At 42.0% G+C, this 144,179-nt stretch overlaps 6 protein-coding genes across 9 annotated transcripts in view; 5 read left to right on the top strand and 1 right to left on the bottom strand.

Annotated features, from left to right (window-relative positions):
• Positions 1–12,369, top strand: part of LOC143040677 (vitellogenin-like) — a 15,186-nt gene extending 2,817 nt beyond the window's left edge. Inside the window, exons 4-13 of the mRNA XM_076211947.1 lie at positions 882–1,029; positions 2,883–4,562; positions 7,117–7,364; positions 7,466–7,965; positions 8,086–8,452; positions 8,553–9,239; positions 9,346–9,873; positions 9,965–10,298; positions 10,676–10,794; positions 10,913–12,369. Coding sequence (XP_076068062.1) covers positions 882–1,029; positions 2,883–4,562; positions 7,117–7,364; positions 7,466–7,965; positions 8,086–8,452; positions 8,553–9,239; positions 9,346–9,873; positions 9,965–10,298; positions 10,676–10,794; positions 10,913–11,659 — 5,358 coding nt within the window. The 3' untranslated portion in view covers positions 11,660–12,369. The remainder of the gene's footprint in view (positions 1–881; positions 1,030–2,882; positions 4,563–7,116; positions 7,365–7,465; positions 7,966–8,085; positions 8,453–8,552; positions 9,240–9,345; positions 9,874–9,964; positions 10,299–10,675; positions 10,795–10,912) is intronic.
• A 5,010-nt stretch (positions 12,370–17,379) lies between these two features.
• On the top strand, positions 17,380–26,043 carry LOC143040676 (uncharacterized). The gene is made up of 9 exons (XM_076211946.1): positions 17,380–17,572; positions 19,532–19,694; positions 20,053–20,260; positions 20,386–20,534; positions 21,255–21,436; positions 24,167–24,350; positions 24,485–24,687; positions 24,888–25,104; positions 25,353–26,043. Exons 1-9 carry the CDS (start codon positions 17,471–17,473, stop codon positions 25,502–25,504), a joined length of 1,560 nt encoding a protein of 519 aa, XP_076068061.1. The 5' UTR covers positions 17,380–17,470; the 3' UTR covers positions 25,505–26,043.
• Positions 26,044–33,742: 7,699 nt separating this feature from the next.
• LOC143040672 (ADAM 17-like protease) lies at positions 33,743–92,897 on the top strand. Of its 2 annotated transcripts, none has more exons than XM_076211939.1 (14): positions 33,743–34,021; positions 35,791–35,998; positions 56,080–56,233; positions 59,852–59,952; positions 60,756–60,877; positions 61,868–62,012; positions 69,780–69,979; positions 70,880–71,074; positions 73,179–73,317; positions 73,797–74,032; positions 74,656–75,097; positions 75,847–75,962; positions 77,924–78,120; positions 85,334–92,897. In XM_076211939.1, the coding sequence occupies exons 2-14, from the start codon at positions 35,923–35,925 to the stop codon at positions 85,593–85,595; spliced, it is 2,385 nt and encodes a 794-aa protein (XP_076068054.1). In that variant the 5' UTR covers positions 33,743–34,021; positions 35,791–35,922; the 3' UTR covers positions 85,596–92,897. The 2 variants fall into 2 exon arrangements, with proteins under 2 accessions (XP_076068054.1, XP_076068055.1); XM_076211940.1 differs by lacking the exon at positions 85,334–92,897 and adding an exon at positions 83,428–85,206.
• Positions 92,898–103,282: 10,385 nt separating this feature from the next.
• On the top strand, positions 103,283–112,949 carry LOC143040675 (uncharacterized). 3 transcript variants are annotated; one of them, XM_076211942.1, is made up of 5 exons: positions 103,283–103,437; positions 104,913–105,075; positions 109,277–109,348; positions 109,950–110,114; positions 112,736–112,949. In XM_076211942.1, exons 2-5 carry the CDS (start codon positions 104,920–104,922, stop codon positions 112,856–112,858), a joined length of 516 nt encoding a protein of 171 aa, XP_076068057.1. In that variant the 5' UTR covers positions 103,283–103,437; positions 104,913–104,919; the 3' UTR covers positions 112,859–112,949. The 3 variants fall into 3 exon arrangements, with proteins under 3 accessions (XP_076068057.1, XP_076068059.1, XP_076068058.1); XM_076211944.1 differs by having other exon boundaries at positions 103,284–103,480; XM_076211943.1 differs by lacking the exon at positions 103,283–103,437 and adding an exon at positions 103,470–103,609.
• An 8,353-nt stretch (positions 112,950–121,302) lies between these two features.
• RpL7 (ribosomal protein L7) lies at positions 121,303–133,130 on the bottom strand. Its single transcript, XM_076211941.1, has 7 exons — positions 133,064–133,130; positions 132,670–132,766; positions 132,385–132,560; positions 124,024–124,114; positions 123,705–123,861; positions 123,425–123,522; positions 121,303–121,437 (listed from the first exon to the last, which is right to left on the bottom strand). Exons 1-7 carry the CDS (start codon positions 133,072–133,074, stop codon positions 121,327–121,329), a joined length of 741 nt encoding a protein of 246 aa, XP_076068056.1. The 5' UTR covers positions 133,075–133,130; the 3' UTR covers positions 121,303–121,326.
• A 3,395-nt stretch (positions 133,131–136,525) lies between these two features.
• Positions 136,526–137,729, top strand: LOC143040829 (uncharacterized). The gene is made up of 2 exons (XM_076212267.1): positions 136,526–137,112; positions 137,192–137,729. Exons 1-2 carry the CDS (start codon positions 136,526–136,528, stop codon positions 137,727–137,729), a joined length of 1,125 nt encoding a protein of 374 aa, XP_076068382.1.
• Positions 137,730–144,179: the final 6,450 nt, after the last annotated feature.

Genomic DNA, 144,179 nt, shown 5'->3' with positions numbered 1-144,179 from the left:
GAGTGATTAACCCATTAATTCTCAACCTTTTCCCACTCCATCCTTTCCCTCTTCATAAATTCCCAACAGTTATGTGGTTCCCTTTCATTCCAACGCCCCTCCCCCAAACACCACCCCGCCAAAAAAGATAAGTCGATAAAGAGAAATCCTTTGCTTTATTACAAAGTTGACAATCATAATCATTTTATATATGATAGATTTTGGTGATATGCTTAACTAGACTACATTTTTATATATATTCAGGTCGCTCACATTATACAGAAATGTATAATTTGTACCATAAGGCCATGGCCCCTTCATTAAATTCTTGTCATGGCCCCCAGGTTGAGAATTAATGGTTTAAACTATAAAGTGGATCAGCATTCTTCTATGAGCGTAAGTTATTTCTAGACATAAAAGACTGCTGGGTGCTTCTGGTTCGTAGGGGTGACAATCAAGTCCCAACCCCCACCCCCCAAAAAAAGTATTAAAGTATTGACTACATATAAAAATGCAATCAGTACCTCGGTATGGTTAATTATAGTAATGGCGATAATGAGCCAACATAGATGAACGTGTACAAAAAAAATTGTGACATTTGTAGACCTGTGAGTTGTAGTAGAGGTGTTCCTACTATATGATGTGTGAAGTCTTCCATGATATATGGATCAGAGCAATATAAATTCTCTTAAGACTTCACACATCATGTAGTAGGAACGCCTCTACTACATTTGGTGACCCTGGAGTGACGTATATAATGATTTGATAAATATTAACAATTTTATGTACAGTTAAGATATGTGCAATTAGGGGACACTATAGTAGTGGCAGCGTGTTGCCACAGAGTACTGCGATTATCAATAGAAATATTTATTTATTTCATACATGTGCTTCCTCTTTAGGTCCCAGATGAATTTTATCGTGTTGCCATGGATAGTAAAGACCTCGTCGAAGTGAGACTCGCTGCCTACTTGTCAGGTATAAAGTGGTTCCCTCGAGCTTATCTGGAGATGATCCTCAAATATATGAAAGTCGAATCCAGCCGCCAAGGTGAGCTTATGATGCAAAAGTTACAATGAATATAAAAAAACACACGTGAATATGTGTGTGTGTGTGTGTGTGTGTGTGTGTGTGTGTGTGTGTGTGTGTGTGTGTGTGTGTGTGTGTGTGTGTGTGTGTGTGTGTGTGTGTGTGTGTAACAATGATAATAATAATAAAAGGTTTATTTCAATAGCAGTAGTACACTGACAATAATACAATGTAAAAGCTGATTAAAAATATAAAACTTAGAGTATATATACGGTGCAGGTTTACATAGAGTTGATTATGTGCACAATGGATGGGATGGCACTGTTTTTGTAGCGGTCAGTCCTTAGCGCTTTGATTGGTACGAGCCTATTTCTGTGTCTAGTGGCGTGGCGAGGTGGTGGAGCGTCGGGAGGGAGGAAGTGACGGTGTCTAGGGTGGGAAACCATGCTTTCCCCAAATTTCTTTAGTACCTCACCGTGCCGCTGGGACACCCTAGATAGAGTAAGGGTGGTACGAGTGTGGTCGTAACCTCTGTACTCCACGCCCAGGATGATCCTGCACGCTCTCTTTTGTACCCTCTCCAACTTTTGTCTCTGTGTGAGGGTGAGTGAGCTGGACCAGGCTGGTGAGACATACATGAGGGTGGGGAATATGAAGGTTTTGTAGACCTCCTGTAGCTCAGATGTAGGTGTTCCTAATTACTTTAACCTGCTCAGCATGTATAGTTTGTAAGACGCTGTCCTGACTATGCTGGTGACATGTTGGTTCCAATTTAACTGCTCGTCGAGTGTAATGCCCAAGATCTTGGTGGATTGGACCAGTTGGAGAGGGTGGGGGCCCAATGAAAGTTGTGGAGGAGCCACCGCCTATGTGGAGGCACGAAAATGCATCACTACGGTCTTGTTGGTGTTGATTGTGACGTTGTTGTCTTCCGTCCACGTCATGAGCTTATTCAGGGTGTTTTGTAGTGGTGCGTAATCAGGCCGCCTGGTGTTGATGGGGATGCCTACGGTGCTGTCATCCACATATTTCCATCTGTGAGGAGTGTCCGTGAGGGCGTCATTAATAAGGATGATGAAGCATAGGGGACCCATCTTGGTACCCTGGGGAACCCCACAGGTCAGGGGGAGGAGGGGGGAAGTTGACCCCTGGTACCTGACCGCCTGTTGTCGTCCGGTGAGGAAATCTGCCAGCCATGCTAAAGGTGGGGCTGGATCCCCAGTTGGATGGCTTTGGAGAGAACAACAGTGTGGTCAACAAGGTCAAAGGCCTTCCTAAAGTCTACAAAGGTAACAGCTAGAGATGTGTTACGCTTGTCTAGGGTGCTGTGAAGGAAGTTGAGTAAGTCAATGAGACAGTAAGTGGTAGAGGAGGATTTCGTGTTGCCAAATTGTTGGGCATCTATTGAATCTTGTATGTTGCTGTAAACTGAGTTAAAAACCAAGTCTTCACATATAAGGCTTGGGATAGGGGTGATAGCGATGGGCCTAAGGTCACTTAGTGATTATGGGCTGAGGGTTTTGGGGATGTGAGTGACATATGAGATTTTCCAGTCGCTGGGGCAGGTGTTTTGGCTTAAAGAGGCATTAATTGTGGAGGAAAGTGGGAGGGCAAATTCAGGGGCAAATTCCTTGTAGATTTTAATAGGAAGGTCAGAGGGGGTTGTGGATCTGTTATGCGTGTGTGTGTGTGTCTGTGTGTGTGTGTGTGTGTGTGTGTGTGTGTGTGTGTGTGTGTGTGTGTGTGTGTGTGTGTGTGTGTGTGTGTGTGTGTGTGTGTGTGTGTGTGTGTGTGTGTGTGTGTGTGTGTGTGTGTGTGTGTGTGTGTGTGTGTTGTAGGTAAGGCTATTTTCTTATTTTTTCTTTGTTTTTCAGTGCGCAACTTTATTGTGAGTCACTTATTAATCATGCAGGAGAGCGACGCTCCTTACAATGCGCAAATACGTCGTCGCCTTGCATACTTGAAGATTCCGGATGATTACGACGGAGACTTCTCCAGGTTTTCCCGAAACCTGGACTTCTCTCGCTTCTTGCCCAAGATGGGCCTTGGCATAGACGCCAGTTCCATCTTTATCTTCTCGAACAATTCCATCGAACCCAGCTTCTTCAGCTTCGATCTCACATCTGAGTTCCTCCATGAGACTACGAACATCTTCGAAGTCGGGGCGAGGTTTGAAGGTTTTTATTCACAACTAGAAACCCTCCTCAGCCACAGTTCTTACCTGACTACTGCGTCGTGGAAAACCATCTGGAAGGATATACTGCAATATATTCAGAAAGAAGGGCTCCAAGTGCTTGACAGGGTAGAAAAGCAGGTAAGATCAAAGAGGAGCATCAACATAGCCAGCTTGATAACATTTCTTAAGAAAGTTCAACTGCCCAAAAGACAGACACCAACTACACCCAAAACTGACGCCTATATTAGACTTTTTGGCCAGGAAGTTTCCTTCGGGGTTATATCGCCTGACCTGAAAGATTTCGACGTGGAACAGATCTTAGACACCTTACTGAAATACATCGTCTTCGGAAACCTTCCAGTGAGTACGGCCAGGACCTTACCAGTTGACTTTGTATATGTCATTCCAACCATGCTAGGAGCTCCTCTTCGCCTGGAGGTCGATGGCGCTGCTGTCATCGGACTCGAGCTGGAGGACAAAACGAAAGACCCAAGTCCTCAGGACCCTCAAGTGCTCGAGTCCCACTTCCGACTCGTGCCAAGTATGTCCTTTCAAGTTGACAGCTTCGTTGGATTCGAACTCGGGCAGATCAGAGCTGGTGTCATGATCAATAAGACTCTCCAATCCGGTCCTGAGTGGAATGTGGACATCCGCGTCCAGAAGTGGAAGAACATTGAAATAACATGTGACCTCCCTGAAAGACTAAACTTATTCAGTCTCAAATCGGCGAGTTACTTAGTCGATGGTTCGGGAGTGCAGAGGGGCATTCTGCCCAGCCCGAACCTTCACAGGTCTCGGAAGAGCTGCTCCAAGTTACGATCTTTGGGAATTGACGTGTGTTATGACACCGACTCCCCTGGCAAGGTCCACAACACCCTTTCCCTTTGGGCAGAGAAGGCAGAACCTTCTGTGAACGGATACAAGTTTACAGCCACTTTGAAGAAGCACAATGAAAAGAGTATCAAATTTGGATTACTGAAACTCGGAGGTTCCCGGGAAAATATCATGGGAGCTGACATTGTCTACAGATGCCAAGAACAAAACGTTACTGTCTTTCTTAACTTCAGTTTTCCAATTGGCCACTGCTATTTGGAGACGAGCGCGGTCAACAAGGCGCAGGTCAAGATAGCAGAGTTCCACGCCGACTACGTGGTTGCTTGGGCTGAGGGTCATCACCACTGGAAAGGTGAGATCCTTCTCGAGGAAGATGATGTGTACAACCTCGAGTCTTATTACAGCCACACGAGGAAATTCGAACCAGAAGATCAGGTGGCAGGGGGACACCTTTTTCTCCACGACGTGGGCGACATCGTCAAACTGACCTCTAGTCATCACACACTCAACAAACTAAGAGAAATCGTCAGTATCGACTGCAACGGTAAGCCTTGTTTTGTATATTTGGCTTTCATTCATTTCACAGTTTCTAAACGTTATAGTGAGCCCTTAAAAAAGACGTTCCTCTTTTGCCTATTTTTGTTTGTTTCTGGGGTTCTAGAATATTCTTAGTGGTGCCTCCTACTGAGGTCGGAATGATCTCATACTGAGTCTCCTCTATTACGGGTGACACTTTAATTTGCATTTCGGCTGCCGCCAGGTGATTTTATCAATATCCGTGGCACCCCTCCCAGCAGCGAAGACGTTATAATGTATGTCGACCATTACATTCGTACCGTTTTCTTCTTCTTCTTCTTTTTCTTCTTCTTCTTCTTCTTTTTCTTCATGGCACCTCTTCAGCAGCAAGAGAGTTTGCGTATAGTACATGTCTGCAAGTAATGATAAAGTTTAGCTGTTTTATAAATTAAAATGGAATGGCTACAGAGACTTCAGAGTCTTATCACCAGTAGCTCCACTGAAGTATCGTTACTGTACAGTATATCTATACATACATATACCAAGGCTTTTTCCCCCTTACAAGGGAGGTAGCCAAAAAGAAAAAGGCATCAAATCATTCCCACCCATTCCATCCCTAAATACACTCCACTCCTCCACCTTCCCTCTTATCTTAGCACCTCCTGGATGGCGGGTCATCCCTGCACCTTGTCCACTGCCCTGGGTCAGAGGCAGTGTCGCAAGACACAGCACATCCACAGCAAGGCCGCTTCATTAAATCTGCGACCCCCCTCTCCGTCTCCCCATGCATAAAAGGAGAAGACGGGGAGAAATCCCTTCGGGCTGCGTCAAATTTTGCTCACACATACTACCTCACCCCCCATCCCCCCAACCCATTCCACCTCATGCATCACAACATCATCCATATACAACCATTCTCCATTCACCCCTGTCTTCTGTCCTCTCCCGTTCTTCCTCAACAGACATTCCTCTCTTCCCAAAGCCCCCTTCACCCCATCCATCCATCTCATCCTAGGACGTCCCCTCATGTTCACTCCCTCCACATCTGCCTTCCATACCTCTTTTACTAGTCTTTCTTCATTCATTCATTCTTTCCATGTGTCCAAACCATCCCAATACTCTTTCATCAACCCTATCTCCCAACTCCCTTTCCACCCCTGTTCTCCTCCTCACCTCCTCATTTCTCACTCTATCTAGCCTAGTAACCCCTATCATACTTCTCATACACCTCATCTCAAACACATTCAAACTTCCTCTCTCTTCCTCTCTTATGTTCCATGTTTCTGCCCCATACAGTGCTGTTGGCACAATCACTCCTTCATACAGTCTCCTCTTAGCATCCATTCCCAAATGTCTATTCCTCTTTACACTTTTAATCCACCAAGGCATTTACTCGCTTCTCTCAATCTACATTCTACCTCCACCTCTACTCCACCTTTCCCTGCCACATTTGCACCCAAGTATCTAAAACTATCCACTCCCTCCAGTTGCTCTCCCTTAATGCTCACTTCCAGTCTGCTGCCACTTTTACCCCCTTGTACATCTCATCACCTTACTTTTACCCACATTTATCTTCAGCTTTCTTCTTTCACACATTCTCCCGAACTCTGTCACCAACTTCCTCAATCCCTCCTCCGATCCTGCCACAAGCGCAGTGTCGTCTGCAAACAACAGCTGGCTCATCTCCCACTTCTCTCCATTTTCTTTAACCATCTCCAATCCCTGACCCACCACCCTTGCATTTACCTCTTGCACCACCCCATCCATGTATAAATTGAACAGCCAGGGAGACATAACGCATCCTTGACGAAGTCCCACCTTTACCTCGAACCACTCACTCTCTCCATTTGTAATCCTGACACATGCTCTACTACTCTCGTAAAAACTCTTGACAGCTCCTAGAAGCTTTCCTCCTATCCCGTATATCCGCAAAACCTCCCACAGTGCCTTCCTGTCTACCCTGTCATAAGCCTTTTCCAGATCCATAAAAGCCCAAAAAACATCCTTCCCCTTTCCTATAGCTTTCTCACATATCTGTCTTACCACAGTATATCTGTAAAACGTGTAATTCAACTCCTTGGGATATCACCTGATCTAAAAATCCAAAGAGGGACAATTTAGGGCACTCGTGAGCTAGATATGTGTGCCAACTCCTTTCAGGTGTTCCTAAAAGTGCATCTTTTCGACCATGACTATACTGTGGGATGTCCTTCAAGGATGATGCAAGATACATGAAGAGGCGGATTAAGCGGGTTTGGCTTTCTGATCGGCCATCTGATCTGAGGCCCCCACAACAGTCCATGCAGGGTAGGCTACTCGTTCAGGAAATCATTTTAAAAGAAGAAGAAAAAAAAAGAAAAAAGAGGCCCATCACCGTTTTGGGAAAAAGAGGGTAACTGGAAATTCCCATGAGAGACCCCCCCCCACTTAATCTAAGTATACTACAGAAGTCCACCATTTGCTTCAAAACTATTACTAAGTTTTATTCATTTTCATGTTTCAAACGAGACATGTATTGTTTTATTCACAGAATAGACTCGCATATCACATTCTTTTTTACAAGAATATGTGCATTCTTACAGTGAGTGTGGACCTCCTACCATTCAAAGTCAACGATTACCAGATGATCATTCCTACCTCACTTCATCGTCTTGATACCGCTATGAAAATCCCAAGTTTGAATCTGAGCACTTCCACGAAAAGTGATATCAAATCCAGTACTAATTTTGAGTTCAGTCATGAGTTCAGCACGAAGCCCAACGGCTACCTCGTTGTATTCTCGAAGTTTACGTCCAGCTTCAAAAAAGAAGAATTAAGACTCAAACACCAGGTAAGATTTCTAGTACATCTTTGCGGTAGCGCACCTCAGTCTTGCTGTTTTGATATTCATTTGGTTTAGATCTTTTTCTGGACCTTTCTTTATGATTACAGTTGGACGTACCGATGTTGTTTGACAAAGTTTCCTATGACGTTTACATGACGATGCCCGAGGACATGGACAGGCTCAACATCTTGTCCAGGTTTCAGCACGGCCGTAGCGTCGTGACGGTGGAAGGTGTCCTCAGTTATCTCTGGTATTTAAACAACGTCACATGCTCCTCCGTCTTCCAAATCGATGGCTTTTCCAACGGACCCTACAAAATATCCTCTGAATTGCGATTCTTTGTTGATAATGATGATGTTATGGGTAAAATTCACATAAGAAACAAAATCAGTAACTTATTTGGAGCTTCCTTTAGTAAAACTGACACCAAGATCACAGCAGACCTCCAGGTGCCTCCCTATATCAGAGCTGACCTTGACATTCTGCTGAGTAAGGTGCTCACCATGAACCTAGGCGTCATGGGCCGGATAGGACCCAAAGGCACCAAGAACTACATGGCCAAACTCGAATACATCATGAATCCAGAACAGTATGGAGCTTCCGCCAGGTAAGCAAACACCTCCCAAAAAAACTCGTTCAGTTTCTCTACCACATACTAGATGCCTTCACTACACAACTGACAATAGAATTATAAGTACATTTTCATGTTAATACTAGCTACTTTCAGAGGCTATTTGTTGGCGGGTAGGAAGAAGTACCCATACACCGTTAAAGTAGTATTGCCCTCCATAATCACTGACGCTAAGAACAAAGAAAACGTCCTTGATATTCAAGTGAAGTCTCCGACTAAGAAAACTCTAAACATTTTGGGAAAATACGAACCCGGACAGACTAAAAGTGACTGGGTTTACTATCTCCGGACCTTTGACAAACAACTGTACGCATTAGAAGGATACCAACGGCTCAAGAGAAATCCCAACGACTATGTAGTGACCCGTCACGCAAGTCTTAAGTTATCCGATTTACTTGCAGTGGCCGGTAAAACCGTTACTCACCATGAAAAAACAAACGTTACCCGGAAACTCGAGATTAGGGTAAGATTTCAAAACCTCTTTGACACATTTCGGTGTATCGATATTTCCTGTTAGAATTTTATTAGTGATTATATATTCATTGTTGTATTTTTTTTCATAGGCAGAGTCAAAACGATGGGGTCTTGGTCCTACGTCAATTTCATTGTTCACAGTCATGAAACAACAGAAGTGGGAGATGAGCTTCAGTGGCATCAGTAACGATAACCAAATCTCGAGCAATGGAAAATTAGAATTTGCTACCCCGTGGTGGAATTGCACCGGGAGTGTAAACGTAGATGCACAACTTCCGGGTGAACCCCTTTCTTCTGTTTTCCTTTTAGCTAAAAAGTCTAGTGATCCCTCTATGGAATTCCATCTAAGTGATGTCTTCCACAACAGAACAAGTGAAAGAAAGTTGCTGGTGCATCGCCATAGCATGACCAACACCTGGGTAGCAAGGATAAACACGCCCTTCCGCACTTTGGAAGCTCATATGATTCCTCAGTTCCCCGTGTACACGGTGAAGTTCTGGACGAACTTTGAGGGAAAACCAAACCGTGTTTATGAGATCCAATACCGAAGCCCGATGGCGATGGGAAGTGAAAATGTCAAGGAGCTGAGATGGAGCCTCCTTGGCCCTCAGATGAGTAAACCAATTGTAATAAGAATGAGCCATGTTAAACAAGCTTCGCTGACCAGCGTTGATGTGGACGTTTATCAGAAGGAAGAAGACAAGACTAAAATCAGCATATCGATTACCAAAGAATCAGAGGCAAGCTACTGGGCAAATGCAATAGTCAAGTCTCAGGTAAGCATCATGAAATAAAGACATATACATATTTTCATTTGTTGTGTATTGACAATTAAAAACGACACCAAAAACGGCTGCTACTATTGTATATTTTTATTTACAGATCGTGGAGAATTCACCATCTGTCGATATTCACTTCACCACAACTCAGGAACTTAAGAGTTTAAACATAACTTACAAAAACCAACACTCAAACCCCGCCGGTGAGATCGACGTTAAGTGGGACGAGAGCCATCCAGGTAAGGTAGTAGCCACAGCTCTGATGAGGAATCCACAATCCAAGATTGATGTTTCTTCCGTCATTAACCAGGAGGAGACGACCGAATGCCACGGCTACCAGGCAGAAAACCACATCTTCTCCCCTTCAGGATGTCGGCATCTCGGTGTCCTTTTGTGCTCACCGCTCTTCGTCGGAGTAAACTCCGGAGGACTTGCTGACAAGGGATCGGAAATGCTCTATCACGTGCATGCAGGAGTTCGAAACCCACGTGAGGCTGCTCTGGTTGTGCTCAAGGAAGACGTTCATGAGAACAAAGCTGAACCCATTGCAGGCGTTCAGTTGAACCTAAGATCTCCCTATCTGAATAAAGTCACACTTACCTACCAGGAGGCAGAAGTTGCATATCTCAAGGTAAGGATAAAGATGGTTTTGCATGGCGTGTAGATGACAATAATGTGCATTATTATGAGGGATCACTGACTTACTAGGTTTTCCATTTTAGAGGAAACTTGTGGAAGTAGCTAGCACGTGGAGAAGAGCTTCTTTAATTCCTGCATCTGTTCGCAAAACTATCGAAACTAGGACTAAGAGCTTAGGACTGGATGATCTATTTGATTCCATCCATGAGGACTGGCGAAAGATAACAGCTGAACTGAATGAGGACAGCCTCATTCTAGTTCTGAGGAAGCTCTATGATTCAAATGTAGTCTATGAATCGTCTCGATCTAAAGTTGAATCCTTCACTGAAATCTGCAATAGTTTTATGCAGATTTACAGGAAGCTTACTTTGAAGACCGCCAAAGAAATTGCAAACATTGGACAAATTATGTATAAAGGTATGAAATATGATGTCATGGTTGTGTGTTTGTTATAAGAATTGAAGTTATCATTCCTTTGCATGTGTCTATGAGCAGAATTCATAAACCTGTTTTCCTTCCCCGTACTTCTCTCCGATTCCCAGTCCAAGTGCACAGGACAAAGGTAATGGATTCAGCCGCTGCTACGCGCCTCCTGGCGTAGGCCTCTCACCTCACCACCACCTTTTCCTTCCAGATAATTCAATGGAGTAATTTTCCCCTCAAACTTCTCGAGTAGTTATCGTGCATTACCATTTAAGCTCTAGTCACCCATATTCCGCAACAGATCATTACAATGGTCTTGATCATCTTTCCCGTAGTGTTATACATCAGCGATTTATTATTTTCCCCGGCAGAAACCACGAAGGCTTTGCAGAAAAATATTCCTGATTATGCTGAGGAAATATGGCAGATTCTGAGAATCCAGAGCTACTGGATGCAAGAAAAGTTACTACCTGATGATCTTCGATATATGGTAATGCTCCCTGACATATACTAAGAAAGATGTTGTGCCTACAGGACCAAGTAGAATATCACTTTTTTTTTTCTAGCTGGGCTGCAAATAAAGCGAAGGTTCTTCTATTTCTTTATAGTGGGCTGAAGGTCTGACAACTGAAGAGATCGACAGTTATGTCCAGTACATCGTCGAGGCAGTAACAGAATTTTCTGCAAATCCCGACCAAGGAAAACTTAGCTTTCCGATCCCAATGGTCCGACCTGTGCACTCCATTCTCCAGGTGCCCTCTGGTTTCAATGTCTCCGATGCTCTTCCCTCGTTAAGAAACTTCATATCCGAGCTGGGTTTCTTTGTTCCGAAGTTGTATGTGCCGTGGGGGTCGGTGCAGGCCTCTTTAGGTGGCTCCGGCGTGCTTCGAACCTTCGACGGGCTTACTCTGCATGTAAGACCTTCCAATTGCCAATACGTTCTAGCGACAGACAAGAACGACTACATTGTCATCGAATTCGACGAAGGTGAATGGTCCCAGGTAGCTATGACGACGATGAACAGGACGTGCAGCGTCCAGATCGATGAGAGTACGCAGGTGAGCGCCAATGGTCACCCAGTCAGCACGGGCAATATCTGTAACGGGTATGTCGCTGTGAAGGACTGGCCTTGGCAAGTGGTGGTGGAGATGCCTTGGCTAACGGTGTCTGTAAACAAAATCCGGTCGCGGGATGTCGTCGTAGAACTGGGTGTTTTCTACAAGAACCGTCTCGCCGGCCTTCTCGGCACCTACAATGATGTTACTGGCGATGACATGACCACCCCGAGTGGACAGATCGCCTTCTCACCGTCCAGCTTTCTTGATGCGTGGAAGATAAGTCCTTACTGCCAATAGATGATGATCCTATCTGGCTGTAGATCTGTTACTTTGGGAAATAAACTGACGTACTTCTAAATTTAGTTCATAGGAACTGCACCTCCACACAGATAGTGGGATAAGGAGAATGATTTCGTCATCCCAATACTTACCGTTGACATATGGTGGTTATTGTCACAGGGTAAGCAACCATAGTAAAGCTCTTATTCAAGTATTTCTCAAAAATATGCAAAACTTATGTTTTTTTCATACTAATACGGATGACACTGCAAAATGTGTGAATTATTATGTGCAAATGAAACGAAGTCTCATATTTTGTTATACATTTCAAAATATGGGATGAATTCTGCCTTCTGAGTGAACTAACAAATAAGATAACTGAGTGACTTTACTTAAATGTACATTAGTTATATTCTTTGTAAGCTCCTCTATGGTCTCATATGTATGCTATTCAAGCTCAACATTCATAAATTGTACTAAATGAAATGCACGAAAGCGCAAAAATATAATATATTTGAACAAATACATCAGCGCACCACTTTCAGGCTACATTGCTCCCACCAACTATTGTATACAACAACAAGTACTGTTATGTCAACAATCCAAGGTTTCGACCTGATTAGATATTTGTTTCCATTTATGACCTGTGTGATTTGAAGGCGAATTAATAGGTCACATCACATTACTGCAAGAACAGAATTATTGCAATAAAAATAAGTTTTTATGAATATTCAACTAATTCATACACATGGACTACTTGTAGTCACAGAAAGGAACACACTTTTTCCTATTACCTCGCCATCCATATAGTCCAAGACATACAAGTTATGGGGATGTGCAGAGTTATCTCAAAACAACTGCCATAATATTTTTCAGAAGGGGGAAAGAAAAAAGAACTCGCTATCATTCTTATTTATTATTGAGGGAGCTTAATATTACTGACAAATGGAACCCAAGACCTCCTACTGTCCAGACAGGTGTGCTTACTGATCACATCACGGTCCCCTCTAGAGGCCGCTTGCACATCTCCCTTCCCTGGGCCTCTGCCAGTCCGAGAATGTGCACCGCTGCTGGGATCCTACTCACTGCCCCATGTGTGATAGGGAGCGTCACTGAAAAAGCTGGCTCCGCCCGGGAATTGAATTCAGAACCTCCCACTGTCCGGGCAGGCATGCTTACCGATTACAGCATGGTCGTCTCTACTGACCATTCGCATAGTATTTATTATCATAAGACAGGTTGACAATGAACTTCGATAATGCACAATGTTTCACAAGCATAACAAAGGAACTTATCCAAACACTCTATTCAGTTGGTGAGGTGTTATCAGTGTGAAGTGATAGGCAGGAAAAATAAAGCAGGCTCTAAGCTGGTTATCTATGCTGACGTGGTGCTCGAATTGGGTTCGAAGGACCATTTACAAACTAATGACAAACTATCACAGCACAAATAGTATTGCACAAAAATACCATAGCTTTTGAAGAATAGGGTCATATTTTAATTTGGGGTCCCTATTCTTCAAAAGAGTAAAAATGGGGCCCCTATTTTTCAAAAGGTTTACCGAACCTAACCTAACCAAACCTAACCCAACCAAACCTAACCTAACCAAACCTAACTTAAGCTAACCTAACCAAACATAACCCAAAATAACCTTATTTTCTTACATGGGACCGTTATTCTTCAAAAGGGCAAAACCAGGGCCAATAATGTTCAAAAGGAGCATACAATATATAAAATACTACTATACAAAACATGAAAGATTTATCTATGGCAAATGAAGATTCACAACACTAATGAATGACGCTACATATTAACAACAAAAATAAATCAATAAATGGATGTCATTACCTTTCGATAATAAATGGCCAGTGACGTATTAGTTTCATTCATTTCACGTACTGAGGTATTGAAATTGTCCTATACCACTTCTTTAAGTATACCTTTTTTCGCCTCTGTCCCCTGTTGTAAGGAGAGGAAAGAATTCTGCTACCATACTTCCTATGAGAGTCGTAAAAGGCGGAAAAGTGGGACGGAGTGATGGGACTAGGTATCCTGCTCTCTGTAAAAATATACAAGAAGTCAAGGCATAGGAGGGTCTGGGAGATTTTCAGCCAGAACCCTGAGATTTAGGTCATTAGATGTGTGCGGTTGTGTTACAGATGAGAGTAAAACAGAAGAGATAGACAACATTTTTGTTAAATGGAAGATAGATGTGTTAGTCTTAAGTGAAACTAAGTTGAAAGGGAAGGTTGATTTTGTGTTTGCAAGTGTGGTGGGGAGGGTGTCGGGAGTGAGGAAGGGGCGAGGTGGGGGAGGAGTGGCTCTGCTGGTAAGGAGATAGGAAAGCGTGTGGTAGAGTGGAAAGAAGTATCTTTAAGGTTAGTGTGAATGAAGGTGAAACTGAGATGGCGGATGTGAGTTTTTGTAAGCGAATATGGGCCTAGTTGTGAAAAGAGTTAAGTTGAGACTAATAGAAAGAAATATTGTTCTGGCGAGGAGGGATTGGAAAACATAGAAGAATGAGAATATAAAACCAGAATTTCAACTGCAAGTTAGAAATAGATTTGAATTATTGGCGACAGAAATAGATGTACTTTCCTGAAGAGGGCTACAGTTGGTAGCCGAAATATAGAATCTTCTTTCATTCGAAGTTTATTTTCTCTGACTGTGGGTTTCTTGTGTGTTATTTACAAATGTGCTACTACATTTCTGTTTAGACATTATTACACCCACGATGGAGGCCTCTCTTTCGCTCCACCTCATCCTCAAGTCTCTCCCGGGACTGAAACAAACCTTCAGACAGTTGGAATACATACACACACACACACACACACACACACATATATATATATATATATATATATATATATATATATATATATATATATATATATTTATATATAGGGCGGTCGGCGAGTGTGGGGGGGACAACGAGACCGGGATGAGGTCACGCAGGGTCGTCAGATCACCATGTAAGCTGTTGACGGACTTTGATTCTTATTCTGTATTCAGTCCACTGAGGAAGGCCCAAGAGGTCGAAACGTCTGGTTCTGAATAAAGCTCCATACTCTAGCCTTAACGTTTCATTTTGCCACCTCACCTCCATATATATATATATATATATATATATATATATATATATATATATATATATATATATATATATATATATATATATATATATATATATACAATCCTAGCATTACAGTGGGGGTAAACTATAGATCGAGAAAAGCAAGTAAATGTCTTGGGGATTAAAAAGCGTCATGGGAAATAGGCATCTGTGAATGGATGCAAAAAGATTATATGAAGGGGCGATCATGCCAACGACACTGTCACAATTTTTGAAATTGTGACACCCGGCTCGCTGCCTCCCCTTCCCATTTTCTCGTCTGATTTCTCACCGCTTCGGCCCTTCATTCCCTATACTCGGGGGAATTACCAGAGTCCTTAAGACTTCTAGTAGCTACATCCTGTCCTTTCACCTTCTCCTTATCCTCTTCAACTGTTGTGCCATTTTGGCAATCAATTAAAGTGCCTTAACGAAGGGAGAGACTTCTAATTATCTAGAAACACCCCCACCCCCTTTAGATTCGTGTTCCCATAGCCAAGCTCAACGGTTTTCGCGCCCAAACAAAGCGTCCAAACACACCCCCTCCCCCCCCTGCGCGCTGCCACATATTTGTTTTAAGCTAGGCAATTAGAATAATTAGGATTGTATCTAACACGCTCGTGAACAGTGTCTACCTCATGGAACAATTGGAACTGTGTCACCTCCCACATGAACATTATTCGTAGTACCCTTCAACACTAGTGGCGGGAACGTAGAACTATTGGCAACGTCGGAAGCCGGCTAGCGGGCATTTTGACCTGACCTCCCGCAGGACACAGGGCAGTCTAAGCATCGAGTTCATCAAAGGAGGTCGGACCGCTCGTTCTCGGAAGTCCAATCGTGTCCTTTCCTCCCTCATGTGACTGTTGGGGATTTTCATCCTTGAGAGCCAATCGAGTGTCGATTATTTGGGTACAAACCCCCTCACTCAAGAACTCTAATAGTGCAGTGCGATTGACCGGGACTACGTCGGTGAAGTGACTTGCAAGCCCATCACAGCGCCCGCCCAGGCCGTCACCCCCCGCCCCCACCAAATGCGGAGCAGCGCCGGTCGGAGCTCAGCAGGAGACCACGCTAATTGAAGACGTCTCCACAAGCAAGACACATATTAAGTACAAATAATTTAACAATTTCATAAGCTAGGAACGCGCGCAGGGAATAGATAGGATGTATGTATGAAAGCCAACTGTTAAAACCCTTATTTAATGTCAAGTAGCATATTTCTAGTGTTTAATTATTTAATTCATTAAAACTCACAATAGGAGTTCTGGGTTTCATTAGCCTAGGACGGTTCACTTAATGAGTTGTCCCATCATACCCCTCCCCCCTCTTTGATTTACTCTCACGCTTGCCTTGGAGGGAAGGCGAGTGGTCCCGAGATGTGATACAAATCGCCTGGACTTCGGTTCCCCAACTGCAGCTATCTTCCCCCTCCCTTCATCAATCACTTAAGGTACGTGTTACCCACACCACCTCATCTACCACCTTCTTCCACTGTCCAGGAATTTGCGTCAGACACTATATGGGACGTAAAGTTAGAATTTAAGAGAGACGGGGAGTTTAAATGTGTTTAAGATGAAATGTCTGAGAAGTATGGCAGGGGCTACAAGGTTGGGTAGATTGAGAAATGAGGTGAGGAGGAGAACAGAGGTGGAAAGGGAGATTACAAAGGATTACAAAGGCGGAGCATGCCGACAGGAGACCTTTTGGTCCATATCTAGGTCGGATGCGAAAAAAATCATAATAATAGTAAAATAATAATTATAAAAAAAATATATAATAATGTATGCAACAAACAAAATACATAAATAAATACATAGGTATAGTTGAATAACAAACAAACAGGTAAACAGTAAATGATAATAAATTGACACATAACTAATAATAAATGAAAATCAAACAGATAGGTGTTGATGAAAGATTATTGGGATGCTTTGGACACATGGACAGAATGACTGAAGAAAGATTACCAAAAAAAAAGGTATGGAAAAATAGAAGTGAATGGAATGAATTTGTGGGTACGACCGAAGACGAGATGGATGGATGGGGTGAAATGGACTTTGAGCAAGATGGGAATGTCTGTTGAGCAAGGATATTGAGTGGAGGATGTCTGTGTATGAATAATATTTTGACGCATTCCAAAAGAATTTCGCCCCGGTAGGTGGTCGCCGTGTAAGTGCTGTATCTTGCTGCATTCCTTCCTACTTGGGCAATGGACAAGAACAATTACCCTTCATCCACAAGGAGCTAAGATGAGAGGGAAACAATAGTGGCGGATGGGACTGGAATTGGTGGGAGTGGGTTCATGCCTTTGACTTAGCTATCTCCCTTTAACAGAGGGGAGAAGCCTTTGGTATTTATATGTTTTAGAATTCAATAACACTACTATTATATGTTTTCGATGTTGATCTGTTATTCAATACATTCTCAGACAAAATAATATCTGAAAAGATAAAAAGTGAAACTGGTGAAAGCCCGAAACCCTATAACTACCTAATATTTATTACATTCATTACACTAACCCATTTATTGACCATCGCATACATTTACTAGAGATATCTAGCTAGTTTAGAAAATAATCTAGCGGTATTTGAGCCATTAACCTAGCAGTTCTTCATAAATTGTCGAAAAACACACACAACAATATTTAGTGTTTTGACTGTAGAGACTGAAAAATCGTCTCTTATTCTGAGCTCATTTAATGGCATCTCGTCACAATGCTTCAGAAGTGCCTTTTTCATATTCTAGATCATGTTGTACCCAAGACAGAGGGGCTTATAGACGTGGAAGATCAGGGGAAAGAACTGCAGGCCATAAAGGTAGAGACTCCACATCTGTCATCTGTGCAGTCTGCTCCTTCAAACATCCTAGTTATGTTATAGATTAATTGATAGTCTGGGAATGTTATTGGGTTGCTTTTAATGGCGGAGATGGACCTATCAAATAGATGAGTATATCAGCCGTGGCTGTTGGACCTTACCGTGGAGATGCTGTATGTAGTATGTATGACATTGATTGTATCAGTGACAGTCATGTCATGAGAGGGTTAAACGTATGGAGCTTGATCTAGGTCCATTGTACAAACTTGCCCATTATACCTTTGTACAAGTACCTCTAGTTCTTTTTAGCATTAGGAACATGCACACCTCATTTCCACTGAAGGATTTCAGTGGTTTCAATCATGTTGATAGTGACAGTTTACTGACCACCAAACAATGACAGTGAAGAGTTCTTTAATTTAGTAGCAAAAGTATCTGAAAACCTAGAAGAAACTGAAGCAAAAATAATTATATTTTTTTAGAAGTGTACACCTACATGATATAGCAATAGAAAATTAAATATTCATTTTGTAAATTATAATATATCAACTTAGTATATGTTTTCTTGGCAGAAATCAGTAATAAAAAAAAAATTGCAATAGCAAATACACTACATAAGGGAGCTGCATTGATATGTTCAACACGCCATATTGTCATTTGTCCAGTCCCGTCAATGACAATGTCAGTTTGATGATGGCATTGAAGTTGTGTACCAGGTATTCTCCTACTCCAAGTGATGTCATCACACTACATAGTTTTGAAACAGTGCTATGGAGTTGACCTTCATAATACTCTTTAAGCTATGAAACTCCTCTACTCCCCACAGTCCGATCGGATACCAAAACTGGCCATCCACGACCCTGGTGACCTCTAGAATTATAGGCATGTCATCGCTAAACACAGTTTAGGTTAGATGAATTTATCATAATTTAATTTATTCAACCTCCGTATCTATCAAAACAAAGATGACATCTCAAGCAGTCATCATGACTTTGTTCATTAGTGTAATTCTTTTAGCAACTTTTTCTGTTACTGAATTCCATAAAAAAGTATATCACATTGATGTATTATAATTTACAAAATAATTATTTAATTTTCTATTGCTGTATTGCATAAGTGCGCACTTCTAAAAATTTATCAAAATTATTATGTATGGATATCTTAATCTGCCCATAATCAGATGGCCCTCTAGGTGTATAAGTAGAGGAATAGTCAGTGACCAAGCCCATGCCAAAGAAATAATTGGACTCACTGATAACCATTTAGAACAGGTCATTAGGGAGCCAACGCAAATGAACAATGTGTTAGGCCTTATTTTTTTTTCAACAACTGTGAACTAATACATAGTGTGTACATCAGTAAAACAATTGTGTTGGACCATAATTTAATTGAAGTATATACCAACTAGCAAAATCAACACAAAGGAAAGCAAAATTACCCACCCAGAAAAGAATCTGAAAAACTTAATTGTTTCAGTGAGAGAGCAAACTGGTTGTCACTCAATGAAGATTTAGAAAGGGCTGACTGGACTAAGATGAGTGATTGCGAAACTGTTGAAGAAATGCTAGTGTCTTCCATGCACAAGTGTGAAAACTTGTGCAAAAAACATATTCCTAGTAAAAGAGAATTAAACAGTAGAAATAAAATACCTAGGGACTGAAAAGTTCTCATGAGAGCCAGAAAAAACTAAGTGTGAGAAGGGCAGTCGTGAGTCTCAGTGTGTGAATAAAGTACAAACAGAAGGATGCACCTTGCTATGCTACTTCTGATCAGAGCAGTGGGTGGGGAACTAAGATAAAAGGAACAACAAATGGGTGAAGGGTGGGTGCATGCCATGACTGGCTACCCCCTTATTAGGAGTAAAGTGCCATTTCATATCTGTATATATTATTGTTATTAGTAGTCATAGTAGTAGTGGTGAGGAAAGTACTAACAATTAATCATGTTTATCTTTTGCAGAATGATCCAATGAAACATGATTTACTACGACTAGAATACCTGTCCGCATGTCGTATTCTTGAAGACAAAGATACCTCCACAAGATATTTACCCCATACACCTCCTCCCTTATTTCCTGCTCTTCTGAAAACAGTGGCACTCAAGTGTCTGAACAATCCAGATAGTAAGCTATATAAGGATATTAATGTTATAGAATGGGCTAATTGTAATTAAATGAAATTTATCAGCCATAACACAGCACCCAATAGTAGGGATGAGGAAAAGTGGAAATTTCTCACAGATGTAATAATAACAACAAATGGACATACCTTCAATTGACACCACTGTTAGTGATGATTTTTGCAATGTGTTGTAAGCAACCAAAGTTTTTATTTCCTTATGTGCACAGTTTGTGACTAATTTCAAACTTGCCTGGGGGCAATCTTTACAAAATACCAATGTATTTAGAAGAGAAGAGGCTTTTGTATTGTGAAAAGATTTGTCAATACAAAAAATATTGAGATGTCTTATATTGTTTTCAGGAATGCCAGAAAACCTACCAATATCTGTTATTCCTTTGGTTGAATTATGGCCATATGAGGAACTTATTCTTGAAAACCACATACCATCTCAATTTAGGAAAGTTAGAAGCAACAAAAAAGTAATTTCAATTCATGACATAATAATCAAATTGTATGGTACTTTTGATGACTTAGCCAAGTATGTGGCTACATCATTTATAAATGAGAGGTAAGATTGTTTCTATTTTACAATGAATATCATGTTCATTTGTACCAAAAGTTAGTTGCACCATGAAAAGAATACATAGCACCTGTAAGAATTTATATCTAAAATATTCATTTAAATACTCTCAGAATGCTAATTACTCAAAGATCAAGAAGCCATCTAAAGAAACTAGATCTGTCAGGTTTCTACCCTCAGACAGATGGGATTCTGATGTTGTCAAATGTAAAAAGAGCAGTGGAAATCAATTATAAACCCAATGCAGATGACAGGGACCAAGGTAAGGGAAATAAGATTTGTTCAACTTCTATTGTAATTCAATTTTGTAATAGCCTTTTTAGTACTTTGACAACACTAACCAGTGCATCTATTCCAGGTGATAAAAGGAGATATTTAAAGTAGTAAAATGGAGGTAAAGTAGGAGTTAAAAGGGGATCTACATTCCTTGCATGGAGACGGCCTTGCTCTAATTCAACACAGACAGCAGTCCAGTAGTTCTTCACAGAGAAATCTGTGGTAGGGTTTGAGTGCCATTGCCAGTTGCTGTGGGGCTGTGAGCTGCCAATTGATGAAGTTCGAGGCAACATTCTTTATGGAGAACAAGAGTGGTTCCCATTGTGGAAACCCTGGGAACCCTTATGGGCTTAACAGGAATTATAGCTGGGTGTTTTAGCTCATGATTTATTGCCTTCAGTTACATGAGCTTCCCCATATAAAAGCCCTCATGGATCTCATTTTAGGAATACAGATGGGTGTCTAAGCACATATTTTATTGATTTTAGATATTTGAGTTTCCTTTGAGTTTTTACAAATGTGAATGTCTTTCTGTCTGTTCTAAAAATGTATATTGCTCATCCAGATGCAATTATTTATTGCTTCATTCATATCTCCATGTTTTTCTGGGTGAAGCACTGGGTCCCAGGGCCAAATATTTGTTTCATTCATCCATCAATGAAGGGCTGTTAGTATATACATACTTACAAATATATTTCTTTTACAGTCATTGCAATTATAGATGCAAAAGTTACAGAAAAGGGGGATAACTCATTCAAGCATTTGTGTGTGATCTGTGAACTTAGTACCCACCATGGAGCAGGACTTGTAATTAATTTCCGCAGTGTGCATTGTTCATCCATACCACAGAAACAGATCTGTGTAATTCTTCATCATCTTGCCAAAAATGTGAGTGTGAATTTGAGTAACATAATAATGAATATTATTAATAATATATCTCTATACCAAGGGCACCTTCCACTTATAAGGGAGGTAGCCAGTCAAGGCATGCACCCATTCCACTCCCATCTGCCACCCATATGTTTCCCTCTCATCTTAGCTCCTCATCGATGAAGTGTCATCCTTGTCTCCTATCCTCTATCTGGGTCAGAAGCATTGCAGCAAGAGAGTACATACACAGCATGGCTGCTTCACTTACACAGTGACTGTCCCTACTCTTTCACTCATGCAGGAAATGAAGCCAGATAGCCAGCCAGCCCATAAGGCTGCATCAAAATATCTATATGCAACCATTCTCCACTCACCCCTATACCCTGCTTTCTCCATTCCCTGCTCTTGCTCAGAGCTGCTTTCACCCCATCCATCCATCTCATCCTCAGTCATCCCCTCAAGTTCACTCCATCCACCTCTATTTTCCACACTTGTTTTGTTAATCTTCCTTCACTCATTCTATCCATGTGCCCAAACCTTCCCAATAATCTTTCATCAGCCCTATATGCCAGGTCCCTTTCCACCCCTTCTCTCCTCCTCTCCTCATTTCTCACTCTGTCTGTCATCCTTGTCTCTTGCCTTCTACCTGGGTCAGAAGCAAAGGAGCAAGACAGTACATTCACAGCAGGGCTGCTTCACTTACACAGCAACCCTCCCTACTCATTCAGGAGTGAAGAGAGGACAGGGGAGAGAAGTGTGGCTATACTAGTAAGTGAAGAGCTAGGTAAGCATGTAGTAGAGTGGAAAGAGGTTTCTTCAAGGTTAATGTGGACAAAGGTGAAACTGGGAAGGGAGATGTGGGTTTTTGTAAGTGCATATGGGCCTGGTGGTGAGAAGAGTGTAGAGGAAAGGAAGGCATTTTGGATAGATTTAAATATGTGCATAGAGGTTTTTGGAAGAAATGTCACTGTAGTGGTTTTGGGAGATCTTATTGCTTGGTAGGAGATGAACCAGTAGACAGACTGGTTGGAAAGTGTGGAGTTCCAAGGAAAAATCATAGTGGAGAGAAGATGGAGATGTAGAGAGTTGATGGTAGCAAATACAATGTTTAGGAAGAAAGTCAAGCATAAGTACACATGGGAGAGGGTGGTGGATGGAAGGAGGTGGATAGGGTTTTAATGGACTATATAGTGGTAACCAGGAGAAAATTAAAAAGAGTTTAGGATGTACATGTTCTAAGGGGAGAGAGTGGGGAAATATCAGATCAGTTTTTGGTGGAAGGTAAGTTGAGAGTGGAGGATAGATGGTGAAAGAGGAAAAGGACAGAAGGTGGGGAAGTTTCTAGAGTAAAATGCTTAGATGAGAAAGAAAATGAGGAGTACAAGAAAAAGCTGAGAGAGGAGTGGGAGGGAGTGAAGATATAGTAGAACTAGAAGTGGAGGAGGAATGGAGATGGTTAAGGGAGGGAGTCACAAGGTGTGCAGAAATGATGTGTGGAACAAGGAGGACGGGAAGAAATAGAAGGAAGAGTAGTGAGTGGTGGAGTGATGAAGCAAAGAAGGTTATAGAAGAGAAGAAGTGAGTTTTCACTGATTGGTTACAAAATAGGATGAGAGAATCACATGAGAGGTACAAAGAAAAGAGAAGAGAAGTAAAGCATAAGATAGAGGAGAGCAGATGTGAAATGGGGTAAGAGTATGACAGAAAATTTTGAAAGTAATAAAAACGTGTTTTGGAAAGAAATTAAGAGAGGAAGAGGAGGCGAATCAAGTAGAGAAGAAAAGGTTAAAGGTGCGTGGAGAGATAATAATGGAAGAGATGGCAGAAAGAGGAAGATGGGAAGAGTATTTTAGGGAGTTGCTAAATGTAAAGGAGGATAGGTAGATGATTTTCTCTGATGTCCACTTTGCAGAACAGTCACCAATGGATTTTGATCAAAATCATCAGGTCAGTTGATTTGGCCCAAACTTGCCCCAGAGAGAGAGAGAGAGTATTGTGCACAGGGCACTATGAAGTACATGTGAGGAGCCTGGACCCAAGGGCATGTGTGCGAGGCCCAGCCAAATTTGAATCTGTGGGTTGATATTTGCCTTTCTGCCACTGGCATCCACACCTTTAGCCTGAGGGATGCCCAAGTGAAATCTGCAGGAGACCTCATGGTCCTGGACCTGTGGTGAGATTGTGGCCAAATCTGAGGGAGCGGCCAAAACGACCCAAAAAAAACCTAAATATTATTTTTTGACTGAAATCATCAGGTTGGCTGACTTGCCCCAATCATGCCACCATGGGAGAGAGTTGTGCCCAGGGCAGTATGAGGTACATATGAGGAACCTAAACCCAAGGGCACATGCATTGGGATATGGATGAATTTTTGCCTTCCTGTTTCTGGCACCTGTACCTTTGGCCAAAGGGGCATCCAAGAGAAATCTGCAAGAGCCCTTATGCCCCTGATCCCGTGGGTGAGATGATGGCCAAATTGGAGTTGTTGTTCATGGAATTCGGGGGTGAAGATAAATGGAGAAGAGAGCAGGGAGAGGAGGAAGTAAAGTAAAATAAAGATGAGAGTGGGGGAGGAGGAATGAAAAAACAAGCTGAATTGAAGTCACAAAGGATTGATTGACATGAGAGAAGATACTTCATGTTTAAGTTTAGGGACTGAATAAATTTATTTGTGTGGTTGAGGTGGTCACCCCATACAAAAGAAATCATTAGTGATTTTGATTCATAGGCAAATTCCTATCTTTACAGAAAGTTGAAAGCCTTGAAATTGAGATGTGTTCACTGGACACGAACATTTCCAAGTTCTTCAGTCCCTTAGCACCGACATTAAAGGCTTTAAATCTTGAATATAATCCAGCATTATCATCCATTGAATTTCTTCAAGAGTTCCGTCTCCTAACTCAGCTTAACTTGTCTGGAATTAAACTATCAGGTGAGCTATATAGATGCAGATGATGATCAATACTGATACGATCAGTAAGTCATGGTGATAGATATAGTTTGTGTATTTCAGAATGCCTTACTTCAAATTTATCTTGTATATTTAACTATTGGAATTTTGTTAAGGAAAATTGAAGGTCCTGGAAAAGCTTCCTCAAGGTTTGGAGTATCTACGCCTCGTAGGTTGCTCTATTAAGGCTGAAGATCTCCATGTTATTGCCAAGAGCCATCATAAATTGTCCCTGAAGCATTTGGATATCGGTGAAAATAATTTTGGGAATAATTTAGAGTGTTCTGCATTAGCAGGTCTTTGCAGAGTTCTTTGTAAGGTAAGAAAATGAACTGTACTACAAAACATATTCATGAAAAACTAGCCCATAGTATATCTTGTTCACAGCAGACAAAGCTTTGAGGAATTAGTAATTTCACTTGTATTTTTTATGTGCTTACAGTCCATAGTCATCATAAGCATATTTATGGTTAAATAGTATTGGATATGTAATCTGTAAAATATTTAACAATTTTCCAGGCAGCAGTGTTGGAGCTGGAAAACTGTGGTCTTCAGAGAGCCGAAACCATTCTATTTGCAGATTTTATAGACTCCTTGTGCCAGATACCCTTGACTTTACTCAATTTATCACGCAATGATTTTTCGGAGCGTGTATTTAAGGGAGCTATTGTCAATTTAGGAGCTTGTGACTCCTTAAGAGTTCTTTTAGTGACTGTTCCTTCGATTATGTACATAAGTGAGTTTCTCTTTTCATATTGTTTTGCAGAAGTGAATAGTGTTAAAGTGTTCATGTACAAACTATGACAATTGTTTTAACAAGTACAGTGTCAGTGATATTATCTCTGATTAAATTTGTTTAATTTGCTTGTTGCACAACATATATGGAAGATAAGAATTTGTGCACCATTGTGATATTTGAATTGATCAAAGGTAAGCCCAGTAATTTATTTACCTTATTTTTATGCTCTTTATTCTTTTTTTCAGGTGATAATTACTCTGTCAACAATGAACGCCTCATGAATTTGCAGAATTATATGGAGAAACATTTGAATATTGACAGATTTCATGCTTGCCACATAGACTGGAAGGAAGAGATTACCTACAGCCGATGGTTTTATAGTATAGAAGAAGATTGAATTCTGACTACAGGTTGATCATTTTGAGACTGGAGCAGGGAGTCACTTCCACAAAATTTTTAAATTTTTGTAACCTGTAGTACATCTTGTGCTCAAGAAATAAAAATATATACTGAAGAGGTGTATAAACAGGTTCTCATGTCCTCAGTATAACTGTAGTTAAAGAATTTTTCAAACTAGGTATTCATCAACATTTTATTAACTAGAATAGTATAATTTCATTACAATACAATCATATATACCAAAAAGATACATTACCCAATGAGTGATTTATCAACTGGGAACAAAAATTCTCACCTGCAATCAAACAATACCCACAAGTTAAATCAAAACAAATATTTCATGAAAAAAAATTCTGATTTACACACATAAAACAAATAGTTACCTGAATCATTACTGAAATGGTAAAGATTTTAACAGTCACATTAAAATGAATTAGGGGAAATGAGAATGAATGAGCTATTGACAGATTTTTTGTACTTTGATAATAGATAGCATGAAAAATTCAAGCATCCACTACAAATAATGAAATGATTATGGTTCATAATTTTGAGTTGTTTGTAGACAACTGCAATATGAATATCCTTCACCTTGATCATCTGAATGTACTGGAGTGAATTTGCAAAATAACTACAGTTTAAAATGTGTAAGAGAAAATGAATAGTGATTAACCTATTTGATGTTAGAATATTTCACCAAACAAAGGATGATTCACAAGTACACTTGAAAAGTGTGCAATTCATTGTAAATCTAAGACTGATGATACACGTTTTTACCTAATTTTATAGATAATAGGAGGAGAAAGGGTATACTGAATATTAAAAGCTCTTTGCTAATCAATGATAAGGTTGTCATATGTATGTCAAAAAGTCCGGAACTGATAGGTAAGTATTGTTTGTTTGGACAGGGGCACTGTTGGAAAGAATCCAGTCATTGTTCTCCTTCAGCCACTTCAAAACATGACAATAAATCTATTGAGTTTGACTTAGGGGAAGGGGGGAGATTTTTTTAAGCAAAATGACTTGGCAGAGAAAGACTATATATATATATGATTTGATGATGATGATTTGCTTTAACATCACAAACTCAAACCTGGGTGGAAACTATTCCAAGTATATTGAGTAAGTTTTTCAACTTCAGCTTGTTCTAAGGAAGAATCCTGGGGAGAGATAATAGATATAGACCTATTTCATAGCCTATGCAAAGTTACTAGAATGAGAATCAAACTGGGGACTGCCAGAAAATAATTTGAAATCTATAATCACTAGCCCATCACTCTTCTACTTCAGTAAAAAAATAACTAGAATAAAATACTATAATTACAAAATTTGAATCCTTCAAAACACCCTATCCATCTATCTCGTCCTCAGTCGTCCCCTCAAATTCCCTCCCTCCACCTCTGGCTTCCACACCTCTTTTACTAATCTTTCATTACTCATTCTTTCCATATGTCCAGAGCATCCCAATAATATTTCATCAGCCCTATCTGCCATCTCCTTTTCCACACCCACTCTCCTCCTCACCTTGTTTCTCACCCTATCCAACCTGGTAATTCCTACCATACCCCTCAGACATTTCATGTCACATACATTTAAAAATTTCCTCTCTGCCTCTCTCCCTCTCTTAAATTCCAAGTCTCTGTCCCACAGTTTTCAATCTCTCAACCTACATTATACCTTCTCCATTCCCTCCTTTCCTGCCACATGCAACCCCAAATACCTAAAGCTATCCACTTCCTCCAGCCTCTCTCCTTTTAGACTTCCAACTGACTGCCATCCTTTCCCCTTGTACATTTCATCACCTTGCTTTTACCCATATTTACCTTTAACTTTACCTTATTGCATATCTTTTCAAACTCTGTCACTAATCCCTTAATCCCTCCTTTGACCCTGCCACAAACACAGTGTCATCAGCAAACAACAACTGGCTCACTTCCTTTAACAATCTCCAGTCCCTTGCCCATTACCCATGGTGTAACCTCCTTCACCATCCCATCCATGTACACATTGAACAGCCATGGCGACATGACAAAGCCCTGACACATTCTCACCTTTACCTCAAACCACTCGCTCTCCATTTCTCATTCTAACACAGGCTCTACTACTTTCATAAAAACTCTTGACTGTTCTTAACAGCTTTCTCCCAATCCCATATATCTGGAAAACCTCCCACAGTGCTTTCCTGTCTACTGTGTTATAAGCCTTTTCCAAATCCATAAAGGCCCCAAAAAAATCCTTACCTTTTTCCAAAGCTTTCTCACATATTTGCCATACCACAAAAATTTGATCCATGCAACCCATACCTTTCCTAAATCCACACTGTTCTTCACCAATTACTCCCTCTGTTCCTCTCCAAATCCAAGACCTTTCCATAAGCCTTCCCGACTACACCCAACAAACCGATCCCTCTGAAAATACTACACTCACATTTGTCCCCTTTTCCCTTGTAAAGTGAAACTATACAGGCACTCCTCCAGTCCTCTGGCATTCTGCTCTCCCTTAGACACATTAAACAACCTCACATTACTGTACCTCCCTTCTTCAGACACTCCGCATGACACCCATCCAATCCAGGAGCCTTTCCTGTTCTCATCATTCTGTAACAAGACCTTACTCTTTTCATATAGCATTTTCTTCATAGAAATTCTTGCCCCATTTCCTCCAGACCAGAACCTTTTGTTTTCTTGTGTGTCAACTCTTCCACTTTCTGTCATCCACATCCCATCTTTAAGCCTATCTTGCTCTTCACTGCCTTATGCCTTCATATGATTTTCTTTCTTATCTCTCCCATTTAATCCCATGCCATTTCTCTGGATAATTTTAGATAAGAAACTGATGAAATGGTATGAAAAAGGGAAGAGAACATGTTAGTAGAGGATGATGACACAATTTCTAATCTTATTAGTCTTGCTGCTTTGCCTCTGACTAGGGCAGTGGGCAGGAGTCTGGGATAACCCTTCATCCATGAGGAGCTAAAATGAAAGGGAAACATTTGGGTGACGGATGGGAGTGGGATGGGTCGGGGTGGGTGCATGCCTTGGCTGGCTACCTCCTTTAAAAGTGGGAAGAAGCCTTTGGTATATAGATAGGTAGATTAGGAACGTTGATTGAATGTTTAATGAAATCATATTTATTTATATGGTTCTCATACAAATATGTCAGCCATTGTAATCAGTTGAACTCTCTGTTTACAGGTGTTCAGTAGAGAATGTTCTCACAAAGATTACTGCTTAGCCTACCTTTTTATAGACATCAAGTTTGAAGGTGGTATTCTAGGCCTAGCCCATGTAGGGCCACCTAGAAGGAATTCTGTCGGTGGTATTTGTATTCCAGGTAAGGTATACAAAATAGGAATATAAACTACCAGTACTTATTGTTAGGCCAGGGATTTATTGTTTTTTTCTTTTCCGAAGGGTCTACGTGACTAATCGCGAGTAGGCATTTGGGGACATTACATCTCTCACTTCACCCCTCCATTACGTTATGAGGATGTATTCGTATGTAAGAATCTATTAGGAACCTTAAATCTAGGAGAAATGTTCCTACTCTCCAGTTCAGGACTCTATAAGAGGAATATTTTTAGGATTTTTAACACATAAACGTTCCATCACGAAACGAGATAGTGGAACCTTGACTTGCATTACAAAGTGTCAGACGGGACCTTCGTCAAGGGATACGAACATAATCGCGGACACCCGGCGGGTATCATGCAAGGGGGTAGTCATCCTACATTAGATCCCCATCATCACGGGTAGGTTCAAGTGATTTAATAAAATACGATAGGAAATAACGGAAAATATTGTGATAGTAGTTAGTAACCTTATATGTATTAGGCATTCTACATTAGATCCCCATCATTACAGATGGGATAGGGAAGTTTGGCACATTTTTACACTAGAAGCGAGATGCTTAGTGATCGTAAGAATCCTGAGTATTAGGTTGTAAGAACTTATATATAAAATTTATATATATAAATCGTCCAAAAAAAAAAAAAAAGGGATCGTGGCCGAGGGTGTCCTCTCCCAATGATGAATTTATGTGGTTAGATCATTAGCTGGATTAGGATAGATTATTATGTGTAGTGATATTTACAATGCCGTGCTGCACTGTCAACTTGATCAGTTATCTGTGTGAGCAAAGTTTTATCAAGTATTTAGTTCGAGAATGGTTTATTGTGGCGCCGCAAATTGCAACAGTGATTCAACGAAACTTTCTGCTGCGGATGAACTTATTTTTTATTCTTTTCCGAAAGATCCTATTCGCAAAAAGGACTGGGTCATTCGGTGCATATGGTAATGGAAGCCTGGACTGAAAGCAAAACTATTCGAAACATTTCGGGAAAAAAGTACACTCGGGATCCTGGCATTGCCGAGTCACTAGGAATTACAATGAAAACCATTCTAAAAGAAGATGCAACACCGACAATTTTCGTCATCGACAAGACCCCAGGTTCGGCAAGCAAACGCCGTCGTAGGAGCACTGCTATTGAAAAAAGACAACGCCTGAAGGTAGGTGTATCGGTCTGTATCATGTACAGAACCCTAACAAGTCTAAGTGCCGCCCTGGGCCAAAGGTCTCAATTTGACCCCCTCCCCCTCCCACTTCACCACTCCCCATCTCCATCCCTTATAGCCTGTTTTAACTATTGGCTTGCGAAATAATAATAGAAATGTATTTAATATTCCTATTGCAGAAAGGATAAGGGGAAAATATTTCATATTCTGTTCATTCTGACGCAAAATTCGTATATTACGGTAGAATAGTCAGGGTTCCTTTGACCTTTTTTTGTTAAAATCATTTTGTCAGCCTTGTGGGTGACATGTCTAGACTAGAATTGCCGGTCCCCTAGATGTGCCGCCCCAGGGCTTATGCCCCCCCCCCATGTGAAGGCCCTGATCATGAGTATAGGTCGGCCTATGTTATCTACGCTGTCACCGGCAATCGTTAACAAGCATGGTTAGGCTTGACTTGACCCACATTTTGAACACGAAAGGGCATCCGAATCCGATAAATCTTCTTCACTCGATGTAAAGTCACTTTCGTATTGCGTGCTGGCCATGTTGAAGAATGTAAACAGCAGTTGTTACGTCATCAGTTGCCCTAGCGGTGGAAAATGTAACTACGACATTGAAAAGTTCGTCTGCATTCAGGTACTTCTAAGATCATGCTATTTGAATAAAATCAAGACTATAAAATGCTAGAAACGTGCATTTTAGTGTTCTCACTTCTAAGTTATATCTTTATACGTACATGAAATAACAAAAAATAAAGAAATCCAAAAACTTCTCAGTTGACCTTTAATGAAGCTGCTTTGCTGTGGATGTGCTGTGTCTTGTGATACTGCTTCTGGCCCAGGGCAGTGGGCGAGATGCAGGGATGACTCGTCATCCATGAGGAGCCAAGATAAGGAGGGAGGGGAGTGAATGGGAGTGGAATATATTAGGAAAAAGGTCAAGCATAAATACATATGGGAGAGGGTGGTGGATGGAAGGGTAGTTGGTAATGCATTAATGGACTACGTAGTGGTATCTAGGAAAAAATGGGAAAAGTTCTGGCTGTCCGTGTTCTTAGGGGAGAGTGAAGGAATATAGGTCATTTTTATGGTGGAAGGTAAGCTGAGAGTGGGTGATAGGTGGATACAAAAGGAAATGGCAGAAGGTAGACAGGTGCTTAGAGTAAATTGTTTAAATGAGAAAGAAAAGGAGCAGGACTACCAATTAAAGCCAAGAGAAGTGTGGGAGGTGCTGAAGGATAAAGTTGAGGTAGGAGTGGAGGAATGGAGGTGTTTCAATGAGTGAGTGACAAAGTGTGCAAAGGTGGTATGCGGAACAAGGAAGATGGTAGGGTATAGAGGGTAACGGTAGTGAGTGGTGGGATGATGAAATGAAGAAATTAGTAGAAGAGAAGAAGCGAACGTTTAGGGAAAGGTTACAAAGTAGGAAGAAACATATGAGAGGCACAAAGAAAAAAGAAGAAACGCAAAGGAAGCAAAAAGGAGAGCAGATGTAAAATAGGAGAGGAGTATGACAGAAAAAAATTGAAAGTAATACAAAATATGTTTAGGAAGGAAGTTAAGAGAGGAAGGGGAGGTTAGTCAAGCAGAGAAAAAAAAAGTAAAAGGCGCAGATGGACAGGTGTTAACGGAAGAGGAGGCGGTAAGGATAGATATTTTTAGAGGGATTGGTGGTAGATATGGGAGGCGCAAAAATACGGTGTTGGGAGAAGCACTGGAGGAGAAATAAGAAAAGATGAAGTGCAAGTAGTTATTAGAATGTTAAGAGCAGGTAAAGCATCTGGGTCAGGTGGGTGTCATGCGGAGTGTCTGAAGAAGGGAGGTACAGTAATAGTGGACTGGCTAGTGAGGTTGTTTAATGTGTGCCTATGGGAGGGGAGAGTGTCAGAGGACTGAAAGAATGCCTATATAGTTTCGCTTTACAAAGGAAAAGGGGACAAATGTGAGTGTAGTAATTTCAGAGGGACCAGTCTGTGGATGTAGATAGTAAGGCGTATGGGAGTGTTTTAACTGAGAGTATTGGAAGAGGAACAGAGGGAGTAATTGCTAAGGAACTGTGGGTTTAGAAAATGTAGAAGCTGCGTGGATCAGATTTTTGTGGTAAGGCAGATATGTGAGGAAGCTTTGGGAAAAGGTAAGGATGATTTTGGGCCTTTGTGGATTTAGAAAAGGCTTATGACAGGATAGACAGGAAGGCACTATGGGAGGTTTTGTAGATATATGGGATTGGGGGGAAGCTGTTAAAAGCAGTCAGCTTTTACGAGAGTAGTAGAGTCTGTGTTAGAATGAGAAATGGAGAGAGGGAGTGGTTTGAGGTAAAGGTAGGACTGTGTCAGGGCTGTGTCATGTCGCCATAGCTGTTCAATGAGTACATGGATAGGGTGGTGCGGGAGGTAAAGGCGAGGGTAATAGGCAGGGGACTGGAGATGGTTAAAAGAAAATGGAGAAAATTGGGATGTGAGCCAGTTGTTGTTTGCTGACGACACTGCGGTATGCGATAGGAGAAAGTTGAAGGTAAATGTGGTTAAATGTAAGGTGATGAGATGTACAAGGGGAGAGGATGGCAGCGAGTTGGAAGTAAGTCTAAAAGGATAAAGGCTAGAGGAAGTGAATAGCATTAGGTATTTGGGGTCGCATGTAGCCGGAAAGGGAGGAGTGGAGGTGGATAAAAAATGTGTTACAAGAAATAGGCATTTGGGAATGGATGCAAAGAGGAGACTATATGAAGGGACGATTGTGCCAACGGCACTGTATGAGGCAAAGACCTGAAATTTAAGAGAGGGAGAGAGGGAAAGTTTAAATGTGTTTGAGATGAAAAGTCAGAGAAGTATGTAAGGGTTACAAGGTTGGATAAAGTGAGAAAGGAGGGGGTGAGGAGGAGAACGGTGGTGGAAAGGAAATTACAGATAGAGGTGATGAAAGAGTATTGGGGTGGTTTAGACACATGGAAATAATGAGTGAAGAATGATTAGTAAAAGAGGTGTGGAAGGCAGAGGTGGGTGGAGTGAACTTGAAGGGATGACCGAGGATGAGATGGATGTATGGGGTGAAGGGGGCTTTGAGCAAGAGAGAAATGTCTGTTGAACAAAGAAGGGAGAGGGCAGGAGGTAGGGGTGAGTGGAGAGTGACTCTGTGTATATGACACTGTTATGCAAAGAAGGGAGGGGGATGGGGGGTTAGGAATTGGTTGTGTATGAATGATATTTTGACGAATCCAAGGGATTTCTCCCCGTCTTCTCTTTTTTCTGCATAAGGGGGCGGGGAGTCTCCGAGTGAAGCAACCTTGCTGTGGATGTGCTGTGTTTTGTTGCGTTGCTTCAGATCCAGGGTAGTTGACGGATACAGGGATGACCCATCATTCATGATAGCTGAGATGAGAAAGAGGAAAGGGTGGTGGATGGGAGTGAAATGGGTGAGAGTGGGCATATGCCTTTTGACTTAGCTACCTCCCTTGTAAGGAGGAAAAAGCCCTTGGTACATAGGTAAATTATTGTTGTTGTCTAGTATCAACTGTGTGCGAGTAGTGTGCTGTAAATTATGTTAGGTACTGCACATTAATATAATGTGTGTTTCTGTATGATGAAGAACTGATATTCTAACATTCGTACGTGTGTCATGAAAGGTAAAAAAAAAAAAGATTGGTTTTACAACAGTTTATATAAAATTATACGATCATTAGAAAGCTTTAACTATTGTTTCTTTTGACAGTTAATGTTGACACTTAGGGATCGAGTGATATGCTTTGTGGGGTTATAGTCGAATTGATGGGTTTGGTTGCGAAATTGAGTGTTTTCATTACCAAAGCAGTATTGTTCTGACCTAGTCAGTGAATCATTTGATTGACTGTTGTCCTTGTAAAAAGAGAATTTTACTCTCTTTACTGTTAATTCAAAGTAATAGCTTATGGAAATGTGAATTTGACATACATTTGATTGAGGGAGATCGAAAGCATCCTCAGTTATTGTCAACGTACGGAAACGAATGACTAATGAATTCTTTGTTAAGGTTAGTGCCTATATATCAAACTGTAGTCTTTCCAAGCCTACAGTGTAAAAGTATTGGACGATGATTTGTTCCTCAACAATCAAAGTCTTATGTGATAATAATGGGTGAATTTTATAACTTGTATTACCGTAGATAAGCAGACCTGAAGAAGCAGTCAATGAACTTGTGTCTAATATTTCACCATCTAGATGTACCTCGGATTTGTCCAGTCACCAGTTCTTGTAGATAATTCCAACTATTGAGAACCCTTTGAAAGAAGTAATATTACCCTAGGTCCACTTTTGACCAAATCTCGTGTATGCTCTTGCATTTAGCTCATGTGTTGTTTTCTTCTGTTAATTGATTTGTGCATCCTGCCTTTGGAGTACATGACACTTGTCTCCCAAACCTATATTTGCCCTCTTTTTTGGATGGAAGTGCAGCCCTAAGGGGCTTGTCACTCAGTCTTTGGACAGGGCCAAAGATTTGTCTGTATCAGCTTTAACTGTCTTTTCTCAATTTTTTTCAAATACCAGTAACATAGATCTAAATACCAGTAACACATATCCAAGTTAATACAACACAGAGAAATTCAAAGCAAGACATCACAAAGAGATCTATTAAAAGGACTGTAACTGTTTGATGCTGTAGGGCTGCAGGTATCCAGTCATTGAAACTCAAGGCAAGTTGCAACACTTGTCAGTTATAATTTTGATACTATATAATAGATGACTCCATGTACAAACAAGTTAATATATCACTATTAGGAAAGAAAGCAACATCTAAATGATGCCAAAAGCAAAGTTAAGTTTTTTGTTTCAATTTATAAGATATTTTGAATCTATATGGTACAGTTATTATTTTGGGAACTGCTCCTCTTCACAGCACAAAAAAGAATGGTAATGGTAGCAACACATATAAATAAGACATTTGATAAAGTTCCTAGGTATATACTTTGAAGAAATATCATAGAGACAAACATCCACAATAATTACTATCAAAGTTTTTAGCTAAAAGTTGGTGGAGAGTAACCTAAAGGAGCCACAAGTGATCTCCCAATACCAGATCAAGAATATAACGCCAAAGTGCTCACCCATGCAGATGACCTGATGATAATAACCCATTGTAGGAACTACAAAATAACTACTAATAACATCTAAGCCCACCTAGACAAACTAGGACAATGGCTTAGAAATATTTGAATGGAGGCTTCCCCTCAAAAATCATCAGTAACCTTGCACCAGACAATCATGAATCAAAGAAATGTCCAGTGGTCAAATTGAATGGCCAAACTTGTCCAGTGGGAAAAAAAGAAGGAGTCCAAAATTTCTGGTCTTCAATTTTAATACTCACATGACCTTCAGCCCACACATCAAAGATATGACATTGAAAATTAATAAGGGGAAAAAAAATCAGTTGTAAGCATAGGTTTTGGAATTATAGTCTATGAACAGTACCTGAGATTTATTCATATTAGAAAATTCTTCCTATTTTGCATGATTGACTTACCATAGGTAGTGGTAGTTATATGAGGACTTGCTTTGTAATAGGTCAGTTGTGTGACTTATTTTGGCCAATAATTGTTATACATAAAGGAAATGAGCAGTTTTGCAATGGCTGTATGGTACTCTTTTAGCCTGATGGGCTCATGTCATGTATACTTTTTTGTAGCATTATTTCTTTTAATCCACAACTTCATGCTTTATGCGCTAGTTTTCTGTATTCTTCCAAATATGTCCATAACCCTTTTTGGAATTTGTCATTTCTTATGTATTGATTTTTTCTTACAGTTTGATGGAAAGACAAATGCTGAATTGTCTACTACATTAAATCAGAGTATGGACCTGTAATGTTAAAAGTCTGGTGCTGACTTTTGGCTGGTTTTACTGTCAGGAAGAAGAGGTCAAAAGACATAAATCACAATGTTGGCAATTAAGCTTGGTGCCCTGATGCTGCTGTCCATTGCTCATTTTTCTTGTCAGATTGACTTAACAGGAGGTGAGTAGGTTGATGCAATTTCAATAATGCTAGAAAACAGCTCTCTGTACCTCTGTCTTTTGTCAGCTAGGGTTATTTTTTAAATGTGACTCATATATATGTGATATAGTTAAATATATAAATGTATAGAGGTAGATTTTATTTTACAGAAGTGGTACTAATTCTTAGATTCAGTTCATCAGACCTAAGTTCTCTGTGATTTTATAAGTCTTGTTAAGGATCCATGAAATATACATACATACATATACCAAGGCTTTTTCCCCCTTACAAGGGAGGTAGCCAAAAAGGAAAAGGCATAAAATCATTCCCACTCATTCCATCCCTGAATACACTCCACACCCCTCCACCCTCCCTCTTATCTTAGCACCTCCTGGATGACGGGTCATCCCTGCACCTTGTCCACTGCCCTGGGTCAGAAGCAGTGTCACAAGACACAGCACATCCACAGCAAGGCTGCTTAATTAAATCTGCGACCCCCCCTCTCTGTCCCCCCATTGCATAAAAGGAGAAGACGGGGAGAAATCCCTTTGGGCTGCGTCAAATTTTGCTCACACATACTACCTCACCCCCCATCCCCCGCCCATTCCACCTCATGCAATCACAACATCATCCATATACAACCATTCTCCATTCACCCCTGTCTTCTGTCCTCTCCCGTCCTTCCTCAACAGACATTCCCCTCTTCCCCAAAGCCCCCTTCACCCCATTCATCCACCTCATAGATGTTTCTCTACATAGGTATACTTAAAGTAGAAATAAGATTGGTGATTGATCATACAGTTAGAACAAAACTGAAGAGTTAGAATGGAACTGTTTCTATTTGTTGAAAAAAAGGAGTTACAAATCCTGTCATTCAGTTTTAACTTGGAAAAAAATAGCTGATAGTAAAAAGAAAAGGTAAAAAAATGTACCACTAAGCTGGTGAATGAAACAAAAGTATATTTATTATTTTCCATAATCTTATCTAAACATGAACTAATACAGGATGCGTAAAGTTCCCTCCTATTCATTCTTGTATATAAATGTCATTTTACAAGCAGTGAGTCAAATATTTGCTCACACGTTAAGTTGCCTGATGTACAATGATGCATCACAATATGCAAATTACAAAATATAAAGTTAATGCTGTTGTTGTTGTTGTTGTTGTCGTTCCCTAGACTGTCTGTCCGAGCAGTCCCGTCTCCCCAAGGAATGCCATAGCCGAAACTGGGTTTTCCCACAAATCCTTTATAGAGCGTATGTTGTGTTGTTTGTGTGCATGATTGTGTACAGGTAGTCGTCGACTTACGACCTATGCAACTTACGACTGATCGACTTTACGACCACGAGATGGTGCAATAATATCTAACATTTAATAGAGTAATAGAATTGCAATGTTATGCCTGGGGCAGTGCAGTACATTACTCCGACTTACGACTGATCGACTTTACGACCACGAGATGGTGCAATAATATCTAACATTTAATAGAGTAATAGAATTGCAATGTTATGCCTGGGGCAGTGCAGTACATTACTCCGCATGCGAGTATAATAGTTTTGGCAGACTGCCGGCAGCGTTAGCATCCCAGCCAGCTAAATATTCTTTCATTTTGTTTGTTTGAAGTAAAATGTTTCCTAATTTTGCATTGCATTTTGTATTTTTGTATGTTTTGCAATTAATAAAATATAACAAACTTTTTATGCCTAGGCTAGTTTGTTGTCGATAACAATATGTTCGGTACAGTACTTAATTAAACGAAAAGAATGTGTTTTGTTGAAATAAAAAAAATCCTAATTTTGCCTTACATTTTGTATTTTTATGTTTTGCAATTAATAAAATGTAACAGTATTTTTTTATGCCTAGTCTGTTGTCGATGACAAAATGTTCGGTACAGCATTTTGTATTTTTATGTTTTGCGATTAATAAAATGTAACAGTAAACTTTGTTTATGCCTAGTCTGTTGTTGATAACAATATTTTTGGTACAGTACGTAAACGAAAAGAATGTGTTTCGAAATATTTTTTTCTTAATTTTGCTTTACAATGATTTTAATGGAACCAACAAAAAAGGATTTGTAGGTCAAAGATGACAGGACTTTATTCAGTATGCGTAGGCCTAGGCTACGTTTCCTAACGAAAATGATAAAAAGTTAATGAATACTAAACAACGTAGCTCAAAGATAATAAGATTTTATTCAGTATGCATACGTTTCCTAAAGAAAGTCTGATGGTAAAATAATACAAAGGTTAACAAATAGTATTAAATATCATAGGTCAAAGATGATAGGATTTTATTCAATATGTTTAGGCCTAGGCTATGTTTCCCAAAGAAAATCAGATGAAATTATAAAAAGGTTAAAAATACTATACAACATAGTTCAAAGATACATACATACATATACCAAGGCTTTTTCCCCCTTCCAAGGGAGGTAGCCAAAAAGGGAAAGGCACAAAAACACTCCCACCCATTACATCCCCAAATACACTCCACACCCCTCCCACCCTTCCTCTCATCTGAGCACCTCCTGGATGACGGGTCATCCCTGCACCCTGCCCACCGCCCTGGGTCAGAAGCAGTGTCGCAAGACACAGTACATCCACAGCAAGGCTGCTTCATTTAATCGGCGACCCCCCCTCTCCGTCCCCCTTTGCATATAAGGCGAGGACGGGGAGAAATCCCTTCGGGCTGCGTCAAAATTTACTCACACATACTACCCCCCCACCCCCCACCCCGCCCATTTCTCCTCATGCAATCACAACATCATCCATATACAACCATTCTCCACTTACCTCTGTCTTCCGTCCTCTCCCTTCCTTCCTCAACAGACATTCCCCTCTTCCCCAAAGCCCCCTTCACCCCATCCATCCACCTCATCCTAGGACGTCCCCTCATGTTCACTCCCTCCACATCTGCCTTCCATACCTCTTTTACTAGTCTTTCTTCACTCATTCTTTCCATGTGTCCAAACCATCCTAATATTCTTTCATCAACCCTATCTCCCAAATCCTTTTTCACCCCTGTTCTCCTCCTCACCTCCTCATTTCTCACTCTATCCAGCCTAGTAACCCCCACCATACTTCTCAGACACCTCATCTCAAACACATTCAAACTCCTTCTCTCTTCTTCTCTTATGTTCCACGTTTCTGCCCCATACAGTGATGTTGGCACAATCACTCCTTCATACAGTCTCCTCTTCGCATCCATTCCCAAATGTCTATTCCTCATTACACTCTTTAAACCACCAAGGCATTTACTCGCTTCTCTCAATCTACATTCTACCTCCACCTTCACTCCACCTTTTCCTGCTACACTTGCACCCAAGTATCTAAAACTATCCACTTCCTCCAGTCGCTCTCCCTTAATGTTCACTTCCAGTCTACTGCCACTTTCACCCCTTGTACATCTCATCACCTTACTTTTACCCACATTTATCTTTAGCTTTCTTCTATCACATACTCTCCCAAACTCTGCCACCAGCTTCCTCAATCCCTCCTCTGACCCTGCCACAAGCGCAGTGTCATCCGCAAACAACAGCTGGCTCACCTCCCACTTTTCTCCATTTTCTTTAACCATCTCCAATCCCTGACTCACTACCCTAGCATTCACCTCTCGCACCACCCCATCCATGTATAAGTTGAACAGCCAGGGCGACATAACGCATCCTTGACGAAGTCCCACCTTTACTTCAAACCACTCACTCTCTCCATTTCTAATCCTAACACATGCTCTACTACTCTCATAAAAACTCTTGACAGCTCCCAAAAGCTTTCCTCCTATCCCATAAATCTGCATAACCTCCCACAGTGCCTTTCTGTCTACCCTATCATAAGCCTTTTCCAGATCCATAAAAGCCCAAAAAACATCCTTCCCCTTTCCTATAGCTTTCTCACATATCTGTCTTACCACAAAGATCTGATCTACACAACCTCTACCCGTCCTAAATCCACACTGTTCCTCACCAATTACTCCTTCTGTTCCTCTCCTAATCCTCTCAATTAAGATCCTCCCATAAGCCTTCCCTACTACACTCAACAGGCTAATCCCTCTGAAATTACTACATTCACACTTGTCCCCTTTTCCCTTGTAAAGAGGAACTATACAGGCACTACTCCAGTCCTCCGGTACTCTACCCTCTCTCCAGCAAACATTAAATAACCTCACCAACCAGTCCACCATCACTGAACCTCCCTTTTTCAGACATTCTGCATGACATCCATCCAGACCAGGTGCCTTACCTGCTTTCATCATCTTTACAACTGCCTTCACCTCTAAGATTATTTCAGTATGCTAAATATACAATATATATATATATATATATATATATATATATATATTATATAAAGGGTAATATATACTGTATATATATATAGACCGACTTGCGTCCAGATCGACTTACGACCTGTCTGTCGGAACCGAACTCGGTCGTAAGTCGACAACTACCTGTATAATGCAGTCTTCCATTATGTGTTGTATGGTATGGGGTGAAGTGTTACATCCTGGGCAGCTGTTCACAATGCGGTCATCCAACCTCTTCTGGTAGCTTAGAAGTGCTGGGTGGTGACCACACCGCAGTCTGGCCAAGTGGACTCTGTCCTTTCGTGGGAGAGAGGATTCAGAAGGGTGGATATCAGGGGGTCTGGCATGCAGCAGTGTGTTGTCTTTCAGTGTGTTAATGGAGCGGTGAGTGATATGATTATGAATATGTTTCCGGAGGCTGGTATTTGGTGGTTGTGGAGGAAGAGAAGAGAGTATCTGTGCATGATAAAGGTCTTTGGGTGTTGTTTTAATGTTTCTTGGTGTGTGTGGGTGTTCTGCTATGTAGTGTAGCGGGTGTAATGTGTTTGTGGTGGCTGCGGCAAGTGTTTGTGTGCCTCTCATGTCGAGGTGGTCCTTGACTTTGAGGACTTTTGTTTCATGGTGTAAATGGGCTGTAGGTGTTGTATTTGTGCAGCCTGTAATTGTTTTTAGGGCTTTGTTTTGTATGATTTGAAGGGTGTTGTGGTGTGTCTCACTGAGATTAGGAGCCCATGCAGGACTCGCATAATTCAACACTGAGCGTATGCATTGTTTGTATATTGTTATATTAGTTTCTTTGTTTTGTCCAAATGTTGTTCCAGTGATTGACTTAAGTGTGTTAAGTCTGGGTGTGCATTTGTTTTTTATGTTTGTGATGTGTTGTTTGAAAGACATGGATGTATCGTATGTTACACCAAGAATTTTCGGTGTGTTTGTGTGTGGTATTAGAGTGTTGTTGATGTAGAGATGAGGTATGTATTTGTGTTCTTTTGTCCAGTTTGTGAGAAGTGTTGCTGTAGATTTGGTTGGAGCTATTTTGAGTCTGTTTGTGATGAACCATGTGTTGAGTGTGTCAAGGTATGGCTGGATTATTTCTGCAGCTTTGTCTGTGTTACGATGTGTGCATGTGATTGTTATGTCGTCTGCGTCTGTGACATTATATTTATTCAGGATGAAAGAGAATGAGTATAACAGTTAATGCTGTTATACTCATTCTCTTTCATCCTGAATAAATATAATGTCACAGAAAACATGATCAAACCTGCTCACTCAGCTACAACTACAAAATGAATATAATCAGGAAGCTGATGCTGGCATCTTTGTATAGTCCACTTGTTGCTCATGACAAATACATAGGTGTTATCATATTCATGAGGTTGATGTTTAAGTACAAGACAATAGCATTTTATGATTGGATTACAATAAAATCATTGGCTCCATGAAGTAACTGATAGTACATACATACAAATACCAAAGGCTTTTTCCCTTTTACAAGGGAGGTAGCCGAAGTCAAAAGGCATAAATCCACTCCCACCCATTTCATCCCTACCCATTCCACTCCCATCCACCACTCCTCCCTCCCTCTCATCTTGGCTCCTCCTGGATGATGGGTTATCCCTGCATCTTGCCCATCACCCTAGTTTAGAAGCAATGCAGCAAGACACAGCTCATCAACAGCAAGGCCACTTCATTTAATTAGCGACCCCCCCTCTCCATCCCCTCATGCAGAAAAAGAAAAGATAGGGAGAAATCCCTTATGGCTGTGTCAAAATATCATTCACTCGTAATCACTCCCTATCCCCCATCCCTTCCATCAATCACAGTGTCATCTATACACAACCATTCTCCACTCACCCCTGTCTTCTGTCTTCTTCCTTCCTTCCTCAACAGACATCCCCTTTTTTGCTCAATGCCCCTTTTACCTCATCCATCTATCTTGTCCTCAGTCACCCCCTCATGTTCACTCCATCCACCTCTGCCTTCCACACTTCTTTTACTAATCTTTCTTCACTCATTCTTTCCATGTGTCCAAACCTTCCCATTACTCTTTCATCGACCCTATCTTCGACCTGTGGGTGATATGGCAGGTAAATCAGAGCAGGTGACCAAAATGACCCAAAATCCAAAAAATCTCAAAGGAGAAACCATATCAATTTTGCCGAAAATCCGAAGGTGACCGATTTGGTCCAAACTTGCCTCACAGGTAGAGAGTCGGACAAAGTACAAACCAAGGTAGACATGAACAGCCTTAGCCCAAGGGCGTTGCGGTGGCACCTCTCCAAACTTGGGCCTTTTCACCCAGTATTCACTTTTGTGCCTGTGGCACCCATACCGTATCCCTGAGTGGTGTCAAATTGGACTCCACGGCAGCCCTGGATGCCCTCGACCTGTGGGTGATGTGGCGGGTAAATCTGAGCAGGTGACAAAATGACCCAAAATCCAAAAAATCTCAAAGGAGAAACCATATGAATTTTGCCAAAAATCCGAAGGTGATCAATTTGGTCCAAACTTGCCTCACAGGTAGAGAGTTGGACAAAGTACAAAGCAACTTTGACATGAACAGCCTCAGCCCAAGGGTGTGGCGGTGAAACCCCTCCAAACTTGGGCCTTTTCACTCAGTATTCACTTCTGGGCATATAGCACCCATACCGTATCCCTGAGTGGTGTCAAATTGGACTCCACGGTAGCCCTGGACGCCCTCGACCTGTGGGTGATATGGCGGGGAAATCGGAGCAGGTGACCAAAATGACCCAAAATCCAAAAAATCTCAAAGGAGAAACCATATGAATTTTGCCGAAAATCCGAAGGTGACCGATTTGGTCCAAACTTGCCTCACAGGTAGAGAGTCGGACAAAGTACAAAGCAAGGTAGACATGAACAGACTTAGCCCAAGGGCGTGGCTGTGGCACCCCTCCAAACTTGGGCCTTTTCATCCAGTATTCACTTTTGGGTCTTTGGCACCCATACCGTATCCCTGAGTGGTGTCAAATTGGACTCCACGGCAGCCCTGGACGCCCTCGACCTGTGGGTGATATGGCGAGTAAATCTGAGCAGGTGACCAAAATGAATCAAAATCCAAAAAATCTCAAGGTGACTGATTTGGTCCAAACTTGTCTCACAGGTAGAGAGTCGGACAAAGTACAAAGCAAGGTAGACATGAACAGCCTTAGCCCAAGGGCGTGGCGGTGGCACCCCTTCAAACTTGGGCCTTTTCACCCAGTATTCACTTTTGGGCCTGTGGCACCCATACCGTATCCCTGAGTGGTGTCAAATTGGACTCCACGGCAGCCCTGGACGCCCTCGACCTGTGGGTGATATGGCGGGTAAATCGGAGCAGGTGACCAAAATGACCCAAAATCCAAAAAATCTCAAAGGAGAAACCATATGAATTTTGCCCAAAATCCGAAAGTGACCGATTTGACCCAAACTTGCCTCACAGGTAGAGAGTCGGACAAAGTACAAAGCAAGGTAGACATGAACAGCCTTAGCCCAACTGCGTTGCGGTGGCACCCCTCCAAACTTAGGCCTTTTCACCCAGTATTCGCTTTAAGGCCTGTGGCACCCATACCGTATCCCTGAGTGGTGTCATATTGGACTCCACGGCAGCCCTGGACGCCCTCGACCTGTGAGTGATATGGCGGGTAATTCGGAGCAGGTGACCAATATGACCCAAAATCCAAAAAATCTCAAAGGAGAAACCATATGAATTTTGCCCTAAATCCGAAGGTGACCGATTTGGTCCAAACTTGTCTCACAGGTAGAGAGTCGGACAAAGTACAAAGCAAGGTAGACATGAACAGCCTTAGTCCAAGGGCGTGGCGGTGGCACAACTCCAAACTTGGGCCTTTTCACCCAGTATTCACTTTTGGGTGTGTGGCACCCATACCGTATCCCTGAGTGGTGTCAAATTGGACTCCACGGCAGCCCTGGACGCCCTCGACCTCTGGGTGATATGGCGGGTAAATCTGAGCAGGTGACCAGAATGACCCACAATCCAAAAAATCTCAAAAGGAGAAATTATACGAATTATGCCTAAAATCCGAATTTGACCGATTTGGTCCAAACTTGTCTCACAGGTAGAGAGTCGGACAAAGTACAATACAAGGTAGACATGAACTGCCTTAGCTCAAGGGCGTGGCGGTGGCACCCCTCCAAACTTGGGCCTTTTCACCCAGTATTCACTTAAGGGCCTGTGGCACCCATACCGTATCCCTGAGTGGTGTCAAATTGGACTCCACGGCAGCCCTGGACGCCCTCGACCTGTGGGTGATATGGCGAGTAAATCTGAGCAGGTGACCAAAAAGACGCAAAATCCAAAAAATCTCAAAGGAGAAACCATATGAATTTTGCCGAAAATCCGAAGGTGACCGATTTGGTCCAAACTTGCCTCACAGGTACAGAGTCGGACAAAGTACAAAGCAAGGTAGACATGAACAGCCTTAGCCCAAGGGCGTGGCGGTGGCACCCCTCCAAACTTGGGCCTTTTCACCCAGTATTCACTTTTGGGTCTGTGGCACCCATACCGTATCCCTGAGTGGTGTCAACTTGGAGTCCACGGCAACCCTGGACTCCCTCGACCTGTGGGTGATATGGCGGGTAAATCGGAGCAGGTGACCAAAATGACCTTAAATCCAAAAAATAAAGGAGAAACCATATGAATTTTGCCCAAAATCCGAAAGTGACCGATTTGGTCCAAACTTGCCTCACAGGTAGAGAGTCGGACAAAGTACAAAGCAAGGTAGACATGAACAGCCTTAGCCCAAGGGCGTGGTGGTGGCACCCCTCCAAACTTGGGCCTTTTCACCCAGTATTCACTTTTGGGCCTGTGGCACCCATACCGTATCCCTGAGTGGTGTCAAATGGGACACCACAGCAGCCCTGGCCGCCCTCGACCTGTGGGTGAGATGCCGGGTAAATCAAAGCAGGTTACCAAAATGACCCAAAATTCAAAAAATCTCAAAGGAGTACCCCTATGAATTTTGCCGTAAATCCGAAAATGACCAATTTGGTCCAAACTTGCCCAACAGGGAGAGATCCGGACACAGTACAAAGGAAGGTAGATATGAGTAGCCTAAGCCCTAGGGCATGGCGGTGGCACCCCTCCAAACTTGGGCCTTTTCACCCAGTATTCACTTTTGGGCCTGTGGCACCCATACCGTATCCCTGATTGGTGTCAAATTGGACTCCACGGGAGCCCTGGACGCCCTCGACCTGTGGGTGATGTGGCGAGTAAATCTGAGCAGGTGACCAAAATGACGCAAAATTTCAAAGGAGAAACCATATCAATTTTGCCGAAAATCCGAAGGTGACCGATTTGGTCCAAACTTGTCTCACAGGTAGAGAGTCGGACAAAGTACAAAGCAAGGTAGACATGAACAGCCTTAGCCCAAGGGCGTGGCGGTGGCACCCCTTCAAACTTGGGCCTTTTCACCCAGTATTCACTTTTGGGCCTGTGGCACCCATACCGTATCCCTGATTGGTGTCAAATTGGACTCCACGGGAGCCCTGGACGCCCTCGACCTGTGGGTGATATGGCGAGTAAATCTGAGCAGGTGACCAAAATGACGCAAAATCCAAAAAATCTCAAAGGAAATTATACGAATTTTGCCTAAAATCTGAAGGTGACCGATTTGGTCCAAATTTGTCTCACAGATAGAGAGTTGGACAAAGTACAGAGCAAGGTAGACATGAACAGCCTTAGCCCAAGGGCGTGGCAATGGCACTCCTCCAAACTTGGGCCTTTTCACCCAGTATTCACTTTTGGGCCTGTGGCACCCATACCGTATCCCTGATTGGTGTCAAATTGGACTCCACGGGAGCCCTGGACGCCCTCGACCTGTGGGTGATATGGCGAGTAAATCTGAGCAGGTGACCAAAATGACGCAAAATCCAAAAAATCTCAAAGGAGAAACCATATCAATTTTGCCGAAAATCCGAAGGTGACCGATTTGGTCCAAACTTGTCTCACAGGTAGAGAGTCGGACAAAGTACAAAGCAAGGTAGACATGAACAGCCTTAGCCCAAGGGCGTGGCGGTGGCACCCCTTCAAACTTGGGCCTTTTCACCCAGTATTCACTTTTGGGCCTGTGGCACCCATACCGTATCCCTGAGTGGTGTCAAATTGGACTCCACGGGAGCCCTGGACGCCCTCGACCTGTGGGTGATGTGACGAGTAAATCTGAGCAGGTGACCAAAATGACGCAAAATCCAAAAAATCTCAAAGGAGAAACCATATCAATTTTGCCGAAAATCCAAAGTGACCGATTTGGTCCAAACATGTCTCACAGGTAGAGAGTCGGACAAAGTACAAAGCAAGGTAGACATGAACAGCCTTAGCCCAAGGGCGTGGCGGTGGCACCCCTCCAAACTTGGGCCTTTTCACCCAGTATTCACTTTTGGGTCTGTGGCACCCATACCGTATCCCTGAGTGGTGTCAAATTGGACTCCACGGCAGCCCTGGACGCCCTCGACCTGTGGGTGATATGGCGGGTAAATCTGAGCAGGTGACCAAAATGACCCAAAATCCAAAAAAAAATCAAAGGAGAAACCATGTCAATTTTGCCCAAAATCCGAAGGTGACCGATTTGGTCCAAACTTGCCTCACAGGTAGAGAGTCGGACAAAGTACAAAGCAAGGTAGACATGAACAGCCTTAGCCCAAGGGCGTGGCGGTGGCACCCCTTCAAACTTGGGCCTTTTCACCCAGTATTCACTTTTGGGCCTGTGGCACCCATACCGTATCCCTGAGTGGTGTCAAATTGGACTCCACGGCAGCCCTGGACGCCCTCGACCTGTGGGTGATATGGCGAGTAAATCTGAGCAGGTGACCAAAATGACGCAAAATCCAAAAAATCTCAAAGGAGAAACCATATGAATTTTGCCCAAAATCCGAAGGTGACTGATTTGGTCCAAAATTGCCTCACACGTAGAGTCGGGCAAAGTACAAATGAAGGTAGACATGAACAGCCTTAGCCCAAGGGCGTGGCGATGGCACCCCTACAAACCTGGGCCTTTTCACATAGTATTCACTTTTGGTTGTGTGGCACCCATACCGTATCCCTGGGTGGTGTCAAATTGGACTCCACGGCAGCCGTGGACGCCCTCGACCTGTGGGTGATATGGCGAGTAAATCTGAGCAGGTGACCAAAATGACCCAAAATCCAAAAAATCTCAAAGGAGAAACCATATCAATTTTGCCGAAAATCCGAAGGTGACCGATTTGGTCCAAACTTGTCTCACAGGTAGAGAGTCGGACAAAGTACAAAGCAAGGTAGACATGAACAGCCTTAGCCCAAGGGCGTGGCGGTGGCACCCCTTCAAACTTGGGCCTTTTCACCCAGTATTCACTTTTGGGCCTGTGGCACCCATACCGTATCCCTGATTGGTGTCAAATTGGACTCCACGGGAGCCCTGGACGCCCTCGACCTGTGGGTGATATGGCGAGTAAATCTGAGCAGGTGACCAAAATGACCCAAAATCCAAAAAATCTCAAAGGAGAAACCATATCAATTTTGCCGAAAATCCGAAGGTGACCGATTTGGTCCAAACTTGTCTCACAGGTAGAGAGTCGGACAAAGTACAAAGCAAGGTAGACATGAACAGCCTTAGCCCAAGGGCGTGGCGGTGGCACCCCTTCAAACTTGGGCCTTTTCACCCAGTATTCACTTCTGGGCCTGTGGCACCCATACCGTATCCCTGAGTGGTGTCAAATTGGACTCCACGGCAGCCCTGGACGCCCTCGACCTGTGGGTGATATGGCGAGTAAATCTGAGCAGGTGACCAAAATGACCCAAAATCCAAAAAATCTCAAAGGAGAAACCATATCAATTTTGCCGAAAATCCGAAGGTGACCGATTTGGTCCAAACTTGTCTCACAGGTAGAGAGTCGGACAAAGTACAAAGCAAGGTAGACATGAACAGCCTTAGCCCAAGGGCGTGGCGGTGGCACCCCTCGAAACTTGGGGCTTTTCACCCAGTATTCACCTTTGGGTGTGTGTGGCACCCATACCGTATCCCTGAGTGGTGTCAAAGTGGACTCCACGGGAGCCCTGGACGCCCTCGACCTGTGGGTGATATGGCGAGTAAATCTGAGCAGGTGACCAAAATGACGCAAAATCCAAAAAATCTCAAAGGAGAAACCATATGAATTTTGCCCAAAATCCGAAGGTGACCGATTTGGTCCAAACTTGCCTCACAGGTAGAGAGTCGGACAAAGAACAAAGCAAGGTAGACATGAACAGCGTTAGCCCAAGGGAATGGCGGTGGCACCCCTCCAAACTTGGGCCTTTTCACCCAGTATTAACTTTTGGGTCTGTGGCACCCATACCGTATCCCTGAGTGATGTCAAATTGGACTCCAGTGCAGCCGTGGACGCCCTCGACCTGTGGGTGATATGGCGGGTAAATCTGAGCACGTGACATAAATGACCCATAATCCAAAAAATCTCAAAGGAGAAACCATATCACTTCTGCCGAAAATCCGAAGGCGATCGATTTGGTCCAAACTTGTCTCACAGGTAGAGAGTCGGACAAAGTACAAAGGACGGTAGACATGAAGAGCCTTAGCCAAAGGGCGTGGCGGTGGCACCCCTTCAAACTTGGGGCTTTTCACCCAGTATTCACCTTTGGGCCTGTGGCACCCATACCGTACTCCTGAATGGTGTCAAATTGGACTCCACTGCAGCCGTGGACGCCCTCGACCTGTTGGTGATGTGGCTGGTAAATCTGAGCAGGTGACTAAAATGATCCAAAATCCAAAAACTCTCAAAGGAGAAACCAAACGAATTTTGCCCAAAAGCCGAAGGTGACCGATTGGTCTAAACTTGACTCACAGGTAGACAGTCTGACAAAGAATAAAGAAAGGTAGACATGAACAGCCTTAGCCCAAGGGCGTGGCGGTGGCACCCCTTCAAACTTGGGCCTTTTCACCCAGTATTCACTTTTGGGCCTGTGGCACCCATACCGTATCCCTGATTGGTGTCAAATTGGACTCCACGGGAGCCCTGGACGCCCTCGACCTGTGGGTGATATGGCGAGTAAATCTGAGCAGGTGACCAAAATGACCCAAAATCCAAAAAATCTCAAAGGAGAAACCATATGAATTTTGCCGAAAATCCGAAGGTGACCGATTTGGTCCAAACTTGCCTCACAGGTAGAAAGTCGGACAAAGTACAAAGCAAGGTAGACATGAACAGCCTTAGCCCAAGGGCGTGGCGGTGGCACCCCTCCAAACTTGGGCCTTTTCACCCAGTATTCACTTCTGGGCCTGTGGCACCCATACCGTATCCCTGAGTGGTGTCACAACCGTCCCCACGGAAGCCCCGGACGCCCTCGACCTGTGGGTGATATGACGGAAAAATCTGAGCAGGTGACCAAAATGACCCAAAATCCAAAATATCTCATAAGAGAAACCATATTAATTTTACCTAAAATCCAAAGTGACCGATTTGGTCTAAACTTGCCTCACAGGTAGAGAGTCGGATAAAGTAAAAAGCAAGGTAGACATGAACAGCCTTAGCATAGGGGCGTGGCGGTGGCACCCCTTCAAACTTTGTCCTTTTCACCCAGTATTTACTTTTGGGCCTGTTACACCCATACCGTATCCCTGAGTGATGTCAAATTGGACTCCAGTGCAGCCGTGGACGCCCTCGACCTGTGGGTGATATGGCGGGTAAATCTGAGCACGTGACCAATATGACACAAAATCCATAAAATCTCAAAGGAGAAACCATACGAATTTTGCATAATAGCCGAAGGTGACCGATTTGGTCCAAACTTGTCTCACAGGTAGAGAGTCGGACAAAGTACAAAGGACGGTAGACATGAAGAGCCTTAGCCAAAGGGCGTGGCGGTGGCACCCCTTCAAACTTGGGCCTTTTCACCCAGTATTCACTTTTGGGCCTGTGGCACCCATACCGTATCCCTGAGTGGTGTCAAATTGGACTCCACGGCAGCCCTGGACGCCCTCGACCTGTGGGTGATATGGCGAGTAAATCTGAGCAGGTGACCAAAATGACCCAAAATCCAAAAAATCTCAAAGGAGAAACCATATGAATTTTGCCGAAAATCCGAAGGTGACCGATTTGGTCCAAACTTGTCTCACAGGTAGAGAGTCGGACAAAGTACAAAGCAAGGTAGACATGAACAGCCTTAGCCCAAGGGCGTGGCGGTGGCACCCCTCCAAAGTTGGGCCTTTTCACCCAGCATTCAGTTTTGGGCCTGTGGCACCCATACCGTATCCCTGAGTGGTGTCAAATTGGACTCCACGGCAGCCCTGGACGCCCTCGACCTGTGGGTGATATGGCGAGTAAATCTGAGCAGGTGACCAAAAAGACGCAAAATCCAAAAAATCTCAAAGGAGAAAACCGTATGAATTTTGCCGAAAATCCGAAAGTGACCGATTTGGTCCCAAATTTGTCTCACAGGTAGAGAGTCGGACAAAGTATAAAGCAAGGTAGACATGAACAGCCTTAGCCCAAGGGCGTTGCGGTGGGAACCCTCCAAACTTGGGGCTTTTCACCTAGTATTCACTTTTGGGCCTGTGGCACCCATACCGTATCCCTGAGTGGTGTCAAAGTGGACTCCACGGGAGCCCTGGACGCCCTCGACCTGTGGGTGATATGGCGAGTAAATCTGAGCAAGTGACCAAAATGAATCAAAATCCAAAAAATCTCAAAGGAGAAACCATATCAATTTTGCCGAAAATCTGAATGTGACCGATTTAGTCCAAACTTGCCTCACAGGTAGAGAGTGTGACAAGGTACAAAGCAAGGTAGACATGAAGAGCCTTAGCCCAAGGGCGTGGGGGTGGCACCCCTCGAAACTTGGGCCTTTTCACCCAGTATTCACTTTTGGAAGTGTGGCACCCATACCGTATCCCTGAGTGGTGTCAAATTGGACTCCACGGCAGCCGTGGACGCCCTCGACCTGTGGGTGATATGGCGGGTAAATCTGAGCAGGTGACCAAAATGACCCAAAATCCAAAAAATCTCAAAGTAGAAACCATATGAATTTTGCCGAAAATCCGAAGGTGACCGATTTGGTCCAAACTTGCCTCACAGGTACAGAGTCGGACAAAGTACAAAGCTAGGTAGCCATGAAGAGCCTTAGCCCAAGGGTGTGGCGGTTGCACCCCTTCAAACTAGGGACTATTCACCCAGTATTTACTTTTGGGTGTGTGGCACCCATACCGTATCTCTTAGTGGTGTCAAATTGGACTCCACGGCAGCCCTGGACGCCCTCAACCTGTGGGTGAGATGGCGGGTAAATCGGAGCAGGTGATCAAAATGACCCAAATTCCAAAAAATCTCAAAAGAGAAACCATATGAATTTTGCCCAAAATCCGAATGTGACCGATTTGGTCCAAACCTGTCTCACAGGTAGAGAGACGGATAAAGTACAAAGCAAGGTAGACATGAACAGCCTTAGCCCAAGGGCGTGGCGGTGGCACCCCTTCAAACTTGGGGCTTTTCACCCAGTATTCACTTTTGGGCTTGTGGCACCCATACCGTATCCCTGAGTTGTGTCAAAATTGACTCCACGGCAGCCCTGGACGCCCTCGACCTGTGGGTGATATGGCGAGTAAATCTGAGCAGGTGACCAAAATGACGCAAATTACAAAAAATCTCAAAGGAGAAACCATATCAATTTTGCCGAAAATCCGAAGGTGACCGATTTGGTCCAAACTTGTCTCACAGGTAGAGAGTCGGACAAAGTACAAAGCAAGGTAGACATGAACAGCCTTAGCCCAAGGGCGTGGCGGTGGCACCCCTTCAAACTTGGGCCTTTTCACCCAGTATTCACTTTTGGGCCTGTGGCTCCCATACCGTATCCCTGAGTGGTGTCAAATTGGACTCCACGGCAGCCCTGGACGCCCTCGACCTGTGGGTGATATGGCGAGTAAATCTGAGCAGGTGACCAAAATGACGCAAAATCCAAAAAATCTCAAAGGAGAAACCATATCAATTTTGCCGAAAATCCGAAGGTGACCGATTTGGTCCAAACTTGTCTCACAGGTAGAGAGTCGGACAAAGTACAAAGCAAGGTAGACATGAACAGCCTTAGCCCAAGGGCGTGGCGGTGGCACCCCTTCAAACTTGGGCCTTTTCACCCAGTATTCACTTTTGGGCCTGTGGCACCCATACCGTATCCCTGATTGGTGTCAAATTGGACTCCACGGGAGCCCTGGACGCCCTCGACCTGTGGGTGATATGGCGAGTAAATCTGAGCAGGTGACCAAAATGACCCAAAATCCAAAAAATCTCAAAGGAGAAACCATATCAATTTTGCCGAAAATCCGAAGGTGACCGATTTGGTCCAAACTTGTCTCACAGGTAGAGAGTCGGACAAAGTACAAAGCAAGGTAGACATGAACAGCCTTAGCCCAAGGGCGTGGCGGTGGCACCCCTTCAAACTTGGGCCTTTTCACCCAGTATTCACTTTTGGGCCTGTGGCACCCATACCGTATCCCTGATTGGTGTCAAATTGGACTCCACGGGAGCCCTGGACGCCCTCGACCTGTGGGTGATATGGCGAGTAAATCTGAGCAGGTGACCAAAATGACGCAAAATCCAAAAAATCTCAAAGGAGAAACCATATCAATTTTGCCGAAAATCCGAAGGTGACCGATTTGGTCCAAACTTGTCTCACAGGTAGAGAGTCGGACAAAGTACAAAGCAAGGTAGACATGAACAGCCTTAGCCCAAGGGCGTGGCGGTGGCACCCCCCCAACTTGGGCCTTTTCACCCAGTATTCACTTTTGGGCCTGTGGCACCCATACCGTATCCCTGATTGGTGTCAAATTGGACTCCACGGGAGCCCTGGACGCCCTCGACCTGTGGGTGATATGGCGAGTAAATCTGAGCAGGTGACCAAAATGACGCAAAATCCAAAAAATCTCAAAGGAGAAACCATATCAATTTTGCCGAAAATCCGAAGGTGACCGATTTGGTCCAAACTTGTCTCACAGGTAGAGAGTCGGACAAACTTGTACAAAGAAGGTAGACATGAAAAGCCTTAGCCCAAGGGCGTGGCAGGTGGCACCCCTTCAAAGTTGGAGCCTTTTCACCCAGAGTATTCACTTTTGGGGCCTGTGGCACCCATACCGTATCCTGAGTGGTGTCAAATTGGACTCCACGGCAGCCCTGGACGCCCTCGACCTGGGGTGATATGGCGAGTTAAATCTGAGCAGGTGAACCAAAATGACGCAAAATCCAAAAACATCTCAAAGGAGCAAACACCATATGAATTTTTTGCCGAAAATCCGAAGGTGACCGATTTGGTCCAAATTTGTCTCACAGGTAGAGAGTCGGACAAAGTACAAAGCACCAAGGTAGACATGAACCCCGCCTTAGCCAAGGGCGTGGCGGTGGCACCCCTTCAAACTTGGGGCTTTTCACCCAGTATTCACTTTTGGGTGTGTGGCACCCATACCGTATCCCTGAGTGGTGTCAAATTGGACTCCACGTCAGCCGTGGCCGCCCTCGACCTGTGGGTGATATGGCGAGTAAATCTGAGCAGCAGGTGACCAAAATGACGCAAAATCCAAAAATCTCAAAGGAGAAACCATATGAATTTGCCGAAAATCCGAAGGTGACCGATTTGGTCCAAACTTGTCTCACAGGTAGAGAGTCGGACAAAGAACAAAGCAAGGTAGACATGAACGCAGCCTTAGCCCAAGGGGCGTGGCGGTGGCACCCCTTCAAAGTTGGGCCTTTTCACCCAGTATTCACTTTTGGGTGTGTGGCACCCATACCGTATCCCTGAGTGGTGTCAAATTGGACTTCACAGCAGCCCTGGACGCCCTCGACCTGTGGGTGATATGGCGGGTAAATCTGAGCAGGTGACCAAAATGACGCAAAATCCAAAAAATCAAGGAGAAAACCATATGAATTTTGCCGAAAATCCGAAGGCGACCGATTTGGTCCAAACTTGTCTCACAGGTAGAGAGTCGGACAAAGTATAAAGCAAGGATAGACATGAACAGGCTTAGCCCAAGGGCGTGGCGGTGGCACCCCTTCAAACTTGGGGCTTTTCACCCAGTATTTACTTTTGGGTGTGTGGCACCCATATCGTATCCCTGAGTGGTGTCAAAATGGACTCCACGGCAGCCCTGGACGCCCTCGACCTGTGGGTGAAATGCCGAGTAAAATCTGAGCAGGTGACCAAAATGACGCAAATTCCAAAAAATCTCAAAGGAGAAACCATATGAATTTTGCCGAAAATCCGAAGGTGACCGATTTGGTCCAAACTTGTCTCACAGGTAGAGAGTCGGACAAAGTACAAAGCAAAGGTAGACATGAACAGCCTTAGCCCAAGGGCGTGCGGTGGTACCCCTCCAAACTTGGGCCTTTTCACCCAGTATTCACTTTTTGGCCTGTGGCACCCATACCGTATACATGAGTGGTGTCAAATTCGACTCCACGGCGGCCCTGGACGCCCTCGACCTGTGGGTGATATGGCGGGTAAATCGGAGCAGGTGACCAAAATCACCCAAAATCCAAAAAATCTCAAAGGAGAAACCATATGAATTTTGCCGAAAATCCGATGGTGACCGATTGGTCCAAATTTGCCTCACATGTCGAAGACAAAGTACAAGGCAAGGTAGACATGAGCAGCCTTAGCCTAAGGGCGTGGCGGTGGCACCCCTCCAAACTTGGGCCTTTTCACCCAGTATTCACTTATGGGCCTGTGGCACCCATACCGTATCCCTGAGTGGTGTCAAAATGGACTCCACGGCAGCCCTGGACGCCCTCGACCTGGGGTGATATGGCGAGTAAATCTGAGCAGGTGACCAAAAATGACGCAAAATCCAAAAAATCTCAAAGGAGAAACCATATGAATTTTGCCCAAAATTCGAATGTGGCCGATTTGGTCCAAACTTGCCCCACAGGTAGAGAGTCGGACAAGGTACAAAGCAAGGTGGACATGCACAGTCTTAGCCCAAGGGCGTGGCGGTGGCACCCTTCTAAACTTGGGTTTTTTCACCCAGTATTCACTTATGGGCCTATGGCACCCATACCGTATCCCTGAGTGGTGTCAAATTGGACTCCACGGCAGCCCTAGACGCCCTCGACCTGAGGGTGATATGGCGAGTAAATCTGAGCAGGTGACCAAAATGACGCAAAATCCAAAAAATCTCAAAGGAGAAACCATATCAATTTTGCCGAAAATCCGAAGGTGACCGATTTGGTCCAAACTTGCCTCACAGGTAGAGAGTCGGACAAAGTACAAAGCAAGGTAGACATGAACTGCCTTAGCCCAAGGGCGTGGCGGTGGCACCCCTCCAAACTTGGGCCTTTTCACCCAGTATTCACTTTTGGGCCTGTGGCACCCATACCTATCTGCCATGTCCTTTTCCAGTCCTGTTCTCCTCACCTCATTTCTTACTCAATCCAACCTTTATTGCCACATATAACTACTATTTTTTCTATCAATTGTCAAAGTCAATCCAGTTGATAGTAAAAAAAAAAAATTAGATAAAGGTTACTCTGTTTCAAGTTTTGCCATCACCCTGATAGTCACCTCTCATTCAGTTGTTAACTCTTGAATAAATGTTGGGAGGGTTGCCATGTTATGTAACAGGGGGGGGGGGTGAACCAGCTTCAAAGGAGCTAAGATAGAAGAGACAACAAATGAGTTCTGGATGGATGTATACTTTGACTCAGCCATCCCCTGACAAGGAGGAATGGGCCTTTTAATATATGTATGTATTGTATTTTACTCAAAATGTATTTTAGAATTAGTGTATGAAATGGTGATGTACAGTGTTAACTAGAATAGGAGTAACTGTCTTTCTCTACCTTTCAGGATTCTTCAAGTCCACTCCGTACCATCCAAACCTAAAGCACTATGAGACAATACCTCCAGTGGCCTTCAGACACAATATTGTAAAAAGAGGGATCCAAGAGAGCAACCATCCTCTCAATAAGATCAAGGAAGTTTCATTCAATGCTCTTGGAAGGTATAGAAAAGTAGAAGATTCATGTCTTTCTATGTCACAAATTTCTCCCTTATCCTTTCTCAACTTCCCAGCTCTCTTATAAAAATAAAATAAAAATTGCTCATATTGTGATCTCCCATCTCTCCAAAGATCTTCCATCTTCTTGCAATTAAATCAAATAGGTTGGGGTATTATCCATCAAAATCTCGAGAATATTTCATAAAATTGAAACTTGATGTTATCATAATGTTATCATTAGGAATATTGTTGAATGTATATAAAAAGTCCTGTGGATATATATTATATATATATACATATATACATCAGGGTTCCCACGGTCCTTGAAAATTCTGGAAAGTCCTGGAGAAAAAAAAAAGTGATCCTGGAAAGTCATGGAAAAGTTCTGAAATTCTGCCAAAAATCAAGTGGTCCTGGAATTAGGACTACCAGCTAAAAAAGTCATTGAAAGTCCTTGAATTCAGTGTTGCATGGATGTTGGTTGTGCTCAATATTCTACAGTGTGCAGTGTCTGCACCTATCACATGGCTATGGCATCCTTCCAGTTTCTAGTCTTTGTACTGTCTGTGGTGGTTGTACAAATACATCAGGCGAGACATCATTGACTTCTAGCTTGCCTGAACTTTTCAGTCTTTTTCTGAGGTGAGCGATTAAATAAAAAAGGAAAGAAGCAAAAGGGACATGATTGGCAAAGTTTTCATTCTCAAGTGAGAATTAGAAATTTGTATGTTGAACTGAAATTGCAATAAGCTTTTTTATGGGAATTAGAAATTATTTGTAGTTATGTATACATAGGAGGCAGATATAGTAATGAAGTTGACAAGCAATTATGTCTCGCCTTTTATAGCGTTGAAGATGCATGTCTGGGTTTTTAATATTAATTTTTCTTTTTGCAGTAGTATGGCATCCAAGTAAATGTCACTTCAATATCCACTCTGGGTGGAGGATCCACTGTTTTCAGTATGGGTCAAGGAAGACCCAAGGATGACACACCAAAGCATACTGCAAAACTTTGCAAGAAGCGTTTTGACATAGCAAACATGGGAGTTTCCGCTCTGAGAAGTCACATGAAAAGCAACTTGCATAACAGGATCAGCCAGTCAAGGCAAAACCCATCAGCAATCCGCAACTTCTTTGGAAAGAAGCAAGACGAAAAGGCAGATGATGCTGCAGCCAATGTCACCTCCAGTGCACCAGTTGCTAGTACAAGTACAGCTCCACAAAGATCAGAGGTTGCAGCTGTTGTGTCAGATGCTGCCCTCCACGCAGAGGTTCTCTGGGCTCTGAAGCTTGTTATGAGCAACTACTCATTCAATTAATCATCTGATGTGGGCATGTTGTTCCCAAGAATGTTTCCGGACAGCCAAATTGCTACAAAGTGTGCTTATCTAGTTTGTTTTGCCCTGTCTCCATATTTCCATGATCTGCTAGTGGAGAAAAACAGAAGTGCGGAGTGCTATACCATAAATTTGATGAGTGCATGAACCCTGTTTCACAGAATGAACAAATGGACTTAATAGTCCATTACTGGGACAATGATTCTGGTCAGGTCAGTGTAAGGTACTTTGGGTCACAGTTCTTGGGGCAGGCTCGAGCAAGCGACCTACTCAACAACTTCAAGGAAGGGACACAACAACTAGATCCCAAGCGTCTGCTTCAGGTGTCAATGGATGGACCTAACATCAATTGGAAATTTTTCAATGACCTGCAACAGGAGCGCAAAACACAGGATCTCCCAGAACTTCTGAACATCGGAAGCTGTGGACTCCACACTGTCCACGGAAGCTTGCAGAAAGGGGCCAACAAGACTGGATGGAAGATTGGAAACCTGCTAAGGTCTCTGTGGCAGCTCTTCCATGATACCCCCGCAAGAAGAGAGGATTTCACCACTATCACAGGGAGCAAGCTGTACCCATTGCAATTTTGCCAGCACAGATGGGTTGAGGATGCAAAGGTTGCAGAGCGTGCGTTGCAGATGTGGCCCAACGTGGAGAAATTTGTGGCATCCTTCAAAGACCCCAAGAAGGCCCCTAGCACTGCCTCATTTGCATCAGTGAAAACTGCCTGTGAGGACCCACTCTCCGTCGCAAAGCTACAATTCTTCATCTCTGTAGCTAAACAACTCCAGCCATTCCTTCAGAGGTTTCAAACAGATGCACCCATGGCACCGTTCTGGACAAAGCAGACACCATGCAGAAACTGGCCAACCTGGACCCCAAGGACCAGAAGAACCAGATGCTGCCAAAACTTGTAGATCTGGGATTTGCTGCTCGAGAGTCTGTGAAGAAAGCTGCTGAGAAGAAACTGGTCAGTGATTTGAAGGTCCTGGCATTCAAGAATGAGTGTGTGACACTGCTATCAGAGCTCACATCCAAGATGTTGGACAAGAGTCCCTTGAAACTGTCCCTGGTTCGATATCTCTCTGCACTGGCTCCAGATAAACTAGTTGCTCCTTCTACAGATGCGGCGACAAAGTTCCAGAAAATCCTCCAGATGCTTTTGAATGCCAACAGGCTGTCCGGGGAAGAGTGCGATGAGCTCCTTGCTCAGTACAAGGCGTTTGGCAGTGAGATGAGGCAGGAACATGCAGCAAATTTCAAGAACTTCATCCCAGATAGTGAAAGGCTGGACATATTTCTGGGCCAGTACTTTAAAGACCACAAGTACAGCAAGCTCTGGTCTGTTTTCAAGATGCTTCTCACAGTCTCCCATGGTCAGGCATCAGTAGAAAGGGGTTATTCTGTGAACAAGGACCTCCTGGTTCAGAACATGCAGGAGAAGACTATTGTAACTCTTCGTACAGTCTATGACAGTATCCAAGCCACGGGCCAGCACTTCACTGAGTTACCCTTCACTCCCAGACTGAAAAGGCATGTCAGGGCATCGAGGATGAGATACCAACAGTACCTTGCGGATCAGAAGAAGTCACAGACAGATAATGAGAAATCCTCAAAGAGAAAGGCACTACTAGAGGATATCCAGTCAGCAGAGAAAAAGAGGAAGCTCTTGAAAGATAGTGTGGAGTCAATGACCAAGGAAGCAGACCAGCTGGCAAAGAAGGCAGAAACAGAGCATGACTTCACTTTGCTGGCTAAGTCCAATGCTTTCAGACTGAAAGTTTCTGAGAAGGCGGATGAAAATCTCAAACTGGAAAAGAAACTACAAGACCTCAAGCAGAAACTGAAATCAATGGAGTGACTATTTTCAAGAAAGAGCAAAGAATGAATTATACCTGATACTCTGATATATATATATATATATATATATATATATATATATATATATTGTAATCTAACAGAGGAAGACTGGATAGTGTAATAAAGTGGGTGGAATTGGCTGGCTGTAAGGGGTGGAGGAGGCCAGAAAGATCAGTTTGTATTTGAAAATTGTTTCAGATATTCCGCTCAAAGTCCTGGAAATTTGATGATTTTTATCCTGGAATATCCTGGAAAAGTCCTGGAATTTAGTTTTCAATTTTCTGTGGGAACCCTGATATATATATATACAGTATATATATATATATATATATATACTGTATATATATATATATATATATATATATTTTTTTTTTTTTTTTTTTTTTTTTTTTTTTAATCTACATGTAATATTCTACTTTGACAGGGATTTCCGTTTAATTTTGAATCCTCGCAAAGGTCTTCTTGATCCACAATTCAAGGCCTATGCTGTGGATAGGAGAGGAAACGAAAAACTCATAACTGTAGGTAAGTATTATTGAGTTATTTAAATGTAGTGGGGGAGAAAAATTATGCCACTGTGTTACTATATGTGTCACTGAAGTGAGATAGAATAGGATGACAAGGGATCCCACTCCCTCTATTTTTCTTCTGTGGAGATTCAAAGCATATGAAGATTTGGGGAGAGGACTCCAACCAGAACCTTAATTGGTTCATGTGTGTATAGATGTAGAACAGAGAGCGGAAGGGAAGAGATCGGTAGTATGTTAGCATATTTGTGAGAATGTGAATGTTTCAATATTGAGTGATGTAAAACTGAAAGGGAAAGGTAAGTTGGAGTGTAATGGGTAAGATGTAAGGTGTGGAGAGAAGGCAAGAGAGGGAAAGAGTATCACTGTCAGTAAGTGAGAAGTTGGTTAAGTATATAGTTGAGTGAAATGAAATGTCATCAAGTATATTGTGTATGAAAATGAGATTGGGATGGAAGATATGGGCATTTGAATGTGTGTATGGCCCTGGTAGTGAGAAAGGAGAGGAGAGAGAATCAATCTGTAATTATTCAAATGAGTGAGTGGAGAATTTTGGGATAAATGTGAATTTAGTGGTGTTGGGAGACCTTAATACTGGAGAAAGATGAGCTGGTAGATGGAGTAGTGAGGAAGTACAGCGTAGCAAGAAGGAATGGTAGTGGAGATATGTTGGGGAGTTAAGCGAAAAGTAGATTTAATAACATTGTTACTTATATTCATGAAGAATTATGATATTGATGTAAATATTAGAAATTCATATGAGTGGCTCATATGATAACTAAGATTATTTATTCCCACGAGATCATGAGAACTTCTATGAAGGTCGAGTGTTTGGAGAAAAGAAATCTGAAGTATCGGCACATTTAGAGAATGGAGTCATGACAGCAACAATCCACACACCAGATGACACATATCATGTTGAGGTCAGTTCCCTTTTCCTTAACTTTTCTTGGTTTACTGTGGTTAAATGAAATATTTGATCTTTACCATCTTGCATTCCACACATTTTCACAAAGTTCTTTATTAAAAATCCTTACTGAATGACCTATGAAATGTATCAATGGCTTTGGCTAGGTTCCTGGGGCCAAGTTTCCTGTAAGAGAGAACTGGAGCAACAAATGTACTGATTGAACAAAAATGGGCAAACTCTGGTCTGTGGGCCAGAACTGGCCTACAAACTCCTAGTGTATGGTCCACAGGCCAGCTTGGTATTAACATTAAAATCTGTCCTGCAGGCTTTAGGGTTCTCATTTATCACTTCAGTCCATGAGTTGCTCCAAAAAGTCTCTTCTGGCCTTTACTCTGAAAAATTTGCTGCCTTCTGGTTTCAGAAATGTTTACCCCACTGGTATTGAGTATCATGTTTCCTTTTAGTCTGGCTTCTGCCAGGCTATTTTATGCCTCTCCTTGGCACCCTTTGGGTCATGGAAGGTCTGCAGTCTATCTTAATTAGCTCCTTCCACACTGTGTGGTTCTACTTCTTCTTCGTGTTCTTCTTTTTCTTCACATTCTTCTTCTTCTTCTTTGCATTCTTCACATTCTTTTTCTTCACATTTTTCTTCTTCACATTCTTCTTCGTGTTCTTCCTCTTCACGTTCTTCTTCTTTGCATTCTTCTTATTCTTCTTTGCATTCTTCCTCCTTTGATTAATGCCCTCCACACTGGGTGTCCACCCCCATTTTTTTTTTCTTCTTCTTCTTTTTCCTTTCTTTCTCCTTCCTGGCTATTGCCAAACTATTCATCCCCATGGCTCCTAGTCATTAGCAAAGGGCCAGGGGGCTAGAGAGCCACAATTAGATGTCATGGCTACAAAGGAAGAGGTTAAGGTAGAGGGCATAGTTCATTTAGTGTAAGTAAATATTTTAAGGAATATAAACTAACATTTAATATGATTTTTCTCTTGGACCCATTAGCCATCATGGCGCCACATTCCCAATTCAGATGATGAAACCATGATTGTTTACCGGGGATCAGATGTCAAGCACAGCTGGGAAGGACATCACCATAACAAACCTCATAAAATGTGTGACTATGTAAAAGAAGGAAATGCGAGTACAGGTATGGTAATGTTTAGAAATATTCATTGTGAGAGATAATTTTGATGCATACTTATGGAAATTTCATGTCTTATGAACATCTTTGCATGGCCGAAGGATTACAATGACAAGCATGCTGAAGCCCTTTCAATCCAGAATGAGGTGGTTTACAGGTACAGACCAATAAGTAAAGAAGTAAATACATCACTGGTGAGAAATTTAGTAACACATTGTTCCGAAGAATACAAACTCTTCGGTACTCCTTACCCAAGGATACGCGGCGCGTTTCTACCGCTAACACTGTGTGTGCTTGAAAACACCTCACTCCGAGGGTCTGGGCAACCATTATCCTCAGTAAGGGGCCCTCCTGGGGCAAGGGGGCCCCCCTCCCCCCACAAGGGTAGGAGGGTAGAAGCTCCATTGTCTAAGCGGTAGCGATCGAGTCAACATCTCTCACAGTCCGGCTAACACTGAAGTTCAGTTCGGGGACCGTATTCCCCGCTCCCGTGCTTGTATCAGGAAAAATTAATTTCCTGCGCCAAACCCGACATCGTTCGATTGTCTCGAACGAAAGGCACGCACGCTGCACGGCCTTCTACACCCTTCCAACGGCGTCCTTTGTGTGGAACGTCCTGCATCGCCGCCTTCCCCCTGCTTGGAAGCGCTTGAGACCCCTGTTCCCTCCCTTTATCCCTCTCTTTAATCTCCACCGGGTATTCTCCGCTTCTCTGTAAGTATGGAATCTGGTCCTAGTGTTGTTGTTCGCGATAGCATGTGTGCCTTCGCCCGCGGTGAATTTCGCTGCCGGGCTATTCTCCCACCGACAACTGTGGACCCACACTCTTGGTGTATCCATTGTCGGAATCTGGAATGTTCCCCTTCATCCCCGTGTACTACGTGCGCTCAATGGGGTGATAAGCAGTGGTCCGCGTATTTTCATGCTCACCGGAAGGTGCAGCCACGGGTCAAAGTACGCGGGCAAGGAAGATGGCTTCCCCCCTCACCCGACACAAAGAGAAGGCATGCTACGTCGGCGGAGGACGCGGGCAGTTGTCTCCCCCCTCCTAAGCGTAGTAAACGGAAAGGTTGTACAATAGCCGCCCCGAGTCAGTCTCAGGCTAAATTGTCTCCTGTTCCTGCCCAAAGGGTGGTTAGCTTCGACGGGCACGCGCCTCTGGCCCCCGCGAACTACCCCCCGGGTACGAGCTTTTTCCCGGATGCGTCCGCCGGCCCCGCGATGCTACCCGGCAGCTCCACCCCCCCACGGACAAAGGAACCGAGTTCGGAGATTCGGAGCGCGTCAGCCTCTTCTCCTTCTCGGGTGACCCCCAGTCCTTCCACCTATCGTCAGACGAGCCGGGTCATCACCGGAACCCTTTCTATGCCCGGTGGGCAGGAAGCCCGAGGTGTACCCACACGCGCGTTCGTCGTAGGTGACTCAGCTTCGTCCAGAGGAGGCAGTCTCCCCTTGGCGTCTCCCGGACCATCCGCACCCAGGCGGGACTCTCCAAGAGGACATTCCCCGGACCTCCTCCCCACTCTCTGTTCACTCGTCACTACGTTGAAGGAACAGATGGAGGCCCAACGGGAATTTTTCCGCGCTTCTCAAGCGCGGTTCGTGCACCGCACGGAAGCTCGTGAGGAGTCTCCGCCCCCAAGGGCCCCCCTCGACCAGCTTCCACTTGCTCAGCCCCCCCCCTGAACCCATCAGTGACGAGGATGGTAGCGTGCGGTTCCTCTCTGCCCGTGCCGACCCCTCCTACGCCGACGACGATGTCCACAGCGCCGTAGGGGGGGGGGGGCACGCTCCCTTTCCCCTCCCGTTTCCCAGTCGGAATCCTCGATGGTGGTCCCACCTTCCTTCTCGGACGTCCTCGCGAGGGTTCGGAGGGCGAATCGACTGGGCCCCCCGAAAGAAGAGGAAGCCACATTCGAGTCTGACATCTTCATGACGGCCAACTCTCAGAAAGCCCAGCCTACTCCCCTCCACCTTCCATGGAGTACGCAGACGGCGAGAGCCATGGCCCAGGCCTCCGACGCTCTCGCAACAAGGACGACCGAGAAGGCGCGTTGGCTTCCGGTCCCATTGGAACACCAGAAGCGCTTCTACACCCCATCGGGGTCAACCCTCAGAGCAGCCTCGATCCCGGCGAGGTTACCAGAGCTGGTTAAGGCGGACACCGAGTCGCTGCGCAGACGAAACGTCCTCCTCTCCGGCAGGGAAGTCAGCGACCACATTCATTCACTGGCTCTGTACCTGGCGGTGAACTCCTGGCTAGAACGCCTCCTTGCTTCGGCGAGGGAGTTCTTACCCGAACTACAACCCCAGGAAGAATGCGACCTCCAGGCTTTTTTGGCAAGCGCGAGCAGAGCCCTGAAGCATCAGGCTTCCTGTCTCTCAACGTCCTGGGCCAACTTCGAGTCCCGCAGGAGAGACACCATCCTCGGGGACCCCAGTGACCCCCTCCTCAGGGAGATTTATGCTCCTTTGAGGGGGGCCCCCCTGCTCACCCACACGCTGATTCCCCCGGATGTGGTGGACTCGGCAATCACTAGCACCAACCAGTTGCTACACAACAGAGCCATCGAGAGAACAGCCGTCTCTAGCTCGAGGCCAAGGACCACCCCCCCATCGACCCCTCGGTCCTTTCAGACGCAGAGGCAGCCTTTTCGTCTCCCTAAGCGGGAAGACGGGCCCCCTCCCCATTCGAAGTCCAAAGCCCAGACAGGAAAGCCCCGCCCCTTCCCCAATAGAGAACAGGGGCGCAAACATCATAGAGGCTCTGGACCCCAACGCAGGAAATTCTAGGAACTCGCCTGTCCTATCCGCACAGGATAGGAGGTTGCCTCTCTCTCTACTGGAGAGAATGGGAGGCTGCCGGGGCGGAGGACTGGACCATCCAGGTTATCAAGGCAGGCTATCGTCTTCCTTTTCACACCATCCCCAGCCTCTCCCCCTATCCCATCCAAGTCAGCAACTACCATCCGGACTCGGATCGCGGGCGGGCCCTAGTGGAGGAAATCTCCACTCTGCTCCAGAAAGGAGCACTCGAGGAAGTCTCAACTCCGGACCCGGGGTTCTACTCGAGGCTATTCCTAGTACCAAAGGCTACAGGGGGGTGGAGACCTGTCATCGATCTGTCTCCTCTCAACAAGTTCCTTTCCCTGACGAAGTTCCGGATGGACACCCCAGAGGCCGTGAGGGCGTCTATCAGGGAAGGGGACTTCATGGTGTCCCTGGACCTCCAGGACGCCTATTTCCAAATACCTGTGCATCCCTCATCCCGAAAATTCCTCCGCTTCGTCCACAAGGGCACCACCTTTCAATTCACCTGCCTATGCTTCGGCCTCTCCACAGCACCCCAAGTCTTCACCAGAGTGTTCAAACTCGTCTCAGCGTGGTCCCACTCCAGAGGGATTCGCCTACTCCGTTACCTGGACGATTGGCTGATCCTGGCACACTCCGCCCAGCTATGCTGCGACCACTTGGAGACGGTCCTAGCTTTCATCCGCAAATTGGGCTCCATGGTCAACCAGACGAAGTCAGATTTCATTCCAAGACAGAGAGTCACGTACCTGGGTATGGTTCTGGACTCTTCCCTCATGCAGGCATTCCCAGTAGAGAAGCGAATCCAGAATCTCTCTTCTCTCGTCGTGCAGGCACTATCGACCGGGTTCCTCACGGCCAAACAGTGCCAAGTCCTCCTGGGCCACATGGCCTCCGTCGAGAGGTTAATACCCAGGAGCAGACTGAGAATGCGACCCCTACAGTGGCTCCTCAAGTCCCAGTGGTCCCCGCTAAGGGGAAACACCCGTCAACACATCACCCTTACCGGAGAGGTCAAGCATTCTCTTCTCTGGTGGAAGGACCCGTGCAACCTGCTCGTGGGGATGCCCCTCGGCCCATCTCCCCCCGAAGTCCTCCTCTTCTCCGATGCCTCCAAGGAGGGCTGAGGGGGCGCCTCAACGACGATCACGTCAGCGGTTCCTGGTCCACGGTCGAGCGGACAGCCCATATCAACTGGCTAGAATTGAAAGCGGTACTGCTGGCTCTCCGTCACTTCTCGGGTCAAATCTCGGGGAAAGTTGTGGGCATCATGTCGGACAATTCCTCGGTAGTAGCCTACCTGAACAAGCAGGGGGGCACAGTCTCCCAGGACCTCTGCCATCTCACTATGGAGATCCTCCTATTAGCCGAGAACCTCCAAGTAGCACTCAGAGCTCGCTACATCCCAGGGAAGAAGAATGTCTGGGCGGACCACCTCAGCAGAAGGAGTCAGGTAATCAGCACGGAGTGGTCCCTCCATCCGGAAGTGGCGACCTTCCTCATCAACAAATGGGGCTCCCCTCTGGTGGACCTTTTCGCCACCAGATGGAACCACCAGCTCCCGGTGTATTTCAGCCCTCTCCCGGATCCGCTGGCAGCGGGAGAGGATGCTCTTCTGCAAAGCTGGGACAACCTCGACACCTACGCTTTCCCACCGTTTCCCTTGCTCCAGAAGGTGCTCCAGAGAGTACGAACCGCATCCAACCTTCGGATGACTTTGATCGCTCCCTGGTGGCCGGAAGCCCCATGGTTTCCAGACGCCCTCGAGCTAGCAGTGGAGGAGCCCCTGGCCCTTCAGGGAAGACCCGACCTTCTACATCAACCAGTCAACGGGGCCTGGCACAAGAACCCGTCAGCCCTGGCGCTTCACGCGTTCAGACTATGGTCCGGATCCTCCTAGAGAAGGGTTTCCCCAAAGAAGTGGCAGAAGACATGTCCTCCCCTATTCGCTCTTCCTCAGCTGCCCTTTATCAAGGGAAGTGGAATGCTTTTGCAGAATGGTGCCACTCCCGAGCAATAGCCCCAGAGCAAGCCACCATTCCTCTGATTGCCTCCTTCTTCCACTTCCTCCGGAAGTCCAAGAAGATCTCCCTCTCGGCAGTGCAGGGCTATAGGGCAGCCCTTAATCAGGTGTTTTCTCTGAAGGGCATGGATCTAGCCCTGTCTCCAGAAATTTCCATGCTCTTCAGACATTTCAGAAAATCATGCCCCCCCAGGGAGATCACTTCTCCTCCATGGGATGTGGCATTAGTCCTCAACGCTCTGCGGGGCCCCCCTTACGAACCCCTCCGAGATGCTAATTTCAAGGACCTCACCTTGAAGACAGTTTTTCTCTTGGCCCTGGCATCTTCCAAGAGGGTCGGGGAGTTGCATGCCATCTCTTATCGAGTCGCCCACTCGAAAGGATGGCAAGAGGTCTCCTTCACTTTTCTGCCCCAATTCGCTGCCAAAAACCAGGATCCGACCAAAGCCGACCCTAGATTCTGGTCCTTTAGTATTCCTTCCTTGGACGACTTTGTAGGGGGCGAACATGCAGAAATGGTCCTATGCCCGGTACGTGCTATCCGGACCTACCTCAAGAGGACGAAGCATCTTAGACCAGACTTGCCAAGACTGTTCGTCTCTACCAGGGGTACACCCAAGCCCGTCACTAAGACTTCCATTTCTTACTGGATCAAGGAAGTCATCCGCAGGGCCTACGCCTCGAGCCCCACGGATTACCCTGGAGCAAAAGCTCATGACCTCAGGGCAATAGGGCCCTCCCTAGTCTTCCGAAAGAATCGGTCAGTCAACCAGGTCCTTCAAGCAGGTATATGGAAGTCCCAGACTACGTTCACTTCCTTTTACCTCAAAGATGTCATGTGGGAATCCTTAGGGACCTTCTCTCTAGGCCCCATAGTGGCCGCCCAACCCTGAAGCCTCATCCAAGTTCTGGATCGGCAACCACGGGGATACCTATCTCAAGTCCTTCTCATACTCCTACATTCCCTTACCTCACCGAGGGCTCTCAAGCATTCCAAGGGAATCAGTTCGAGCCCTACAAGGGGTACAAAGTGAGTATGCCCTGTCTGTCTCCACTCTGGGAACAGATCCAGGTGCCCTTCACAGTTTCGGGGAATGTATAAGGGTCTGGTCAACGTAGATCTTAGCACTCTACATTTTCTCCTTACGAGGGTTTCCCAGGCTAGACAAATACTTCCTTCCCCCCTAAGTCCAAGTCTCCTTGGGTAAGGAGTACCGAAGAGTTTGTATTCTTCGGAACAAATGTAATTTTCGCAGGAAAATTAATTTTTCCCTGATACAAACCTGAGGTACTCCTTACCTCTAATGGCCCTCCTCATCCACCCCGCTAGTAGTTCCTTCTCCCTGGCCTGTCAACCCTCGTGACTAATTTCATACCTGGCTCAGACAATGGAGCTTCTACCCTCCTACCCTTGTGGGGGGAGGGGGGGGGCTTTTGCCCCAGGAGGGCCCCTTACTGAGGATAATGGTTGCCCAGACCCTCGGAGTGAGGTGTTTTCAAGCACACACAGTGTTAGCGGTAGAAACGCGCCGCGTATCCTTGGGTAAGGAGTACCTCAGGTTTGTATCAGGGAAAAATTAATTTTCCTGCGAAAATTACATTTTGTAAATCACAACTAACACCACAGTTGGATGAAAGAAAGAGTTGGGTAAGCGAAACAATATATTTTGATTGCTAACTGCAATCCTCTTCAGTAGAAGAGGATTGCAGTTAGCAATCGAAATATATAGTTTTGCTTACTCAACTCTTTCTTTCATCCGACTGTAGTGTTAGTAGTGAAGTAAATACATATACCAAAAGGTCTTTTTCCCCATATAAGCTGTGTGTGTTTGTTTTTAATATTGTGGATGTTTATTTTTAGTATGTTTAGAGTATCCTGCACTTGTGGCAGGATCAGTGGGGGGATTAAGGAAGTTAGTGATGGAGGATGGGAAGGTGTGTGAGAAGAGAAAGATTAAGGTAAATGTGGGTAAAAGTCAGATGATGAGATGTACAAGGGGAAAGGATGGCAGCAATTTGGAAGTGAGTCTTAAAGGAGAGAAGCTGGAGGAAGTGGATAGCTTTAGGTACTTAGGGTGACATGTGGTGGGAAAGGAAGAAGTGGAGGGGGAGGTAGATTGAGAGAAGTAAGTGTTTTGGGAGATTAAAAAGTGTAATTGGGAATGGATGTTAAGAGATTGTATGTAGGGGTGATTGTGCCAACAGCACTATATGGGGCAGAGACATGGAACATAAGAGAGGAAGAGTTTAAATGTGTTTGAGATGAAATGTTTGAGAAGTATGGTAGGGGTTACAAGGGTGGATAGAGTGAGAAACGAGGCAGTGAGGAGGAGAGCAGTGGTGGAAAAGGAGATGGCAGATAGGGATGATGAAAGAGTATTGGAATGGTGTATGGACACATGGAAAGAATGAGTGATACTGTAGGTGGTTGCCAGGATTATATATGAGGATTGTGGAACAGAATCACAACAATCCTATATAAACTAATATGACTAAAAAACTAATAATTATAAGAACTGTGTGATAGTTCAACATACCTGAGATATGGCCCAAGTGTGCTTGGAGAGGAAAATCTGGATCCAATAAAACACCAGAGAGGTTGATAAGCCTTTAATATAGCAAGGGCATACAATCTCCACAGAAATTTCCCCAATGAATAAAAGGGATTTTTTTCTGTGGGGAATTTTTTCCAAAGGGGATTTTTTTTTACATGGGGCATTTCCTTTGGAGGATTATTTCCTAGAATCATATGTATGTTTAGAGTGTATTTTTGTGCTGGAGTGAGTGTATGCATGTGTGTATTTACCTAATTGTAGTATACAGGAAAGGAACAATGCTCATTGGGTCCCATCTCCTATTTTCCTATTTATCGTGTGTGTGTGTGTGTGATGTTTATTTTAAGTGTTTCACTTGGTCATCAGAATATTTGGATATTTCAGAAGCAATAGATACTGTTGAATATGAAGGAATGGAAACACATAATATTGATCCAGACATCAAGATTCGTGTAAAAAGGCAGCAAGCAGAAGCGTACAACTTCAATGGAGAAAAGACACGGTGCCCATTGCTTTTAGTTGCTGACTATCGTTTTTTCCGAGAAATGGGAGGAGGAAATCACAAAGCCACTGTAGATTATCTGGTAAGAGGAAGAGAATAATCAAATTGTTGCTATAAAAACTGCATGAGCTCTTAATGAATGCTTTTTACTTAATATTGGATATTTATGATTTAGTTTCATATAGAAAGAATTAAAAGAGGGTCTGGAGTATTGGCTACATATTATTATGAGGTTAGAATCTGCTCAGTAGCATGCGACTGATGGTTTAGGGTCTATACGGGGCACTGTACAGACCAGAGCCACATATCATTTTGGCTGTACCTTACAAGGAAAGTAGCTAAAGTCACAATGCATAAATTCACTCCCACCCATTTCATCCTCACATACTCCACATCCATTCACCACCCCTCCCTCCCTTTTTTCTTGGCTCCTACATGATGGGTCATTCTTGCATCTCACCCACTGCTCTGGGTCAGAAGCAATGCAGCAAGATGCAGCACATCAATAGATAAGTGGCTTCATTTAATTGGCAATTCCCCATCTCCATCCCTTCATGCAGAAAAAGAGAAGAGAGGAGAAATTCCTTCAGGCTGCATGAAAATATCATTCACTCATACTCCCTAACCCACCTCCCTTCCATGCATTACAGCATCATCCATACACAATCATTCTCCACTCACTCTTATCTCCTGTCTTTTCTTTCCTCAACAGACATTCCCCCGCTTTCCCAATGCCCCTTTCACCTCAACCATCCATCTCATCCTTGGTCGCCCCTCATGTTCACTCCATCTACCTCCATTTACACCTGTCATCCAAGAAAAGAGGGAGGGAGGGTTGGTGAATGGAAGTGGAGTATGTGGGGATGAAATGGGTGGGAGTGGATTTATGCATTTTGATTTTGGCTACCTCCCCTGTAAGGGGGAAAAAAACCTTTGGTGTATGTATGTATGCATTTGTTTTAACTTTCGTTTTTTAATGCAGATCAGCCTGATTGACCGTGTGGACAAAATTTATGAGAACACCTTATGGCGGGACTCAACAGACAATGCAGGATTTTCTGGTATGGGATTTGTCATTAAAAAGATTATGGTGCATCAGGAGTGGACACCTGTTAGCACCAACCAAGTGCACTATAACATGGAGAGAAGCTCTTGGGATGTCCGTAACTTATTGGAGGTATGTTGTCAGTAAGGTAAAAGGGAAAAGAAAAAGGTGTGGGATGAGTGGAGGGTTGGTGGCCTTTGCTGGCTACCTCCCATATAAGGGGAAGGAACCTTCTGGTATATAGATAGATGTTATCAATGGTACTAAGATACATATACTATAAGACCCTTTTCCCTTTGTAAGGGCGGTCTTGCAACACTGCCTCTGACCCAGGGCAGTGGACAAGATGGGATGACCCGTCATCCAGGAGGTGGCAAGATAAGAGGGAAGGTAGAGGGTGGAGGGGAGTGGAGTGTATATAGGGATGGAATGAGTGGGAATTGTTTTTATGCCTTTTTCTTTTTGGCTACCTCCCTTTTAAGGGGGAAAAAGCTTTTGGTATATGTAAGGGTGGTCAAGTGAAGGCATACACCCATTTTCCACCCATCCAACACCCATTTGTTGTCCTTTATATCTTAGCTTGTTCTCCTAAGGTAGGAGGGATAACAAGTATTTATATCATGAAGTGGTAATGTATTTTACCTAATTGTAGTATACAGGAAACTTTTGTTCGTTGTTTTCACTCATTACTTCCTCTTTCTGTCTATCTGTATACCAAGAGCTTTTTCCCCCTTATAAGGGGGGTAGCTAAGTCAGAGACATGTACCTATTCCCACCCATTTCAATCCTCTCCACCACCATTTCCATTCCTCCCATCTCAGTTCCTCATGGATGACAGGTCATCCCTGCATCCGCCAACTACCCCGGGTCAAACGCAGTGTAGGAAGACACATTACGTTCACAGCAAGGCTGCTTCACCTAATCAGTGATCCCCCCTCCCTCCCCTCTGTCCCCTCATCCAGAAAAAGAGAGGACAGAGAGAAATTCCTTTGGGCTGTGTCAAAATATCATTTACATAGCAGCAGCACCTGCCCCCCATCCCCTAGCCCTCCCCACTTTGCATAACAGTATCATGCATACACAGTCATTATCCATTCATCCCTATCTCCTGCCTTCTCCCTTAATAAACATTCCCCTCTTGTTCAACACCCCCTTCATTCCATCCATCCATATCTTCCCTGGTCATCCCCTCAAATTCACTCCCTCCACCTGTGCCTTCCACACCTCTTTTACTAATCTTTCATTATTCTTTCCATGTGTCCAGAGCATCCCAATAATCTTTCATCAGCCCTATCTGCCATCTCCTCTTCCATTCCCACTCTCCTCCTCACCTTGTCTCTCGCTCTGTCCAACCTAGTAACTCCTACCATACTTCTCAGACATTTCATCTCAAACATATTTAAATTTTTCCTTTCTGCCTCTTTTAAATTCCAAGTCTCCACTCCATACAATGCTGTCAGCACAATCACACCTTCCCAGAATTTTCTCTTTGCATCCATTCCCAGTTGCTTATTTCTCATAACACTCTTCAATCCCCCAAAGCATTTACTTGCTTCTCTCAGTCTATAATTTGCCTCCCCCTCCATTCCTCTCTTTTTTGCCACATGCAACCCCAAATACCCAAAGCTATCCACTTCCTCCAGTCTCTCTTCTTTTAGACTCATTACCTTGCTTTTACCCATATTTACTTTTAATTTTATCCTATGGCATGTCTTTCCATACTCTGTCACTAATCCCTTAATCCTTCCTCTGATTATGCCACAAGCTCAGTGTCATCAGCAAACAACAACTGGCTCACCTCCCACTTTTCTCCATTTTCTTTAACAATCTCATGCCATTTCTCTGGATAATTTTAGATCAGAAACTGATGAAATGTTATGAAAAAGGGAAGAGAACATGTTAATAGATGATGATGACATAATTTTTCTTCTTATTAGGCATGTGTCTTGCTGCTTTGCCTCTGACTAGGGCAGTGGGCAGGAGACTGGGATGACCTCTCATCCATGAGGAGCTAAAATAATAGGGAAACATTTGGGTGACAGATGGGAATGGGATGGGTCAGGGTGGGTGTATGCCTTGGCTGGCTACCTCCTTTATAAGTGGGAAGAAGCCTTTGGTATATACAGTAGATAGATAGATTGAGAATGTTAATTGAATGTTTAATGAAGTCATATTTATTTATATGGTTCTCATACAAATGTTAGCCATTGTAATCAGTTGAACTCTCTGTTTACAGGTGTTCAGTAGAGAATATTCTCACAAAGATTACTGCTTAGCCCACCTTTTCACAGACATCAAGTTTGAAGGTGGTATTCTAGGCCTAGCCTATGTAGGGTCACCTAGAAGGAATTCTGTTGGTGGTATTTGTACTCCAGGTAAGGTATATGAAATAGGTATATCAACTACCAGTACTTCTTATCTTTCCATTGGAGTTTTAATATATGTTTACATTCTCATAAAGCTTAGTTTTGGTACAAAATAGGTATATAAACTACCAGTACTTTTTATCTTTCCATTGAAGTTTCATTATATGTTTATATTCTCATAAAGCATAGTTTTGATTATTCTCTCAAGTACTATATAGGCAGAGCATTATAAATGGAGAATTTAGTTTTCTGTTGCACTGTTGACTATATGTATAGAAAATAGGAGGTTTACCTTAGATATGGATGAATCCCATTTTTGTTTTCCCACACAAAGAGACAAAGCATGCGTTTACTTGCCCACCCTTCATGCAAGGAAGGAATAGGCCATTGATATATACGTACATGTAAATGAATGGATACGTACATTGTTAGATTAAAAAAAAAAACATTAAGGGATAGAGATATAGTCATTTTTCTTTCCTTTTCAGAATACTTTAAGAATGGTCACACGCTTTACCTGAATTCAGGCTTGAGCTCTTCCAGAAATCACTATGGTCAGCGTGTTATCACAAGAGAAGCAGACCTAGTGACAGCCCATGAGTTTGGACACAACTGGGGTTCAGAGCATGACCCAGACCACCCAGACTGCAGCCCAAGTGCCAGCCAAGGTGGATCATATCTGATGTATACATATTCAGTATCAGGATATGATATCAACAACAAGGTTAGTTTCTTTCCCCATGCATGTGGCAGAAAGTGGTCAGAGGTAGAATAATTAGGATGGGAAATATATCTCTTTCTCTTTCTCTCTGTCTCTCTTTCTCCCTGTCTCTCTTTCTCTGTCTCCCTCTCTCTCCCTCTCTTTCTCCCTGTCTCTCTTTCTCCATCTCTCTCTCTGTCTGTCTGTTTCTCTCTCTCTCTCTCCCTCCCTCTCTCTCTTTCTTTTTCTTTCTCTTTCTCTCTCCTCTGTCTCATTCCCTCTCTCTCTCTCTCTCTCTCTCTCTCTCTCTCTCTCTCTCTCTCTCTCTCTCTCTCTCTCTCTCTCTCTCTCTCTCTCTCTCTCTCTCTCTCTCTCTCTCTCTCTCTCTCTCTCTCTCTCAGGGAAGGGAGAGGGCAATAGATAAGTGTGAGTGGAGAATATGTATGTAGTATCATTACTATCATGATCAACCCCCCCCCACCCCAAAGGCCCTTTCCCCTCAGAAAGGGGGTGGCTAGGTAAAAATATACACTCACTACATACATATTAAAGCCATTCAATGCTCCATATGTAAAATTTTAAACATTGAATCTGAAAATGTTGCAGGTAGATCTGTGCTCATGCTCATTATAAATTTTTTATTGCAGCGTTTTTCCCCATGCAGTTTACGAGCTATCAGAGCTGTATTACTCGCTAAGTCATCAAGGTGTTTCACTGAACCAGAAGAGTCCTACTGTGGAAACCAGCGTGTCGAAGGTCAAGAGAAGTGCGATGCAGGTTTATTAGGGCAAGACAACAATGACAGGTGTTGTGATAATTACTGTAAATTGCGTCCAGGAGCTGCCTGCAGTGACCGTAACTCCCCATGTTGTAAAGATTGTCAGTTTGTAAATGTTGGGGTTAAGTGTCGGGAAGAGCAGCTAGCAACTTGTGAAAATGTATCAAGATGCACAGGACAAGAGGCAGAGTGCCCTAAGGCAAGTCCAATGCCAGATGGCACCCCATGTATTGAGAAGGGCAAATGTTTAAAGGGACAGTGTCTACCCTACTGTGAGACAAAGGACCTGCAGAGCTGCATGTGTGATACACGTAAGTGGATAAATTGTTTTCCTACCGGGGACTATAAATTTAATCATTATCGGAAATTAAAGGTCTTTTTGTGTACATGTATTCATATATATGTACGTACATGCATGTTTATATGCATATGTACATATATACAAGCATGCATACCAAAGAGCCTTTTATTTCCTCCTATAAGGGGGTTGAATTGCTTCTGACCCAGGGCGATGGGTGGTATGCTGGGATGACCTGTCATCCAGGAGGAGCCAAGAAAATAGGGAGGGAGGGAGTGGTGGTAAATGGGAGTGGAGTGTGGGGATGTAATGGGTGGGGGTGTATTTATGCCTTTCGACTGGCTACCTCCTTTATAAGGGGAAAAAGCCCTTAGTGTGTATGTATGTATGTATGTGTGTATATATATATATATATATATATATATATATATATATATATACGTAAGGGGGTTCACTGAGTCAATATACACCCACTGTGTGTGAGAATCATTCATGTAGTTTTGTGTCATAGAGTAGAGAGAGTTTTTATTACATTTAGGCACATTAAGTTTCTATGTACACCATTTATAGTTTTATTGTAGTGGTTATACTAGGCTTAGCAGGTGGTATATATATATATATATATATATATATATATATATATATATATATAAATATATATATATATATATATATATATAATGATATGCAATACAGTTGAGTACAGTAATTTTTTTCTTCTTTCTTTACTCTGGAATGTATATTTGGTAATTCCAATTTCAGTTGAAAATGCTTGCAAGCGCTGCTGCAGAAAAACTCTTAATGATTCGTGTTATGCAGTTGAGCCCCCAGACATTCTTCCAGATGGTACACCATGTATTCATGGATTCTGTAATAAGGTATTTCCATATTTTCAGTTATGATGATCATGTTTCAAGTTTAGAATACATTACTGATCTCTGATCCCTATTTCTGATTTATATTTTGCTTGTGTTTTGTGAATATAGCAAAGGTTTATCATAGAGTAGAGGGAACCATGAAATTGGGTAGAATGGGGAATAAAGAAATTTAAGAAGTGGTGAAGAGCTTTCATGATCTCTCTCCTCAGGTCTGGCACTCAGTCTTGAAAGTACAAGATTTCTCTGTACCACCTTCAACTTTATTTCCTCAATCTGTTCAAATATGGTAATCTGACAACCAGGAACTGCTTCCCTCCTCCTAATACTTTCAGCTGGTGGCATAGAAGCAGTCCCACACTGACACAACACAGACCTCATTCCAAAATTTCTTCCTGTAGAAATCTATGGAAGGGCTCAAGGACTCTTGCCAACCACTGTGGAGCTGTGGGTTTTCAATTAGTGAAACTTGAAGCAACATTTATTATTGTTGTTGATGTTATTCCAGAGGAATCTCTTCTTGTCTGCTCTATAAATTCTTGAGGGGATGAGGGGAAGGGTTGCCATATATCAAAGTGGTGGGGGTAAAACAGCTTCAGCTGTTGGGCTCTGCTGTTGAAGCAGTGTCTTGCTGCGTTGCTTCTGACCTGGGCAGTGAGTAAAAGCCAGGAGCCAAGATGAAAGGGAAAAAATTGGGAGTGGGATGGGTGAAGGGTGTGTGCATGCCTTGGAAGGCCACCCTCCTTATAAGGGGGAAAGGGACTTTTGGTATATGTACATAAACCATGAATTTTACCAAGTGGAAAACCCCAGCCCCCATAGTAGTTGGCAATGGTCCTCAGGCTCTCCACACAGATCTCTATGGGAAGAAATGTTGGACTTTCTCTGAGGTTTATTGGTGTGGGACTGTGTCTGTGTCACTGGCTAAAAGCAGTAGAAGGATGGGAGCAGCAACCGGTTGTCATGTCTCCATGTGTAAATAGATGTAACAAATACAGTTAAAGTTGATAGGGAGATCTTGGGCTCAGTAGAAAGAGAGAGTGTCAGTCCATCTGGGCTGCTTCTTCTGATGAAGATGAGAGGGGTTAATGGATTGTGAAAATGGGCAGCTCTACTATCCATCTTGCAGGACCACCACAAGGAGGTTTCTGTCATTAGTCCCTGTATGTGTACAGCAATACCTCACTATACGACTGAGTGCTATAAAGTAGGTAAAACAAATGTTGGGTGTATGTGAAAGCCCCAGGAGGCAAAAATTGAGGAGGGGGTTGACAGGGCCCATGAACACAACCCCCTATTTAAATGTAAAACCCACCTCGATATATGAATTTTCACATTGCAACCAGTCAGCTGGGAACACAACTCTGTTGTATAGTGAGGTATTCCTGTATTTTTGTATCAAACCATTGTTGGAAATTGGACATTAAATATTATAGATGTTTGAGAAGAATGCTTCTGGAGTTGTTTTTATATTGTGTTTGAAGGGTTGTGGGTCCCCAAAACAGTGTCTTTGGAGAAGAACCTTTCACCAGCCCTCTGTTCAACCCATCTGTAGGTGGTTCCTGGAAATGGTGAATAAAGCCTTGAAGGCTCATGGTCAGGATGCTGAATGAGGAGGAATGTGCATGAATGAAAATTTGAGAAGAATGTGACTAAAGTAATACCCTGTGTACAAAGGATGAACTGGTAGTTTTGCTGAAAAAGAAATGAGGGGCATGTCTTGATGGGATTGAAAGAGGTTAAGATGTCCATTTTCCTTTTGGTTACTTAGTTTATGCGTATACATATACACACAAACATCGCTAACCACAAATTCAGTGATTCGAGTTTGAGCCCCATCTAGGGCTGAGAATTTAAGCATCACTGCACTGCTAGCCTGTATTCCATCTCAGATGAGCTTTTATATTTCAATTTTATTTGTTCTTGTTTTAAAAACTAATTAATATAGTTGCATGTTTTGACAGGGAAAGTGTGAGAAGACTGTGCAAGATGTGGTTGAGAGGTTCTGGGACATCATCGAAGATATCAGCATCAACACTGTTCTGATGTTTCTTCGTGATAATATTGTTGGAACCGTCATCATCATTTCCATCATTATTTGGATTCCAGCATCGTGCATCTTTAGTTACATTGATAGAAAACGTCAAGAAGAGTACCAAAAGTATGTTCGGTGGTATTATAGCAACCAGTTGGTCCACCCTACTGATACAGTTAGAATTATTGACAGCAAACGCACAAGGGTCCATGAATCTCGCCACCATGATGCTCGTGAAAGACCTGAAGGTGCAGAGAGTAGACAGACTCTTGGTACACCACAGTGCCCTCCAGTGTCACAGCATTATGCAAGTGCAATGTGAAATAAAAATTCATAATTTGTTGATAAAAGGAGTCTTTCATCTGTAGGAATGTTTATACATGATTTTTCATTGTAAAACTATGGAAAGTTGTGTGGGGCACTATGTACTATAATTGCACTTGAGCACTTACCACTATCAAAACATAATGCATATGCCATTCCCATATTCTATGGAATATAACTTAATCCCACCTTTATCACAGGCAGAACACTAGCCAAAAATCATTTAATTAAAAATGAGAAAGAGGGGTGGAAAGTGTATTTAATTATTGCTTTATAAGCATACCCTATAAATCAGGTTCTGTAGGACATTAACCATGCTGGCTCACCAGAAAGTATATTTTCAGATACTCTGCATTTTCATTACACTTCTTCCAAGTATGTTCATTGAATGAAAATGTGCTTTTGCTGTCAGTAACAGGGGCTGTACATGGGAAGGTATGGTTGCTATTTCCTGCTATGTAAGGAAATCTTGTAGGATTACGTATTCCTGCTGTGTCAAGAAACAATCTTAAGATTATGTATTCCAATGTGAATTCAAGATATTTAGGACATGTACCTGTTTTAAGTTCTCTTGATGTTAGAATATGAAAATGCTGACCATAAATAGGAAAATGAGGTAATCCATTGTAATAAGTTTTTATATTATTCAGTGAGATGCAACCATATTCTGACATACTAATGCATGTTACTATAGATTCATTAATTAAGTAACAAATGTATACATGGTACAGATGGTAATAAGGTGCAGTGGAGGATGGAAAGGAACAAATGTGATCATTCATTTTTCATCAGAGTGACATTGCTCTTAGTATATATGCATTGGGCTATTTGTAAAGGGAATCAAACCTTTTAGTATTAATATTGAAGTTAAATAGCAAAGTTGCCTGTACATTGAATCTTTTTCTTGTAACATTTGGTCCTCTTGGTATGCTTTTCAATTGTTAGTACAATATAATTCAGTTATGATTTACAGTGGGGGTATTTCTGGGGAGTTAACCAATCATGTCTCTCCATTAGGCAGTGACATACATTCCATGGGCATACAAATTCAATTGGATTCTGGATAGGATAAGAATTTAATGGATGAATAAGCTTGCAAGATTTGTAATGTAATGTAGGTGATAAAAAGATGCTTGGTCAATTTAGTCAACCTTGGAAAATTGGATTCAAACCAGTAAACTACCTACTAGGCTTCATTTCTGTCCCATATGATTTGGGACAGCACATCCACAGCACAGCAAGGCCGCTTCATTTAATCGGCGACCCCCCTCTCCGTCCCCCCTTGCATATAAGGAGAGGACGGGGAGAAATCCCTTCGGGCTGTGTCAAAATTTGCTCACACATGCTACCTCACCCCCACCCCCCCACCCATTCCTCCTCATGCAATCACATCATCCATATACAACCATTCTCCACTCACCTCTGTCTTCCGTCCTCTCCCTTCCTTCCTCAACAGACATTCCCCTCTTCCCCAAAGCCCCCTTCACTCCATCCATCCACCTCATCCTAGGAAGTCCCCTCATGTTCACTCCCTCCACATCTGCCTTCCATACCTCTTTTACTAGTCTTTCTTCACTCATTCTTTCCATGTGTCCAAACCATCCCAATATTCTTTCATCAACCCTATCTCCCAGCTCCTTTTTCACCCCTGTTCTCCTCCTCACCTCCTCATTTCTCACTCTATCTAGCCTAGTAACCCCCACCATACTTCTCAGACACCTCATCTCAAACACATTCAAACTCCTTCTCTCTTCTTCTCTTATGTTCCACGTTTCTGCCCCATACAGTGCTGTTGGCACAATCGCTCCTTCATACAGTCTCCTCCTTGCTGTGGATGTGCTGTGTCTTGCGGCACTGCTTCTGACCCGGGGCGGTGGGCAAGGTGCAGGGATGACCCGTCATCCAGGAGGTGCTCAGATGAGAGGGAGGGTGGGAGGGGTGTGGAGTGTATTTGGGGATGAAATGGGTGGGGGTGTTTTTGTGCCTTTCCCTTTTTGGCTACCTCCCTTGAAAGGGGGAAAAAGCCTTGGTATATGTATGTATGTATGTATGATTTGGGACATTTCATCTGCACTGGCAGAGCATTGGGTCAGAGTAGAGTATGGCCCTAGAAATCATCTTCAAGTAACAATGAAATACTATTGCCACAAAGGGTTATTGGTGTATGTAGATATCTTACCATGATAATATTAACTTCATACATACATATACCAAAGGCTTTCTCCTCCTTACAAGGGAGGCAACCAAAAACCAAAGGCATAAAATCCATTCCCATCCATTCCATCCCCACATACTCCACTCCCATTCACTACCCTCCCTCCTCCCAGACAATGGGTCGTCCCTGCATCTCACCCACTGCCCCAGGTCAGAAGCAATGTTGAAAGACACAGCACATCCACAGCAAGGCTGCTTCATAAAATCAGCGACCCACCCACTCTCCGTCCCCTCATGCAGAAAAAGAGAAGATGGGTAGAAATCCCTTCGGGCTGCCTCAAATTATTTTTTCACACATACTTCCTCACCCTCCATCCCCCACCCACTCCCCTTCATGCATCACAGCATCATCCATACACAATATTTCTGCATTCACCCCTATCTTCTGTCTTCTCCCATCCTTCCTCAACAGACATTCCCCTCTTTCCCAATGCCACTTTTACTCTATCCATCCATCCATCTCATCCTTGGTTGCCTCCTCATGTTCACTCCTTCTACCTCTGCCTTCCACATCTCTTTTACTAGCCTTTCTTCACTCATTCTTTGCATGTGTCCAAACCATCCCAATACTCTTTCATCAACCCTATCTCCCAAATCCCTTTCCACCCTCGTTCTCCTCCTCACCTTGTTTCTCACTATCCAGCCTAGTAACTCCTATCATACTTCTCAATCACCTCACCTCAAACACATTCAAACTCCTCTCTTCCTTTCTTATGTTCCATGTTTCTGCCCCATACAGTGCTGTCAGCACAATCACTCCTTCATACAATCTCCTCTTAGCATCCATTTCCAAATGTCTATTTCTCATTACACTTTTTAATCCCCAAAGGCATTTACTTGCTTCTCTCAATCTACATTCTACCTCCACCTCCACTCCCTTTTCCGCCACATTCACACCCAAGTATCTAAAACTATCCACTTCCTCCAGTCTCTCTCCCTTAATACTCACTTCTAGTCTGCTGCCACATGTAATCTCATCAATGTATAAATTGAACAACCATGGTGACATAACACATCCCTGACAAAGTCGCACCTTTACCTCAAACCACTCACTCTCTCCATTTGTAAATCTAACACAGGCTCTACTACTCTTATAAAAACTCTTGACTGCTCTTAACAATTTTCCTCCTATCCCATATATCTGCAATACCTCCCACAGTGCCTTCCTGTCTACCCTGTCATAAGGCTTTTCCAAATCCATAAAGGTCCAAAAAACATCCTTACCTTTTCCAATAGCTTTCTTATTACAAAAATGTGATTCGCACAACCCCTTCCTGTCTTAAACCCACACTGCTCTTCACCAATTACTCCCTCTGTTCCTTTCCTAATGCTCTCAATCAAAACCCTCCCATGAGGCTTCCCAACTACACTCAATAAACTGATCGCTCTGAAACTACTACACTCATACTTGTCCCCCTCTCCCTTGTAGAGTGGAACTATACAGGCACTCCTCCAGGCCTGTGGCACTCTACCCTCTTTTAAACAATCATTAAATAACCTCACCAGTCAGTCCACCATCACTGTACCTCCCTTTTTTAGACATTCTGCATAACACCCATCCAACCCATGTGCCTTACCTGCTCTCATCATCTTAACAACTGCCTTCACCTCATCTTTCCTTATTTCTCCTCCATTTTCCTCACTCATCACTGTCATTTTCTTTGTGCTTCCCACTGCAACTACCTTTCCCTCCCTATCCCTCTTCACATTTAGCAACTCCCTGAAATAATCTGCCCAACTTCCTCTCACTGCCATCTTTTCCATTATCATGTCTCCATCTACACCTTTTACCTTTTCTTCTCTACTTGATTTGCCTCCTCTTCCTCTCTTAATTTCTTTCCAAAATATCTTTTTATTACTTTCAAATTTTCTGCCATACTCTTACCTCTATTTCACATCTGCTCTCTTCTTTGCCTCCTTTATCACATGCTTTACTTCTCTTTTCTTTGTACATATATACATACATATACCAAGGCTTTTTCCCCCTTACAAGGGAGGTAGCCAAAAAGGGAAAGGCATAAAATCATTCCCACCCATTTCATCCCTGAATACACTCCACACCCCTCCCACCCTCCCTCTTATCTGAGCACTTCCTGGATGACGGGTCATCCCTGAACCTTGCCCATTGCCCTGGGTCAGAAGCAGTGTCGCAAGACACAGCACATCCACAGCAAGGCCGCTTCATTAAATCGGCGACCCCCCTCCCCCATCTTTTCTTTGTACCTCTCATATACTTCTCTTGTTCTATTTTGTAACCAATCTGTGAATGCTTGCTTCTCTTCCACAACCTTCTTTGCTTCCTCATGCCACCACTCACTACCCTTCCTTCTATTTCCTCCTGTCCTTCTTGTTCCACACACCATCTTTGCACTTCATGTTTGTGTAAATACATACAAAATAGAGGAATGATCCCCAGGAAGGTAGAAAAGGCTGTATCTTGGACAAGATAAAGCAGTATTACCTGGGTTGTGGCTCACTCATGCTCTGCATAAAAATGTTGAGCAGTTCCAAGGGCATGACAGTACTCGTTCATACAACAGAATAAAGCATGTCACCTTGCAATATATCCATCCAATTCCAAACCTCTTCCTAGCACTCTAGCATGTACCATGGGATTAATTATTCGTTTGTTCTTTGATAGTTCTGATGTTTTTGTAGATAGGCTGTGATGAATTATTTTGAGCATTCCTCAGAGAGACAGGATTGCCCAGCCAAACAGTCTAGGGAATGACAACAACATGCCCATTGGAGATTCTTGGCGAAATAACTTCCCAGATCCCCCAATATCTTTTACTTGTTAACACTGGATCCTTCATTTCACACTATTTTTACCCAAGAATCTGCATTTATAATGCAATAATGATAATAACTGTTTCCTTAAATTCCACTGACTAGAAACACACAACCCTTCAATGGCTAGCAGTGGTTCTCGGGCCCTTCCATAGATCTGTCAGGGAAGAAACCTTGGACTGTTTTCTCTGTTGTTTTATTGTGGGACTGTTTGTCATCAGCTTATAGTGGTAGGAGAAAGGGAACAGTTGTCAGTTTTTTGTATATGAAAAGGTGAAGGAAGTAGTTCAAGTTGAGAGAGATCTTGGACTTGAATTGGAAACAGAATGACAGCCCTATAGGGTTGCACCTCGAGACAGAGGTGAGAATGTTGACGGGATGTGAAGATGGGCATCAAAGAGATAAATCTCTTTGATGTCTGTTTTGCAGGACCACCACTTGCAGGTACTCATCATTGGTCCTACTGCATTTGTTTACCAAAGATAGATTTTGCACAAAGCATTCAAAGTAGTTTCACTACGTTAGGTCATGCAAGTTTTACTTATATTTACAGAATTTTGTCATAATTCATTGCTGTGTTTAAAACCCTCTGTTAATGTAAGAATTAGTTATTTATATCTTAAATTGTATGGTATTCATATATATAAAAGACATTACCTACATGCTTGTGATGTTCTCTATAGACTTGGTTCTAGCTATTGCCATGTGATTTTATTCATCTTGGAGGGTCCACCTTGAAAGATGGGGACTCTCTAATTGAAGGCCCCATCTTGTCTTAGGTCTACCCTTCAACTGAATAAAACCATCCTACATTAACCAAAGCAAATTCTGTAAAGAGCATCATGTTATAGGGGTTAAGGAATTAGACAAAGCCTTTTGAGTCTTTTGTATATATTTGTGGAGTACTTAATGGAGTTCATAAATGATCATAGAAGACTTGCTCACTTGTCAGTCATCATCTGTAGGTGATAGAATATATGTATACAGAAGTAAAAGTTTGATATGTACAAGTATGTTATAGTTTTGATAATTGTCTCACAAATAATGCTGTGCTGTCTCTGTATTGTTTGCTTATTCTAATGATTTCTTTGTATTGATGCTATTGCCATGTTCTTTGGGATTGGTAAAATGCTTTAAAATATCTATAATACCTCTGTTAAGGCATATTTTAGGTTAGTCATATATATCACAGGACTAATATGCTTTGGGATCCTAGCCATATCAACAAAGGACATGACAGTACTATGTGACACAAGCTAACCCAATTGAACAACTAACCCCTGTGGCCAACATTGTCCTTTGTCAAGGGTTATTCCCTAATATTCCTTTTGCTGCTTGTTATGGCTCTTCTAACCCCCTAGCCTTACTTCTGTGGCTTTTGGAGTATAAGGTAAGAGAAAGACCCTGGAGCATGCTTTCCCTGGTCCTGTGTTTATCTCTCACTTTCAGTAATCTTCATGCTCTCTCGCTAAGTCCCATGGCAGTTTTTTAGACTATTACCTTGTATTATCATAAGCTTATCTTTGTGCTTTATCTTTTTCATATCCATTGAGTATTGCATCTTTTCATATACTGCCAATTCACAAATTGTTTCCATGCCATTTCTACTTGTCAAAGAGCCCTAAATTTTGAGTTGTTTTAGTAGTAGCAGGAAAATCCTAATGTAGAAAATGTTTCTGTTGGAGTACAGCACCACAAACAATAATGCTCATCATATGTTCTGTTGAAGATATATGTATATATATATATATTTCTTGTGACTGCACACTCCCTTTTTGTAGTGTTTAGTATTCACTTGCAAACATTTCCATTCATTTTAGCTTCTCAGTTACTTTTTCAATAGTGACTGCTTATATGATTTTTTTTTTTTTTTTTTTTTTTTTTTTTTTTTTTTTAATGTTCTAGTATTGGAAATCACATGATATATGAATTTATATATATTCAGTATAATGCTGATGTAATTTTGTTTTATAAGAAAATATATTAATGTTTCTTCTTTTCTCTCCTCTAGGAAAGAACATAAATCTGAAGAATTTGTCATATGGAAAGAATATGTTATCAAGAGAATTTCTAGAAGATACAGAAGCATCAAAAGAGTAGAAGAAGAATGGAGTGTCAGTATTAATAAAAGAGAAAATTATGCTCACCAGAAAAAATGCCCATTTTCACAGATTACTGGCAGTCAGTTGGATATTAACTTATTCATTGCATTCCCTCGGAGAATGGTTTGCCATGTATGGTGTCCTTCAATTTTATTTTTATTTTCATTATAGTGTTTATCATATTCATTGCTGCCTTAGTTACACTGACTGGAAACCTGTAGCACCACATTGGCTGGCAGTAGTCTTTGGGTCCTCCCATAGATATCTCTGAGAAGAAACTTTGAACTTTTGTTTGTGTTATTAGTATAGGACTTTTTCACTGCCTCCAGCTGAAAGTATTAGGAGGAAGGGAGTAGTCAATGGTTGTCAGCTATCCATATATGTACAAGAAATGCAGTTGAATTTGATAAGAGAGGTATCTTTGGCCTAATCCGAAGACTGAAAATGGGCAGCAGGGATGTGATTCTCTGCCGTCCGTATTGCAGGACTACTACAGGCAGGAACGCATCACTGGTCTTTTGAGTAGGATTTTATAGTATGAATTCATAATGTTAGTTTGGTATTTGTTGTTGTTAGAATCTCATTTTCTTGTAAACCTGTGTTCAGAGTTGATATTTTTTCAGTTAGGTTTTTATCAAGTCTTCTACAAGAAAGATCAGGAGCAATGGATAGAATGATTCAGTTAGGATTTACCATAGTGTTGCTGACTTATGAAGTGACAGAAAATTTTAAAGTGGTGTATAATATTGTTCAGAAGCAAATATAAGTATTATAAATCCAAAATGCCAGCCAAATGTAAAATAATGACTTAAGTTCAGTTGGAGATTAGCATATGTATAAAATATGTAAGAATGAAAACAGTGCAGAAGTATTTACTGAACTTAACCCCTCATCTGTGATTCAGTACTTCATCCAGTTTTTTCTCTAGTCTTTTGTACTGTCTGTAGTGGAGTGATGAATTGATATAAAATGGTTGACGTTTACTTAGTAAACCAATTTGAAAATGCAGTGTTTGCATGATGATGTGGTGGATGGATCTTCAGTAATTATGTAATACAATTTGATATAGTCTTCTGCCTTAAGTCCTACATAGTGTGTTTTGACATAAATTGTCTGATGTAGGGGTGTTAATAACAACATATGGGTTAGTATTATACATGCATTCCTTTTATTTCAGGTATTATTCATATGGCATTATTGTGATTGTGTTTTGAATTAACAATTAGTTGGAGAATGTGGTTATTTGAGTTTTGGGTGAGAACTACAGGCATCCTCCTCATGATTAATACCTTAGCTACAGTGATGCTCTTTATAGATTTTACTCAGGCCAACACTAGATGATTTCGTTTAGCTTAGGGTAAGTTATTCTATCAGTGGGTGTAAGCCAGTCTCATTTAAGCCCTTTGCATTGATAATATACCATTAGATTTTATTAACTAATGTAAGACATCATAGTAACACACACACACTTGACAGTGCAGTGGTACCATTCTAGACTGCTAATTCAGTAATCTTAGTTCATGTCCTGCCCAGGGCTGAAAAAATTCAGTCACTGCACTACAAAATGGCACTCCAATTCTGGTGGGTAGCATTACTCATAGATTGGGCCATACATGAACTCCATGCTCTCATCCAGGAGGAGCTGTCAATCATTAGTTCAATGCATGATCCAAGACCATGGTGAATCACACACACACGCGCTGTTCTTTAGAGTTGTAGCACACATGAACATTGCCTTTTTTTTTTCATTATCCATAAGCACTTTTTTTTTGTGTGTGGATTTACCTAGCATTTACCTTGGTTGTATCGTATGGGAAGGGGAACTATGCTCATGGTGTCCCGTCTTTGTATCTCGCAGTGTCTAGTTTGCTCTTAAATTCATGTATAGTTTTTGCACACACTATTGTTTCATTCAGTTTGTTCCAGACATCCACCATTCTGTATGGAAAGTTGTTTTTTTCAGATCTCTTCTATAACTGTCCTTTTTGAGTTTCTTTTCATGTCCCTTTGTATTTCTCTTATCCCAATTTAGTAAGTCATCTGTCAAGGACTTCCACACCTTTCATGATTCTGTAGATGGTTAGCAAGTCACTTCTTCACTCACCTTTGTTCCAGAGTTGGTAATTCCAGTGTTAACAATCTCCTCTCATATGACAGTTAAAAGTGTTGGGGCCATCTTTGTAGTTGCTGTCTGGATTCTCTCAATTTTCTTTATATTCTTTTTGGTACTGGGTGACTATAGTGTCGCGGCATACTCCATTAAAGGGCTTATCTGTGTGACTAGTATTTTCTTCACCATTTCTTCTTCCAAGTAGGTAAAAGCCACTTTTATTGATCTTAAGCAAGTAGGATTCTCCAATAATTTTGTTTATCTGTTTATCAGGGGACATGTCATTTGTGATGATTACTCCTAGGTCTTTTTCAGATCCCACTTTCTTTACTTTATACCAATTTTATATTATCCTAATATTCTTTTTTTGCTTTTTCCAAATTCCATTATGCAACATTTCTTGGTGTTGAAATCCATTTCCCACTTCTGACTTCATTTCCAAACCTTGTCCAGATCTGTCTGCAGCAATTCACAATCTGTTTCAGGGTTTACTTTCCTCAGCAATTTTGCATCATATGCAAAGAACCTCATATAACATTCCACACCTTCATCCATGTCATTCACATAAATAGCAAACATTATTGGAGCCAATACTGATTCCTGTGGAACTCCACTAATCACCTCTTCCCAAATTTAACTCTTTTCTCTGAGCACTACCCTCATTTTCCTTCCATGCAAGAAATCCTCCGTCCAGTTCAGTAGTTTACCTTGTATCCCTATGGTTTCCAGTTTTCTTAATAATTTTTTATGCAGTACTTTGTCGAAAGCTTTTTTTGTAAGTCTAGGAAAGCACAATCAGCCCATCCATCCCTTTCTTGTATTCCATCTATTAGTCTTGAGTAGAAACAGGTAAAATTTGTGGCACATGATTTCTGTCTAAATCCAAATTGTCTCAGGTTTAGTATATTGATGTCTTCCAGATATTTTATTCATCTATTCTTAATAGATTTTTCACAAATTTTGACTACAATACTTGTAAGGGAAACCAGTATGTAATTTGTTTGGGTCTTCCTTGTTTTCTCCTTTATATATTGGTACAATATTTGCATTTTTCCAGTAATTTGGTGTTTTTCCTTCTTTGAGTGAACAACTTATATATTTTGTCCATTAGTTCTTCTTTGCATTCTTTTAGTATACAATTTGCAATTTCGTCTGGGTCGTGTGACTTCCTGATGTCATGGTTCGTTAATTGATCCTTTTTTTTTTTTCTTTTTTTTTCTTTCTTTTCTTTTTTCATGGGGGGGATCCCACTTCATGCCCTTCATCCCAATGCTGTACATTTTTTCTAGTGAAAACCAACTTGAAGTGATTGTTCATGACTTCAGCCATTTCTAAATCTGTGTATTCTATATTTCCATGACATAGTTTCACCATTTCCTGTTTGTTTTTGAGTTTACAATTCACATCTAGAATAGCTTAGGTTGGTCTTTACATTTTTCTGTTATGCCTTTTTCATAGTTTCTTTTTTCCTCTCTGTGTGATTTTACATATTTATTCCTTTGATATATATTGGCCACTTTTTTTTTTTTTTTTTTTTTTTCATCTTTTCCAAGCTTTATTTCTTTTATCTTTTGCTTCACTGTACCTTCTGTTAAACCAGCACTTGATATACACCTTTTCCTGTTTCTGTCCTGCTACATATTTGTCCACTCCATTATAAATTTCCATCAATCTCATCCATTTTCCTTCCACTTGTGTCTTTTCAATGTAGAATTTTTCCCAACTCACATTTTGAAAAAAATTCTTAAGTTTTCCAAAGTACATTTTGTTATATAATCAGTCTTCCTTTTTCTGTGGTTGTCATTTCTCTCTATATTTCCTCCTTTAGTTCAAACTCTGTTAATTTGTGATCACTCTTCCCAAATGATGTCTTGCATTCAATTTTATCCACAATTTCAGGTTCTGATGTAAATATTGAATCTAGTCTCAAGGGTTCTTCATCTGGTATTTTCTTTTACCCATTCTGTCATTATATGTTCTATAGTCATGTCAAGTAATACATTTCCCCATAGATCCTCTCCACCTTTCACTGTCATCTCTTCCCAACAGATTTCTTTGCAGTTAAAATCTCCCATAAGTACCAGGTTTCCTCCATCCTTCAGCATCTCATTTAATGAATGCCTTGTATCTTCTAACATTTTAGAATAATTGCTCTCTTTCCAAGAGCCCATATTTGGGGGCACATAAATCACCACAAACTTTCTACTTTTCATGTCACTATCTTCAAGTCTTATCATGATCATTTCCACACTGTTCTTACCATCTGTAGCCTTTGTCACATTTACATACATACATATATCAAGGCTTTTTCCCCCTTACTAGGGAGGTAGCCAAAAAGGAAAAGGCATAAAATCATTCCCACCCATTCCATCCCTGAAAACACTCCACACCCCTCCACCCTCCCTCCCATCTTAGCACCTCCTAGATGACGGGTCATCCCTGCACCTTGTTCACCATTTCTTGTATATTTTTAATCCAATGACTATAAAATCCATGTCCAACACTATTCAGTGGTAGTGGACCCCTTAATTTGGTCTCCACAATTCCCATTATATCTGGTTTTTCTTCTTATAAGTAATCATTTAGTTCACTTAATCCTGAGATCAATGTTAGTATATGCCTCTTTTAATTTTTTCCCTCTCCATCTTGTTTTCTGCTCCTTTCGTTTCCCTTGCCTTAATATACCATTTTCTCAGCTTCATGTGTGTGTGTGTGTGTGTAGGTATTCCACTGGTGTTTATCTCCATCAAATGAGGTATTCCACATCTTCTATTATTTTTATTCCTTTACCCAGGATTATAACACTGTTGAGTCACATTTAGTTCATGATCTATGTCAATAAGTCAACCAAAATCTTTCCTAATCCAATCTCCACTTTGAATGATTCAAGTTTTGTAATTATAGTATTTTATTCTAGTTATCTTTTTACTGAAGTAGAAGAGTGATGGGCAAGTGATTATAGATTTCAAATTCTTTTCTAGCAGTCCCCAGTTTGATTCTCATTCTAGTAACTTTGCATAGGCTATGAAATAGGTCTGTATCTATTATCTCTCCCCAGGATTCTTCCTTAGAACAGGCTGAAGTTGAAAAACTTACTCAATATACTTGGAATAGTTTCCACCCAGGTTTAGATGTAAGCAGTCAGTTCATGACATTGGATTATTTGTAAAAGAAAACAGTGGTGCCAGGATGCTACACAGATGTTTCAGTCATTTGAATAATAGAAGCAAACCATATAATGTATGGTTTTCTGTCACTGGCTGAAGTGAACTTCACCCTTTGTCAGTGGACATGAGCATAAGTGGACATGTTGTTTGGTTACATTCAATTTTATAACATCTTGTTAAGATGATTCAGTGATTTTACAGTTACAGATCTCCGGGAGCAAAAAACCTGCATAAGTTTTGCTTCAAGGTCAACAAAACAAGCAGAAAACCATAGGTTACTTCAAAAAGTCTTTGGTGATAATGCCACGTTCCAAAGCAGAATGCTTTTCTCATGTGAGCATTTTAAGGACAGGTGAACTTCCCTCAAAAGAAATGAGATTTCTTGACAACCATTGACAAGCACAACACCTGAAATAATTGTAAAAGTATCCGAGGCTATTCTTGCAGATCATAGATCAAACACCCATGATGCAAATTTGTGGAATGTCATATGAAAACATTTATTGGATTTGTTGAACTTGAGATGCATCATTGCAGAATTTGTGCCATGACTGCTAAATGCTGGCCAGAAGGCACATAGTGTTGCATTTCCAAAGAGCTCTAAAGACCAATACAAAAATGACCCTTCATCTCTATGATCATAACTGGTGATAAAACATGGGTTTATGGTCATGACCCTGAGACAAAGCAGCAGTTATTGTAATGGGGAAAAGAAAAGAATATATATATGTAAATGTCTTTTTCTGCCAAGGCATTTTACATATAAAAATCAACCCCCCCCCTTCCCCTAAGTCAAACTCAATAAATTTATTGTCATGTTTTGAAGTGGCTGAAGGAGAACAATGACTGGATTCTTCCCAACAATGCCCCTGTTCAAACAAACAATACTTATCTATCAGTTCCAGACTTGTCCCGTGTGACTTTTTCCTGTTCTTCATACTAAATTTCTGGATGAAGGGGGGATCATTTAGGCATAGCTGAGGAAGTGCAGAAAAAATGGTGACAAGAGCTAAAGATTGTCATGCTAGAAGATAGTCCAAGGGATTTGGAATTGTGTAAAACATGCTGGAACAGATTATTTTAAAGACAACAGTGGGAACTAGTAGGTAGGGTATATTATTTTCCTGCAACAGTCAAATTACTGTAACTTTAGAGTAGCACCTCATACACTGGATTCAAACTATATAGTATTATATAATATATAAATAATATATATATATAAATGAATGTCCCCTTTGGGGCTAGAGGGAGAAGAGTGCTGAGTCCTATCTCCATACCTTATACAACCCAAGTGGAAAGACTTAGTGGCAGTATTATTTTCCCCCACCATAGGGTTCAGTGAAATGATAAAATGAATATTCAGAGAAATGGTACAGGACAGTAACAAGAGTGGGAGAACAGCATAACAGAGGGACAGTCACAGCATAATAGAATAATATAAAGCTTTTGCTTGAAGCAGTAATTGATATGACAACCTTACCATTGTTTACCAAAGAGCTTTTAATATTCAGTATACCCCTTCTCATCCTATCATTTATAAATTAGGTAAAAAACATGTATCATCAGTCTTAGGTTTACAATGAATCGCACATCTTCCAAGTGTACTTGTGAATCATCCTTCATTTGGTGAAATATGTTTACAATAAATAGATTAATCACCATTCATTTTCTTGTACACATTTTAAGCTGTAGTTGTTTTGCATATTCACTTCAGTACATTCAGATGATCAAGGTGAAGGATATTCATATTGCAGTTAATTGCCTACAAACACAACTCAAAATTATGAACCATAATCATTTCATTATTTGTAGTGGATGCTTGAATTTTTCATGCTACCTGTTATCCTAGTACAAAAGTCTGTCAGTAGCTCTTTCATTCTCATTTCCCTTAATTCATTTTAATATGGCTGCTAAAATCATTACTATTTCAGTAATGATTCAGGTAATGACTTGTTTTATGTGTGTACATAAGAAAATTTTCTTCAAGAAGTATTTGTTTTGGTTTAAATTGTGGGTATTATTTGGTTGCAGATGAGAATTTTTGTTCTCAGTTGATTAATTGTTCACTGGGTAATGTATCTTCTTGGCATATATGACAAGTTTATTCTTACATGACAAACTAGTGCCTCAGAATGAAATGAGTTGATTGTATTGTAATGAAATATGATTTTAGTTAATAAAATGTTGATGAATAAATACTTAGTTTGAAAAATTCTTTAACTACAGTTATACTGAGGACATGAAAACCTTATACACCTCTTCAGTATATATTTTTATTTCTTGAGCACAAGATATACTATAGGTTACAAAAAAAAATTATTTTTGTGGAGGTGACACCCTGCTCCAGTCTCAAACTGATCAACCTGTAGTCAAAAAAAATTGTTTTATTAAAAATAGGGTGTTATATTTTGTCATTGGACTTTTTCATACTCTGAGCCGTTTGTTTGGCTGCATGTCGTACTTTGTAAATAGTTGATGAAACTGTCTGGCTACGTCGTCATAGTCTGGGACCAGTCTGAGTAACAGTCATGACTCTCTATGTAAGTTGATTCCTTTCCCCAACTTATTCATTCATTGTGTAGATGTTATATACTATGTCTTATATATTATGTTGTGTCTACCCTTATGATGAGTTCTGTATGTTCAGTAAATGATATGTAAGAAATATTGTATAAAATGTAGCATTTTCTTACTTCACTTATATTGTATTATATTATATATGTTACATTCTGTAATATATTTTCAGGTCTATTTATGTTTGAGTTGATTAAAGCTTGGGGGCAGCAGCTAAGTCTCTTATTGTTATTACAATTTAATCAACTCAATAATGGAAAAACTAAGACTGGCACATCTGGATTTGGACCCCAGCTCCCCAGCTGCAGCTTGGAAGTGGAGAAAATGAACCTGACAAGCTAAGAACTCTTGTGAACTGTGTTAGTCATAATGTTTATCAATATACTGAAGAATGCACTGATTATGATTCTGCCATTTCTGTTTTGCAAAAGTTATATGTAAGGATGCCCGATGAAATATTCGCTAGGCACTTGCTCACAACTCGTCAACAAAAGTCTGGTGAATCTTTAGATGAGTTTTTGAGAGAACTACATAAGTTAGGTAAAGATTGTAACATAAACGTCTCTTAGAAAATAAGACTAGATTTACAGGCGGCTTATGATCAGGCTTATTCTTTAGACTCTTTTCCAACATTTGTCACCTAACTGTAAGCCCATAGTCACTAAGTTGAGATGTTACGGTACAAGGAATTCATTGAAATGGGAACAAATCATCAGCTTGCTGAGGGTATTATATCCCCATGGAGGGCCCCAAGTTGTAGTAGTGAAGGATCCAATGAATTGACATAAGAGGACATGTGTCGATTACTCACAAACTGTGAATCTGTATACAGAGCTAGATGCTTATCCATTGCAAAGAATCAACCCTACAGGGTGTTCAGGACAAATTTGATCAATTTATTTTATCTTCTGTCATTTCAGAACCATTTGAAGGATTTAATAGCAGTAATGTGCAATGGATAGCTGATTTTGTGTACTATTGGTGGGTGTGAGAGCTAGAGAGCATGGGTGACTGGAAAACTGGAAGAGTGACCTGCATCAGGATGATTCGTGCTGCATTAAAAAATTCAGAATTCTTAGCTGCAGCTCAGTGCTCTTTGAATACCATGAAGGCCATGAGATGCAAGCTGAAGAATTGCGATGGAGACATGGAAGCAGTGGCTAGCAGGAAGGATCATAGTAGGCATTGTGACTGTCTGCACAATGAAATTCATCAAAAAGGTGAGGCAAGGCAATGCAGACAGATCTTGTCATGAGAGATGGGCATTGGAGTGGTGACTATGAAGAAAGTGCTGAACCAGGATCTTTGCTACTCCTCATACAAGAGGTGCAAGGCCCAAGAGAACCGCCTTACAAAAACCAAGAATTTCCTCAACAAGGTCAAACACCCAGTTGAGCCAGGGATGCTCTGGTTCTTCTCAGATGAGAAGAACTTCTGCCAGGACCAGTTGCACAATGTGCAGAACAACAGGTGGCTAGCCTACAGTCTGCATGAAGTCCCATGCTTCATGAAGACCAAGTTCCCTCAAACTGTGATGGTCTTTGGGTGTGTTTCCAGCAAAGTCCACATCATCCCACCCCCACATCTTTGAAGAGGGACTCAGACTCACTTCAGATGGCTATATTGAGTTGCTGTCCACTGTTGTCAAGTGCTGGGTGGAGAGGGTGGCTGTGGGAAGACCATATGTGTGGCAGCAGGACTCAGCTCCATGTCACACCTCCAGGAAAACCCAGAAGTGGCTGTCTGAGAACTTCTACAACTTCAGTCCCAACATCTGGCCCCCCCAACTCTCCTGACTGCAACCCCATGGACTATTATGTGTGGGGCACAGTTGAAAAGACACCAATTGTACTGCCTGCAACACCATGGACAAGCTGATTGCCAGGATTAAACTAGTGTTCAGGTGTTTCTTGAAGGACACTGTGAAGGCCGCATAGTGCAGGTTCAGGTCTTGCCTGGAGGCCGTGGTGGAGGTCCAGGGTGGCTTCTTTGAGTGAGCTGTATTTGGCTAAAGATCCTTTAAGAGATGCACTTTGAATTTTGAGAATACATCAATTTTTGGTCAAGATATGACTTTTTTCTTTCCTTTCCAAAAAGTGTCCCGAACACCCTGTATGAATGAACTTATAACATATCATGCGTTCTCAACTTTTGACTTGAAAAGTGCATATCACCAAATTTCACTGAAAGAATTGGACAAGAAATACACTGCTTTTGAGGCCAATGGACACCTATATCAATTTTGTAGCGTTCCATTCGAAGTGACAAATGTAGTAGCAGTCTTTAACGAACCATGGATAAGGTTGTAAAAGAAGAAAATTTACAGTGTGCATATTCATATCTCAACAATATAACTATCGTTGGCTGTACTCAAGAAGAACACAATCGTAATGTACAATACTTTCTTAAAGTCATCAATAATGGAAACTTAACCATCAGTGCTTCTAAGACTATTAATTAAGTCTGTGCATTCCATTGATACTTTTGGTCACTGTGTAAGAAATGGGATTATACAGCCTGATCCTGAGAGGTTTCATCCACTACAAGAGTTCCCACCCCCCACAAGTCAGGGATCTTTGAAGAGTCATGGGTATGTTTGCTTATTATGCCAAATGGATGCATGATTTTTCAACCAAGGTTCAACTATTAGCGAGTGCAAAGAAATTTCCTTTAAAAAAGCTTTACAGGCTTTCAATCTGCTCAAGTTAGAACTGCTGAAGAGGACAACAGATAGTAGTCGAAATATACAGTTTTTCCTGTACTTCCGATATTATTTCTCCGATAGTGGGTTTATAGTGAACATTTACAAATGTGTTATAACATACCAGTTTCCATTTGAAAGAACGAGGTTATACTCGGTGGGTGAAAACTTGCCTTTTTAAGTCAAACGTGATGCTTCAGAAGTAGCTATCTCAGCTGTACGTAACCAGGGTGAGAGACGAGTGGCTCTCATGTCTAGGACTCTACAAGGAAATGAAACACGTGTGTGAACATTGTGACGAATGTGGGTAGGCAGATATTTTGTCCACTCGCTGCGACAACTCGTCACACCGGCAGATGACGTCGAGTGGGGGACCAACCAGACACATTGCCACGTTCCCTTTTTCTGTCATGTATATATTGACCAGCTTGACTTCGAACACTATTCCTCTGAAGAAGCCACTCAGGCGAAACTAGTCAAGAATAAAAGTATTTCCCTCAGCCCGTGTTCCCTCATCTCCTACCGATATTCGTCAGTGTTCACACACTATTAATAATGATAATAATAACAACAATGATAATAATAGTAATGATAATAGTAATAATAACAACAATAATAATAATATCATTATTATACATTTTAAACAACATTCGACGCCGGCAGTACACGCATATTCAAAATGTTTGTAAAACTTTCATACAACAAATGATTAATTATTATACTGTTTGGTGAAATTGTAACATATGAAAGATGTAAAGTATTCTGTTATTGTTTTATCACTTTCGAAAAAATTCAAGACAATACATAGATTGAAACATGTTTTTAAGCGAGCTTATCAGTACAACGACACGCGTGCCTTTTCTAGTCAAGCGCAAAGGCCGCCGCATTGCCAGGGGTGTTGTAAGGAATTAAGATAAATTAGAAAATTTATAGCGAGGTTTCTACTCCACAAAAGTTATATTTTTTCATTTAGTATCCCAATCTTAGCCAAATAGCATTAAATGTTTTATATACTAAATAATGAAAGTATATATACTAAAGTTTATATACTAAATAATGAAAGTCTATATACTAAAGTTTATATACTAAATAAAGTTTATATATTAAATAATGAAATATGAAAGTCTTGATTTATATACAATTTTAGAGGACCGGACTAAACACTCGCTTGGGGCACTCCTGAGGAGCGGGAGCCAAATTCGATCAAATCGGTCAAATATTAGATAATGATTCGAATATTTTCTACGCCATACCACATATTTACACGGCAAATGACCATGTGTGTGTGTGTGTGTGTGTGATTCGCCATAGCCTTGAATCACGTACTGAACTAGTGATCGACAGCTATTTCCCTCTCGGAAGAGAGCTCAGAACTCGTATATGACCGATCTATGGGTAATGCTGTGACTTTACACGCACACACACTAACAACTCCCCGCACGTGAGAGTTGGAGTAACGACTCGCAGCGCAGTGATACTGAAATTTCAGCCCTGGGCGGGATTCGAACCCGGGTCGCTGTAGCGGCGGCCGCGATCGCTACCACTGCGCCGTCAAGTCTAGTATTAGCATTAACCTAGTTTTACCTAGTGTTTTACAGGAAGAGAACTACGGACGAAATGAGCAGACGAAAGCTCTTCTCGCTGTGTGGCAAATTGGTTGGTCACTACCTGATCGCGGGTTGGCTCCGTGTGTCGTGCAGTTACATTAAAAAGCGGTCGGGATTGAAGGGTAGAGGAGACAAGTTGATGGGGGAACGTTCACGATGATACACGACGTCGTACAACGGATGAGACGCGATGATCCAGTGAAAGGACAGTAGAGTGCACCACAACAAAGTAAAGGTATACTATGGTACGATGCTAGCAGCATACCAACCGGTGTAACCTAGTCCTGGAAATGGGCGTGGTATTCGAAGATGGGGTGTGGCAGCGGTCGTAAAAGCATTTAATTTGGCCTTGAAGTGGGGCGTGAGATCGAAATCAGGACAGACTCAACCACAGTAGCAGGATGGATGAACTTGACGCACGGAAGGGATAGCAGAGGTCATTGTGAAACAGCGCCTTGGGATTTTGAGGGAGTTAATAGACGAGTTCAGCGTGAAGGTGAGTGTAATAAAAGTTCCGTAGGGAGTGAAGAAAGCGGACGTGCTAACCAGAGTACAGAAATGTTGGCTTAGAGTGCCGGAAGAACAGGAAGAGAAGGTTGAAGTGTGTGCCGCAGGAACCTTATGCGCGGAGGAGTTATATGGAACACATCATCTAGGTGTTGACAGGTCATTGTTCTTGGCAAGGAAAGTTGACCCGAATATAACGAGGGAAGAAGTCCGGTGGTCTGTGAGAGCATGTGTCTGGTGTCAATCAATAGATCCCACCTCGAGACCGCACGCAACGGGGGAGCTCAATGTAGAAGAGAACTGGAGGAGGTTGACGTAACCCACTACCGACGGGTTATGTACATATCGATGGTTGATTGTGGCCCAGGACGATTCGCTGTCTGGTGGAAATTGAAGACGGAGACGGGAGAGGATATTGCACAGGCGATGAATGAGATCTTTCTGGAAAGGCGTCCAGTGGATGAAGTCCTGGTGGATAATAGCACCGCGTTTCGGTCGGGAGCACCGAAAGAAATGATGGACAAATGGAACACGAGACGTTTATTTAGGGCTCCTTACCGGCCGATCGGGAATGGAATAGTATAACAACACCATCGCACTATCAAGTCCATCGCCGAAAGGGCACTAATAACGCCCATGAAGGCAGTTTTCTAAAATAATGTGTCCCCTAGGCCAGGCTATGACGAAGACTCGGTTCCACAAAGAGCCGTATTCAAATATGAATGGCGACATCCAAGGGTAACGCCAGTGCTACCGGCCAATGCTGAAGAAGGCGCTGCCTCAGTACAGGTTGGGGAGGAGGTATCGTGAAGCCAAGGGATATTACGTGCACCTCACAGTGGACGAAGGGTATCGTAACGGAGGTAAATTCGCGTAATATTTCTGTCGAGGGAGTGCCACAACATATCCTGGATATTCGTCGTGTAGTGTATGGCCGAGAAAACGATGAAAGGAGTGACGACGCGGTAGTGGATGGGGGAGCAGCGCCTCAAAGACCGCAGCGTAATAGACGTCCTCCGGGATGGCTGAAGGACTACGAAGTAGGAAGCGGAGATGGAGAAGACGAAGAATAGGTTGATCTCGAGATCAAGGGTGTCTGTGGTGCTTGTATGGGTGTTCAGTTGGCACCCCCGACACGGGGTCAAAGAACACCCTGTAGATGGGTATGAATTGGCGTCGGCCAAGTGGGACGAGCCAGTGTCGAATGAACGAGGGGAGAGAAATGAGTGAGAAAAGTGCAGTGGAAGAAAATTTAGAGAATGATTAGCTAAGATATGACTGTAGGTGCCAAGACAGGAGGGAGGGAGGAGGGTGGAGGGGAGTGGAATATATGGGAAATGAAATGGGTGGGAGTGATTTCTATGCCTGTTTCTTTTTGGCTACCCCCCGTGTTAGGGGGAAAAAGCCTTTGGTATATGTATGTATGTATATAGGACTGTAGGATTGATAGCCATTACTAGCAAAAGAGAGATTAGCTAGAAGAGCCCTCATCATCGAGTCCTACGACGAAGCAGGAAGAAGGAAGAACGTCGCTAAGGTGATACGTGGCCCCACGACAACGATAGTATAAAATTATCTTGAAATAGAAAATAAAACTTACAGAATATATATTGTGGTAATAAACACTAATAAACAAATTTTAAAAAGTTACGGATATTCCGGTATCTGACACTTGTTCTAAGCCAAGTGAAACACGCCGATTCAGGATAAAACCGTTTGTCTATGTCAGCGTTTTTCAATTGTTGTTTACTGCGACCCACTGCAAGAACAACAGTTTACATCGCGACCCATAATACTTAGGTGTAATAATAATATATATATATATATATATATATATATATATATATATATATATTATATTATATATATATATATATATATATATATATATATATATATATATATATATATATATATTAAGGCATATTGAATTGTATGCAACAGCAAATTGAGCTCTGGTGAATTTCCAATGAAGATTTTCAAGTTTTCTGAAGATCCTTCCTCCACAGATATTTCACTCTTTTGTAATGTCCCTTTCACCCCATCCATCCACCTCATCCTAGGACATCCCCTCATATTCACTCCTTCCACCTCTGCCTTCCACACTTCTTTTACTAATATTTCCTTACTCATTCTTTCCATGTGTCCAAACCATCCTAATACTCTTTCATCAACCCTATCTCCCAGTTCCTTTTCCACCCCTGTTCTCCTCCTCACCTCCTCATTTCTCACTCTATCTAGCCTAGTAACCCCTATCATACTTCTCAGACATTTCATCTCAAACACATTCAAGCTCATTCTCTCTTCCTCTCTCATGTTCCATGTTTCTGCCCCGTACAATGATGTTGGCACAATCACTCCTTCATATAACCTCCTCTTAGCATCCATTCCCAGATGTACAAAAAGGTACTTCCTTGACGTTGAGATCCACGAAAATTTCACTTTTTCTTCGGAGCTCCAATCTTCGCCGTCAATCCGACGAATGTGTGTGTGTGTGTGTGTGTGTGTGTGTGTTTTAAATTACCCACTGTAGGAGAAACAAAGCAAAAGAAACAGACGAACTGTATATTTCGACCACTACTGTGTGACGCAAATTCCTGGACAGTGGAAGAAGGTGGTAGATGAGGTGGTGTGGGTAACACGTACCTTAAGTGATTGATGAAGGGAGGGGGAAGATAGCTGCAGTTGGGGAACCGAAGTCCAGGCGATTTGTATCACATCTCGGGACCACTCGCCTTCCCTCCAAGGCAAGCGTGAGAGTAGATCAAAGAGGGGGGAGGGTTATGATGGGACAACTCATTAAGTGAACCGTCCTAGGCTAATGAAACCCAGAACTCCTATTGTGAGTTTTAATGAATTGAATAATTAAACACTAGAAATATGCTACTTGACATTAAATAAGGGTTTTAACAGTTGGATTCACACATACATCCTATCTATCCTATCTCCCTGCGCGCCTATCTAGGGGTCCTATCTAGTAAATACTCTTTGTTACTTGCTATTATCCTTAGAGGGTCTCTGCTGGGTGAGGGGATGACTTCCATGGGGTACTGTTCCTCGTTCTGGCAGGATGCTTTTGCTATTGAAGGATATCGGTGTTGTCGATCATGGCGGTAACCCGGGTCATCCTTTGTGATTAGCCTCGTGGAGGGGGAGCGGGTTTGAACACGTAGGGGGCTTCTTGTATTCGCTATCCAGTTCCTTTCAGGTCAGTGTCCCGAGGAAAGGGGTACAGGTACGTACGCCCTTGATACACGAATGATTTGTTCACTGGAGGCTGGATGCCTCTAGTCACTATTCACATCCCCATGATGGTCGGGATGTCACACACAGCACTCCACCTGATAAGTTTCGGAAGGGGATTTGTCCCGCAATTACTCTTCGAATGTCTACAGTGCGTAAGCGCTCACTTAAGTATGTAAATCCTTAATAGCCACATGAGGGAGGATAGGGCGCGATTGGGCTCTCTAGGACGTGAGCGGCCCGAACCTCCCTGATTGACCCTAATGGATAGACTGACCTCTGTCTCGCGGCATGTGAGGTCGAGATGCCCGCTAGCCGGCTTCCGACGTTGCCAATAGTTCTATGTCTCCGTCCCTAGTTGCGAAGGGTACTACGAATAATGTTCATGTGGGAGGTGACACAGTTGCAATTGTTCCTTGAGGTAGACACTGTTCACGAGCGTGTTAGACACAATCCTAATTATTCTAATTGCCTAGCTTAAAACAAATATGTGGCAGCGCGCAGGGGGTGGGGAGGGGGAGTGTTTGGGCGCTTTGTTTGGGCGCGAAAACCGTTGAGCTTGGCTATGAGAACACGAATCAAAAAGGGGGGGGGTGTTTCTAGATAATTAGAAGTCTCTCCCTTCGTTAAGGCACTGAAATTGATTGTCAAAATGGCACGACAGTTGAAGAGGATAACGAGGAGGAGAAAGGACAGGATGTAGCTACTAGAAGTCTTAAGGACTCTGGTAATTCCCCCGAGTATAGGGAATGAAGGGCCGTAACGGTGAGAAATCAGACGAGAAAATGGGAAGGGGAGACAGCGAGCCGGGTGTCACAATTTCAAAAATTGTGACACTGTGGTCCTCTTCAGCAGATGATGAAGAGGACCACAGTAGTGGTCGAAATATACAGTTCGTCTGTTTCTTTTGCTTTGTTTCTCCGACAGTGGGTAATTTAAAACATTTTACTAAATGTGCTACTACATTTTCGTCTTGTGTGTGTGTGTGTGTGTGTATAAGAGATGCAAAGATCGTCCAATATGCATTTTTAAGGGGAGATCGCAAATCGTTCAGAGTTATTTGGGCTGAAATATTTGAGAAAGTGGCATGGTATTGGCTCTGCCAATGAGAGTTCCTCATTCTGGTTAAAGGGTAGGGTTAGCTGTAGTTCCTTTTGCGTGATTGGTGGGAATTTCTCTACATGGTAAGGCTGGACACGTATAACCACTTATAATAGAATGAACAAATGCTAAAGTTGGACTTCAAGCTTTTCAATGACTAGTGTAACCCTACCTTTAAGCTCATGCCAATTCAGCTCCAATCAATGCTTTCCAGGCTTTTGATATATGGTCATAGGACTAACTCTTTCCTATGTACGTGTGTCCAAGCTCCTATATCCACTTTCGATCAGAGTTTTCCCTTATGGTATAAAAAAAATACAACTTTGCTGCTTGTAAAACCAACAGCACAACGGCTGAGTGGTAGTTTTTCTATCAAGAGTGTAACGCAAATCGGAAAAGTTCCGTAAAATTAGTATGATCACCATTTAAAACAACAGATCACCATGTGAACGCATGTTTCTACATGTAAACATTGCAAAGGGTTTATTCAAGCCCCAGTGTTTTTCTCTCGTACCAATGTTTTGAAAACAAAAATAAGAAATTCCCTGAACACAGACACGTTAAATAGAATGATTCATGCCAAGAGAACATTTGAAAATTCAACATCAGACAAAATCGAAATTACAATACCTTATCTGACGACGGACCGCATATTCTAACCTCAACAGTGTACCAACATCTATTGACAGTGTTGGGTTCACATTATGTTTCTTACACATACATACATATAATATATATATGTATGTATGTATATATGATCTTAATGAATATATCAACAAACATGGTAATTTGCAAACAGGGTAATGTTGTGCGAATTAAAGGTAAAATAGGCAACTCGACATCGAAGCACTAGTGCCTGTGCGCGCCAATTTTAGTGTGGAAGTTGCATTCAACGTGCAGGATTTGGACAAGTGTGTTGCATTGTGACATAGCCGTGCGTGGTCATACTTATACATTAAAGAACGCCCCCAACATACTGCCCCAGCATTCACCTAAACTTAAAGTAAATATTATTGATCAACTTCAAACACTATTGAACTGTCAGTGTAAGTTATATCAGACAACTACTGATCTGCCAAGTTGCAAGTAGCTCTGCGAAATCTACTTTCGAGTGTTGTAGCCGTAGCTCATTGTTCTCTAGTCTGTATTATATTGAAACAGGGATAGCCATTCAGGTGAGTTAATTAACAAGATATTGTCGGTAGTTAAGTGTCCACAAGCACAGGTAAAACAGGAGGTCGGGATTGAATGAACATAGAATTGTTTATATGTATTTATGTCTGATTCCCGTATGTTATTTTCCGATAGTAGGTTACAAGTTTGTTTAATCCCTGGTATGTTGGTCTACTTGGTCTGTATTGAATATAGACCAAGTCACAGGTAATAATGTAATAACATACAAGGGATTAAACAAACTTGTAACCTACTATCGGAAAATATTCATTACGTTGTTGATAGTGTCATATATACTGGTTATTGGCTTGAATTGCCAATGTAAAATGAAAAAAGTCTAAATCTATAAGTCAATTACAGATAGTTCTAATTTACGCGATGTATAGGGACCGCGAGACATCGTGTAAATGAAAAATTGCGTAAATTAATTTGGGGTAGATGGGGAGGGAGGCACAGAAACCAATATTTTAATTTTTTTTTTCTGCACCAGCTTCTTAATACTATAATAGTTAATGATTATGTCTGGATGTAAAAAATCTAGACCAGGTTCATGTTAATTCATCCAAATGGCATAATTCAAATTAAATTAATCATTTTATCAGTCGCATTAAACAAAATTCACATGAAATAGACTCTCATGAATTAACAAATACCTGGAAGATATAACCTACATGAGAAGTTAGGTTGTTTACATTTGGAAGATGATACACAAGTAACCCCCAATCCCCCTAGTAGTATATTGCCTGTTGGGTTATAGAATATAGATGAAAACTGAACATTTGAAGCTGATTAGTTCAAGGAAAAACTGAATGCTTATTAGAGGGAAAGAATAATGACTTGTAGAGATTTTATATTACTAGACTTTGCATTAATGGTAATACCATTAATGCAGTCATTATTCAAATGTAGAGATCAGTCTTTGAAATTTGGTCAACCTAAGTATATAAGAAAATAATTAGGGGACTTTCAACTAGATATGGCCATGATGCTGAGACATAATTTTGAACATAACAGACTAGGAGAAATGCAGAGTAATTTAGACACTTCAGGACCTTTGAGAGGAGTGCCCCAAGGCTTCCAATAAACCCTCTGAATATGTCGGTACTAGTTCAGATTTATGTTTTCAGAGAAGACCTACTTATTCACAGAGTTCTATGATTTGACTGGTTGTACATGTGTTGTATAATGAGTGGAATTGATGGCAACAAATTATTCCTGTAATTTTGCTAAACTGCATTAGTACCCAACTTAAATATTTCTATTTGGTCCAGTGTTTAAATATGTGTTTTTCTGTTTCATTTTCAGTATAGTAATGCCACGTAATGTTGAAATCAAGGCCAAGGCATTAGACCTTGCCACGCTACATCGAGTAGCAACACAACTGTCAGGAGGTAGTGGGAAAGTGCTGTACCAGGAAGATACTTTCTATAATTCACCCAAAGGAAGGCTCAAACTCCGCAAAATTAAGGCAAGAAATAATCTAATTGATGACTTAGACTTCTCCAGTAAACTGAAATTATTTTTCTGTGGTAACCAATGAAGATGATGTTATACATGTAGAATTGGTTATAAATTAATTTCTGTATATACACCCAGGAGGAGCCAAGATGAGAGGGAGGGAGGGCTGGTGGATAGGGGTGGAGTGGGTGGGAGTGGAATTGTGCCTTTTGACTTTGGCTACCTCCCTTTTAAGGTGGAAAAAGTCCTTGGTATATTATGTGTATATATACATAGATACCCATACCAGGTACATCAACTCTTAGATTAGCCGAGATGGTATAGATATAGACAAAGCTAAAACTATATTGGAATTTAAAACTAGTCAGAATAGTTGGGGAAAAAAAGACAGGGCCTTATAAGTATAACTGCTTTCGTGTATGTTACAGCAAGGTAAATACATACTTATGCTAAAGGCTCTTTTCCTATAAGGACAACTGGATAAGATCCATTCATCCAACCTTCTCATCTTAAAGGATTGAAAAATTCCATGAGGCTGTAGAGATCATACCACATGTAGACACTGACATAATCAATAACATGTTCAGTTTCTACATCTGTACCAAGCAAACTGTTACATATCTTAACATATATATATATATACATACAGGCTTTAAGAGATCATGGAAGTAAAGAAAGACCACAAGTCAGAAGGATGGGAAGAAATACAGTTTTCCATATAGATGTATTAATATGTGGAATAGCTTAGGTGATATAGGCCAAGTTCAAATCAAAATGTAATGACTGGAAATCAAAGGTATAAAGTAAGTTGGAACTGTTCATGAATTTGAGTTTAGGTATGTTAGAAAATTAGAGAATAGGAGACAAGACCCAAAGAGCGTTGTTCCTTTCCTTATGCTACAGGTAGGTAAATATACCAAAGGCTTTTCCCCCCTTACAAGGGAGGTAGCCAAAATCAATATGCATAATTCCACTCTCATCAATATCATCCCCACCCACTCCACTCCTATTCATCACCACTCCCTCCCTCCCTCTTATCTTGGCTCCTCCCAGATGACAGGTCATCCCTGCATCTTGCCCATTACCCTGAGTCAGAAGCAATGCAGCAAGACATAGCACATAAACAGCAAGGCCACTCAATTTTATCGGTGAGCCCCTCTCTGTCCCCTCCTGTAAAAACATTGAAGACAGGGAGAAATCCCTTCAGGCTGCATCAAAATATTATTCACACATAACTACTCCCTGACACAACATCATCCATAAACCACCATGTGAAGAGGTACCTAAATCTAATCTTGGCTCTTCCTGTTGCAAATCGTTTTCAGATACTTCAGTTTAATTATACCTAAGCCTTAGATATGTTAAACAACCATGTCATATCCATCAGCACCTCAAATGAATACATTCTGGGTTTCTTAAATGATGATTTTTTTTTTCTAGTTTTGATAAACTACCCTCCTTTACCTCCTCTTTGACTTCAACACTTTGGTGCAATATGGTCCCCAAAGATAAAAGTGCTGTTATTACTAAAGGTGGAATGGGTGGGGGGATGGGGGTTGAGGTAGTATGTGTGAGCAAATTTTGACGCAGCCTGAAGGGATTTCTCCCCGTCTCCTCCTTTATGCATGGGGGAACGGAGAGGGGGGGTCGCCGATTTAATGAAGCGGCCTTGCTGTGGATGTGCTGTGTCTTGCGACACTGGTTCTGACCCAGGGCAGTGGGCAAGGTGCAGGGATGACCCGTCAACCAGGAGGTGCTAAGATGAGAGGGAGGGTGGGTTGTGGAGTGTATTCAGGGATGGAATGGGTGGGAATTATTTTATGCCTTTTCCTTTTTGGCTACCTCCCTTGTAAGGGGAAAAAAGCCTTGGTATATGTATGTGTGTATTACTAATGAGATTTAAAATGCCATGACAAGATCATGTATGAATTATATATATTATATGTAGGATTGGCACAAAATTTTGTTTCCATATTCTTTAATTTGTGCTATATTTTTTGGAGTGAGAAATGAGGAGGAGAATGGGGGTGGAAAGAGAGTTGGGAGATAGGATTGATGAAAGAGTATTGGGATGGTTTGGACACAAGGAAAGAATGAGTGAGGAAAGATTAGTAAAAGAGGTGTGGAAGGCATAGGTGGATGGAGTGAACATGAGGGGGCAACCAAGGATGAGATGGATGGGTGGGTTAAAAGGGGCATTTGGAAAGAGGCGAATGTCTGTTGAGGAAGGATGGGAGAAGACAGAAGATAGGGGTCAGTGGAGAATTGTTGTGTATGGATGATGCTGTGATGCATGAGGTGGAGTGGGTGGGGGATGGCAGGTGAGGGAGTATGTGTGGAAAAATAATTTGATGCAGCCTGAGGGAATTTCATCCTGTCTTCTCTTTTTTTTTTGCACGAGGGGATGGGGGGTTGCCGATTTAATGAAGTGACCTTGCTGTGGATGTGCTGTGTCTTGTGACACTGCTTCTGACCCAGGGCAGTGGGCGAGATGCAGGGATGACCAGAGGGAAGAAGGGGGGTGAATGGGAGTGGAGTATGTGGGGATGGAATGGGTGGGAGTGGATTTTATGCCTTTGTTTATTTGCTATCTTCCTTGTTAGGGGGAAAAAGCCTTTGGTTTATGTATTTTGTTCCCCCATACTAAGGTATTGACTGCATGGTTATATGTAGTCAAGACTTTAAGGACTATTTTGGGGACTTCTACAGACTAGAGCCATACAAGAATACCATTACTATGTTCTGATATATGTCATAGAGGATTAATAAAGAGGATGGAGTGAGGGGCCCAGGAATCTAACTCTTAGTTTTAAGTTGAAAAAATGAAAAGAAATGAGCAAGAAATTGTTTACAGATATTTGCCTATCTAATAATATGCAGCCTGGTGGGGGTCAACGCTTTATCCTTGAGGTGCTGAGGTGGAAGGGGTGGTTGAATGGGTTTTATTTTTTAATGATGTAGGTTATTGTCACAGGTATTTTGATGGCTAGACCCAGTTCAAAGACTAGATGTCAGCCCCCTTGGGTATGCACCTCCAAATGCAAGAGAGAAAAGTTGATAAGGTTTGATGGGCAGCAGTGAGGTGAATTCATTTTACATCCAGACAGTACAATGTAACCCAAAACAATAAATTTCTGAGACAAAAAGTCTACAATGGAGTCCCGTGAGAACCCATACTTAGACCAACATTATTCAACTTTTTTTTTACAAGTGTTCTTCCTGCACCAGATCCAGAGCATAACACCAAAGCACTCACCTTGACAGATGATGGTCATGATAATAATAATGATGATTATTGTTGCTGTGAGTTTCACTGGAAAACACTTAGTCCTACAGTGGCTGGCAATAGTCCTCGGGGCTTCTCATATGTCTCTGTGAAGAAACTTTGTACTGTTGTCTTTTGTATTGATGTGGGAATATTTCCGTGTCACTGGAAGAAAAAGGTAGGAGGGGATGTCATCAGTTGTTGGCTCTCCATGTTGGGCCCAGTCAAGATCGAGTGTCAGCTCCTCAAGGCTGCATCTCCTGATGAAGGTGAAGAGATTAGCAAATTTTGAAAATGGGCAGGTACCTGTCATTCACACTCTATGCAGATAACCTCAGTGCACTATACCCACTTATTAAGGACAAAAATATACCAGTTCCTACTTGTTCAATAAACATTCTTCTAACAAGGAAGAGAGGAAAAATAGGTGTGGGTGGAGTGTTTTTCACTGGATGAGGAAATGATATTTCTCAAAGGGATGTTCTTTTCTGCTTTGTACCATTCTTGATAATGAATGTTGTGTGTGTCTGCATATAATGAAGTAGTGGGGAAATACCAGCCTAAGCTGTCAGGCCATATGTTGAGATGTTGCATTCCCTTTGACCTCAGCAGTGTGGTGGGGGTCAGGGATAACCCTTCATTCACAATATATATATAATTTTTTTATTATTATTATTTATTCAGGGTGTAGGGTGGGTGTATACTCTGACTCACCTACTACCTATATAACAGGGAAGAGGTCCTTTAATATATGTATATCATCCAGGAGGTGCCAAGATAAGAGGGTGGAGGGGAATGGAATATATAGGAAATGGAATGGGTGGGAGTGGTTTCTATGCCTTTTTCTTTTTGGCTACCCCCTGTGTAGGGGGAAAAACCTTTGGTGTATGTATGTATCCTTGATTTTGCTAAAGGTTTAATTGATTTGTTTATTTCTATTATGAAGGATGAGCAAGAAGAGCTGATCTATTATGAACGTGATGACAAGATAGGACCAAAAGGTAGTGATTATGTAAAGGTAAGTTTTTATTATTTTCTGGTTACTTGAAACATTCCTAACCTTCTTGCTACCATAGTTTTCCTGAAACTGAATAAATTATTTCAATACTAGTCAAAAGACATCTTTTATGCCATTGCCCAAGTTCTCTCTTGAATGAATTAAGAACAATTTCAATAATTGTCATCATTTAAAGTATCACTAACAGAAAACTGACACCACAGTTGACTAACAGTGGTCCTCAGACCCTCCCCTAAGTATTTAGAAAGAAACATTGGACTGTAGTTTGTGTTGCAGCTACATAATTGTGTAAAATTGTGTCGACATCATCAGCTTCTAGTAGCAGAAGAACATTCACCAGTTGTCAGGTATCATGAAGTAAAAAGGTGGAAGAAATAATGTTGAAATAGATCTTGGGCCTGGTCCAAAGACCAAATGTCAACCCCTTGGGGCTTTACCTTCAGATGGAGGTGAAGGTGTTGACAGGTTATGAAGTTATAAAGTCCATCTTGTTGGATCAACATTTGTAGGTGTCCATAGTTGATCCCAATGATCCCAAGAGCAAATGTAAAAACAATATAGATTTTTTTTTTTTTTTTATGTGCTGACTCATCATTTTCAGGTTAATGGCAAAGAAGGTGAACTCAGTGGAACAATGGCTACCTTACTGGAGAAGTGTTTGGGTATTAAAGGAGTTGTAAAGAAAAAGCGAACTCTGTACCTGGTTGGTCAGACTCGGGTACATGTGGACCAGGTGGAAGGCCTTGGGAATTTCATGGAACTAGAGGTAATTTTTGTTTTCCTTTTATGTTATGTAATTATGTAACCCTTCATCCACACAAAACTAAGATAAAAGGGAAAACAGATATGTTTGGGTGCATGCCTTGGCTGGCCACCTCCCAGGGGGAATAGGCCTTTTGATGTGTATAGTTTGAATTATATATTCTATTCAATTTATCCATTGAGATGTACCAGTTCCACATCATCATAAGTTAGGGACATATGTGGGGGAGCCTCACTCTTGTACTGTCAACAATACCCATGGTTTACATGAGCAAGCACCCATGGAGCCAACTTTCTCATTCAAGACAGCTCTTGTCCTAGATACAAGTTCTGTGGCTGTCCCCAATGTCTCTTCCACTGTGGGTTGTCTCTTGTGGAGACAAATCTGTGAGTGGGATTAACATCAAGGAAGTGCGTCATATGCCCATAAACTACAGAGTTGATGTTAACCCCTTCCATACGGTGCCGCACACGTAGGCGTCATGGACTAAGATCTCGGTGGCAGCAGCCAATGCCAGCCGTACGACGTGTCGTAATAATACTCGCATCATAAAATATAGTCACCGCTTATATCGATCGTTCTCTCTTCACCCGTGAATTTTGATAACCATAGAAAATGCGATTACAAAAGAATTAGAAAGAATGTCATTATGGAGGGGCGACTACAATAAATATAATCAAGATGCCGATATGGCAGCCTCGCGAATACACTCGCTCCCCATGACGCCTACGTGTGCGGCACCGTATGGAAGGGGTTAATGAATTATTGTGGTAACAGGCTTAAATTGAGTTGCATGAAAAGGTCTCTCAGTTTGATACATTGTTGTTCCAGTGATTCTCTATGATTCTTTGAAGACACTTGCCCCCCCAAAGACTTTGAGATGAATCTTCAAGTCAGAATTCGGTGTCTATGCGTCACAGCTGTAGCCTACACAAGTGACTTGAAGATTCAAATCTTAGTCAGTCTATCACTCTGTTGCCCCAGATCTCCCAGGTAGGCAACAACTTCTGGATTGGTCCATAAGTTACTCAGGGAATAAATTTTGTGTTTTGTTGTTTGGGTATGGTTAGGATGGGGCAGTGTATATGTTCATTGTCTTCTCAGTGATGATTGTATGTGGGGTGGTTTATATACGTGTCTAGGCCTATTCTGTGTTTGTACTGTTTTAGTGCTAGATTTACTAGTGCAGTTTGGCTTCTCTTGGGAGGGATTATTCTGTGGTGCTAATGTCAAGTGGGGGAGGTTGTTGATAGAAAAGGGTGTTTAGTGGTTGTTCTCGAAGTGCTTGTTTTGTTATCAGTGAATGTGTTTTTATATGATTGGGGTTATGAGGATGGATAGAGTGAGAAATGTGGAGGTCAGGCAGAGTTGGGGTGGATAGAACTGCCAGATAGGGTTGATCAAAGAATACAGTTTGTGTATGCACATGGAAAGAATGATTAGCAAAAAGTGTGGAGGTAGATGGAGTAAATTTGAGACACCAAGATTTAGATGGATGGGGTGAAAAAGGCAAGGTGCTAGAGGAATGTCTGTTGAGCAGGAAAGGAAGAGGGCAAGAGATATATATGAGTGGAGTGGTTGTGAACAGATGAGGAATTGATGCAATCCAAAGGGAGTGAATGAGGTCAGGAGGGTCAACATATTAATGTAGTGGTGGTAAATGATTACTGGGTCCTACTCTGGAGGTGCTATGTCTTGTAGTATTGCCTTTGAACTAAACAGTTAGCAGAAATTACCCTTTATCCACAAGGAGCCAAGATGGAACAATAAATGAATTTTTGTATGGATGAAGGATGGGTATATATTTGGACTTAACTCATTTGAACAACAGATCATGTGGACATTATCAAGGAACTCTTTTTCCCCAATTGTAGTTATTAGCAATGCATCATTCAGTCATACAAGAAGCAGGTCTGACAGCCTTCAATCTGTGGGCAAGATGATGGGCAAATTGGACAAAGTTGCTACTTTGGATGAAACCTACACCAGAAGAAGAGGGTTGTGGATAGGGCACTGTGAGGAACCCAAGGGCATGTACATGGGGCCCAGCCAAATTTGAGGCTCTGGGTGGATCCATACCTTTCCGCAACTTTGGCCTGAGGGGTGTCCAAGTCAAACCCGCAGGAGACCTTGTGACCCTGAACTTGTGGTAAAGATGGTGGCCAAAATGACCCTTAAAAAAGGAGGGGGTGACCAATAGACTGACTGAAATTGTCAGCTTGGCCAAAACCTGCCCAAGAGGGAGAGTCACGCACAGGTACATGTGGGGATAAAAGGACTTTGAGCAAGAGGGAAATTCTGTTGAGGGGGAAAAGGAGAAGGCAGGAGAGAGGGGTGAGTGGAGAATGGTCTTGTATAGATGATATTTTGATGCAGTTTGAAGAGATTTCTCCCAGTCTTCTCTATTTTCTGCATGATGGGATGAGGAAGGGTTGCCATGTAAGTGAAGCGGCCTTGCTGTGGGTGTACTGTGTCTTGCTACATTGCTTCTGACCCAGGCAGAAGCAAAGAGCCAAGATGAGAGGGAAATGAGGGTGAAGAAGATCTTGGTATGTAGATAATTATTGGTGGTCTTTGAGAGGCACCATGTTATTGCCAAACTTCAAGCCTTGTTTTTATTGCAGGTAACCTTGAAGGATGATGAAACTTTAGAGCAAGGAGAAGAAATAGCAAAGGACCTTATGAAGAAACTTGGGGTAGATGAAGATGCCCTTCTCTCTGGGGCCTATATGGATATGTTGAAATAACATTACAGCAATGAAGTACATCTTGTCAATTTCATATAATTTTTTTGGTATAAAATTTGAACTGGTATTGATTTCAGTTCATATTGAAAAATGTGCTTTTGATTTACCATTATAATATTTTATCAATACAAGGGCTGCATTCACAAAGCTGAATCCCTAAAATGTATTCCATGGCAAGATGGTCTTTCCATGAAATACATACTAAAGGATTCCTTGGCAAATTCAAAGCATACAACCATTCATTGACCCTCTCATCTTATATTTCCCACCTGATTTGGAGGCATTTTAAAGGCACAAAAGATACCAAGGGGTAGGTGCCGAAAGAAGGACCAGTCATGCACACAAAGATGGTGGGAGGAGAAACAACAAAGTGCATGAATGGTGATGTCAGCAAGATGGAGGCACAGGATTTGATTTTCCGCGCAGTAATGGGCACTAATGTGCCCATGTAAATAGAAATTTTCTGCATGAGTAGCAACGAGGTTTTCCCCATAATTTGACTGCGAAAATAGAATTTTGTGTACATAAGGGCATGCGTAAATAGAGGTACCACTGTGTATACAAATGAACAATAAGGGACCCAAAACTGAGCCCTGGGGAACTCCACCAGTGACATTTCATTTTGATTTTACACTGTTTAAGGTGACCCACTTTTCTGTCGCTTATCCATTCAAACACATTTCGTCCTACACCATGGTCTTTGACTTCAATAATTTCTGATGGTGCACCATGTTGAACGCTTTGCTAGAGTCAAGTTAATAACATTGTAACTATCATTATCAGACACCTTGTAGACATTAGTGTAAAAAGATTAGTTACACATGATTTACCCATGGAGAACCTGTGCTGAGTCATGAATCAAGTGTAAATATTGTGATCTTTTGATTCTATCGGCTATTATCGATTCAAGCATTTACCCATAATTAATATAAAACTGATTGGCCTGTAACTGTGTATAGATGATTTGTCACCCTTTTTGAAAATAGGAACAAAGTTTCCTTGGGCCCAAGAAATAGGCACAAAGCCAATGTCTCCCAACTTAAATATTTCCATTGACTGGTTGCACATTTCAAACACACTCTTGCAAAAATTGCTTCTGGACCTGTGGATTTTGTAGCTTTCAGTTTATCAATCTGTTCGACTACCTCTGCCTTTCCAATTATTATATTAGTCTACTTCCCTCCCGTCTGGGGTATTGGCTGCTTGTTATTGTGGCAAAGTAGCATGCAGTTGATACTTTAGGGTCTATATGGGGCGCCCCTACGGACCAGAGCCACACATCATTTTGTCTATGATAGAGGAAAACTCAGTTCATAGAGAAATGATGACACTTTTATACTACGACTGTCCCTCCGTTATGCTGTCCCCCAACCCCTTGTTGCTGTCCTGTACCATCTCTCTGAGTATTCCTTTTCTGTGGTGGGGGAAAAGAATACAGCCACCAAGTATTCCCACTTGGATCGTAAGAGGGGAGAAGAAAGGAACGGGGATTGGGACTAGGCATCCTTCTCCTTGTAGCCCCACAGGGGACATTCCTAAACAAAAAAGAGAAGGCATAAGAGGGTCTGGGAGTTTTCGGACCAGCACCCTAAGGTTTGGGTCTTTTAATGTGCGTGGATGTGGTACAGATGAGAGTAAAAGGGAAGAGATAGTATGTTTGTGAGAAGAAAGATGGATGTGTTGGCTTTGAGTGAAACTAAGTTGAAAGGGAAGGGCGAGTGTAAGTGGGAGGTTATCAGGAGTGAAGAGAGGGCGAGAGTGGGAAGGGGTGGCTATTCTAGTAAGTGAAGAGATAGGTAAACGGGTAGTGGAGTGGAAGGAGGTTTCCTCAAGGATAATGTGGATGAAGGTGAAACTGGGAAAGGAGATGTGGGTCTTTGTAAGTGCATATGGGTCTGGCAATGAGAAGAGTGTAGAAGAAAGGGAGGCCATTTGGATAGATTTCAATGAGTGCATAGAGGATTTAGGAAGAAATGTCAATGTAATAGTACTGGGAGACCTTAATGCTAGGGTAGGAAATGGTCCAATCGATGGAGTGGTTTAATGCTAGGGTAGGAAATGGTCCAATCGATGGAGTGGTTGGGAAATGTGGAGTTCCAGGATAGAATCATAGTGGAGAGTTGGTGGAAATGTGTCTAGAAAGAGAGTTGATGATAGCAAATAGTGTTTCGGAAGAAAGTCAAGCATAAGTACACATGGGAGATGGTGGTGGAGGGAAGGGTGGTAGATAGTGTTAATGGATTATGTAGTGGTAAATAGGATTATGATGGGAAGAGTTAAGGATGTACATGTGCTAAGGGGAGAGGGTGGGGGAATATCAGATAATTTTTTGGTGGAAGGTAAGTTGAGAGTGGAGGATAGATGGAGAAAGAGGAAAGGGACAAAAGGTAGGGAGGTTCTTAGAGTGAACTCTTTGAATGAAAAGGAGTACGGAAAGAAGCTGAAGGAGTGGGAGGGAGTAAATGATAGAGTAGAGCTGGGTGTGGAGGAGGAATGGGGATGGTTCAAGGAGGGAGTCATAAAGTGTGCAAGGATGGTGTGTGGAACAAGGAGGACAGGGGGAAATAGAAGAAAGGGTAGTGAATGGTGGGATGAGGAAACAAGGTTGTAGAAGAGAAGAAGTGAGCTTTCACAGATTGGTTACAAAATAGGACGAGTCATATGAGGGGTACAAAGAAAAGAAGTAAAGCAAAAGGTAAAGGAGGCAAGGAGAGCAGATGTGAAATGGGGTAAGAGTATGACAGAAAATTTTGAAAGTAATAAAATGTTTTGGAAAGAAATTAAGAGAGGAAGAGGTGGCGAATCAAGTAGAGAAGAAAAGGTGCAGATGGAGAGATGATAATGGAGGAGAAGGCAGTAAGGGGAAGATGGGCAGAATATTTTAGGGAGTTGCTAAATGTGAAGGAGGATAGGGAGGGAAAGATAGCTGCAGTGGGAAATGCGAAGAAAATGAGAGTGATGAGTGAGGAGAAATAAGGAAGGATGAGGTGAAGGCAGTTGTTAAGATGATGAAAGCAGGTAAGGCACCTGGTCTGAATGGATGCCATGCAGAATGTCTGAAAAAGGGAGGTACAGTGATGGTGGACTGGCTGGTGAGGTTATTTAATGTTTGCTGGAGAGAGGGTAGAGTGCCTGTATAGTTCCTCTTTACAAGGGAAAAGGGGACAAGTGTTAATGTAGTAGTTTCAGAGGGATTAGCTTGTTAAGTGTAGTTGGGACGGCTTATGGGAGGATCTTGATTGAGAGGATTAGGAGACGAACAGAAGGAGTAATTAGTGAGGAACAGTGTGGATTTAGGACGGGTAGAGGTTGTGTAGATCAGATCTTTGTGGTAAGACAGATATGTGAGAAAGCTATAGGAAAGGGGAAGGATGTTTTTTGGGATTTTATGGATCTGGAAAAGGCTTATAGGGTAGACAGAAAGGCACTGTGGGAGGTTATGCAGATATATGGTATAGGAGGAAAGCTTCTGGGAGCTGTCAAGTTTTTATGAGAGTAGTAGAGCTTGTGTCAGGATTGGAAATGGAGAGTGAGTGGTTTGAGGTAAAGGTGGGACTTCGTCAAGGATGCGTTATGTCGCCCTGGCTGTTCAACTTATATATGGATGGGGTGGTGCGAGAGATAAATGCAAGGGTAGTGGGCAAGGGATTGGAGATGGTTAAAGAAAATGGAGAAAAGTGGGAGGTGAGCCAGCTGATGTTTGCAGACGACACTGCGCTTGTGGCAGGATCAGAGGAGGGATTGAGGAAGTTGGTGGCAGAGTTTGGGAGAGTATGTGATAGAAGAAAGCTCAAGATAAATGTGGGTAAAAGTAAGGTGATGAGATGTACAAGGGGTGAAAGTGGCAGTAGACTGGAAGTGAACATTAAGGGAGAGCGACTGGAGGAAGTGGATAGTTTTAGATACTTGGGTGCAAATATGGCAGGAAAAGGTGGAGGTAGATTGAGAGAAGCGAGTAAATGCCTTGGTGGATTAAAGAGTGTAATGAGGAATAGACATTTGGGAATGGATGCTAAGAGGAGACTGTATGAAGGAGTGATTGTGCCAACAGCACTGTATGGGGCAGAAACATGGAAAATAAGAGAAGAAGAGAGAAGTTTGAATGTGTTTGAGATGAGGTGTCTGAGAAGTATGATAGGGGTTACTAGGCTAGATAGAGTGAGAAATGAGGTGAGGAGAACGGGTGGAAAAGGAGTTGGGAGATAGGGTTGATGAAAGAATATTAGGATGGTTTGGACACAAGGAAAGAATAAGTGAAGAAAGACTAGTAAAAGAGGTATGGAAGGCAGATGTGGAGGGAGTGAACATGAGGGGATGTCCTAGGATGAGGTGGATGGATGGGGTGAAGGGGGCTTTGGGGAAGAGGGGAATGTCTGTTGAGGAAGGACGGGAGAGGACAGAAGACGGGGGTGAATGGAGAATTGTTGTATATGGATGATGATGTGATTGCATGCGGTGAAATGGGGGGCGAGGTGGTATGTGTGAGCAAAATTTGATGCAGCCTGAAGGGAATTCTCCCCATCCTCTCCTTTTATGCAATGGGGGGGACGGAGAGGGGAGTCGCCGATTTAATGAAGCGGCCTTGCTGTGGATGTGCTGTGTCTTGCGACACTGCTTCTGACCCAGGGCAGTGGACAAGGTGCAGGGATGACCCGTCATCCAGGAGGTGCTCAGATAAGAGGGAGGGTGGAGGGGTGTAGAGTGTACTCAGGGATGGAATGGGTGGAAATGATTTTATGCCTTTCCCTTTTTTGGCTACCTACCTTGTAAGGGGGAAAAAAGCCTTGGTATATGTATGTATGTACTTCCCTCCACCCCAGTGAAGATTGAGTTGCAGTCAGGTACCATACCTAACCTCTTCTTTGTAAATACTGAGAGAAAATGTGTCTTGCTCATTTTTCCCTCCAAATCTACCATTACATCTTTGTTTTGAGCCTATCTATTTTTTGTTCTGTAGAGATGAATCAAGGCCTGTGGGTTGGATCTTGCTTGTCTGGCAACCTTAATTTTGTAGTTCTGCTTTGCTGTGTGCGATATTTTTAACCAGTATATTGTTGGACTTAGACCTGAGTAGTGGCATAGAACACTCCCTGATCTTCTAATGCTGGAAAGTAGTTAATCAGTATTACATATACCAATGGCTTTTTTCCCTCCTTGTAAGAGAAGTAGGCAAAGTCAAATGGGGTATTTCTACCTTGGCTTGTCCTGGTCATCCCTGCATCTCACCCATCCCCTGGGGCAGTAGCAACACGCCAAGATGCAGTACATCCACATCAATCAATTGGTGTTAACCACTCTTCTTCACTCCATGCAAACGTTGAAGACATGGAAATTTCTCTCTGGGCTGTGTCAAAATGTCACACACACATCCACTCCCTTCCATAGATCACACAATCATCCACGCTCAACTTGCCCCACATCATCTGCATTCCTCTGGTTCAATGCTCCACGCTCAACTTGCCCCACATCATCTGCATTCCTCTGGTTCAATGCTCCTTTCAACCCATCCAATTTTTGGTCACCCCTCCTTTCCTTAACTATCGAAATTTATACATCTAAATAGAACCAGGGTGAACAAGGTGGGGTTGGGGAGAGGGTTCATGTAAATAAACAAAAAGGGTGCCTGGCTTTCATTTTTTTTTTTATACATGTAGCTGTTGCACAAAAATTACATAATCCAAGGGTGGTGGGTCAGGGATTGGAATGGCTTAAGAAAATGGAGAGAAGTGGAAGATAAGCCAGCTGTTGTTTGTGGACAACACAGCTTGTAGCAGGATCAGAGGAGGGATTGAGGAAGTTAGTGACAGTTTGGGAAAGAAGGTGAAAAAAGGAAGTCGAGTACAAATGTGATTAAAAGCAAGGTGATGAGATGTACAAGGGGTGAAAGTGGCAGCAGACTGGAAGAGAGTATTAAGGGAGAGACGAGGGAGTGGATAGTTTTAGATACTTGGGTGCAAATGTGGCAGGAAAGGGTGGAGTGGTGGTGGAGGTAGGATGTAGATTGAGAGAAGTGAGTAAATGCCTTGGTGGATTGAAAAGTGTAATAAGATAGACATTTGGGTATGGATGCCAAGAGGAGATTGTATGAAGGAGTGATTGTGCCAACAGCACTGTATGGGGCAGAAACATGGAACATAAGAGAGGGAGAGGGGGGGTTGCTGATTTAATGAAGCTGCTTTGCTGTGGATGTGCTCATCATGCAACAGCTTCTGACCCAGGGCACTGGACAAGATGCAGGGATCAGTCATTCAGGTGCCAATTAGAGGGAATGCAATATGGATTGAATAGGTGGGAGCTTTTTTTTTTTTTTGGCTACCTCCCTTCTGGCACATGTACAGTAGCCGCGAAAAGTTTGGGCGCCCCAACTTTCCCCTAAACTCAAAACATGCGAAAAATACAACTTTCCACCCAAACTTTTCGCTATTTTTCAATGCTAGCGTTTGTACCCGTATTTAGCCGAGACAATACACACTATTTGGCAACTCTGTTTAGGCGCACTCGATGTCACATGGAGTCAGTTTCTAAACATCTCTCACGGAGAGTAGTCTTTTTTTGCGGTGGTCTCTGTTTTTGTGCCTTGATATCTCCGTAATGGGAAGTGGTAAAGAGCTGGAAAGAGACAGTTGTTACAATCATAACCCTCTATAAGGAGGGTTATAAGTGTAAAGATATTGCTACTCGTGTGGGAATTGGAGTGCGTCAAGTGCAAAAGTGGACCAAGAAATTTTGAGACGAAGGAAGTGACATCATTCGTACTCCAAAGCATAGCTCTGGTCGGCCAAGGAAGATATCAAATTGTACTAATACGGTTCTAACTGCCTCCTACGGTTATTAGGAGGCAGTTAGAACCGTAGAAGTACGATTCCTCCTCATGCAATCACATCATCATCCATATACTCACCTGTCTTCTGTCCTCAACAGACATTCCCCTCTTCCCCAAAGCCCCCTTCACCCCATCCATCCACCTCAGCCTTCCATACCTTTTACTAGTCTTTCTTCACTCATTCTTTCCATGTGTCCAAACCATCCTAATATTCTTTCATCAACCCTATCTCCCAAATCCTTTTTCACCCGTTCTCCTCATTTCTCACTCTATCCAGCCTAGTAACCCCCACCATACTTCTCAGACACCTCATCTCAAACTCCTTCTCTTATGTTCCACGTTTCTGCCCTACAGTGCTGTTGGCACAATCACTCCTTCATACAGTCTCCTCTTTGCATCCATTCCCAAATGTCTATTCCTCATTACACTCTTTAATCCACCAAGGTATTTACTCGCTTCTCTCAATCTACATTCTACCTCCACCTTTTCCTGCTACACTTGCACCCAAGCTCTCCCTTAATGTTCACTTCCAGTCTACTGCCACTTTCACCCCTTGTACATCTCATCACCTTACTTTTACCCACATTTATCTTTAGCTTTCTTCTTTCACATACTCTCCCAAACTCTGCCACCAGCTTCCTCAATCCCTCCTCTGACCCTGCCACAAGCGCAGTGTCGTCCGCATCCACCTACCCCTACCAAAAAATATTCTAATTCTTTCACCATAGTAATGTCACTTCCACAGACTGGAAGTGAGCATTATGGGAGAGCGACTGGAGGAAGTGGATATTTTTAGATACTTGGGTGCAAATGCGGCAGGAAAAGGTGGAGGTAGAATGTAGATCGACAGAAGCAAGTAAATGCCTTGGTGGATTAAAAGTGTAACAAGGGATAGACATTTGGGCTAGATAGTAAGAAATGAGGCGAGAACAGGCAGAAAGGGAGTTAGGAGATAGGGTTGATGAAAGAGTATTAGGATGGTTAGGACACATGGAAAGAATGAGTGAAAAGACTAGTAAAAGAGGTATGGAAGGAATGAACATGAGGGGACGTCCTAAGATGAGATGGATGGATAGGGTGAAAGCTGCTTTGGGGAAGGTCTGTTGAGGAAGGATGGGAGAGGACAGAAGACGGGTGAATGGAGAATGGTTGTATATGGATGATGTGATACACGAGGTGGAGCAAGTGGTGAGGTAGTATGCGTGAGCAAAATTTGACAGCCCAAAGGGATTTCTGTCTTCTTTTATGCATGGGGGGATTGTAGATTTAATGAAGCAGCCTTGCACCACTGCCTCTGACCCAGGGCACTGGACAAGGTGCAGGGATGAACCATCATCCAGGAGGTGCTATGATGGGAGGGAGGGTGGAGTGGAGTGTATTTAGGGGTGGAATGGGTGGGAATGATTTTATGCCTTTTTCTTTTTGGCTACCTCCCTTGTAAGGGGGAAAAGGTCTTGGTATATATATGTACCATAGTAATCTGCTTTTCACATGTGAAGTTTACCTTACTGGCAGTCACTATCCAGTTGCAACATCCAAACTTAGCCCCCCCATACAGACATGAATATGCACACATTTGAAGGGTACAATATAATGACACTTTTAAGGAAAGAGAAAACAATTCATGTTCCCCTCATTTATTGCTTTAAATCATTCTCCTCAGCAGAGGGTTCAACTGCTGTTCACGATTTCCAAAGTCTCCACCCTCGACGAAGTGGTTCGTCTTCTTCCTCCAGCCACCAGTAGGAGTGTTCAGCTGCAAAAGAAAAAGACTTGTACAGAAAGGGGATGGGACTAGGGTGTGAAGTCCACATACAAGTACACCCCTTGACACTAAGCAACTTCGACACATTATAGAAAACACAATGTGTAACTCCTGGATTAATTAACTAATATAAGTAATCAGGGGTGGATAATGTACCACAAAGACAAACTAAGAGGGCTCAAACAAGCTTGAAGTGGACAAGAGGGTGAAATACAGTGAACTCTTCTGCAACAGGACCCGAAGATGCTTTATGCCTCCACACTTCAATTAGCCCACCTTTTTGCTAAATCACCCAAATTTTTTTCATACATACATATCCTAAAGGCTTTATTCCCTTTACAAGGGAGTCAGCCAAAAAACTATTTATGAAGGACATGAAAACAGTGTGACAGGTGCATTCAGTCCACCTGCCAGGATGTGGTTGTTGAGTAAAGGGGCATTTAGATGGTCAAACGGTTTGAAAAACCCGGTTTGTCAAACAAGTCATTTGAAGTGATGTTTGACTGTGTGAATAGGGTATTTGGTTGTCAAACACGTTCAACAAACGTGTTTGACGACCAAATACCCCATTCACACACACATCACTTCAAGCACTTGCCTGACAAACCGGTGGGTTTGTCAATCTGTTTGACTGTGTAAATGGTCCTTAATTAAAGGTTGGAGACATGGGATGAAACCTTGCAACTTATGTATTGGTCTAGATGTTTGTGATGGTGCAGGTTTTCTTTGTTTAGATTTCAGCTGCAGTGTCTCAAGTATCTATATCCTTATACAAAGGTCTTTTACCACCCTCATAAGGGAGGTAGCTAAGCCAAAACCCATACACCTGTCTCCTGCCCATTGCCCCAAGTCTGAGGGCAATGCAGCAAGACAATAAATCCAAAGCAAGGCTCTTTTACTTAACTGGCAACCCCTCCCCCACCCCACATGGCAACAAAATTACAATTCACTAGTATACCTACATTCAGGGCACCATCCAGCATTGAAGTTAACACATGAAGCCTGGTCTGATTCTAAATACCCCCCATGCCACAAAGGACAGAGCACATGTTACACTGACCCACACTAACATTACCTAATCAACATAATGTATCTTCCCCAAGTGACTTGTGGACCCACCCAGAGGTCCTTGCTAGTTACCTGGAAGGTGCAGGTCTTCTGCAAGAGACTAGGACAGAGGTGGGGAACCTGCGGCCTTCCAGGCCATCAAGTGCGGCCTTTGACATACATATTTTTTTTAAAAGACCTTGAATATTTCTTAAGTCTGAAATTATTATACACCTGAAACTTATAATATACCACACACATAGACGAAAGCAATGTTAACCATGTTCATTGGTGTCACTCCCTAAAAAGGGATCAAATAATTGAAAAAAATATATATAATAATTTGTTCAGTGCGGCCTCTATGTGGGACGATGAATTGTAAGGTGGCCTTCATGCACAAACAGGTTCCCCACCCCTGGACTAGGAGCAACAAACAGATTGATCACTCACAGCTTCTGCATCTTTCCCCACAAATACAGGCAAACTCAGCCCATCTTCCCTTACAAAGTTTAAAGTAAATTGTGATGCCTTATCTACCTAAAAAGATATTAGTAGGTTTGTTTTTATGTGTGATTTAACAAGTCTGCCCTGATGCATTCTTCCCCCCAATATGCAAAATGAAAATTTAACTATCAAAAGCTTTATGCATTTTTACTAAGGGTTCATTGAAACAAGTTTTATTGCTAAATAAAGACTGAACTCAGATTACAATCACGAATCTGCCGATATCAACCAATTGGTGATGAAATAATTCCCCAAGTCATACATTCAGTCATCAATTGAGGCCACAGTGATTAAAACAAAATACATAGGCATTTGTCATTTGAATTTATGATCATTTGGCAAAGTTGGAATCACCCTTGTATTGAATGGGCTGAGTTGGCCCTACAACTTTCCCACATACATGCCCACAACACCTCTATAACATTACCTTGAATGGCCACAAGAAGTTTGCAGCCTGGGTGAAGGCAGGTCCAACGGTGAAAATCTCATGGACCAGGTCCTCCATACAGATGATGCCATATTTACCTGGGATAAAAGTTAAGAGGGAAGGATTCAACTTCTTGCTAGTACCATATCAAAATATGCATAGGTCACTACTATCAGATAGTATATATAGCTTTCACTAGGACTCAAAATTGCAGGATACTATTTGTCATCATTTTGACTCTCCCCCCCTCCCCATACTTTATGAGGTCAAGACAACTTACCAAGGCTCTGTTCAATCACTTCGTTATGGGTTAAGGGGATGCGGCGCTTATCCACCTTGCCAAAGCCTCTCTTATAGATAAGTTCACGCACAGATTTGAGGTTAGGATAACCCCATGCAATATAAGGCTCAGCAATACGCAACATGGTGATGGTTGCCTGAAATAAATACAACTATCAAACTACTTTTCCCTTCATAATTATTCCATTCAATAAAAACGATGTTCAGTTCTCCAAGGTATAATCATTCCAGCAGTCATTGCAGGATACTTAATTTTCATCATTCAAGAACAGTCACTTTAGATTCTAAGACTCAATTACCTTGTTAAGTTTAATGAAGACTCCATTGTTGATTTGCAATAGTCTGAAGAGCTTCAAAACTTTCCTCACCTTGGGATGCACCTGGTTGATACTGCAAAATATATGCTACTCAGTAAAAACACATGGGAACAAGTTACAAATTAAATGCACAAATTGATATAATCTAAGCATAATTACAATTTTTTTTTTTTCAATACTTCTGAAAGTGCCCTGGTCAAATTTCCAAACCTTTAACCCAATACCACCCACTACATTACAAGAATGCAAGGGCATTACCTAATCACGGTAGAACCAACAACTTTCAGTTACTATTGGAACAAACATGATCTACATTATCCTAATGGGGAACTTTGTTTGGTCCATTAAATTTCTGTCCATCTTCCTGGCAAGTAATATGTAATTACCAAGATCAAATTTCATTAAACTCTAGTCCTGTATTAAGGCAACTGGCCATGCCCACAAATTCATACCGAAGTCCAACAAGGGGAGATAAGGGCACAATATTTTAGCTAATCAAAAACAACAAGCAGCACAAATTGACATTCTTGTTTTTGTGGTGACCATTATTTGCTACATCATTAATGTCACTAAAGAAATAAAGCTTTTCACTGCAGACACCGTCCCAATTGAAGAAGAAGAAAAGAAGAAGAAAAGTACCACTCAATAACATTGTAATAAATGGTTATCCTATATGATTCATGCATGTCAGGTCCATTTATTTTGAAACAAAATACAAGGTGATCCAAGCTAATAACCCAGCCAATTTCAAGGTGCCACCAATAGAATCCTAGTTTTTGTACCAAGCAACTTGCCCTGGATATACCGACTTGACAATTTGGGCTATAAAGTAGCTCAATGCATCTCGAAGCTCATGTAAAGTTGTTGGTAGTGGATTACATCCTCAATTATCTCAATATTGAAGTGGTTAAAATAAAATAATTTTTTTGCTTGCTGGCAGTTTGGCACAGGGTTACTAGTCTGCAGAGTAAACTAATTTCTTTATAGAGTGATTATAACTATGATTTGATTTAACATCACAAACTCCCCCTAGGGCGGTGCCCCTTACAGTGGACTTTGTAGCATGGAATTTAATGAACCATGCCCTTAGTTAAACTCACCGAGCATTATACACAATCATGCACGCAAACAACACAACATACACTCTATAAAGGATTTGTGGGAAAACCCAGTTTCGGCTGTGGCATTCCTTGGGGATCATTTCAATTAGCCTAGCAACTCATGTGAAAAGCTTAACCCCTTCCATATGGTGCCGCACACGTAGGCGTCATGGACTTAGATCTCGGTGGCAGCAGCCAATGCCAGCTGTACGACGTGTCGTAATAATACTCGCATCATAAAATATAGTCACCGCTTATATCGATCGTTCTCTCTTCACCCGTGAATTTTGATAACCATAGAAAATGCGATTACAAAAGAATTAGAAAGAATGTCATTATGGAGGGGCGACTACAATAAATATAATCAAGACGCCGATATGGCAGCCTTGCGAATACACTCGCTCCCCATGACGCCTACGTGTGCGGCACCGTATGGAAGGGGTTAAGAGCCTACTTGACATGGAATGAATATTGATACAGTAAAATGTTAATGGAGGTGTCAAAAAATTCTGCCCTCCCTGAAAACTAAAACAATGTGGGGGCTGGTTATAAGGAATGAAACTGACGTAAATAAATGCATTTCGGAAGTAGAATTTTGCATTTTGAGGAGTGGGGGATGGGGTCAAGGGAGTGTGTGTGAAAAATAAATGGACCTTTCCCATTTCTGCATGAGGGGATGGAGAGAGGGGTCGCTGATTTCATGAAGTGGCCCTGCTTCTGACCCAGGGCTGTGGGTAAGAGGTAGGGATGACCAGTCATCCAGAGGGAGGGAAGGGTGGGAGTGGCGAATGTGAGAAAGGAATGGAAGTGGTTTTAATGCTCCCCCTCCCCCTTGGGGGAAAAAGCCTTTGGTATATGTAAGGCAAGGAAATTTGTGTTGGATCGGAATGGAGGTGATGGGAGTGGGTATGCCTTTCACTTGGCCACTGCCGCCATCATCTATGGAATGGTTATGCAAGGTGGAGCTTTTGGACATCATAATTTTCATGCTAAATATCAGTAACTGTGTGACTGGAATTTTGCCAAATAGCACTGCTATGAACTGTTAGTGTGACTGGGATGAACCATCTAAAAATGTCCTTTATACAAATTACCTTCAATAGCGGAAGGCTAAATTAACCACACTGATAAAGACTTTTTTCCTTTTCTCCAAGCAACACTTATTACCATTATGTTGGGACCTATTTCAACCACACATGGCAAACATGTCCAAACTATACCCAGCCTGCACAAATTTGTTTCCAGTTCGTGCATAATATTCAACTTGATACATTGTAGGTCATTTTTACCCCCACTCCTATTCACCCTCTTCACTACCTCTTATCTCACCTCCTAGATGATGATCATCCCTGTTTCACCAACTGCCAGAAGCAGTGTAACAAGGACACAGCACATCCACATCAAGGCTGCTTCATTTCATCAATGATAGCCCCTCTCCATCCCTTCATGCAGAAAAAAGACAGGGAAAATACCTTTGGGCATCATCAAAACATTAATCACACACACTCCCTTCCATGTACCACAGCATCATCCATACACAACCATTCCCAATTCACCCCTATCTTGACCTTTCTTCTTCAACAGATCCCCTCTTTCCCTATGCCACTTTTACCCCAGCCCATCTCATTCTTGGTTGCCCCCTCATGTTCACTCCTTTTACTAGTCTTTCTTCATTCATTCTTTCCATGTGTCCCAAACATCCCAATACTCTTTTATCAACCCTATCTCCAAACTCCCTTTCCCCCCCGTTCTCCTAGTTTCTCACTCTATCCAGCCTAGTAACCCCTATCATACCTCTCAGGCACCTCATCTCCAATACATTCAAACTCTTCCTCTCTATGTTCTATGTTTCTGCCCCATACAGCGCCATCAGCAAACATCCATTCCCAAATGTCTATTTATAACACTTCTCAACCCCCTGGCATTTACTAGCTTTTCTCAATCTACATTTTACCTCCACTCCCATTTCTGCCACATTTGCACCCTAGTATCAAACTATCCACTTCCTCCAGTCTCTCTCAATTAATACTCACTTCTAATTTGCTACCACTCTCCCCTTATACACTCACCACCTTCCTTTTGCATATCTTCCCAAACTCTCATCAACTCCCTTAATCTCTCCTCTGATCCTGCCACAAGTGTAATATAGTCAGCAAACAACTGGCTTAACATCCCACTTTTCTCCATTTTCTTTAACCATCTCCAATCCTTGGCCTATTACCCTTGCGTTAACCCCTCACACCACCCCGTCCATGTATAAATTGAACAGCCAAGGCGACATAACACATCCCTGGCGAAGCCCCACCTTTACCTCAAACCGCTATCCCCATTTCTGACTTGGCACAAATAAACAAAAGTTGCTAACAACAATACACTAATGAGTGGAGTTGTTGTTGTTGTTGTTGTTGTCGTTCCCTAGACTGTCTGTCCGAGCAGTCCCGTCTCCCCAAGGAAGGCCACAGCCGGAACTGGGTTTTCCCACAAATCCTTTATAGAGTGTATGTTGTGTTGTTTGCGTGCATGATTGTGTATAATGCAGTCTTCCATTATGTGTTGTATGGTATGGGGTGAAGTGTTACATCCTGGGCAGCTGTTCACAACACGGTCGTCCAGCCTCTTCTGGTAGCTTAGAAGTGCTGGGTGGTGACCGCATCGCAGTCTGGCCAAGTGGACTCTTGTCCTTTCGTGGGAGAGAGGATTCAGAAGGGTGGATATCAGGGGGTCTGGCATGCAGCAGTGTGTTGTCTTTCAGTGTGTTAATGGAGCGGTGAGTGATGTGATTATGAATATGTTTCCGGAGGCTGGTATTTGGTGGTTGTGGAGGAAGAGAAGAGAGTATCTGTGCGTAATAAAGGTCTTTGGGTGTAGTTTTAATGCTTCTTGGTGTGTGTGGGTGTTCTGCTATGTAGTGTAGCGGGTGTGATGTGTTTGTGGTGGCTGCAGCAAGTGTTTGTGTGCCTCTCATGTCGAGGTGGTCCTTGACTTTGAGGACTTTTGTTTCATGGTGTAAATGGTCTGTAGGTGATGTATTTGTGCAGCCTGTAATTGTTTTTAGGGCCCTGTTTTGTATGATTTGAAGGGTGTTGTGGTGTGTCTCACTGAGATTAGGAGCCCATGCAGGACTCGCATAATTCATCACTGAGCGTATGCATTGTTTGTACACTGCTATATCAGTTTCTTTGCTTTGTCCAAATGTTGTTCCAGCGATCGACTCAAGTGCGCCAAGTCTAGGTGTGCATTTGTCTTTCATGTTTGTGAGGTGTTGCTCGAAAGACATGGATGTATCGTATGCCACACCAAGAATTTTCGGTGTGTTTGTGTGTGGTATCAGAGTGTTGCTGATGTAGAGATGAGGTATGTATTTGTGTTCCCTTGTCCAGTTGGTGAGAAGTGTTGCTGTAGATTTGGTTGGAGCCATTTTGAGTCTGCTTGTGATGAACCATGTGTTGAGTGTGTCAAGGCAAGGCTGGATTATTTCTGCAGCTTTGTCTGTGTTACGATGTGTGCATGTGATACACCCGTCGTCTGCGTAAGAAGAGATTTGTATCCCAGAGGTGTCTGGCGTGGGTAAGTCATGCATGTATAGATTAAATAATGAGATTATGCATTATGAGTTTTGTCCGACTGTCTATGAAGGGTGTGTAGTCTGAGACTGTGGGGAAATCTTTCATATGTTTGATGATGCGTCGGTCGTCAGGGTGAGATGTAAGATGGCTCGTCTGTGCAAAATGACGTATGAGTGCGTTTGCTTGTTGTCTGTTTGAGGGTAGATTATCTGTTGTTGTGATTATTGCTGCGTGAGAGCGTGTAGTGTTAGTGTTGGATAGTGTGATGCTGTTGAGTGTTTTGTACAATTTGCTGGTGTTTGTTTTGTGATCAAGTGTATTGATAAAGTTATGCCAATTTTGTGTTTCTTGTTCATGTATTTTATTGGCAATCACAGTGTTTAGTGTTTGTATTTGGTCTGCTATGTTTTGAGGGATAGGTGTGGGGGTATCGTGTTTAAGTGTGTCACGTTGTCTGATGAGGCCTTGGATTTCTGGTGTGAAGTTGGGGTTGTGTGATTTTCTGTTGCCTCTAGGGATGTATCTCTTGTCTGCGTTTTGTATGATTGTATTAACCCCTTCCATACGGGACTTAAATCTCGCGGGCAGCAACCAATGCCAGACGTATGACGTAACGAAATAATATTCGCATCATAAAATATAGTCGCCGCTTATATCGGTCGTTCTGTCTTTCACCCGCGAATTTTGAAAACCACAGAGAATGGGATTCAGGGCGCATTTGGGAGAATGTAAAAACACAGGGGCGACTACAATAAATATAATCAAGACGCCGATATGGCAGCCTCGCGAATACACTCGCTCCCCATGACGCCTATGTGTGCGGCACCGTATGGAAGGGGTTAAAAGCGTGCACAGCATTGTTTATGTTTGTGATTGGTGTACTGTTAAGTGTTTCAAAATGTTGTTCTGTCTCTTCAGTAAAGGCTTCCCAGTTAGCTCTCTTGTAATTGGTGTAAGTGTGTCTGTGGCCAGCTGGGGTGCATCTTGTTTTGGTGGTGATGATGATTGGAAGGTGGTCAGAGCCAAGGGCTCCGACCACTCTCCATGATGTTGTTGGGGTTAGGCAGGGGGAGCAAAAGGTGATATCAGGAGAGGAGGGAGTGTAGAGGGCTTGGTATGGGATATGTGTATGATTATGCGTGTTGTTCATGATAGTCAATGAGTCGAATTGAGTCTGTATATCAAGCCCTCTGTCTGTGTCAGGGTTGTCGACAAACCAGGCTGACGACTTGGCGTTGAAGTCACCACCCATGATCAGGTGGTGCTCGGACAAAAGGTCCCCGGACAAAAGGTCCTGAAATCTGCAACCCTGGGACAAAATGTCCCCAATGGCCTAGGTGGGTGGTCAAAATGTCCCCAATTTTTTTTTTTTCTAAAAATTTGTCAGATGTGTTTTACTTTATTCCTTTATATGTTTTTTGGTGAATATTTGGTTTTTAACTATAGGCATACAATATAAGTTCAATAAAGCATAATATTATTGTGTGCTGTAATTGTACTCATAATTTGCGGAATGAACATTTAAAAAAATGGTCTGAAAAGTGGCTAATGAAATTTAACAAGTAAATGCAAGGTAATGCACATAGGTAAAAATAACAATAAGTACGATTACAAGTTATTTTGGAAATTCGTTAACAAAAGTGAGTGGTGAATTTTTGTTTTTTAACTTGATTTTTTAATTTTTTTATAGGCATACAATATAAGTTCAATAAAGCATAATTGTGTGCTGTAATTGTACTCATAATTTGCGGAATGAAGATTTAAATAAATTACAGCAATGGTCTGAAAAGTGGCTAATGAAATTTAACAAGTAAATGCAAGGTAATGCACATAAGTAAAAATAACAGTAAGTACGATTACAAGTTATTTTGGAAATTCGAACAAAAGTGAGTATTGAAAAAGATCTCGGCGTATAAGATATTTAATAAAATATCAAATATTATTGTACTTTGTGTTTATATATAGAGATTCTCCTGAATTTAAGGGTTGTTATAAAACCACAATTAACTATGTCCCAAAATGTATAAACAGTTGATAAAAATCAATATTTGTTGAAAAAATGGGGACCTTTTGTCCTAAATATCGGGGACATTTTGTCCTAGGGGTGCAGATTTCGGGACCTTTTGTCCAGGGACGTTTTGTCCTACATTCTGATCCGGTTGGGGATTGAGGTTTGTTGGCTGAGTTGAGGTCTGAAGGTGTTTGGAACTGTGGGGGATGATTGGGGGGGAATGTACATGTTAACTATTGTTAGTGTTGAATTGTTACCTGTGCGGATACGAATGGATTGGGTTTCTGTTGTGTTATCTGTGGTAGGGAGGAGAATTTTGGTTGTGGCACTTGTGTCCACAAAACAGATGGAATGGTGGATCAGGGTGATGAGTCCACCGCCATTGCCGTCAGTCCAGTCTTGTCTGATGGTGGTGTAATTATGAAATGATGGTGTTTTGTGTGAGTGTCTTAATTTTGTTTCTTGTAAAATTGCAATGTGTATGTTGTGTTGTTTAAGAAAAGAGAAGTTACGTTTTTATCCTCTACAAAATTATCATCCAGCAACCAACGCCGATGAAACCCAAACAATGACGGCGTTGGTTGCCGGTTGATAATTTTGCAGAGGATAAAAACGTAACTTCTCTTCCATCATTCTACATGGAAATCACACATTTTAAAGAAAATAGGTCAAATAATGCAACCATATGATATTTTTTATATATAAATTATGAATTTTAGCAAAAACCGTCATTGTGCGATTATGGTCGTCAATGGTAATAAGTAAACAAAATCAAACGCGAACTGGACGCATCAGATTCATGGGTGATATGGCTACATACCAGGGCGCTAAGCTCAAACATGAAGTGCTCAACGATATTAAGCTTCTCATGTCCAGGAGAAAATAGGTTGATAAACTTGTTTATGTAACTTAAAATTATGTTTAGTGATTCCTTACCTTAATATTTTTACTCGGAAAACTATGTTGCCGAGTTTGATAACCAAATTTGTTTAAATCGCTGAAAATTTGTTTCTATTTCAAGAATTAGCCTTACACTTGCAAAACAACAAGGTAATTTGAATATCTTGCGCATGCACTAAGCGCGGGAAGCATTCAAATTGAACTAAATAAAAGCTAGTGGGCCGCAACATATGGCCATGAAAGCAAAACAATACATGGTCGACAGTGGTGCCGCGTGTGGATTCGGGGGTACCTATCTCATGTTATCACTCCTATACTTTGTGATCTCAGTCCTTACAAACCATGGGAACATGCTTCTTAATATCACTTCATCGATTATAAACAGTTTTGCTAATTATCACATCACCATCCAGGGTATGACCGCATTGAGTAAAATTGGTAATCACACACGCACATGTTATATGAAACCAACGTCCAAAAGTTCCCAACATTATCACTTGTATGAAAACAATCAAGTACAAAAGAAAAGTCGTGCGTTTGTGCAATACTGGGAACCAGTCGAATGGTAAAATTCCATGACCACACAAACACATTCAGCATTAAACTTGCGCAGTCCAATAGCTCCTAACCTCACAACTTGCTTGACCATTCCACATAAGACAAATAATCTTTCAAATGTGGTATTGCAATACTTGAATAGAACCCAGTCTGGAAAGACTGCATGTGAAACAATGCTGTCATCCATAGAAAATAATCAATTACTCACCCACGTATTCTTATGACAAAAGCTAGCTTGGCCTCTCCTGGCACAATCACGGAACCTTCCTTCTTGGCTTCCCTTTTCAACTTAATGTCGTCCAGTTCTGCCCTACGGTACTCCTTCACATAGGTTTCCGCACGTTTGAAGATGTCTAGTCTCTTCGTGCGGCGGGCCCTGCGAGCCTGTTGCCAAAATAGTATAGATTTATTATAAATATACCTTACAATTCCTTAGAATTGTGGTCTAAAAACAATTCGGCAGGAACCATGAACAATAACATGGACTACTTACCTGAAGAGCTGCAGATGCCCTTGCAGCCTTCATCTCGGCCCTCTTCTTCCTCCTCTTGAGGAGGACCTCCGGGACGGCAGGCAGTTTCTTCTTCTTTCTGTTGAAGAAATCATTACGATGCAATGAAAAATGCTTAAATTGTGATTATCTAAGTAATGAATAACACCACAATCGGAGTTGACCCGACGATGTTCTCGCGGTCGGTGAAGACCATTGCACTTGTAAACAATGATTTTCATAACGTTTTATCATTTATCCAATAAAATTTCTGACTAGCTAGCACTATGCGTGTCTAAAGCATTTCTTAACTACCATTTTGCTTCCACTCATCTTGAAAATAAGTACAAGATGAACTCATATATTAACGATTTCTTTCACACTTTGCGATACGTACGTCTCGTCCATTTCTGCTCGTCTGGAAAGGGACAGTCAACGATCACTTGTAAACAAAAAAGCATCGGTATGTTCAATTATTTGTTTTATTTTGTAATTCTACTTTGTTTTATTTTTAATAATTATAAAATAATTTATGGTATTATCAGTTTTACAGTTTTACAGTTTTAATATATATGTGAACATGAATTAAAATAATTAGAATCGCAAAAGATAGTGATGGCGCGTCATTTAAATTTACGCTAATTAGTTTAATCAGATATTCACACATTCATGTTGAATTAATGCAATAACTATTTATTGAAAAAATCTCGCTAGAATAATTTTGTCAGTCTGTTTACAATAAGTGTCTCGGTATGGCCAAAAACAAAGGCACAAAATCCACTTCCACCCACTCCATCCCCACATACTCCCCACTCCCATTCACCCCACCTCTCACTCCCATCTTGGCCCCTCCCGATGACGGGTCATCCCTGCATCTCGTCCACTGCCCTGGGTCCGAAGCAATACACACACACACACACACACACACACATATATATATACACACACACACACACACATATATATATATACACACACACCAAATGCATAAAAACCACTCCCACCCATTCCATCCCATACTCCACTCCAATCCATCCCCTTCCCTACCTTTTATCTTGACTCCTCCTGGATGATAGGTCATCCCTGTATCTCACCCACTGCCCAGGGTCAGAAGCAGTGTTGCAAGACACAGTACATCTACAGCAAGGCCGCTTCATTAAATTGGCAACCCCACCCCCTTTATCCCATCATGCAGAAATGGAGAAGACGGGGAGAAATCCCTTTGGGCTGCATCAGTTTATTTTTCACACATATTCCCTAACCCCCCCATCCCCACACCCACTCCCTTTCATGCATCACAGCATCATCCATACACAACCATTCTACATTCACCCCAATCTTCTGTCCTCTCCTGTCCTTCCTCAACAGACATTCCTCTCTTTCCCAATGCCCCTTTTACCCCGCCCATCCATCTCATTCTTAGTCGCTCCCTCATGTTCACTCCTTCCTTCCACCTCTGCCTTCCACACCTCTTTTACTAATATTTTTCCCTCATTCTTTCCATGTGTCCAAACCATCCCGATACTCTTTCATCAACCCTATCTCCCAACTCCCTTTCCAATCCCATTCCCCTCCTCATCTCCTTGTTTCTCATTCTATCCAGCCTAGTAAACCTTATCATACTTCTCAGACATTTCATCTCAAACACATTCAAACTTTTCCTCTCTTATGTTCCATGTTTCTGCACCATATAGTGCCATCGGCACAATCATTCTTCCATATAATCTCCTCTTTGCATCCATTCCCAAATGTCTATTTCTCGTTAAACTTTTTAATCCCCCAGGATATTTACAAGCTTCTCTCAGCCTACATTCTACCTCCACCTCCACTCCTCCCTTTCCTGCCACATCATACCTAAGTATCTAAAAACTATCCAATACCTCCAGTCTCTCTCCCTTAATATTCACTTCCAGTCTGCTGCCACTTTCTCCCCTTGTACATCTCATCACCTTAATTTTACCCACATTTAGCCTCAACTTCCTTCTTCCGCACACCCTAGGGTGTTTTACACTCTCCCCTATTAAGAGAAAGCTGTTTTGTAAAAAGAACCTCTTGGTTCTTCCTTTTCATGAGTATGGTAAAACTACCTAAAAATTTAAAGGAATTTAATATAGATGTGGCATTCAAAAACAAAAGGTACACCCAACCCTCGATTTAGCGGACCTCGAATTTGCGGACTTTCGATTTAGCGGACAAAAAGTGTGTCCGGCAGTAAGAGTGAAATTCCGGGCGAAGTCCGTAAAATGAAAATTTGTTCGATAGGTGTCCGGTAGTAACAGTCAAATACCGGACAAAGTCCGTAAAATGAAAATTTGTCCGATAGGTGTCCGGTAATAACGATCAAATAGTACCGGGCAAAGTCCGTAAAATGAAAATTTATCCGATAGGTGTCCAGTAGTAACGTATGTACACGCCGAAACCTAACGGCGTGGTTCAATTTCTTCTTTATATGTAATGTACATCATTATACATATGTACTCTAGCTTTTTATAACATATCTAATACGTATGCGCACGCCGAAACCTAACGGACAATTTTCTAGACTTGTGTCCGGTATCCAGTATTGGAAACAGACGGATCCGATTTTCAAATAACGGACTTTTGCAAATAACGGACAAGGATCTGCACGCATTTGTTCATTAAATCAAGGGTTAAGTGTACTGTTAAAATATCCTTGTCAAAAGTTCACCATATAGTACTGAAAGCTGTGTATTTACCTAACTGTATTATACGGGAAGGGAGCTATGCTCGTGGTAACCCGTCTTTGTATCTGTAAGCATTAATTTTTTTCTTAATATCTTGAATAGTGTTTGCACACACTGTTTCTTTATCTAATTTGTTCCAAGTATCTATCACTCTGTGGGAAGCTATTTTTTCAGATCTCTTCTGCAATCATCTTTTTTGAGTTTCTTTTCGTGTTCTCTTGTTTTTCCATTGTCCCATTTCAATAAATAATTCTAATCTAAGATTTCCATTCCCTTCATTAATTCTATAGATTGTTAGTAGGTCTTCTCTTTCCCTTCTTTGTTCCGGAGTTGGTAATTCTAATTTGAGTTGGCGCCAGTTTTGTTGTTGCTCTTTGTATTCTTTCTAAATTTTTTCATTCTTTTTGGTACTGGGTGACCATAGGGTTGCTACATACTCGAGTTTTGGTCTTATTAGTGCAGTTAGATTTTTTTTTATCATTTCCTCGTCCAAATAGGCAAATGCCACTTTTATTGACGTGTGAAGGAGAATCCGAAGGTGTTCTGGAAGTATATAACATCGAAGACAAGAACAAAGGCCCACATTGGAGAACTGTATAAAAATAAAGAAAAAACTCAAAAGGCATAAAGTGACAAGGAAAAAGCTGACATACTCTCAGAGCAATTCTCTAAGGTTTTCATACATGAATCAGAGGAAGATCCACCTAGGGCGGCTATAAGGGAGGCAACGACACTGGATAGTATGGTAATCACTGTAGACAAAATAAGGAATGCCCTGCAAAAGCTCAAGAGGAACAAATCACCCGTATCCGATGGGATACATCCAAGGGTAATTAAGGAACTGATGGAGGACTTACTGGAACCACTGAGAATTATATATAACAGCTCATTGCAGGACGGAGTGGTACCCGAGGACTGGCGTATTGCCCATGTCACGGCCATCTACAAGAAAGGGAACAAATGTGATCCAGGAAACTACAGACCTGTCAGCCTAACAAGTGTCCTATGCAAGGTTATGGAGTCACTGTTGCGGGAGGAGGTAATTAGGCATATGAAGGAGAATAAGTTATTTAGTGAGAAACCAGTTTGGCTTCATTTCTGGGAGATCAACTACACTACAGTTAATAAAGGTATTGGATGACTGGACTGAGGCAATGGATGAAGGGTTGGCTGTGGATGTGGTGTATTTGGACTTTATGAAAGCCTTCGACCGAGTACCACATAAACGTCTGATGGAAAAAATATCAAGCTACAGGATAGAAGGTAAAATATTAAGATGGATTCAGAACTTTCTAACAGGGAGAAAACAGAGGGTGTTGATAAATGGAGAGGCTTCTAGATGGAAGGAAGTAACAAGCAGAGTCCTGCAGGGCTCTGTTCTTGGCCCCATGCTCTTTGTAATATTCATAAATGACCTGCCAGAAGCAGCAGTGAATGGAAGTAAAGTGTATCTATATGCAGATGACACTAAGATATACAGGACAATACAAAGCAATGCAGACTGTGATAGGTTACAATGGGACCTGGACGAACTCAAAGAATGGACAGAGAGGTGGCTCCTAAGTTTTCATCCAGAGAAGAGCAAGTATATGAAGATAGGGAGGACCACAATGGAAGAGAAGGGTTATAGTTTGTACGGCAACATCAGTAAGTCAGGAAATAAAAAAGATATAGGGGTGATCATAGATGACAAACTAAATTTCTCCAGCCACTTGGCAGAAAAAATCAATAAAGCCAATATGTTAGTAGGGCTGATCAGAAGGACCTTTCAACATTTAGAACCTAACATTCTTAAAGCCTATGTACACGGCTCTTGTAAGGCCACACTTGGAGTACGCCAACCCGGTGTGGTGTCCCCATCTGTTGAAGGATTTGGAGGCTGTGGAGAATGTACAGCGTAGAGCAACTAAATTATTGCCATCCCTCAACGAGTTATCGTACAAAGAGAGACTGAGGAAGTTGAACTTGCCCACCTTGGTGTACAGGAGATCCCGGGGTGACCAAATTGAGACATACAAAATCGTCACTGGTGTATATGACAGGAACTGCACAGAGGGTCTCTTTGAATTTAGAGAGGGGTCCAGTATAAGGGGAAATAGTCGGAAAATATTTAAGCCAAGAGCAAGGTTGGACCTGAGAAAGTACTCCTTTAATAACAGAGTCATTAATAATTGGAATGAGCTGCCAGAATGGGTGGTAAATGCAGACACAGTCAAAAGTTTTGAAGCAAGGCTAGACAAATTCTGGGAGGGACAAGAGCAAATATATAATTATAGAGCACAAATTAACACTGCACGCGGCCAGCACCAACATCATACTAGAAATCAGGCTGCCACACTGGAGTCACAGGCCACATAAGGCCTCTTCCAGTAAAACGTCAACTGTAATAAATTGTAGGTTTCTCCAACTATTTTATTAATATGCTTATCTGGTGTCAAGTCTTTGCTGATCATCACTCCAAGGTCTTTTTCCGAGTTTACTTTTTTTTCACCTCTTCTTCACCAATTTTATAATCTCTCGATATTCTGTTTTTACTTTTTCCAAATTCTATTATACGTACATTTCTTGATATTGAATTTCACTTCCCACTTTTGAGTCCATTTCCAGATCTTGTCCAAGTCTTGTTTAATGAGTTGCAATCCTCCTCAGTTTTTACTTTCTTTAGTATTTTTGTGTCGTCTGCAAAGAAATTCATATAACACTCTACTCTTTCATCCATGTAATTTATGTATATGGCAAACATGATTGGGGCCAGTATTGATCCCTGCAGGACATCACTTTTCATTTCTTCCCAATTTGAGAATCTATCTCTAATTACTACTCTCATTTTCCTCCCAGTCAGGAAGTCTTTTATCCATTCCAATAATTTTCCTCTGATGCCATCTATTGATTCTATCTTCCTTATTGGTTTATTGTGTGGTACCTTATCAAATGCCTTTTGTAGGTCCAGAAAGGCACAGTCTGCCCAACCATCTTTCTCTTGTATTATGTCTATTAATCTTGAGTAGAAGTAGATCAAGCTTGTTGTACATGATCTTCCTTGTCTGAATCCAAATTGATTTGGATTCAGTATAGTTTTTTCTTCCAAATGTTTATCCCATCTATTTTTGACGACCTTTTCACAAATTTTTGCTACTGTACTTGTCAGGGAGACTGGTCTGTAATTTGATGGGTCTTCCTTGTTTCCTCCCTTATAAATTGGTCATTCTTCCAGTCCTGTGGCACTTTTCCTTCTTTAAGTGAGAATTTAATTATATTATATATTTTATCTGTTAATTCCTCCTGGCATTCTTTCAGTATCCAATTTGCAATTCCGTTTGGTCCATGTGATTTTCTGACGTCAAGGGTTTTGATTTGGTCACTGATGTCCTTCTGTGTTACAATTATTTCTTTCATTGGGGGGATATCTCTCTCCATTCAGTGTCTGCAATATGAAATTTTTTACATTGGCTTAACTGGCAAAGATCTATAGAAGATTAACCAACACAAATACAGCCTAAGAAGTGGCCAAGAGTCAAGTAGGTTTTTTGCTTGTGTGAGATCATGGTCATTCAATTAACTGGGATAATTCAAATAAAATTATATTTTGTGATTCCTTGATTGAAATAAATATTATTGAATCAAGTCACATAAAACATACTTTTGATGTTTGTAGAAGTCACATCTATAATTTTTTTTAGGTTTACTTGTTTTATCTTGGCTAATGCCTAGTTCATTAATTTGTATAGTTCTCATTTGATTACCAAAGATATCTCAAATCTTACCAGAGGTGTAATTGTTATTTTAATATGGTTAATGCCAGTAACCTATTTTAAGCTGTATTTTTATCTAGTTGTATCTTATGGGAAGGGGAGCTACGCTTTTGGTTCCACCTTTGTATCTCACAGTGTCTAGTTTGCTCTTGAATTCATATATGGTCAAGTAAGTGACAGAGTTACATATTCAAGAATCATGCAACTAGGGAATATTATAGATGTTCACACTAATGATGTATATTACATGCATGTTACTTGACTTCTGAAGTCACTTCAAAACTATAGGATTAGCACTAAAATCTTAGTTGCTTTCTCTAAGGCAAAACTAAAATGGTTTGTTGACATAAAGTCAGTGCTGTGGTTATAATTGCACCATATTCAGTGTTGATAAATGTTATTTCAGTTAAAGCAAAAGATGCTGGAGCAGCATTCTAGTGAAATCCATCATCACTGCAACTCTTTCTAATACCATTTTGGTAGTTTGTCTACATCCTTCATGATTATCAACTTCATTAATGATTGTCTGCTGTTCTATACTAATCATCACAGAATAATATTGGACACAATAAATTTCAACCCTGGCTTTAGATCATTTTTATGCATGTTGTACACAAAAAATACTGAAAATAGAATGATGGAACGAAGATATCAGTTCAACTAGTATTACACAAGTAGACAAACAATCACAATCAATAAAATTCAAGTGAAAAATGTCTCTTTCTTACTATTCTAGGAAAGTTTAAAATAAACACCCATTCATACTCAATAGACTTTATTCATTACAAAAGTTTTTCATTACATGAGAATACAATAAACATGTTTCAATCTGAGGCACTAGCTTATCTTGTGAAAATGAATTGGTTTCATACATACATTAAAAAAGTAGGGACCAATGATGGGTGCCTGCATAAGGTGGCCCGCGAGATGGACATTTGAAAGAAGCAAACCCCACTCCTATCTTCCAAATCTGTCAACATGCTCACCTCTCCCTGCAGCCCTAAGGAGCTGGCACTTTATATACAAATCAGGTCCTAAATCTATCAATTACTTTCCTCACTTTTATTTCATACAAAGAGATGGCTATTGTACCTTTCCTACTGATACCCAGGAACACACAACTCAGAAAACGGTTCATATTTATTTCCCAGAGAGATCTATGGGAGGACCTGACAAATGTTGCCAGCTACTGTAGGGTTGCAGGTTTCCAGTCAGTGAAACTTGAGGCAACAATTACTATTCCAAAAGGTATATAGTCACAGACAGACTCAAGAAACTAAATCAGTGAAATATGATACAAAGCATTTATTTTTTACTAAGATTTATGCAATAACGTATGTAAACACCATAGTTGAGAGTACAAGTTTAACCCATTTAATATTAGGTGGCACTTTTTCTTTTACGCAGGCTCCTGCCAGACTATTTTATTGATATTGGCACCTTCTCAGTTGCAAAGGGGCTATAACCTATCTGAAGTTCCTCCCTTCCATATCAAGTGGTATTTTTTATTTTTATTGTAACTGCCATCAGGCTTTTTTTATTTATCTCAATAGCACCCTCTTGGTAGAGATAAGTTAAATGCAATATATGAGAATAAGTTGGAATAACAATCACTAAAAACACTTTCACATCTAGTTCTCTTATAGTCATTAAGAGAAAATTAGGAATGTGACACAAAGTGGATATTTTGCACTCAAGGATAGATACTAAAATGGATTCATTGTTTCATAGGTACTAATAAATAAAATAAATTAGAAAAATAAAGAGAAATTATGATAAGGTTATATGGGGAAAAGGACTTTGGTATATATGTGATAAGACCTAGAGGAATGCTCAAAGGTATTTGTGTACTGGAGAAATAACTCATACTAAACAGAAAAGTACAGTGGTTCAAGTGTGGGTTTAATGTCATAGATAATAACAAAAGTGCATATGAAAAACTAGCATGCACAGGAGAAAGTCTTTCTCCTTGCAGATGACATGATGATTTACAATTAGACTTGTATAGTGGGGATGAGTAATTAACATATGTATATACAGTAAAAGCTAAAAAAAAATCCAGATTGTTTGGGGGTATAGTTATCCAGATTAATGAAAGTTCAGATTTAACTAAAGTTTTTGTGTTTTTGTTTTGGAACACGTGTAACCTAAGGTAAAGTGAGCAGTGGGCCCAAGATCTGTCAACTTTGAGTGTATTTCCTCCACCTTCTCATTTAAAGAGAGGTGAAAACCAGCCACTGCCCCCTCCTCCTACCAAAATAAACAGGTGACACAAAAACTGCCCCACTTTTATACAACAGACACTGGTCCACTATTTTCCCCCAGTTCATCCATGGACAGGCATTATAGGTTTCTGGGTTTCTATTCAGTGAAACTAGAAAGCAACAATTATTGTAATTATCTCCCTCTCACTCTATGACTATTTTTTTTTGTTTCTATTACACATTCTTTTATATTTGTACCCAGATAATTAAAACTCTCTACTTGCTCCATTCTTTTTCCACTCAACTGTATGTACATCTTGTGCCTTTCACTCTTTCATACCACTGTATCCTTACTCTCAGACACAATTAATATTTAGTTTTCTTCTTTCCATTCCTTACCAAAATCACTCCTCTGACTCTACAAAGAGAATAGTATCATCCGTACACAATTGCTAATAATCTTTTACTCAACATTTGAAGATGTTGATGCAATCACCACACAGAGGACACATAACACCTCATACTACAATGTCCCACACTAACAATCCCGAGACAACAACACAATATATCTTTCCTGAGTGACTTATGGTTCTGCTCAGAGGTTGTTGCTGTTTACCTGAAGACTGCAGGTTTTCTGCTGGAGAGACCAGGGGCAATGGCTTATTGATCTTCACCATTCTTAACTTCACTCCCTCTACTCACAAATATTTAATTCATTTCTCACATCACTCCATTCAAATACAAGTTAAACAGCCATGATGACATTACAATTTGATTTATTTTGAAACATTTCTGATAGTATGAGCCATTATATATCATTTAACAATAAAAATGCATTACTATATTTGAAGTAGCAGTTATGAATCATTAGAATACTGTATGTATTTTAGGGCTGTCACTGTGGCTCAATGTTATTTGGTGAGGCTACTATAGTACATGGATTATGAACACATTTTCTGACTAGACGGAAATAGCACCAACAAAATTAGGATTCTGAAACTATGTTACATGAGTGCATAATGATGATGAACACAATAGATGCATCAAAATCGTTACACAATTAAAAAAAATACTGCATCACCCACTGGTTGGATTATGAAATATTTTTAAGACCCAAACTAAAACTTTCCCATTGCAATATTTCACAGTTACACCAAATACACTTCAATCTCATTTTCATCCATAAATTGTAAATTCAGATTAAAAATCTATTGGGTATTGCTTAAGTAAAATACATATACACATACATATACCAAGGGCTTTTCCCCCTTACAAGGGTGGTAGCTAAAGTCAAAAAGCATATATCAACTCCCACCCATTTCATCCCCACATACTCCACTCCCATTCACCAACCCTCCCTCCCTCTTTTCTTGGCTCACCCTGGACCCTGCATCTCATCCACTGCCCAGGGTCAGAAGCAGTGTAGCAAGACACAGCACATCCACATTAAGGCTGCTTCATGTAATCAGTGAACCCCCCCCCCCTCCATCCCCTCATGCAGAAAAAGAGAAGACGGGGAGAAATCCCTTTGGGCAGCATCAAAATATCATTCAAACATACTCCCTCACTCCTCCATCCCCCACCCACTCCCTTCCATGCATCAAAGCATCATCCACACACCCCTATCTTCTCTCTTTGTCCCTCCTTCCTCAACAGACATTCTCCTCTTTCCCAATGCCCCTTTTACCCCATCCATCCACCTCATCCTTTGTCGCCCCCTCATGTTCACTCAATTCACCTTTGCCTTCCACACTTCTTTTACTAATCTTTCTTCACTCATTATTTCCATATGTCCAAAACATCATAATACTCTTTCATCAACCCTATCTCCCAACTCCTTTTTCCACCCCTACTCTCCTCCTTACTTCCTTGTTTCTTACTCTATCCAGCCTAATAACCCCTACCATACTTCTCTGACATTTCATCTCAAACACATTTAAACTCTTTCTTATGTTACATGTTTCTCCTCCATACAGTATTGTTGGCACAATCACCCCCCTCATAAATCTCTTCTTAGCATCCATTCCCAAATATCTATTTCACATAACATTTTCTAATTCCCCATGGCATTTACTTGCTTCTTTCAATCTATATTCTACCTCCACTCCTCCCTTTCCCATCACAATTGCCCCTCCGAGTATCTAAAGATATCCACTTCTTCCAATCTGTGAATGCTTGTTCTTTTCTCTACAACCTTCTTTGTTTCCTCATCCCACTTCCTTCTATTTCCTCCCATCCTCCTTGTTCCACACCATCTTTGCATACTTTGTGACTCCCTCCTTCAAACATCCCCATTCCTCCTCCACTCCCAGCTCTACTCTATCCTTCACCCCCCCCCACTCTTCTCTCATCTTCTTGTACTTCTCCTTTTCTTTCTAATTTAAGCAGTTTACTATAAGCACCTCCCTACCTTCCTTTTCCTGTCTCCATCTATCCTCCACTCTCAACTTACCTTCCACTAAAAAGTGATCTGATATTCCACCACTCTCTCCCCTTAGAACATGTACATCCAAAACTCTTCCTAATTTTTTCCTAGTTATGACTATATAGTCCATTAAAGCCTTATATACCATCCTTCCATCCACCACCCTCTCCCATGTATACTTATGCTTGACTTTTTCCCTAAACACTGTGTTAGCTATCATCAACTCTCTTTCTAGACACATCTCCACCATCAACTCTCCACTACAATTTTTTCCTGGCACTCAACACTTCCCAACCACTCCAACTATTGGTTCATCTTCTACCCTAGTATTGGGATCTCCCAATACCAATACAGACATTTCTCCCCAAACCTTCTATGCACCCATTTAAATCTATCCAAAAAGCCAACCTTTCCTCTACACTTTTCT

The sequence above is a fragment of the Oratosquilla oratoria genome, chromosome 29 (assembly GCF_046742065.1).
Source record: "Oratosquilla oratoria isolate Oo_2021 chromosome 29, ASM4674206v1, whole genome shotgun sequence".
In the NCBI taxonomy this organism is placed as follows: Eukaryota; Metazoa; Arthropoda; class Malacostraca; order Stomatopoda; family Squillidae; genus Oratosquilla; species Oratosquilla oratoria.
This window is presented reverse-complemented; position numbering and strand designations above follow the sequence as displayed.

What these genes read in the sequence shown, in the direction of transcription:
- LOC143040676 (XM_076211946.1), top strand. Translation starts at nt 17,471, where the DNA reads ATGCTTCAGAAGTGCCTTTTTCATATTCTAGATCATGTTGTACCCAAG. An exon ending in TGCAGATGACAGGGACCAAG is followed by an intron (nt 20,535 to 21,254) that starts GTAAGGGAAATA and finishes TTTCTTTTACAG; the next exon opens with TCATTGCAATTATAGATGCA. An exon ending in GTCTGGAATTAAACTATCAG is followed by an intron (nt 24,351 to 24,484) that starts GTGAGCTATATA and finishes AATTTTGTTAAG; the next exon opens with GAAAATTGAAGGTCCTGGAA.
- LOC143040672 (XM_076211939.1), top strand. Translation starts at nt 35,923, where the DNA reads ATGTTGGCAATTAAGCTTGGTGCCCTGATGCTGCTGTCCATTGCTCAT. An exon ending in CGAAAAACTCATAACTGTAG is followed by an intron (nt 59,953 to 60,755) that starts GTAAGTATTATT and finishes TATTCCCACGAG; the next exon opens with ATCATGAGAACTTCTATGAA. An exon ending in GATATGATATCAACAACAAG is followed by an intron (nt 74,033 to 74,655) that starts GTTAGTTTCTTT and finishes TTTTTATTGCAG; the next exon opens with CGTTTTTCCCCATGCAGTTT.
- LOC143040675 (XM_076211942.1), top strand. Translation starts at nt 104,920, where the DNA reads ATGCCACGTAATGTTGAAATCAAGGCCAAGGCATTAGACCTTGCCACG. An exon ending in TCAAACTCCGCAAAATTAAG is followed by an intron (nt 105,076 to 109,276) that starts GCAAGAAATAAT and finishes TCTATTATGAAG; the next exon opens with GATGAGCAAGAAGAGCTGAT. An exon ending in GGAATTTCATGGAACTAGAG is followed by an intron (nt 110,115 to 112,735) that starts GTAATTTTTGTT and finishes TTTTTATTGCAG; the next exon opens with GTAACCTTGAAGGATGATGA.
- RpL7 (XM_076211941.1), bottom strand. An exon ending in GGGCATCTGCAGCTCTTCAG is followed by an intron (nt 132,561 to 132,669) that starts GTAAGTAGTCCA and finishes TTTTGGCAACAG; the next exon opens with GCTCGCAGGGCCCGCCGCAC. An exon ending in ACTTCTTGTGGCCATTCAAG is followed by an intron (nt 121,438 to 123,424) that starts GTAATGTTATAG and finishes TTTCTTTTGCAG; the next exon opens with CTGAACACTCCTACTGGTGG.
- LOC143040829 (XM_076212267.1), top strand. Translation starts at nt 136,526, where the DNA reads ATGGATGAAGGGTTGGCTGTGGATGTGGTGTATTTGGACTTTATGAAA. An exon ending in AAAATCAATAAAGCCAATAT is followed by an intron (nt 137,113 to 137,191) that starts GTTAGTAGGGCT and finishes GGCTCTTGTAAG; the next exon opens with GCCACACTTGGAGTACGCCA.